General features: G+C 40.6%; 1 protein-coding gene across 5 annotated transcripts; it reads right to left on the bottom strand.

The window, feature by feature from the left end:
- Positions 1 to 32,959: 32,959 nt before the first annotated feature.
- On the bottom strand, positions 32,960 to 135,717 carry LOC124798006 (1-acylglycerol-3-phosphate O-acyltransferase ABHD5-like). Of its 5 annotated transcripts, none has more exons than XM_047261196.1 (9): positions 135,628 to 135,713; positions 135,448 to 135,536; positions 135,181 to 135,257; positions 134,836 to 135,042; positions 133,447 to 133,621; positions 108,244 to 108,395; positions 79,006 to 79,123; positions 57,070 to 57,256; positions 32,960 to 33,995 (listed from the first exon to the last, which is right to left on the bottom strand). In XM_047261196.1, the coding sequence occupies exons 2-9, from the start codon at positions 135,486 to 135,488 to the stop codon at positions 33,774 to 33,776; spliced, it is 1,179 nt and encodes a 392-aa protein (XP_047117152.1). In that variant the 5' UTR covers positions 135,489 to 135,536; positions 135,628 to 135,713; the 3' UTR covers positions 32,960 to 33,773. The 5 variants fall into 5 exon arrangements, with proteins under 5 accessions (XP_047117152.1, XP_047117153.1, XP_047117155.1 ...); XM_047261197.1 differs by having other exon boundaries at positions 135,448 to 135,533; positions 135,628 to 135,658; XM_047261199.1 differs by having other exon boundaries at positions 135,448 to 135,533; positions 135,631 to 135,651.
- Between the last annotated feature and the right edge of the window lie 8,462 nt (positions 135,718 to 144,179).

Below are 144,179 nucleotides of genomic sequence, written 5' to 3'. Positions count from 1 at the left end.
CCAAATGCATCATTTTATCCAGTTTCCTAACACAAAATTCTCCTTCCTTTTCACTTCTGTAGCCTGTGCCAACCAATAAAAGTCATTTTGCAAACTCAATTGCTTTGCCTGTCCCCAATACGTATTTAAGAACATTGTTTCATATGCTTTTTAGTCAATAAAATTGCTCAACATTGTGTTTTGCCCACGTTTGAGCTCCCTCTTTTCTAATTGTGTTTTTAGAAATTTAATCTTAACAACCTCACACAACACAGCTACAAAATTATTTCTACATGCAGCAAGAAATTCGCAGCATGATATCTAACTTTTCCACTAAAGCATTTGATATGAAAACTCTGACCTATGAGACATCATACAATTAAATTACCTTATCCTGCTACTACATTATTAAGTTCCTTTTAAAATATTTATTTGCCCTTCTAATTCTGTTTTATTACTTTTCAATCCTTTCTGATAATCAAAAATTTCTACCTTCATACACTTGAACTCTGAATATGTTTGCCTATCTCAATGACCATCTGCTCAACTTCCTATACTAATTTAACATCAATTTCTAATTTACTTCCAACACCTGTGAATCCAGCTTACAATTGATCAAATTTGTCACCTACTTTATTTACGTGATCCCAAAGCTCTACTTTTAATTCCTCAGTATAGTATTATTCACCAATTCTGTTTTTGGCTCCCAGTTAATTCAGATTTTATACTCCCCATTTTTTATTCCAATTTTCCAAAATTATTTTCAAACTCTGATTTTTAATTCCCCACGTAATCCATATCCCACAGCATTCAAAAGCAATGTTAATCAATCCTCTGTTAATCACTGGTTCTCGATGCGAACTTCTCTCTGATTTCTAGTACTCCCTGCATCACTACCTGCACTCCCTGATCCACAATACTTGTTGATTTTTCGGCCATGGGTGCTGATTTGAAACACATAAATAGTAAAATATGTAACTGCTCCTGTTACTTAAGAATTCCTCACTTGCTACTAAGGTACAACCTGTGGTGGAAAGCAACACTTGGGATTGACTTCTGTGGTGTGGAGATGGTGTGGCTCAGACGTGGTGGCATGTAGATGACACGGCACAAAGGCAATGATGTTGATAAGCAATGTGGCATGGAGAGTGCATGGATGCAGTGGCTGTGCAATTGTTGGGGTGCAGAGATGTTGAGAGGCATATGGGTAGCAGCATGGGCAGGTTACACTCAACAGAGGTAAGAGTGCTCATATGCTGAGATGCTGTAACACGGAGGTGAAGGTGTTGAGGCACTGTGGCATAGGCAGGTAACAACATGGGTAGACATCAGTGTGGACAGGTGTGCTGGATACAATGCAATCAGGTGATAGGGTGTTGACGTGGTGGCACTGGAGCAAATGTGGCACGGATGCAGCAGAGATACTGTGTATGGCCAGGCATCAGCATGGATGCAGTGGAGATACTGTGGTATAGGCAGGCACGGGCACATGTACAGACACAAAAGCTGCAGTGCAGTCGGATGATGGCATTTGGATGTGATGGTCCCGTAGCAGCTGTGGCACGGACAGGCACCGGTGTGGGCAGCTGTTCGCACATACAGGCATGACAGCTGAAGTGAAGTCAGTTGGTGGCATTTGGATTTGTAGGCCACGTAGCAGCTGCAGCAGGGACAGGCAGTTGCTTGGGCAACTGTCAGCATGGACAGGTGCAATGGCTGTAACAAGGCTACGGAGCAACATGTGAACCCAACAGCCTGCAGCATGTACAGGAAGCAACATGTGAACCCAACAGCCTGCAGCATGTACAGGAAGCAGCATGTGCAAGGGACAGCATAGACGAGGACAACAGTTGTGGTGCAGCAATGCAGCGGCACTGGCTGCATCAGTATAGATATGCAACAGTGTGAACATGGTGGTAAGGCAGGGAAACTGCAGCACAGGCAGGCAGCAGCATGAACTCTGTAGTCCCATGACATCAGGCATCAGTGCAAATGAGATCACAGCGGCCTTGTGATGACTAGCACCAATACACGGTGGCACAGAACTTTTGACTCGGATACTGCAACGTGAAAACACAGTGGCCTGCAACTGGTGTATACACTCAGTGGCAATGCATATATTGCAGCCTACTGATATCTGAAATGTGCATACACACACACACACCAATTGCTCTGCTACAACTGCTGCTGCTACTGCACTGTCTTTAGCTCAGAGTCCCACACTAACTTTCCCAAGGTCTAAACAATTTGTTGGGACACCCAATCCTGAAATAAAACTTGGAACGGAATGCAGATTATAGTCCCATTCTGGATAAGCCAATCTAATTGCACTGCACCTGTCCTACAACTGTTTTGATTGTTAATGACGTCAAACAATTGAAACTGCACTTGATGATTTAAGCTAACAAATAAATGGAGTGAAATTCATCAAATAAATAATTACTGAAGGGCAAATTCACAACCACAATTCAACTTATTGGCTCGCTTTCTGATGTAGGGATTTGGCTGTGAACCGTTATATTGTGCCTTTAATCTTTTAATAAAAGATAGGTCGACCTAATGGAAAGTCAATGAATCATTATTAAACAAATACATGCGAATTATCATATAAAGAGGGTGTAAGTATTGTTCCTTGTGACAAAGATGTGCCCTGATTGCAGAATTAAGATTCTCTTTCAATTTATTTATCTTAAAAAAACAGGCTATTAAGAATGATTACCTAACATGTAAAACTGTCCTAGCAGAGCAAGAAGAATGTACGTAGACAATGATGGGAGAATACCAAATGCATTGTGCAAGGCAGTTAAATGATAATTTGAAAAAAGAATGGAAAATCCAGCATTGGATATGACAATATTGTGAAAAGGATAGTTGCTACTCACCATACAGCGGAGATGCTGAGCCGCAGGTAGGCATAGCAAAAAAAGACTGTCAGAAAGTGAGCTCTTGGCCAGTGAGGCCCTCATCAGAAATAGACCCCCCCTCCTCACACACACACACACACACACACACACACACACACACACACACACACACACAAAGATATATATGCAAGCAAATGCAACTCACACACACACGACCACAGTCTGTAGCTGCTGAGGCCAGACTGTTAAACAGCAGCGCATGATGGGAGGTGCAACTGGGTGGTGGGGGTAAGGAGGAGGCCTCGGTGGGGAGACGGAGGGATAGCAGACTAACTACAACAGCGTATTGTACATCATCTGTTAATACTTGAGATTCTGTATGGTGGTGGGATAGGGTTGTTGAAGGTGGGGTAAATGTAGTAGGACTATTAGGCAAGAGCAAGGCCAATGCCTGATCAGTTCATTCCATCCAACTGTGATCCATTCCCACTGCCCCCAAATCACCTCCTGTTAACTTTTCAGAATTTCTTAACCTTGAACCTTGCCTGACCATCATTCCCCAAATCCCTCAACATGCAAACTAACCTAACATCCAGAAAAAGAAATGCAATCCACCATCTAAAAACTGATCTCGACCTTATAATCCTACTTGCTGACAAAGGCTCCACCACTGTTCTTTTGAACTGCATGGATTACCTAGCAGAAGGACTCTGCCAGCTGCCAGATTCATCTACCTACAAAGCCTGGCACAGTGACCCCACTCCAGATATGCAGTAGGATGTCTACATCAGTACCTCTGTCCATATCAAACTTACCAGCACCAGCAATACCTCCACTTCAACAGCTGCCACCCATTCCATACCAAGAAGTCCCTTCCATACAGCTTAGCCACCTTAGCTGTTGCATATGCAGTGACAAGCACCACTCTCAAAACAAACCAAGGGACTCACTGAGGCCTTTACAAAAACAAATCTCCCATGTCTTATCTTTCCAGTCTCCCATCACCTCCCAAAGTCCCACGGTTCGGCCATGGAGGAGCATTCCCGGCCATGGAGGAGCATTCCCCTCATAACTCAGTTCCACCCAGGACTGGAGCAACTGAATTACATTCTCTGCCAGGGTTTTGACTATCGTTGTGCCCTGAAATGAGAAATGCCCTGCCCACTACCCTTCCCACCCCTCCCGCAGTGGTATTCCGCCATCCACTGAACCCACACAAACCCTGCTCCCAACACCTCACCTCATGGCTCATTTCCCTGTAACAGACCTAATTACAAGACCTGTCCCACACATCCTCCCACCACTACCTTTTCCAGTCTGGTCACGAACATCGCCTATCCTATCAAATGCAGGGCTACCTGTGAATCCAGTCATGTGATCTATAAGCTAAGCTGCAACCATTATGCTGCATTCTATGTGGGCATGACAACCAACGAGCTGTCTGTCTGCATGAATAGCCACCAACAAACTGGGGCCAAGAAACAAGTGGACCATCCTGTTGCTGAACATGCTGGCAAACATGACATCCTTCATTTCAATGACTGCTTCACTTCCTGTGCCATATGGATCCTTCCCACCAGCACCAGCTTTTATGAACTGTGCTGGTGGGAACTCTCCCTGCAATATATCCTATGCTCCCACAGGCCTCAGCCTTAGTTAGTCATTTTCCTTACCCATCTAGCCCCTTCCCTGTTCCTATTCCAGCACTGTACAGTTCTACATTCTACTAATGCACCCTCAATCGTTTTACTCCTCTCCTTTTCCATAATGGTCCCTCCCCTCCCCCCTGTGTAAACCAGTGATTACACCTAGCTGCCCTACCCTCTCTCTCCATTTCGTCCCTGTACACCCCCAACCTCTATTCTGTTATCCCTCCCTCTCCCTGCCCCATACTCCTCCTTACTCCCACCATTCGCTTGCTTCTCCCATCATGCACTGCTGCTCGAAGTCTGGCCTCAGCAGCTAGAGACTGTTGTCGTGTGTGTGTGTGTGTGTGTGTGTGTGTGTGTGTGTGTGAATGCGCGCGCATGCACGGATTGTCTATTTTCGATGAAGGCAAAAAGACTATCAAAAAGTAAGCTTTCATACTTTCTGACAGTCTTTTTGCTGTGTGTATCTGCAACTCACAAAGTCTGCTATATGATAATCTGAACCGATTCCTAACAGTTAAACAGTTCACTGATGACTACCTGCAATGTGTCATCCTGCAGTGTGTCACCTTTTAAAACATTGTTCAGCAGTAAAAGTCTATACTGTCACTCAGTGTCTACACACTTTTGAAGCAGCAGACTAATACCCTGAAGTGTCTAAGTTCAAAGTAATTGAACACCATGCTATCATTTAACATATGTGTGGTTCACTGGCTGTCCTTACCCAACATGCTGCAAACAGCAGAGACCCCAATACATACTCCACTTGCTTCCCCCCCTCCTCTCTCTCTCTCTCTCTCTCTCTCTCTCTCTCTCTCTCTCTCTCACACACACACACACACACACACACACACACAACTGTTATGTCATTTCATTCACATACTATTATGCAATTAATTTTTTAAATACATCTTGAATATTGCACATATCAGAACACTGTTGCTAGTCAAATGTGCTACTTTATTGTCTCTTGTTGGTTCCACACTACATTACTAAAAGATGAATCAGAAAAACAGAACTTTACAGAAACACCAATCATCTTTTCCCCATACATTAATACACCTATTTCTCATTGTATAAGCACAGAAATTAAAAACATTAGTACAAATATTTCATGCAGAGGCCAACCTTTTCATGTAACTGTGAACTCTTTGTTCTGGCACATAGTAATAATAATATATCATTTTTATTTACAATTAATAGATGTTCTGTTTATCTGTATGTCAGGTATACTCATTTTATAGCTGGTTTCAAGTACTAACAGGTGATGTATCACACACAGTCATAGTGAGTCTGTAGCTTTTGTTGCTGTTGTTATAAACAGTTTCACATACACACGTTAATAACATAGTTAATAAATACTCTACAAACATGGTAATAATATTATAGGAATCGTCTCTTTATTGCAATTTCAACACAATCTCTGGGCTCTGTATTCCTTTTGGAAAAGATTTCAGGTTCTTTGGTGAATATAAATATTTTAGTTTTAGACAGTCAGAACCTTACCATGTTGCTTAGTGTTCATAGCCAAGGAAGTGTCTTTGTTCCACCCCTCTCATCAGCAGAGAAATTCAAGCAACATCTACTTACTGGCTGATCTGCTAGCTACCTATCCTCTTGCCTCACTCACTGCAGCTCCTTTGACCATGCAACATCTTTTGCTTATGGGTATAGCGCGGCCACTATGCTGCAACTTGCCAGTCACATATCACTTAATTAAACCTTCCACACCATGACCAATATGTATGACTTATTACTTGTAACATCACAGTGTTCAAACATTTCAGTTTCACAGTTAACAAGAAACTAGCTTCTGTCAAGATCGTTTTTCAAGTAATAGATTACACCAAGTTCTCAGAGCTTTTTTCCCTGGGAAAAAGAAATGGAAATACGTGTTCCTGTCAAGTGATCAGAAGTTCCTCACTTGGCCTCAGCTCAATCCAAAACCCCATATTTTGCAGTTGAGGTCAAGTAAGGAACTTGACCGCATACAAGAACAAGTCATTACACCCATTTTATCTAGCCACGAAGGTTTACCAATTCACCAATAGGGCTGTATCACTCAGCACATACACTCCTCAGCAATATGTCATATGGACAGATGCCATGATCTGTGGTGGAGCTTACGAGGATGGAGCTGACAAGTAGAACCATTACACTCTGCTCATACATTCTACTACAACGTCCACTTTTATACTTGGAAAAGGATTTGGTTCATGTTCTGGCTGAACTCATTCTTACTATTGACAATCATAACCACATTTGTTTTTATAATGTAATTGGATAGATTAAAAAACCTACTCACCAAGTGATGGCAGGAGATCACACATCTCAAAGGTATTAAAGTTTGCAAGCCAGTGGCTCCTCCTTCTCCTCCTGGCAGAGGGGTTGAAGGGGAAGGTAGAGGGGTGAAGGAAAAGGACTGGTGAGGATTAGGAAAAGGGGTAGGGTTCAGAAAAGTCTCCCAGAACACGCGGTCAGGGGAGACTTACCGGACGGGATGAGAAGGAAAGAGTGATTGATACAGACTGCACCAGACAAGACTGGGAAACCTGGGAGCTTAAAGGTGGAAGGTAGGCTAATATGCAAGACAGAGATTACTGCCAAAACACTGTGCATGAGTTAATAAGAGCAAAAAGCTAACTGCACTGTATATGATAGAGGTGGGAGAGGGCAAAAAGTAGAGGGGGCAGAAAATGAAAGATGTAGAAAACTAAAAGGGAGTGAAGAAAGAAATAGTTACTGTGGAGGAATGCTGAGACCAAAGACATTAACATAAATCAAGGCCAGGTGGGTCACACGAACAAAGGAAAAGTTGTAGTGCCAGTTACCACCTCCGGAGTTCTGAGAAACTGGTGTCAGGGGAAGAATCCAGATGGCATGTGTGGTGAAACAGGCTCTGAGATTGTGACTGTCATATTGTAGAGCATACTCTGCAACAAGATATTGTTTGTTGTCAGTACACACCCTTAGCCTATGCCCATTCATCCTAACTGTTAACTTGGTGGCAGTCATTCCCACGTAGAAGGCCAATGAGAGATTACATAACAACTGGTATATGACATGTGTTGTTTTACAGGTGGCTCTCTCCCTCTGATAGCATACGTTTTACCAGTTACAGGGCTGGTATAGGACATTGCACGGGACGAGTCTTGCAGTGGGGATGGTCACTGGGGTAGGAGCCATACGGTAGGGAGATGGGTTTAGAAGGAGCATAGAGCCTGTCAAGGCTATCGCAGAGACTGGGAGGGTGATGAAAAGCAATTCTAGGGGTAGGGAAGGAGGGGATGTCAGACAGAATATACCTGATTTCAGGGTATTATTTTAGGAAGACACAGCATTGGTGAACCAGCTTATAAGGTCAGGATAATACTGAGTGACAAATTGTGTACTCCTAAATTGTTTTTTGAGCAGTGCCGTGTCGTATGTGATTGCCCAGGAAATGTACTTTTGAACTAGGCTGGTGGGTTAATGACATCCACTGAAGGCTGAGGTGAGAATGGTGTGTACCGCTGCAAAGAGCCTGCATCGGAACAAATGTGTTTGCCTTGAATGCCGTGGCTGCATGGTAGGAAACGTTTGACATGGGAAGGATGACAAGTGTCAAAATGTAAGTATTGTCATTTGGTAGTAAGTTTAATGTGAACAGAAGTATAAAGTACTCCAAATATAAATTAGGTTTAATTTTTGCGAGTTTAGATCCCTTGTTGTGTCTGAGAAAACAGCTATTCCTTCACTACTGCTTTGGCTATCAGGTTGATAGGTTGTGCTCCCTGTCAGTACATCTGTGAAAAGTTTAAAAGTGACTCTAACAATGGAAGCTCCAAGTAGGAATATCAACAATGTAGGAAAAGACAAGACTGTTACTTACTGTAAAGAAGACAAGTGACATTGCAGACAGATGCAATTAAAAGACCCTTGCATAAAGCTTTCGGCAACAGCCTTCATCAGTAAAGAGACACACACACCATTCATACACGCAAGCAAGCACACCTCACACATGCATGACTGCCAACTTCAGCATCTTGGCCCAGAGATGCTAGAGTTGGCAGTCACGCATGTGTGAGGTGTGCTTGCTTGTGTGTGTGAATGGTGTCTGTGTGTCTCTCTTTTACTGACGAAGGCTGTGGCCAAAAGCTTTATGCAAGTATCTTTTAATTGTGCCTGTCTGCAACATGACGTGTCTTGTTTTACGGTAAGTTTAAAAGTGAGTGTGGCACACAAAATAACCACACACCTGGTCATCTAAATACAGTTTCTCCTATTTAGTTTTTCTACTTTCACAAATATAGTTCTATCTTGTTTAGGTCAAGTCAAAAGTCATAATTGACAAACTTTATGAGCTAACCAATACAAATTCTGATGCTAAAACAGATAATTCAGATGAGGATGATGACAGTTCTGATGAAGAAGATGAAGATATTGACTACAGTAAGCATGGTTAACAAAGTGAGCAGGAATATGATACTGAAGATGATTGAGTTGAAGACAATAGTGGGCTTTCAAATGAGATGTATTTCATAGGAAGGGACAAACAGAGTGAATCGAAGACAATCTGCAATATCAGTTAAAGTAAAACAAAACAAGAAAACTCCCTGAAAACATTTTTAATTAAGATAATGAAGTTATAAATTTTGATTCTTAACAAAAGAAGCAATTTAATTTAAATAACAAATCAACAATGCTGTATCTCATAGTCAGCAGACCTCTGTGACTACGAAGGCTTTCTCGGCATAATAATTGATAATATTCTTCTCGGGTGTGCAGCCAGATCATAACGTCATCTTGACACAATATTTCAGCAGTCCAACTGACTGCCATCTTCAGGTGAGAGTGCTGGTACACGATCTCGCCGGAACTGACTTCTCAGCGCAAGCATCGGCCCCTATATAGGCCGCAGAAGGCCCCCAACATGTGCGCGAGAAGGTGCTGTAACTGCCCTCTAGTGCATGTAAACATACAGCACTCCAGTGGTGGAAACATGTGAAATTGAGATATTTCTATCAAAAATCAAAAATTATTCTGACAATCGAAACACAGACCATTGTTTTTTAATGTCTGATAACACCGGGTTCCAAGTCTTACTTAAAAGGTAACCCTTGTCTCTATTAATAAGATTATCAGATAATCGAATCTCTATGGATTCTTTTAAAGCACAGTCCCAATAGTGAGCTGCTGGGGCAACCATTTGTGTCTCATCATACAGCATTCTATGTCACTCTGAGAGACAGTGCTCCGCCACTGCATATTTCTCAGGCTGCAGCAACCATGTGTGCCACAGACCTTTACATAAAATGGATGCCTTAACAAAATTCTAGTAGAAGCACACCATCTGTAGCAAAGTGTGTTAAACAAACAAATAGAAATAGTAATAAAATACTAATACATGTGGTATTTCTTAAATACAGCTCCATTGAAGTGATGGATGTGTGACAGATTGACATGGAGTACAAGGTGTGCCACATGGCTGCTAATGGAAGAAAATTTTGCATGCCTGCATGAGGTTAAATTAAATGAGTAGAGTTTTTATTTGTTTGCTAAATATTTGAGCATTTCTGTCACAAAAATTTTCTCCATTGATTTACACATCCCATTGATATATTTTACATTTATTGGCTTTGTATCTCTTTTATTCAAAGACTGATTACCACAAAGCCTTCAGCAAGGAACAAAAGACAAATTTTCCACCTTTTCCACATGTTACAAAGGAACAACAATTTTCCTTTATCTGCATTTCATAGTCACCACCAGATATCTTACTGTGGGGTCATGGTCGCCTTGGCTGAGAGTGTGTAGCAGCTGGCGGCAGCGTTTTATCGGTTACTGTTGCGTAATTCCATTTACTGACTGTGCACTAAAAGTTACCGTATAGCTACTCGAGGGAACATTAAAGACTACCAGTAAAGCTGACATCATCATACAAAGAGATTAATAACAATTTCCAATTCAGCAAGATCTTTCTTACATAAACACTACCTTACTATTAAAACTGGTGCTTTCAGTAATCCTTTTGATTCTTCAAATTACTCTCTTAAAAATTCTGACTCAATTATGCCATCTCTATAAACAAACGAGGGCTGCTGAGTTGTAGAAACAAAACATGAGCTATAACCATAAATTACAGCAGTTGTAACTATCTTCTTCCGTACTAACACTAGTACCAACAGAGACATGCTTCTGAACCACTTGTGTCCTACAGAATATTCAACATTTAGCAATTAATCAGGACCTCTGTTTATTCTATATTAACACAATACTGGAAATCCTGAATGAAATACAAAAGAAAGAGTAAAACATTCACTGTACAGGTGAGGCAGTAAGTGGTTGACAAACACACAGCCGAGCTTTTGGACACACAGCTACACTGTCCAATCTGAATACAGTGCATGTGAAAGTATCAGAATCCAGCTCTTCCACAATAACTTCTTCTGCAGGATCCTTTTGCTTACCACTGATGTGCTTAACTTCCAGTGTAAAGTTTTCAACCATATGTGGACCAAAGAGTGATAGTGAAACTGGATATGTCAAATGCTATGCTACTATCGCTGACTGTTTCATTTATTATAGCTTGTTATCTCTGCTATTGGCCAATGTATAGCAGTCTCTGGTCTTAGTAAAGCCTCCAAAAAATCATAAAGCGATGCTGTTATTAAGTATGATTTCGCAAAAAATTCCAATAAAAACTGATGAAACCTAGGAATTATTGTACTTCCCACAGTGCAATGGGCTGTGAAAGTGGTTGAATAGATTGTACTCATGCTTCAGGCATCCTGATCCAAAAACATATTTTTAATAATTGATTAATAATTATTGTTGTTGCTCAAGCAGATCGAAGAAAACTTTAAACGCAAGCTGTTTTGTGGATGAATCTTTCAAAATTCTGTGCTACATCACCTAGGCTGAACTGCATACAGGTAATCCAAATGGTGTACAAATTGCAGCTTTAGCAATTTCTTCAGATGCAACTGGGATTTAATAACAAGCTCTGACAAGATAAAGTGTGGGTTTATCATTGTACCACATGCGTTTACTGCAAAATCTAAACATGAGGCACTGGGTAATGATTTGGTACTATTCTTGCAATCAGTTTGCTGACAATTGCTGTGTGGATTTCACATTGTTAAGTACCACAGTAGTAGTGAGACACATTTACTACTTGATGGTCAATGTAACACTTCCTCTACATTACAGCTACTTTCTATTTAGCACCTTTCAGTTTCTCTTATGTTAACTGATCTGGTCATTTGTGCGCAGGTGGTCCTGGAGTTGTAATTGTGTGGTGCTCTGTTATGTACTTTATTGACGTGGCAATGCATGCTGCTCATGTGAGCTCCAGAAATTGGTTGCAGGGTGTCCCAGAAACATTGCAACAAACTTCTAGGCAGGTGGGACACATCATAAGAGTTGAGAATTGTTACCCCCCCCCCCCCCCCCTCCATCCCCAAGCTCAGGGGTTGTAATTCGTCAGAACGACCAACAGGTATGGTTTGGGAGAGAGGGACAGCTCACGCTAAAGTGTGCAGAGAAACACAGACAAGTGTGTCATTGATTTTATTACACTGAAGGTACACAGCTGGCCTTGCGCTGAAACCGGCGACGGCACCGTGCAGCATTTGTGCATCAGCACCAACGCAAATGCCAGAATTTGCAGAATCAGTGTCAAGTTGCCCAGCCTTGTGGACGTAGTAATCCTACTCATGCCACGGCTAAGTGGGTGCCTCATGCATTAATTGAGCCCATGGCTCGAACACGGCTGACTGCTTTGACCTCCGGGCTTGCTTATTTATACATCTTTTCCCTACACCTCTGACGTAGTTCTACTGGAGGGGACAAGTGGAGCGCTCTTTCCTCAGCCCACTTCGGCCCCTATAACAGATCATTAGACGCTGTTTTAACTGCAATGTATAGGTTCTTCAAAGGCCTTCAGTGTCTTGTGCTCACCTGATTACTTCATATTTGTATATAGTGCCCACTGGGCTATGCCATCTAGCCTGCATGCACTGTCATAAACCTTCCTCGCAGAATTGTTTGAAAAATATCAACATCACCCACACCTGCCATCCGATGTGCCAGTCAGTCCCTTAACTGTTGCCTTCCAGCCATACTTGTGTAAGATTTGCAAGAATTGCCCAAATCCACATCTGTACTTATTCGTAGCATAGTATACCTCCTCCCTTCTGAGAATATTCATCCCAAATCTTTATCATCATGCTCCCACTCAACTATCTTGTCTCTAATAATTTACACATTGATGACAATCTCCTGAATTCACCATACAGGACTTCTGCTCACATTTTACTACTACCATGTATCACCTATCATACCCTTATACACTAATTAAGACATTAAAACTAACTGCTTCCCTGACACCAGTCAACCGTTCTACTGGTAACTGGTGTGTTGGCACTTCCACAGCTGGTGCCCTCTTGCGTCTTACACAGAAATACAATATGCTAAAGCCTGCTAGAAACAAGCCACAACTGATGGCCAATATGCTCACCACTAGTACTTTGTGCTCCTGTTCTTCCTGGAAATGGTGTACATACTGCAACATTTGTTTATCAAAATTCCCCCTTGCTGAGACTGCATTAATCTGTCCAAGGACTGCAAAAGCTCTGGATTGAGTGTGTTATTTAAATATGTTAAATTTTGAATGGGTAATACCCTCAAGAGATCCTTCTGGCCAGTGCAATGTATTCTGTGACAACAGCTGAGCATTTGATCATAGCCAGAAGACGAAAATCCGTCCCAACTACCTCACAAGTTGTGCCATTAATGGTCATTCTGCTTTCCTGAAGTTCGAGCTTTTTCAACCCTGCCACTCTCATAGTAAATCAGCCATACATTTTCTGGCATGAATACACAGTATAACCAATACTCTGGAAGTACGTTCAGGCTGGCAGAACCTCCTTCCCACAACTCACCTCATTTACTTCCCCCAGAAACAAACTCACTTCATATGTCCGATTATCAGTCCATACTTGGCCACCTGGACAGATCACAACTTTCTCTTGTATGCAGCTTTCCTATTCTACCCAAGAATTCACAATCCACACACACACAAAACAATATAGGTAATAATGACATGAAGAAGTAACAACTCCACAAAAAAACAACAACAAATATCCCTATAGTAAAAAATACATATTCCCGGATGTACTAAACCAAAATAAAAAAACAACTAATTACAATTATTTGTAATTATACAACTTACTTATGCAACCTTAGCCTGCACAGCACATCATGCACCTTATGTTACTCACCAATTCCAGCTTCCTTCTTTACACCATTTATAACTTTCACCTCCTCGTTGGTTGCACTGTGGTATCCCCTCTATCATTCCTTTAAACAGTTTTCTGCGACTGACGTGTATAACAGCCGTTTTTGTGGGGAACTGTATCTTCTCATTGACAGGTGGGGTTATTTCCATGAACTGGTATGGACCCTGGTATTTTGTTAAAAATTTCTTCATTTTCCCCTTTGATGTATAGGGACCGTGACCATTACCCATCATTGCCACATTATGGTCTCAGGCAACCCAAACTTCAATATCCAGTTGTTTACTAACACCTGCTATACAGTACTACCCCTTTGGTCCGACATCAGTACCACTGCCAAAAATTGAGACAAATGATTGAGGATCATGAGAATGTACCTATTTCCTGCAGGTGTTTTACTAAAAGGCCCAACGACATCCAACCCCAACACAGAAAATGGACTGGATGCCTCTGGTAACCTTTGTAACAGCACTTTCTGATGCGTAATGTCAGCCCTCTGCACTGGCACACAGTCCATAACGTACTGCTCAACATCACACTTCTTGTTCCTCCACCAAAACTGTTCTGCTACATGTCTGTCCATCGCACGTTGCCCACCATGACCCGACAACATATGATTGTGAGCTTGCTGCAAAACTTCTTTCTGAAAACCCTTTGGGACCACGTACACATGGTTCACACCTTGTCGTTCTACACAACAAATCCTTGTGCATAACGAAATGTGGCTGTGACTTAAATGCCTGGCACTTCTTATTCCTTGGCTGTGCCTGCTGCCACTCTTCCCTAGCATAGTTAACACTGCTATCCTGTGGCTTAATGAATCTGTATTTTCCTGTGATCTTCCTGGTTTATGGATTACTTCGTACTCAAATTCACTAAGCTTAAGTGCCCACAGAGTTAATCTATTAGATGGCTCTTTCAAATCAAGCAACCATTTCAATGAGGCATGATCTGTCATCTCCTTAAACTTCCTACAATACAGATAACACTGAAAATATGTAATACCATAGATGGACCGCCAACGTCTCTTTCTCCGTTGTTGAATATTTATGCTCAGCCTTGTTTAACTCCCTTGAACATTAAGCTACTGGATGTTCCTGATCATCTATCATCCATCCCAAAACACAACCGACTATCTCATTTGAAGCATAACATGAAAGGATAAACTCTTTCTTGAAATCTGAAACAACCAACACTGGATCTGGACTAAATTTCTTGCAATTTTTCAAATACTTCCTGACATTCTTGCACCCAATGGAATTTTGTTCATTTCTTCAGTAGCTTGTTCAAGGGTTTGGCTATTTTCGCAAAGTCTTTCACGACCCATCTATAATAATTACAGAGGCCAATGAATGTCTGTACCTGTTAGTTGTTTGTGGGATTGGATGATTTTGAACTGCATCTGTATGATGAGGATCGGTCTGTACGCCACGCTCAGTAATCACATGCCTCAGACAGTTTATTTGAGTTTGCGCAAAATGGCACTTATCTACACTTAATGTTGAACTTGCCAATCGTAGTCTACTAAAGAAATCCTCTACAAGTCTCACATGCTCCGGTAAATACTTTGAATGGACAATTACGTTACTGAGATAGACTAGACAAGTTTTTGGCTTTAATCCTCTCAGTACCTCATCTAACAACTGCTGAAAAGTTTCCAGTGCATTCTTTAGTCCAAATGGTAGGCATTTGTAATGAAAATGTCCTGCTGGGATGGTAAATGTTGTTTATGGCCTATCTTTAGGTTCCACCTCCAATTGATGGTATGCACTCCTAAGGTCCATAGTTATAAAGAACCAACACTAACCGAGATTACCCAAAGTTTCTGTGATGTTTGGAATTGGATCCGAAATGGTTCGTGTGTTAGATATCTGTAGTCACAGCAAAATCTGTATTTCTTTGTCCTGTCTGCTGACTTTTTTGCTATAATGACAATATTTGCACTTCAGGACCGGTCACTTGGTTCTATGATACCATCCTGTAGTAGTTATTCAATAAATTTTCTATTAAGCATTGCAGCTGCTTTGCTATGCAGTATAGCACTATCCCCTGTCGTTATGTGATGTTGTATCAGCAGGGTTGCTGGTAACCTTCCATTTGCATGAAATAAATCACTAAACTGCAACAAGTTCTCCATAGCCATTCTATCACTGCCCCTCAAATGATATGCTTTCCCTCATAATACTACCTTATCGACAGTTTGCTTGTGGGTTTCCTTTATGGTCGACCTATCAAAGTCCTCATCTTCCAAGACTTCCAGAGTGGCTATTATTGCACCCATTGACAGAGTCAAGTCCCCCCTGCCAACGCCATCCAACACTAACCACATCATCTGTTCCCCATTGTCACTCACATGTGCCAAACACCTGCGGATAAAACAATGCGAACTCTCCAGCTCTTCATTGCTTAAGAGCGGTTCACCAACACACAATGTTTCCCTCGGCAAATTGGTATCCACTGAAACCCACAGTATCTTTCCTGTACCTGCTGGTATTTTATCCTGCTGATTGATCTTTACTGAAATTGTATGCAGTTTAGTTGGTCTCACCCCCATGATCGGTGAACCTTGCGCCATTGTCTCAGTCGAAACTGTTTCCTCCACTGGAAACAAAGTCCAGCTGAGTTCCACTGTGCATTGAAAAAGATCAATCTTAGCGTGATGTCTGACGAGAAAGTCTAGCCTGAGAATCACTGAATAAACTTCGCCTACGCATGGCAGCATGGCATTCGCTAAACTTAGATTTCCCAACTGAAAACTTCAGTACTGCCGTACCCAATGATTCCAACCCCACATAACCTACACTGTGGTGGCCCCAGTTTCCTCTTTTCCATGAGGTCCAGACTGATAACAGACACATTCGCATCCGCGGCCACCAAAAATTTCTATTTCCTGTCACCCACTAGGCCCATCAAGCTACGTCTCATCTGTGCACTAACTTGTGCTGTGTTACGGTCTGTTGAGACTGCCTCTCGATGTTTGAAGCAACCCCATTTGTGTTTAATGGCTGCTTCCCTTGCCAGTGCTTTCCACCCTTCCTACCTTTACTCTCAAATGCTCAGTAGCCACTATGCCAAACACACAACACTCTGGTTGCTTATGCTGCTCCCTTACACACCCCTACCAACCACATCTACAGCACTTGACTTCAGAATTGAACACATGATGGTCCACTCTCTACATAGTGGCCACATCGACATCCTCTACAAGTATTGCGATCCTAAGAGCTGACTGTAAGTCCTCAGGGTTCTCCATCCATAACCTCCACAACATTTCAGTGAATATACTTAGCGAAAAAATATTCACCGCTCTATTTTCTGCCTCGTGAAACAGTCCTCTATTAGCTTTTGTGTTCTGGGTCTGTACGTACATACTGGTGTTTAGCTTATGGATTCTATACGAGAACGCTTCTGCAGAAAGGTTCTGCTGCATTGACAATGTACTTAAGTTCTCCTGGAAAAAAATCACACTCTGTTCTTCTTTTGGTACGGTTAGCACAATCCTGCAGGCCACTCCTGGAACGTATGTGCTTTACTCAGTGTCTCATGGAAGACGACATGTGCTTTGGTATCCCCCACCAAATACATATTAGCAACATACAGGGTTACTTCACCTTCCCACCCAAGTGCTTCCGCAGCATCCCTAACATCCTTAATGAAAATTGTCGCATCCTCCATTGCCTCGCCCAAGAAGGGATTAATACGTGCAACCACTGCCAGGTCGTACGGAACAGAAGCCACTCTCAATCTAGACTTACTTTCCCGAGACTCTGATTGCGACTGACCATGACTCTCCTTACGGGCATTTAACTCCCAATTAAGTTCAAAATTTCTCTCCTTCATGCTTTCAAACTGTTCTGTTAACTCTTGCACTTGCTGAGTTAAAGCAGCAACTGCACCTGTGGTAGTAGTACATGTTTCCACTATTTTGCATACTCCACTTGCACCTTAATGAACCGATTTTTTTTTTTTTTAAATAAGACAAAACACAAATGCCCATTCAACTCTACACAAATTAATTCCCCTGGTGTATCATTGTTATCATTGCCCAGCTACACTCAATACAACTACTAGACAGATGACCAGTATGCCTACATATAGAAAAGTTACCACAGCTCTGGTACACTGCCCAAACAAATTGCAAAATGGACACCTCACTGGCACTACATTATCCTGTCCACCATTATTCCTAAACAAATATACGTCCATGCACTCCTGTGGCTTCACAAAAATAACTCTAAACATCTTGTATTCTAGCTCACACTACTAACTCTGACAACAAGGGCAAACATAAAAAAATAATACAAATAAAACTCAGACTCACCACACCAAACTGTGATGAGCTGGTACCTACATCAAGTGCTACTGCCTCACTCACCATTCACCAAAACCAACTCTCTCACCAACAAGTAGTGTTGGATGTGGACGGACACTTTCTGACGCAACGTATTGTGTTAGAAAGCAAAAGACCATTTCCTAACAGCAAACAGTTACAACTCCCCAAGCTCAGGGGTTGTAGCATGTCAGAATGACTAAGAGCTGTGGTTTGGGAGAGAGTAATGACTCACGCTGAATTGTGCAGAGAAACACAGGGAAGTGTGTCACACGAATGCTGGAATCTGCAGCATTGTCATCTAGTTGCCCAGGCATGTAGACGTAGTGATCCTACTTGCGCTACACCCCAGTGGCCACTGCATGCGTTAACTGTGCCCTTGGCCCGGAACATGGCTAACTGCTTTGAGCCTCTGGACTCGCTTATTTATATGTATTTTCCCTACGCCTCTGATGTAGTTCCTTTGGAGGGTACAAACGGAGTGCTCTTTGACAATTACAATGTCAGCCTTCCTCAGCCTGCTTCGCCCCTGCACACAGGTCACTAGGCATTGTTGTAACTGCAATGTATGAGTTATTCACAGCACGTCAGTGCCCTGTGCTGACTTGATTGATTCACATTTGTATACAGTGCATGCTGGGCTGCTGTCTTCTAGCCTGCGAGTGGTGTCGTAAGCCTACCTCGCATAATCATTCTCAAAATACCAACATCGCCCGTGCCTGCCATCCGATGTGCCAATTAGTCTGTTAACTACTTCCTTCCAGCCATAGCTGCATGAGATTTACAAGAATCCCTCAAATCCACATCTGTACTTGGCAGTAGTGCAGCAGCTGCATAGCAGACAATGAGCCAATGACCACAAATGTCAGGAATAAATGGTAGCAGAGATCAAAGATCAGAAAGAAAACAAGAGAATGATTCATTTGAAACATTTACTGGGCATAATGAGTACACCTAGTACACATTGTTAGGTGCAACAGGCAGATGATGTGCTTTGTTGGTGCACAACATTTTAGCAATTTTGAAAGAGAGAGACTCATGTTGCAGTGTTCTTCTTTGGCACGCCTGTGAACAAGTGTGCACAGAATCATCTAAGTGAAGAATCCATGCAATATTCATGTTTATTTATATATAAAAGCCAACCTAGGAATTTTCCTTTGTGTGAGACCGCACGTATAAGATCGTGTTCCAATTTAAAGTTTTAGATACGTATTTTGTACTATTTGTGTCATTTCTGTGTAATCTTTCGTTGATTGTGTCAATACCCATTTGTATTGTGATATACTGTGAGATTTCAAACATTCTGGAGGCTGCGATAAACTCATACTGTTACAGTTAATTGCAGGTATAAACTTAAATGTGGTCTTCTAAAATCTTTGAGAACAATAGGCCTACCTTCGTTCAAAACAATCATTCTCTAATTTCATTATACAATTAAGTGAGAAATAGGTTATTTTGAGAATTTTTGGACACTTACAAAACTATATTTTCATAAGATACCAGTATGAGTGTTTTGGATACACAATTTATTTCGTAGCAAATCAGTGTTTGTGGTTCACAGTTTTGACAAAGAATATATCACCCCTGAACTTCACTGTACATTAACACATACAAACGTGTGTTTTTGTGACTTTTCAGAAGCATAATTTATGAGCAATTTGTAGCAAACTGGCACTTGTGATTTAGTTACTGTAGCAGATTTTGTAACGGACTTATTGTGTTACACCCAGTCTTCCATCAAAGAGGAGAAGCCCTACATATTATCTGCATTCATCATAAAATAACTCTGTTTATGAGTTTGCTAACAACTATAATTAAGCTCAAAATGTTTTTGGAAACTAGTAGTTTTTACCACACATTTTTGTGTTGCCTTAACAGAAATCTCGTTTTGTGTATTTGCTTCAGTTCTTATACAGAATTACCAACTTTTTAGCTCAAGAGATGAAAACATAATCAGTGCACTTAATTTAAAGTTATTTGTTCACTGCCTTGCAATACACTGTACCAGTCAAAATGAAGCCCTACTGTGAATGTCGTTCTTGAACACGAGATCAGTTGGTTGACATTTGTAAGCAGCTGGAAATCACCCTTACTGCTGTCAAAAATTGGCAGCTGCTGTAAATCAGTATGTTGGAGGAGCTCTCGAGAGGTGTGTATCTGTGATACGGTACCAAAGGTACCTCAAGTACAATCCTCTCCACGGGTACTGTTTCCTCTACAGAAAGTACAGGATCAGTCATTAATCATCCACTTGACTGCAAGTGGCATGTCAATGGTACATTGTTTGGGGTGTTGTACTGATACCCCTAACTAACAAGTTTGAGTTGCTATCTTTCACTGAAACTCAGCCAGTGGGATTCACTTCACATGTTTTTGGGAGACCTGTTTTGTCCGGTGTCAGGAGGACACTAACACAAAAGAATAGGGGTCTATAATCAAAGCTAGCTCAAACATATGGTGAACTGTGGTACTCCTTAGGGAAATGGCAGCAAGGGACACCAGGTGCACTCGCTCAGTGTGTATGCCTGGGGGCCTTATTCGGCATATTGAAGAGGCTATTCCAGCAGCCATAGAGGGAACAAGGTGCAACGAACTGCAGACTGTGGTGCACATTGGAACAAATGATGCCTGCATTTGGGCTCCAATGTCATTCTCAGGTCATTCCAGTGCCTGGCAGAGAAGGTTGAAAGACCAGCTTTATGCATGGAGTTTCAACGAAGCTCACAATTTGCAGCATTGTCACCATGACTGATCATGGCCCTTTCTTTAGGACTGAACCAGAGACTTCGAAAGTTCTGTGACAAGCTAGGCTGTGACTTCCTGGCCTTGTGCCATACGGTTGAGAACTGTAGGGTCTACATAGAGGTTGCTACTGAGATGGCTCACAGTTTGTGGGGTGCATTTTTTTACATTAGGCAACTCTCCATCCAGTCCACATAATGATAGCTGTGGAAACCCAGAAGTATCAGTACACGATTGAGAGAAGTGCCTGCCACAGGTGAGTGTATTAATATCCTAATGGTAAATTGCTGAAACATTTGCAACGATGTGCTAGAGTTTGCAGTGCTCATGAAAAACAGTCAAGCTCACATAATATTAGGTACAGAAAGATGGTTGAAACCTGAAACTGGTAGCTGTGAGATTTTTGGGAAAAATTTTAGCGTATTTCAAAATGATAGGCAAATGGGAAATGGAGATGGTGTATTTGTCGCAGTAGATTAAGAAACTCAGATCCACTGAGGTAGAAATTTAAGCCACATGTGAGACTGTTAGGGCAAGACTCAGTATCAGAGGTGTGCATAAAATGATAATTGGATCCTTCCACTGCCCATCACACTCATCTTGTGATACAACAAAAAACTTTAGAGAAAACCTCAGTTCACTTGTACATAAGTTCCCCAATCATACTGTAGTCATTGGTGGAGACTTTAATCACCCAATGGTTAATTGGAAAAATTACAGTTTTGTTAAGAGATGGGCAAACTTTACTAAATGCCTTCTCAGAAAACTACCTTGAACAGAAAGTACAGAATCGCACTCATGATGGAAATATGTATTGGATCTAGTGACAACAAATAGACCTGACCTCTTTGAGGATGTCTACATCACAACTGGTATCAGTGACCATATGCTGATATGGCAACAATGATTACCAATGTACAAAGCACAGCTAGAACAAGCAGAAGAATATATATGTTCAGCAAGCTAGATAAAAAATCAGTAGTGTTACATGTCAGTGAGGAACCTGAAACTTTCAGCACAGGAGGAGTATTTAGAGGACCTATGGATCAAGGATAATGGAATGTAGTCTAATTAAGTCGGGTGATGCTGAGGGAATTAGACTAGGAAATGAGGCACTTAAAGTAGTAAAGGAGTTTTGCTATTTGGGGAGCAAAATAACTGATGATGGTCGAAGTAGAGAGGATATAAAATGTAGGCTGGCAATGGCAAGGAAAGCGTTTCTGAAGAAGAGAAATTTGTTAACATCCAGTACAGATTTAAGTGTCAGGAAGTCATTTCTGAAAGTATTCGTATGGAGTGTAGCCATGTATGGAAGTGAAACATGGACGATAAATAGTTTGGACAAGAAGAGAATAGAAGCTTTCGAAATGTGGTGCTACAGAAGAATGCTGAAGATTAGATGGGTAGATCACATAACTAATGAGGAAGTATTGAATAGGATTGGGGAGAAGAGAAGTTTGTGGCACAACTTGACCAGAAGAAGGGATCGGTTGGTAGGACATGTTCTGAGGCATCAAGGGATCACCAATTTAGTATTGGAGGGCAGCGTGGAGGGTAAAAATCGTAGAGGGAGACCAAGAGATGAATACACTAAGCAGATTCAGAAGGATGTAGGTTGCAGTAGGTACTGGGAGATGAAAAAGCTTGCACAGGATAGAGTAGCATGGAGAGCTGCATCAAACCAGTCTCAGAACTGAAGACCACAACAACAACAACATGGATCAAGTTTAAAAAAACTATTTGACCATGCACTAGATAGATATGTACCCAGTAAAACAGTTCACAATGGGAGTGAACCTCCATGGTATACAGTCACTATAAAGAAATTTCTAAAGAAACAAATGTTACTGCATAATAGGCATAAAACAAAGCGTAGGGCTACAGATAGATTTTGAATGAAACGCATTTGGATGCAAAGAGAGTAATGTGTAATGCCTTCAATTACTACTGTAGAGAACATTCTCAAATGATCTTTCACAAAACCTAAAGAAATTCTGGTCATATGTAAGGCTGTTAGTGGCACCAATATTAGTGTCCAGCCCCTAACGAACAAGACAGGAATTGAAATCAAGGATAGCAAAGCAACATCTGAAATGCTTAATCCATTTTCATATGTTCCTTTACAAAGGAAAACCAAGGGGAATTGCCCCAATTTAATCCTCGTACCACTGTAAAGATGAATGAAATAAGTATTAGTGTCAGTGGTGTTGAGAAACAGCTGAAATTGTTAAAACTGAACAAAGTTCCAGATTCCAATGAAATCCCTGTATATTCTACACTGAATTTGTGGCTGAGTTAGCCCCTCTTCTATCTATAATCTATCATAGATCCCTCAGATAAAAAGCCATGCCCAGTTCTTCGAAAAAGGTGCAGGTCACATTGATTTACAAGAAGGGTAGTAGAGGTGATCCACAAAACTACTGTCCATTATCCTTGATATCGATTTGTGGTAGAATCTTAGAACACATTCGAGCTTGAACATAATGAAGTATCTTGGACAGAGTGACCTCTCAATGCCACCCAACATGGATTTCAAAAACATTGATCATGTGAAAACCAACTTGCACTTTTCTCACATGACATACTGAAAGCTCTGTATCAAGGCAGTCAGGTTGATGCTGTATTTCTTGATTTCCGAAAAGCATTTGACTCAGTACCACACCCACACTTATTGTCAAAAATACAATCACATGGGGTATCAAGTGAAATTTGAGGATTGAAAACTTTTTGGTAAGAAGAATGTTACCTTGATTGGAGAGTCATTGTCAGATATACAAGTTACTTCAGATACGCCCCAGGGAAGTGTGTTGGGACCTTTGCTGTTCACGCTGTATATTAATGACCTTGCAGACAATATTAATAGTAAAATCAGGCTTTCTACAGATGATGCAGTTATCTATAATGAAGTACTATGTGAAAGAAGCTGCATAAATATTCAGTCAGATCTTGATAAGATTTTAAAGTGGTGCAGAGATTGACAACTTGCTTTACATGTTCATAAATGTAAAATTTTGCACTTCACAAAACGAAAAAAATGTAGTATCGTATGACTACAATATCAATGAGTCACTGTTGCAATTGGCCATCTCATTCGAATACCTTGGTGTAATACTTTGTGGGGATATGAAATGGAATGATTACATAGGTTTAGTCGTGGGCAAAGCAGATGGTAGGCTTCGGCTTACTGGTGGAATAATGGGGAAGTGAAATCAATCTACAAAGGAGAATGCTTACAAATCACTCGTGTGACTGGTTCCAGAATATTTCTCAAGTGTATGGGACCCATACCAGAGAGGACTAACAGGGGAAGTTGAACATATAAAGAGAAGGGCAGCACGAATGCTCACAGGTTTGTTTAATTCATGGGAAAGCATCATAGAAATAATGTAAACTGGAAGACTCTTAAAGATAGACATAAACTATCCCACGAAAGTGGCTTTAAATGAATATATTATTTAGCACGTACGAATTTTACGAAATGCATTACACTGTGCTGTTTGTGGTGATGATATTTATTCTGTTACTGGTTTCCGTCTTAAACCATCTTCAACGGCAGAAAACTTATCGTAGACTTTTGTGAGTGAGCCATCATACTGTAATCTTGCTATGATTTTCCATTTATAATGGCAATTATGGTTTTTAGAAGTAACATATGACAAAGCATGTATGACTACAGTACATTTTCTGCTGTTGAAGACTGTTTAAGGATGAAATCGGTAACAGAATAAATATCACTATCACAGACAGCACAGTTTAATGCATTTTGTAAAATTTGGCTTTAAATGATTACTCTAGGAATATACCCACATCAAAAAAAGTTTTGTATCACCCCAGTTTCCAGAACTCCTGAAGATAGACGTTGATTGTGGATATTTTATCACACAGTCCCTTTGACGGTTCAGACATGTCACTAAACCTGCGCAAAGATGTAAACAACCACGCATGAGCAGCACCTATTAGACGGAGGGGGTCCGACAGCTGATCAGTTCCAGTCCTTCCACCAGGAAGAAGGTACACTGCTCGTGTTGTCTATAGTTCAACCATGCCTAGACAGTCGATACAATGGTTTGATCGCGTCTGCATTGTTACTTTGTGCCAGGAAGGGCTCTCAACAAGGGAAGTGTCCAGGCATCTCGGAGTGAACCAAAGCGATGTTGTTCGGACATGGAGGAGATACAGAGAGACAGGAACTGTCGATGACATGCCTTGCTCAGGCCACCCAAGGGCTACTACTGCAGTGGATGACCACTACCTATGGATTATGGCTGAGAGGAACCCTGACAGCAACACCACTGTGTTGAATAATGCTTTTCGTGCAGCCACAGGACATCATGTTGTGACTCAAACTGTGCGCAACAGGCTGCATGATGTGCAACTTCACTCCCAGCATCCATGGCGAAGTCCATCTTTGCAACCACGACACCACGCAGCACGGTACACATGGGCCCAACAACATGCTAAATGGATCACTCAGGATTGGCATTATGTTCTCTTCAAGAATGAGTGTCACATATGCCTTCAACCAGACAATCATGGAGACATGTCTGGAGGCAACCCGGTCAGGTTGAACACACACACTGTCCAGCGAGTGCACCAAGGAGGAGGTTCCCTGTTGTTTTGGGGTAGCATTATGTGGGGCCGACGTGAGCCGCTGGTCGTCATGGAAGGCACCTTAACGGCTGTATGGTACATGAATCCCACCCTCCAACCGATAGTACAACCATACCAGCAGCATATTGGCGAGGTATTTGTCTTCATGGGTGACAATTCGCACCCCCATCATGCACATCTACTGAATGACTTCCTTCAGGATAACGACATCGGTTGACTAGAGTGGCCAGCATGTTCTCCAGACATGAACCCTATCGAACATGCTTGGGATAGACTGAAAAGCGCTATTTATGGATGACATGACCCACCAACCACTCTGAGGGATCTATGCCGAATAGTCGTTGAGGAGTGGGACAATCTGGACCAACAGTGCCTTGATGAACTTGTGGATAGTATGCCATGATAAATACAGGCTTGCTCAGTGCAAAAGGATGTGCTACTGGGTATTAGAGGCACCAATGTGTACAGCAATCTGGACCACCACCTCTGAAGGATGACGAATACAGTTCTAAGGTTACAATAGATGTTCAAAGTTTGCATCATCAGTTATCATGTATGCCTGACACTGATGGAGCATTGTTGACTGCATGTTCAAACCCGCCGGGAGTTTATTTGATTGTAGCAGCTGTGCATATAATTGCTTCAATGAGATCCATTTTAGAATATACAAGATCACAATACATGAGAGATTTCATGGCTTTCCGCAGGAAGAATCAAGGCTTGGTAAATCCAGTGACCGTGGGCACCAGGGAACTGGTCCACCATACTCATCCATTGATGTGAGAATGAACTGTTCAAACATCTACGAACAGCCAGTCCAAAATGGGCAGGCACCCCATCATACTGGAACCACAAGCTTTGCCTCGTACTTGTTGGAGCATCTTCAAGCAAATCAGGAAGAACCTATTCCAGAAAGGACTGTCAATTCACAGGAGTCAAGTGGGAAAGTAAAAATTATGGCTCGATTAAGCAGTCGCCGATGAAACATTAACGGTGAAGTGTGTGGGGTTTTCTGGCACCCACAAATGCTCATTGTTGTGACTGAATGTGCCATCCCTTGTGAATGTGGCCTTATCAGCAAACAACACATAAGCTGGGAAATGCACATCTCAGGCACTTTATTACAGAAACCACTGTGCAAAATGCACACATGGAGGATGGTAATCAGGTTGTAATAACTGCACCCTTTGAACTTGAAAGGCGTGTCAGTACTCGGTGTTCAAAACATGCTGGATATTGCTATGTGACATTCTTAAGTCTCAGGCAATAGCATGTACGCTGGTGCTTGGCTTAGTCTCCATGGCATGTGACACACTTTCTTCCCTAACAACCAAACGTTCCAATTGTAGCCTGACCTCACTAGCTCTCTCATTTTAATGACCTCTACTCACACACATTTTAATGCAGATGTGCAAACAAATTGCGGTACAGTTGATGTTTGTCTGTAAAACATTCATCCAGCAGCTCGTCCTTTGCATTCAGCATTTCATACATTAAGTGCATATCTGCAAATTCACCATTTCACTGGCTTTGTATGCCGGCTAGCATTTGAATGAGGGAATCCTCACATTCCCCTCAGTACTGTGATGGACAGCACCACCTAGCAGTGTGGGATGATGTTTGTGGCCATGGGTTGCTATGCAATTCTCAACCCTTACGATGTGCTCCACTCCTCCTAGAAGTTTGTGGCAAGTTAAAATTACTCGAAGTCCAGCTTCACTGGTTTGCATGGTTTAATGAAACATCTGCACCTAAGCCAAGCAAAAACCCGTATCTTTAAACTATGATCTGTAAGAAACAGTTGACAACTGCTCAGAATCAGTCACCTCTCTACTGTTGCATTTTCCATTTCACAAGGTGGTCTGCACTGAAAGGCCACAGTACAAATTTTTTGTGTACCAAGATAACTGTTTTGTGATGTATCCTTTGATCTCTGCTTTTAGAACTTCACTTGATCGAGGTGTTTCATCTGTAAGGGAGCAACTTGTTCTGTAAGGTCAGATACTTGGGTTTGTAAAATATCTACAGGGTTTCTCAAATTAACGGATATATTGTGACCGCCTCTATGGGGTACCTTTCAAATACACTGTCCATTATTCATGCTAATGCATCTAAACCACCAGCAACACAAGATTTACTGTGCATCCACTGGCAGATGCAAAAACCACATATGCTCAAAATACCAACATTTCCACATTTTCTGTTAATATGGTAAGCTGTCAGGACAACTGAACAAGGCATGCAATCTGAGTTATTCCATCAGTAACAGTGTTTCTGGTCACTAAGGTTGTGGTTACTTAATGCTCGCTAGATTACATTACATTTGTCTGTATCTGGAGTGAGGTCATTATATCCTGTATCTCTGAAGCCATTTGTTCATTAAGAAGTCCAAGACAACTTTCATCATCTCAACAGACAACAGATAAGCAAGGATGAACTAGGTTTGAAGTTTTAAATCATAGTACTGGATTTTCTTCCAGAACAGTCATGGCTTCACAGTGACCAGCTTGATTGTCACATATGTAGTCTAGTTTAATGCATATGTCGTACTAAATTACATTCATAGCTACCAGTGTTGAGAAGGGGCTATCAGTATTCACATGGCAAATATTCAGGTTGGGCTGGGACCCTCCCCTGGAAAACTTTAAAAATTAGAAGCCTGATTTAGGGATTTAAATGCTATATTTCAGACACCTGCTGGCCCTAAATAAAGAAGATTTTCCAGGAATATAATCAGGACATCAGGAAATAGCTCATTCAGCTTTACAGCTGATGATAAAGATTTACTTTTTTTGTAGCTTCTATATTTTTTAAGAAGTCATTATCTAATAGAAATGTTTCTTTGGTGTAATTAAATGAGTTGACAAAAAAACCTTCCGATATCAACTTTATAACAGCAGATTTTTCAAAGCTGGTATGATGCATGTAGCTTCTAGCATCTATACCAATGACAATATCGTCATCTCCTTTCTAATATTTAGTTTTATGAAATTTCAATTCCAGCAGACAACCAGAAGTAGGCACTACAGAAGGTTTGATAAATCTCACAATCAAATCTGTAAATAAGATAATTAGGATGCTATCATGCTATCAAGTTTATGAATTGCTGGCTCTTCTTTGTGGGGAAAGAGAGAGAATGTATAGTTTAATAACTGGATCAAGGACTTAGCCAAAGGGGGGTCCAGACCCCCCTATCCCACTGTCACAACCTAGGGACCATGTAGTGAAATTGAAAGGTATTTTGATTTTCAATCATTTGACGTAAAAGGGATGAGCACTTCCGATACTTAACAAGGCCTCCGAATCCTTTAAACTGTCGATAACACTTGCAGTTATAGCTCATCCCATTCGTACTTAAGCCAAGACCAACTACCGTATGTTGTTCGTCTCATGAGCTCATTCATTGTTTTGTTAATCAGTTCAGTTCCTACTTGCAAGTGAATTTAATGTATGCAGTGCTGTTTATTGTTTTTCTGCTTTATACTGATGCGATAGTTTCTAATTGTGGATAAGTTTGAAACAAAAAAGAAGAGGAAAACCGATTTTGATTTGTTCACTAACATTATAGCAAGTAAAAAATATGTACATACTACTATAATAGCGTAACTGCCTATCCATTGTAGTTTAAGGTTAGCACTGGCATCATTATTTGGAGACTGATATAACTTTGGGTTGCAATATTTCAGTACTTCACAAGGCAGTGCAGTGGTAAAGATCATTACAAATAGCATTAAATTCAAATTGATGCACAAAAATACACTTGGCTTCACTTGTATCACCAAAAATGTCATTGATCAACAAAAATATTGCCCAAATGATGATGGCTACATTTCTTTTAAAAAATTTGCCCAAATTTCTATCATTACTAGCCCACATGTCAAAATATCACCCAATCTGGTCATCTGGGTTGTAATCAATTATGGAAACCAACAAACAATGAATAGGGGGGGGGGGGGGGGGGTGTTTGTGGGGAGTGGAAGAGGTGTGTGATGACAGCACATTCTATAGTTCATCTCTAAAATATTTTTTTCAGTGGACTGCTTGAATTTGTCCAAGTAATCAGCAGAACATTAAGATTTTTCTGCATCTGTACTGTAGTGCATCTTATATTAGAGGACTGAGCTGTGTTTTATTAGCAAAAAGGCAAAACATCATACTAGAATTTTAATTCATTTGGCAATAGAGTCAGTATAAATTTGAAAACTGAATAAATCACGGAATAATGTAGGTACAGAGGTACAAATTGAGACACATGCTTGGAATGACATGGGGTTTTATTAGAACCAAAAAAATACAAAAGTTCAAAAAATGTCCAACAGATGGTGCTTCATCTGATCAGAATAGCAATAATTAGCATAACAAAGTAAGACAAAGCAAAGATGATGTTCTTTACAGGAAATGCTCAATATGTCCACCATCATTCCTCAATAATAGCTGTAGTCGAGGAATAACGTGAACAGCACTGTAAAGCATGTCCGGAGTTATGGTGAGGCATTGGTGTCGGATGTTGTCTTTCAGCATCCCTAGAGATGTCGGTCGATCACAATACCCTTGCGACTTCAGGTAACCCCAAAGCTAATAATTGCATGGACTGAGGTCTGGGGGCCTGGGAGGCCAAGCATGACGAAAGTGGCGGCTGAGCACATGATCATCACCAAATGACGCGCCCAAGAGATCTTTCACACTTATAGCAATATGGGGTGGAGTGCCATCCTGCACAAATATTGTACATTCCAGCAGGTGTTTATAAGCCAGGCTGGGGATGATGCGATTCTGTAACATATTGGCGTACCTCTCACCCGTCACAGTAGCACAGAATCACACATTTCCTCGAAGAAAAAAGGCCCGATAATGGTAGATGTGGTAACTCCAACCCATACTGTGACTTTCTCGTTGTGCAATGGAGTTTCCACGACAGTTCTAGGATTTCTGGTAGCCCAGATTCTGCAGTTGTGGGTGTTGACAGACTCTCGGAGCGTGAAATGAGCTTCGTCGGTCCACAACACGTAACTCAACTAATGATCATCTTCCACCATCTTTTGAAACGCCCACACCACAAATGCCCTCCACTTCACTAAATCGCCGGGTAACAGTTCATGATGCCAATGGATTTTGTACGAATAGCATCAGAGGGTACGCCTAAGTGCCAACCAAACAGTAGTGTATGGAATGTCGGTGCAACGTGCGACTGCATGAGCGCTGACTTCCCCGTGCATAGATGAACCCACTAGTCTCCATTTCTTCCTGAACTGTCTCAGCAGTGCTCGGTCGGCCACTACGGGGCCTATCGTCTAAACAACCCGTGGCTTCGAACTTCGAAATCATTCTCGCCGCAGCTGCATTTGTCAACAGACCTTTACCCGTTTGAATTCCCTTCCTATGGCGATAGGATCGTAACGCTGAACTAGCACATTCCCCATTCTAATAATACAGCTTCACTAAAAGTGCCTTTTCAGATAACATCAACATGCTGCACCTGCTGGCGGCTCTGATTCTCTCTCTGATTACAGCTCCTTTTATACATGATTGTCATGTGCAGTCACTGACGTTTTGCTGTCCAGTGCCAACTGTCGGACTTTCGTGAACTTTGTTGTTTTTTCTCTAATAAAACCCCATGTCATTCCAAGCATCTGTGTCAATTTTTACTTCTCTATCTACATTATTCTGTGGTTTATTAAGTTTTCAAATTTATACCAACTTTCTGATCACCTGGTACACACAAAATTCTAGCTACGTTCTTGAGCGGATAATTCAGAATAGAGTGTACTCTACTTATGTGAGAGCTGCTTATATTTTTTTGAAGGTTCCTCATGGAAAAATTTTACCAGAGGGTCCCACTGTTCAATTATTATTTTTATCAATTGGAGCACGGAGCGCCATCCTACACAAATAATGTAATTCAGCATTTTATGGGGTTTAGTGCCATATATACCTTGCCAAAGTTTAAAAGTAGACTGCCTTTTTGAACTTTTTTGGAGAAAGTAGTAAGGGTTGATTACAAATTCTTCAGCATTAAAATTTTGAGACTTTTTGCATCCATTTATGCAGATACATGAAGTAAATGGTGAGACCAAATTTGTGTTATCATAGGTGGTTTGACCTTTCTTCAAAAAAGCAGCAACTCCTTTTATACGTCGCACCATTGTATTGACATTATCACATGCAAATGAAATGCAATTTTTCCAGGGAATTTCTTTCCATACGAACTCTTCACTCAAGAGTGGCACCTGCTTAGAAAAACTTCAACAGCTTACAGACGAATATCTTTAACCTCGTGAAGTTGCTTGGTTCGAAAGCAGTTTTATTCCTATACTTTGAGCTGAAACACGCAGAGTGAAAATTTTCTTTATCACTCAGCACAATCCATCTTAGTAAGATGTGGTGACGAAATTGTTCGTAGACAGGTTTACTATGTAGTCAGGATGGAAATCATCACAAAATTTTACAAATAGTATCTTATGATCAGCAAAATTTAAACAGTACCTTCTCAGATCTTTCTTTAAAACATCCAATTGAAAATGTCCATTTCCATAAGTTTTAGTAACTTCTAATGCACAGCTTGTGTATTTAAATTTGTAATGTATTACTTTGTTGCAAATATATAAAATGCAGATGCCACTGTTTTCTTGGTGTCAACTCTTTGGATCATGTCAGAGTTTTGGGGTTACTGATTTGTAATACAGTTAACATGATTATTTAATTTCAATATTAAACTCTCACAAATTCACATTTGGAAGCAGAACAAAACAGAATCTTCATTTAAACTCAAAAGAAAACAGAGTGAAGGACAGGGGATAAGAATAAATATAAAGAAAGGCAATGTCACAAAATGTCATACTCCTATAACCCAAGTTACTGGGAAGCTGTTATGTGTTAGAAAACTGTGGTTGAATCACAGTTTGGCCATCATCTGAGCTCTGAGACATCTAGTATGCCTTCCAGTCACTTTTGTGAGATGATGTGTATTTTGCAATGACAGCAAGCCAGCCCAAACACATGCACCTCTAACTAAATGAGTTATTACTCTCGTCCCTGACTGAGAAGGACTATGGAGTGAGGCAATAACAAATAAAAGTCTAAATGTCTGGTAGAGACGCTATTTTTGACGAAATCAGTCATTTTGCTGATGTATGCTGCAAAAGTATCAACTCTGACATGTCTCTGTTAACACTTAGATGTTGTAGACGGTAACTTTCATTTATTTCAGTTTTCAAATACGACTCAATGAGTAATTTAAAAAAAATTAAGTTTTGATTTTCTAACTGTAATTGTGGAAGAACGTCAATTGCTTTATCTCTAGCATTAAAAACATCATCAAAAACCCAAATGAAACTACCTGAAAGTATTATCACATATAAATTTCAAAAATGACAACTCTCAATAATATGACACAGGAAGAGTCACTCACAAATATTAAATAAATATATTTTGTTCTTTTATTAATTTGTTAACTGACAGATTATTAGATTCAAACCATTATGGACTAAATCTGCCAACAAAATATATAAACAACATTCCTCACAAAAACAACCAAATGAATATACAAATTTCACAGCACCTATCACAGAAGAATAATTGTGGCCATTTCTAAATAAATACTTTTCTTTACCATTAAAAAACTAGAAACTTTAAATATCAAACAACTGAGCATAGTAAAATTTCATTTGACAAGGCAAGTATCACAATCCAAATAAGAAGAGCAGCTTGCTCCTCCTATTAGTAATAATATATCTTAACAATCTGTAACTGAGATGAATGAACTTAGCTTACTTTGCAGCAGTAATGTTTTATCATGTGAAGAGAGTAAAACTGCCCCCAAATCGTGAATAGCCACAGTAATACGAAATTGGGTAAAAAAGTTATTAAGCTTTACCTATAATGATGCACACAGATGTAGGGCACACTAAATAGATAAATGTGAGGTAGTATGGATTCTGATAAACAGAGGAAGGCAGAAGAGGTATGATGGGACTTTTTATAAAGCTGATACAGTCCAGTCACACACTGATGAGCAAGTTGGACCTTCTTTCAGACATGCCTGTGTTCTTTGTACAATGTAAGCAAAATTCCTTGCTAATAATGTACAAAATAAAATACATTGGAAGGCTGCCATTTAATGGCAATAGAACAATTTCACACTTTAATATTTATCTATGGGAGAGCCAGCTGCCACAGAAAATATACCTACATTTACTTCATTCCTTGCACATTAAATATGTAATATAAAATGACTCCAAGACGACATGTTTGATGTCACTTTCAACATACATGATGACATAATTTGTTTAAAAAATGTTGCCTTTCACATGTAGCACCCATGTTAGAGGGGATCATTCGTTGTGCTATGAGGTGTACTCGGATTTTCTCCAAGTTTCTCTTTATTCTTATTTTCTTCCTCCTCGTTTTCTTGTTTATCATTTTGTGCACGAAGAGCAAAAATGGTTTTTTCCTTAAGGTCTGAAATTTCACAAGCTTCAACAACATGGCGGTTGAAAAGATCACTTTTATCAGCATAAACATGATGCCCTGCTCCAGTAACAACCTGCAACAAAAAAATGTAGATCTGACAATTTTAACCCGACTTTCATCATTTATTTTTAAATGAAACAGGGTATGTCTAAATACGAATTCTACCACTTCAGCTTCTATACAAGATTATTTTAAAGTAACTGCAGACACTGTGTGGGTGTAATGTACGCACCAAAATAAGCATATATAATGAAAAGGATGTTTGCTACTCACCATATAACAGAGATGCTGTGTCGCAGAAAGGCACAACAAAAAGACTATCAGAAAGTTGGCTTTCGGCCAACAAGGCCTTTGTCATAAGTAGGCAACATACACACACTCACGCAAACGCATGTGTGTGAGCTGCATTTATAAGTTTCGAAAATACAGAACAACACGCATATATCAGTAAAAATGACTTATTCCATCAAAAATATTGTCTCCATCAGACATTCCACAAATTATGATAAAACAATAATTTTGGCTACAGCAATATCTTTTTGGGACTCTGTTACTATAGAAACTGCGCAAATGTGTGGTGAGCAGCATCACAGAAGGCAGGTAAGTTCTGCACTTCCACTAGTTAGGGTACTGTTGCTGGGCAGTGAGCTCCATCTCTCAACACCATTTTGGTGCCTGCGAAGAATACTCACAGTGCATTATATGAGGGTGTTCTGAAAAGTGATGGCTCCAGACTTTTTACGTGAAAAATTTTTAAAAGCCTTTTTAAAAAAAAAGAAACGTTATATACATTTTATATCATCACTCACTCTTCATGTCAACATACACTCTAAGAGGAAGGGGGAGGGGGGGGGGGGAGGTGCACCATGAAAGAATTATCCAAATGGGATGGAAATCTGTAGATGTGATGATTACATTTCAGAAAATCTGCATGATTTATTAAAGAGAAAGAGCTTCACAAATTGAGCAAGTCAGTGGTGTGTTGGTCCAGTTATCCAGCTTGGCACTGATTGATAAAGTTGTTGGACATCCTCCTGAGGGATATCATACCAAATTCTGTCCAACAGGCATGTTAGATCAACAAAATCCTGAGCTGGTTCGAGGGACTTGCCCATTATGTTCTCAATTGGGGAGAGATCCAGTGACCTCGCTACCTCAGGTAGGATTTGGCAAGCATGAAGATAAGCAGTAGAAGCTCTCACACCTTCTATGGGCAGTGATTATCTTGCTGAAGTGTAAGGCCAGGACAGTTTGCCATGGAGGGTAAAAGCAATGAGGTGTAGGATATAACTGATATTCTGCTGTGCTGTAAGGCTGCCGTGGATGGCAGTTAAAGGGGTCCTGATATGAAAAGAAATAGTAGCCCAGATCATCACTCATGATCGTAAGGCTATATGGTGGGCGACAGTCATGTTGGTATCTCACCACTGCCTGGAGCGCACCCAGGAAAGTCTTTGGCCTGGAATCTCATTGACTGCAGTAGAATTTCTTCAGTGATGAGTCCCACTTCGAACTGAGCCCAATGAAAAGCAAAGACGTGTCTGGAGACACACTGGTATTTTGCTGCCCTACACAACATACTCGTCCATTCCTACACAACCCCTACTCCCCACCCCTTGCCCCATAGCTCGTAGAGCTAGATGCAAGATCTGTCCCATATATCCACCCACCACCATCTATCCCATCAAAGGCAGGGTTACCTGTGAAACCAGTCAAATGATCTACAAGCTAAGCAACAACCACTGTGCTGCATTCTACATGGACATGACAACCAACAAGCTGTCTGCATGAAAGGCCACTGACAAACTGTGGCCAAGAAACAAGTGGACCACCCTGTCACTGAGCACGCTGCCCAACTCAATGTTTTCACAGCCTGTGCCATCTGGATCCTTCCCACCAACCACCCAGTTGCCTCTCCCATCATGTACTGACAGCTGTTTGTAGTCTGGCCTAGCTGCCAGAAACTGTGATCATGTGTGTGTGTGTGTGTGGGGGGGGGGGGGGGGGGGGCGTGTCTATTTTCAACATAGGCCTTGTTGGCTGAAAGCTCACTTTGTGACAGTCTATTTGTTATGCCTATCTGTGACTCAGCATCTCTGCGATATCTACATCTACATGATTACTCTGCAATTCACATTTAAGTGCTTGGCAGAGGGTTCATCGAACCACAATCATACTATCTCTCTACCATTCCACTACCGAACAGCGCGCGGGAAAAACGAACACCTAAACCTTTCCGTTCGAGCTCTGATTTCTCTTATTTTATTTTGATGATCATTCCTACCTATGTAGGTTGGGCTCAACAAAATGGTGAGCAGCAACTATCCTTTTCATAATATTGTTAGATTTCATCCTGGATTTTCCATTGTATGTATACATCTAATGATTTCAGTCCCATTCAGATAATTCCTCTGTGGTGGGTGTTTTGTTTTGTTTTGTTTTGTTTTCTTTGAGAGTATTTATTTTTCAACAAAGGCACCCTGGTGACAAACATATTTCTCCCAATGACAGTCAGTTTGTTGATAACAACATTGCAGAAATGTTTGACTTTGTTGACAGAGGCACAATCTCATCTCTGCTTGCACTGCTTCATCACTATCAAATGAAGTCCTCAAATGTGTTTTTTTTAAGTTTTGGAAACAGATGAAAATCCGATGGAGCCAAGTCACAACTGTTTGATTGATGAGAGTGAACCCCAGGATTTCGATTTTTGCACATGCTGCAGTGCTGATGTGTGGTCTGGTATTATTGTGCTGAAGGAGGGGGTGCTGCACATGTGGACAAAATCTTTGAATTTGAAACTATATTACGGCATGCCATTTCTCATGCACCAACATAGTTACAATACGTACCACCATGTTACAAGCTACAATCAAGAGACCTCCATCAGCAGAGGGCTGCATTTAAGTAGACATGAAGAATAAAAATGAAGAATGTTGATAATGTTTGTTTTATTTAAAAGGCTTTGAGGGTTTTCATGTAAAAAATTTGGAGACATTACTTTTTAGCATGTACTTATGTGTGGTGGAATGGAGGACATATTCATCTGTCTTCGGTGGCTCACCTGAGAATGACTGGCAGGCGTCCAGTTGAAATATCGTGGAGTTTAGTTGATGTCAACTGACTGCAAGACCAAAATTTCCTCAAACAACTATTACATTTCCTGCTATGCCTCCATTTTGAAGTCTCCATGATATTACTTTTAATTAGGATAACACTACGCCGTATGCTGCCAACGTCCTCTACAGGGCATGTGTGAACCCAAGATGATTTCCTCAATGACAAGTGATCATTAGGGATAAGAGTACTGTTAGGAGCACTGTGTGAAATTGTAATAGGACCCCTATTTTTACATACATAAATTATCTTGCAGACAAGATGAGTAGCAATCTGCATCTCAGCTGTTGGCTGATGACACTGGTGTACAGGAAGGTGTTGAAGTTGATTGACTGCAGGAGGATACAATATGACTTAGACACAATTTCTAGTTGGTGTGATGAATGGCAGCTAGCTCTAAATGTTGAAGAATATAAGTTAATGCAGATGAGTAGGAAAAACACACTCCTAATGTTGGGATACAGCAGTAATAGTGTGCTGCTTGACACAGTCAAATTGTTTAAATATGTGGAACCAGCATGTGAGGGTTGTGGTAGGGAAGGCTGATTGTCGACTTCGGTTTTTTGGGAGAATTTTGGGAAAGTGAGATTCATCTGCAAAGGACACCATACATAGCACAGAAGTGTGATCAATTCTTGAGTACTGCTCAAGTCTTTGAGATCAGCATAACGCCGGATTAAAGGGTGACATCAAAGCAATAGAGGTGGGCTGGTAGACTTATTACCAGAGGGTTCGAGCAACACGCAAGTATTAAGGAGATGCTTCGGGAAATCAAATGGGGATCCCTGGAGGGAAGGTGACATCATTTTCAAGGAACACTAATGATAAAATTTAGAGAGCTAGCATTTGAAGCTGACTGCAGAACGATTCTACTGCCAACAACATAATTTCGCTTAAGGACTATGAGAAATTAGAGATTATACAGAGGCACATGGGTGGTTGTTTTTTTGCTTGCTCTATCTCAGATAGAACAGGACAGGAAATGATTAGTTGTGGTAAAGGGTACCCTCTGCCACACAGAGTCAGTGGCTTGTGGGGTACGCAGACTTAGACGTAGATGTAAATGTGTATGTTGACTGTCGCCCTGCACAGCGCGTTATCCTAATCTCTCTCATTCATCAAAAACATTTGGCCATGAGTTGCCTAGAGTCTGGTACACAGCCTCTTACCAGGCACTACTGTTGGTGAACTTTGGTGCAGACTTCAAGCAGTATGGAACAACGTGCCCTTATCTGACATTAAAGCTTGGTGTGACTCGATGCCCATGTGGGTTAGAGTTGCTATTGGTGCCGGAGCTGGCAGCCCTGTGCACTAAATTTCACAGTTTGCACACCCTCAAATTACCTACAAATTTAATCGTATGTTCACATTATGCTCGATACTCACAAAAAGTAAAACTTCTTTATAATATGTTTGTTTAACAGATAAAACTTAGTTGCTTGTTATATTTCCCAGTGGTATAATTTTAATGGCCACACCTTCCCATAGGTCTTCATTTTGTTTGTCTCTCTATCTCTTGGAATCCAGCAAAGAATTTCCTTAGTTTATCTTCCGTCCATTCACCTATCTATTTATCTCTCCCAGCAACTGCCAATGCACATTGCCCCATTGATCATTGAACAGCTCCCAGATTTCCAATAATCTTGATTACTGTCCATTTTTCACTGATGTTAGTAAAAATTGTCACTACAAATGGACTGTACACTTCCAGTTTCAGACACATTGGAAACTCCATTTTGTAAATCTAATAAAAGCACTCCAGGACAGATGCTTACCTTTATTTATTTTCCTGTAGAATCAGTAACAGTTTCCAACAACTGTCATGAGCAGTAAATTATATTAGCAACTATTTTCCTGAGTTTCATAAATAGGCATACATATATCTAGGGTCTATGACCATTTTGAATAAAGAAAGGCATAATTTCAAATAGCGAAATTCCAACTACAGTGCAATGTCTTGGACTCTGCAAAGACAATACACTAAAACACATTTTGATAAAACAGAAGTATCATTCTTTTGGCAAAGGGTCGGTGACTAGTATCAATTACTATTGGAAAACCTCTTAAGTATACCATTTAATTTATCACTTCTTACAGATTTGCAAAAAATCAGACAACACACTATGGTAACAATAGAAAGAAAAGCGAGAAACCTAATGCAATTTCAGCATAACCTACTACGTGCATTGTTTAACACATAGCCCAAAATAAAAAGGCGTAATTTATTGGTTTCATAAAACTACAAAAAATGTGTCTTTCTTTCTCAACCCGTACAGTAAGTCTCCCCTGACCCGCGGTTCTGGGTGACTTTCCCAAAATCTACCCCCTTTTCCTAGACCTCTCCAGTGCTTTTCCTTCACCCTTCTACCTTCCCCTTCAACTCTTATGCCTGAAGAAGCAGCCAATGGCTCCGAAAGCTTGCCAAACATAACAGTCTTTTATGTGTGTGTTCTGCTGCCACTTGGTGAGCAGATTTTTTTTATCTATCCAATTAAATAATTTTAAGAATAAACACTGAGTTTTATTTGTTTCCAAAATAAATAATTGTACTATTTATTATTTGCCACTCTAAAAAGGTGGCATTATTTCGTAAATAAATACTTACAAATATTTCCCCATTTTCATTTTAACATATAATCAAACTGGTTCACCTGACTTTACTCTTACGATAAAATTTATTCCGGGAAAGTATAGCATCTTTGTCTCAATGCAACTTTGAACTGTCGCCATTTTATGTTAATGCTAGATCTACAAACATTAAACACATACTGAACATTTAGAGTGTGTCTTTTAGGCCACAATACTACTTTTGACCAAAATGAAACTATCTGGTACCATCTTTAGTTGCCTTGTAAATGCTACAGTAGTCTTCACAGTTATATCACAATGGAGAATATATTCTGTAGACGTAAAAACTCTAAATGCAGATAATAACCATTTACTTTAGTACACTATTATTACATGTGTCACCTGAACAGAAAATATAGGTTTTTCTGGCATCCCCCATGAACCACGAACCGCACCAAGATGAAACAGCTGAATGTGTACCTCAATGATAAAGTACCACATATACAACCACAATGGAGGGGTATCTGTGAAGAGACCAGACTATCTGTGGCTTCTGAAAAGGCAGAACAGCAGTTGAAAGGACAACTGTTTGGACTATTGACTGATCTGACATTGTAACATTAGCCAACATGGCCTTACAAGGCTTGTACTGCAAACGGCTGAAAGCAAGGGGAATCTATAGCCATGATTTTTTTTAATGCAGCTCTATTGTAGGCTTAATGATGATGACATCATCTCAGGTAAAATATTCTGGAAGTAAAATAACCTCTCATTTGGATCTACGGGCTGGGTCTACTCAGGAGTATGTCAGAAGCAAAAACGAGATTTGACATTCTACACATCAAAGCATGGATTGTTAGATCCTGTAATTGAGTGGGCGGGTTAGACAATTTAAAAAGGGAAATGTACGGGAAAGGGGGGGGGGGGGGGATGAAAGAAGAAGCTGCCTGGTAAAAACAAAAAAAACATGACTAATATTTGGTTTTAGAATCATGAAATAAGGTTGTAAATATGGAAGAGATCTGGAGCACTGGAAGGTTTCAGATTTCTTATATACTGGTAAGACAAAGATTTCAGAACCAGATTTGAATCTTTAAGACTTTACCACGGACCAGATTTTGACTCTAATCATAATTTATTGTTTATGTACTGCAAACTAAAACTGATGAACTGCAATAAGATACGAAATAAAAGAGATAGGGTCTGGCTAAGCTGAAAGAAACAGAGGTTGTTCAGAGCGCGTATTAGGCAACACTGGGCTGAAACAGAGTAAGGAATACAACAGAAAACCAATGGTTAGGTGTGAGAGATGAAAAAGGGAATGCAGCAGAGGATCACATACTTAAAAAGACAAGGCTTAGTAAATATCCTTGGATAACTCAGGAGATGCTGAATTTAATTGGCAAAAGGAGAAAATATAAAAATACAACAAATGAAGCACGCAAAAAGGAATACAGAAGTGGCTAAGCAGGAATGGCTAGAGGGCAAATGCTTGGCTTTAGAAGCATGTATATCTAAGGGAAAAGGTAACTGACACCAACAGGACCATTACAGAGATCTTCAGAGAAAAGAGAAGCAGCTGTACGAATAACAAGAGCTTAGATGGAAAGCCAGTACTAAGCAAAGAAGGAAAAGCTGAAAGGTGGACAGAATATACAGAGGGTCGATATAAAGTAAAACACATAACTTGAGCACAATATTATATGACGAGAAGAGCAAGTATGCGAATATGAATGACAATATGGTACTGTGATAAGAATCTGAAAGAACACTGAAAGACTTAAATGAAACAAGGTCCCTGGAGTAGTCAACATTCCCTCAGAATTATTGGATACTTGTGAGAGCCAAAATTATTCCACCCCTTGTACTAGATAATACACGGATCAGCCACAACATTATGACCACTGACCTAGTACTGACATAAACTCATCCAGGCAAAACAGAATCACCTGGCGAGGAATGACTGTTAGTCGCACACACGCACAGTGCATGCAATATCAGTGAGGACGCTGTCCATACGTAGAATGGGGAAGGCACGTGATATATCTGAGTTTGACTGAGGACAGATTGTGATGGCCTGGAGGCTTGGCACAATCATTTTGGAAACTGCACATGTTGTGTGTTCAAGGAGTGCTTGGTGAGTTCTTAACATGTAGCAAAACCAAGGTGAAACCACATCCAGACATCATGGGGTTGGGTGGCCACATTTGATCACAGATGTTGGACGTCGTAGGCAGGGCAGACTGGTCAAACAGGACAGGTGGCAAACTGAGGCAGAACTAACATCAGACTTTAATGCTGGTCAGAGCACAAGTGTGTCTGAACACACAGTGTACCAAACACTCCTAATGCTGGGCCTCTGCAGCTGATGACCCATGCATGTGCCAATATCATTAACGCAATCACACTGGCAACTATAACTGAAATGTGCAAATGACCATTGGCACTGGACACTGGTGCAATGGCAGAACATTGCATGGTCTGACAAATCCTGATACCATTTTCATCATGTTGATGGGAGGGCATGAATCCGTCGTCTTCCGGGGGAATAGCTCCTTGACACCTGCACTATGGGACAGAGACAAGCTGGCGGAAGCTCCATTATGTTCCAGGGAAAATTCACGTGGGCATCCATGGGTGCAGTGGAGCTCATCTAAGGCACCATTACAGCAAAGGAGCATCACACACTGGTTGCAGACTCCATGCACCCCTTCATTACGATCATGTTTCTCGACAGCAGTGGCATTTTTCAACAAGATAATGGGCCATGTCAGAAGGCCAGCAGTGTGATGGAGTGATTCGAGGAACACCGTGGTGAGTTTCAATTGATGTGCTGGTCTTCCAACTTGCCAGATCTGGACCTGATCGAACACATCTGGGATGTGATTGAACATGGCGTCAAAGCTCATCAACCCCTGCCTGGAATTTACAGGAATTGGGTAACTTGTGGGTGCTGGTATGGCGCCAACTCCCTCCAGTGATCTACCAAGGCCTCACTGCTTCCTTGGCATGATGTGTTGCCACTATTATCCATGCCAACGGTGGACATACTGGCTATTAGGTAGATGGTGATAATGTTCTGGCTGATCAGTGTATGAAACAATTGAAACAGCCTCAGACTTCAGGAACAATGTAATAATCCCAATTCCAAAGAAGGCAGGTGCTCACATGTGAATACTACCAAATGAACCATCAGTTTAATAAGTCTTCATTGCAAAATATTGATACAGATTATTTACAGAAGAATGGAAAAACTGGTAAAAGTCAGTCTTGGGGAAGATCAGTTTGTGTTTCGGAGGAATGGAGGAAGACGTGAGGCCATATTTACCCTTAAATTCATCTAAGCAGATAGACAGAAGAAAGGTAAACCTATGTTTACAGTCTTTATAGATTTAGAGAAAGTCCTTGACAATGGTGACAGGAGTGATACACTGTTTGAAATTCTGAAGTTAGCAGGGACAGAATAGTTAACTATAACTTGCACATAAACCAGAAGGCAGTTATACAGGTCAAAGGGCATGAAAAGGAAAGTAGTTGAAAAGGGAATGAGGCAAGGTTGTGGTCTCTCCCCAATGTAATTCAATCTGTACGCTGAGCAAGCTGTTAAGAAAACTGAGGATAAACTTGGAAAGAGCTCACTGAGAGGGGATAAAAACTTCTGATATTTGCTGATGACTTTGTAATTCCATCTGAGATGGCAAAGGATTTGCCACAGCAGTTGAATGGAATGGATTGTATCTTGTAAAGAGATTATAAGATGAACATCAATAAAAGTAAAACATGGGGAACGGAATGTAGTCTCAGTAAATCATGGGGAAGATATACAATGCCGACTAGCAAAAGCAAGAAAAGCATTTCTGAAAAACAGGAATTTGTTAATATTAATATAAATTTAAGTGTTAGGAAATCTTTTCCAAAGATATTTATCTGGAATGTAGCCTTGTACGGAAATGAAAACACGGATGATAAGCAATTCAGACAAGAAGCTTTTGAATTGTGGTGCTATAGAAGAATGTTCAAGATCAGATGCTAGATCAAATAATAAGTGAGAGGTACTGAACTGAATTGGGGAAGAAAATTTATAGCATAAGTTGACTGAATGAGAGGATTGGTTGACAGGAAACATTCTGAGGCAACAAGGAATTGCCAGTTTGGTAATGGAAGTAAGTGGGGAGGGGGTGGGGGGTCAAAATTGTAGAGGGAGACCATAGCTTGAAAACAATAAGCAGGTCCAAATGGATGTAGGCTGTCGTAGTTATTCCAACACGAAAAGGCTTGCACACAATAAACTAGCTTAAAGAGCTGCATAACAACCGAAAACCACAACAACAAAAACATCACCACCAAAGAGTAATTGAATGTTTTAGCAGTGATGTTTATAAGTTTCCCAATTGTACTGTAATCATCAATGCAGACTTAAATCACCCAAAAATTAATTGAGAAAAATACAGTTTTGTTAGTGGTGGGCATGATAAGATATCCTGTGAAATATTACTAAATACCTTCTCTAGAAACTACCTACAACAGATAGTTAGGAAACGCTCTCATGATGAAAATATATTGGATCTAATGGCAACAAGTAGACTTGATCTCTTTGAGGATGTCCACATCGAAGCTGGTATCAGTCACCATGGTGCAGTTGTGGCTTTAAATGATTACCAAAGTACAAAGAACAACCAAAACAAGCTAGAAAGACATATATGTTCAGTAAATGAGATAAAAAGAATCAGTAGTGTCATACCTCAATGAACAACCCGAAACTTTCAGCACATGGCAGGAGCGTGCAAAGCAACTCTGGATCAAGTTTAAAAGAATAGCTGACCATTCACTGGGTAGTAGAACAATTCATAGTGGGACAGAACTTTCTTGGTATACAGTCACTGTAAAGCAACTTCTAAAGAAACAGGGATTACTGCGTATAGGTATAAAACAAAGAGTGGGGCTATAGATAGATTGACTGTTAAGAGAGCGATGTGTCGTGCCTTCAGCGACTGCCACAGCAGAATATTGTCATATATTGTCACAGAACCCAAAGAAATTCTGGCCATATGTAAAGGCTTTTAGTGGCACCAAAGTTAATGCCCATTCCCTAGCAAATGAGACAGGAAGCAAAACAAAATCTGAAATGCTTAACTCAGTTTTCAAATGCTCCTTTACAAAGGAAAACCCAGGAGAATTGTTCCAATTTAATCCTCATACCACTTAAAAGATGAATAAAATTGGTATTAGTTTGAGAAACTGCTGACATAATTAAAATTGAACAAAGCTCCAGGACCCAATGGAATCCATACCAGATTCTATATTGAATTTGTGGCTGAGTTAACCCCCATTCTAATTGTACTCTACTGTAGATCCGTCAAACAAAAACCCATGTTCAATTCTTGGAAAAAAGCACAGGTCACATCCGTGTACATGGAGGGTAGTAGAAGTGATCCACAAAACTACGATCCAGTGTCGCTGACACCGATTTGTTGTAGAATCTCAGGATATATTCTGAGCTCAAACATAATGAGGTGTCTTGAACAGAGTAACATCCTCAATGCCAGCCAGCATAGATTCTGAAAACATCAACTGTGTGAAATCCAACTTGCACTTTCTTCACATGACATACGGAAAGCTTTGGATCATGGCAATCAGTAGTTGCAGTATTTCCTGATTTCTGAAAAGCATTGACTCAGTACCACACCTATGCTTACTGTCAAAAGTCCGATCATATGGGGTATCAAGTGAAATTTGTGACTGGATTGGGGATTTTTTGGTAGGAAGGACAAAGGATGAAGAGTCATCATCAGATGAAAAAGTAACTTCGGGTGTGCTCCAGGGAGTTGTGCTGAGATGGTTGGTTGGTTGTTTCGGGGAAGGAGACCAGACAGCGAGGTCATCGGTCTCATCGGATTAGGGAAGGACTGGGAAGGAAGTCGGCCGTGCCCTTTGAAAGGAACCATCCCGGCATTTGCCTGGAGCGATTTAGGGAAATCACGGAAAACCTAAATCAGGATGGCCGGACGCGGGATTGAACCGTTGTCCTCCCGAATGCGAGTCCAGTGTCTAACCACTGCGCCACCTCGCTCGGTCTGTGTTGAGACCCTTGCTGTTCATGATATACATTAATGACCTTGCAGACAATATCAATAGTAACATAGGCTTTTTGCAGATGATGCAATTATCTACAGTGAAGAACTATTTGAAAGAAGCAGCATAAATATCTAGTCAGATCTTGATAAGATTTCAAAGTAGTGTGAAAATGGTCAAACTTGCTTTAAATGTTCTGAAATGTAAAATTGTGCACTTCACAAAATGAGAAAACATTGTATACCATGACTATAAATCAATGAGCCACTGTTGGAATTGACCAACTCGTACAAATACCTGGGCATAAAACTTTGTAGGGATATGAAATGAAATGATCACATAGGTTCAGTCATAGGTAAAGCTGGTGGCAGACTTCGGTTTATTGGTAGAAACTGGTCAAGTGTAATCAGTCAACAAAGAAGATTGTTTACAAATCAACTGTGTGACCAATTCTAGAATATTGCTCAAGTGTTTGGGACTCGTACCAAGTATGACTACCAGGGGATATTGAATGTAAACAGAGAAGCACTGCATGAATGGTCATAGGTTTGTTTAATCTGTCAGAGGGTGATAGAGAAATACTGAAAGAACTGAACCGGAAGACTCCTGAAGATAGACGTAAACTACCCCGAGCAAGTCTGGTAACAAAGTTTCTACAACTGGCTTTAAATGATGACTCTAGAAATACACTCCTGGAAATTGAAATAAGAACACCGTGAATTCATTGTCCCAGGAAGGGGAAACTTTATTGACACATTCCTGGGGTCAGACACATCACATGATCACACTGACAGAACCACAGGCACATAGACACAGGCAACAGAGCATGCACAATGTCGGCACTAGTACAGTGTATATCCACCTTTCGCAGCAATGCAGGCTGCTATTCTCCCATGGAGACGATCGTAGAGATGCTGGATGTAGTCCTGTGGAACGGCTTGCCATGCCATTTCCACCTGGCACCTCAGTTGGACCAGCGTTCGTGCTGGACGTGCAGACCGCGTGAGACGACGCTTCATCCAGTCCCAAACATGCTCAATGGGGGACAGATCCGGAGATCTTGCTGGCCAGGGTAGTTGACTTACACCTTCTAGAGCACGTTGGGTGGCACGGGATACATGCGGACGTGCATTGTCCTGTTGGAACAGCGAGTTCCCTTGCCGGTCTAGGAATGGTAGAACGATGGGTTTGATGACGGTTTGGATGTACCGTGCACTATTCAGTGTCCCCTCGACGATCACCAGTGGTGTACGGCCAGTGTAGGAGATCGCTCCCCACACCATGATGCCGGGTGTTGGCCCTGTGTGCCTCGGTCGTATGCAGTCCTGATTGTGGCGCTCACCTGCACGGCGCCAAACACGCATACGACCATCATTGGCACCAAGGCAGAAGCGACTCTCATCGCTGAAGACGACACGTCTCCATTCGTCCCTCCATTCACGCCTGTCGCGACACCACTGGAGGCGGGCTGCACGATGTTGGGGCGTGAGCGGAAGACGGCCTAACGGTGTGCGGGACCGTAGCCCAGCTTCATGGAAACGGTTGCGAATGGTCCTCGCCGATACCCCAGGAGCAACAGTGTCCCTAATTTGCTGGGAAGTGGCGGTGCGGTCCCCTACGGCACTGCGTAGGATCCTACTGTCTTGTCGTGCATCCGTGCGTCGCTGCGGTCCGGTCCCAGGGCGACGGGCACGTGCACCTTCCGCCGACCACTGGCGACAACATCGATGTACTGTGGAGACCTCACGCCCCACGTGTTGAGCAATTCGGCGGTACGTCCACCCGGCTCCCGCATGCCCACTATACGCCCTCGCTCAAAGTCCGTCAACTGCACATACGGTTCACGTCCACGCTGTCGCGGCATGCTACCAGTGTTAAAGACTGCGATGGAGCTCCGTTGCCACGGCAAACTGGCTGACACTGACGGCGGCGGTGCACAAATGCTGCGCAGCTAACGCCATTCGACGGCCAACACCGTGGTTCCTGGTGTGTCCGCTGTGCCGTGCGTGTGATCATTGCTTGTACAGCCCTCTCGCAGTGTCCGGAGCAAGTATGGTGGGTCTGACACACCGGTGTCAATGTGTTCTTTTTTCCATTTCCAGGAGTGTATATTACAATCCCCCAACACATTGCTCACATAGGGATTCTGAGGATAAGATTAGAGTAGTTACTGAACCCACAGAGGAATTCAAACAAAATAATTCTTTCCACCCACTGTATTTGAATGAAATGGGAAGAAATCCAACAAACTGGTACAATGAGATGTATCCTCTGCCATGCACCCTGCAGTGGTTAGTAGGGCATAGACGTAGATGTTGATATTTACATCTAATTTCGTCCATATGCTACTGCTTGTGTAAATTATACTATATCATGAGGGAAGTTAGCAGCAGACAGAGGCCAGTGCAGTTTCATCTGTGCTTGTAGAGTGATGTGTGTGAGCAGCAGTAGCAGAAACAAGTCGTATATTCAGTTTTTCGTATTAGTTCCGCAGGTTTAATTCAAATTACTTTGTGTGTTTGTGTGCTTGCGTGGTGAAATTCTTTGGATCTTTGCGTATTTTCGAATTAGAAAGGGGTAGTATCAAATTTTAATAACGGTAGAGTGTAACATCGTGTAGGCGGTTGTCATTTGTACTAAGACAGGGGTAGGATCGCATTGTAATATCTGTATAGTGGCGTAGTCCTGGTCATTTGATTGCTTAGTTTGTAAGTAATTGTTCATATATCACAGCTCAATCTGGCGCTGGTGACGCAACTGTGCAGTCGCATATTGCTGTTTCATTTGACTCAACTCTATACGTCCAGATATTAGCAGTAGGAAGGATAGGGTGTGCGAGTGCTGTGTGCGGGCGCAGGAGGAACTGGCCGCAGTTCGCGAGCAGCTGAGAGTGCTGTTGGCCACGGTCAGCCGCCTTCAGGCTGCTGCCTCGATGTGCAGTGACGGTGGAGGGTCTGGCGCGTTGCTTGAGACACTCCAGGTGTCGCTTGCTGCGTCCACTGACTCAGTCGCAGAGGCACCTTCTAGTGTACCCGGCGCGTTGAGGCCGCCCTCACCTCAGGGTGAGTGGCGGACTGCAACGCATTTGCGTCGCTCGAGGTGGAGGGTCAATGTGGAGGCTGGCCGGCTGGCCTCGCCCATTCATCCTGTCAGTGGGCAGGTGGCCGCTCCTTCAGCAGGGCCCGAGCAGGCACACGGAGGCAAAGGCTTGCTGGTTATTGGGAGCTCCAACATTAGGTGGGTGATGGAGCCCCTTAGGGAAATAGAATACAGAGATGGAAAGAATTCCAACATGCATTCAGTTTGTCTCCCGGGGGGCCTAATCCAAGATGTGGAGGCGGCCTTGCCTGCGGCTATCGAGCATACGGGGTGCAGTCGTCTGCAAGTAGTTGCTCACGTCGGCACCAATGATGCCTGTCGCTTCGGTTCTGAGGTAATCCTCAGTTCGTATAGGCGGCTGGCAGATATGGTGAAGATCGCTGGCGTCGCACGCGGGGTGCAAGCAGAGCTCTCTATTTGCGGCATCGTTCCCAGAGTGGATCGGGGTCCTTTGGTTTGGAGCCAAGTGGAGGGTCTCAACCAGAGGCTTCGTCGACTCTGTGACGGTCTTGGCTGCAGATTTCTAGACTTGCGCTATTGGGTGGGGAATTGTAGGATGCCCCTAGATAGGTCAGGGGTGCACTACACAAAGGAAGCAGCTACTTGCATAACAGAGTACTTGTGGCGTGCACATGGGAGTTTTTTAGGCAAGGCAGTAGTGCGAGGTGTCCTGATGAACACTCACCAGTCAATGTGCAGGCAAGAAAATCAGGGCGCGCACAGTGTAAAGACACTTCAGCTATCAAGATATTAGCAGTAAATTTTCAGAGTATTCGGAATAAAGTTCCTGAATTTACTGCCCTCCAGGAAGTGTGTGGCGTGCAAATTATTCTTGGGACTGAGACCTGGCTGAATCCTGAGATAGGAAGTTCTGAAATATTTAGTGAGGGTTGGAACGTGTATCGGAAAGACAGATTAGACACCGTAGGAGGTGGTGCCTTCATTGCAGTTGACAAAAATATTGTGTCTCCTGAGGTTGAAGCAGAGTGAAGTTATCTGGACACGTTCAACAGGGCTAGGAGAAATAAAGTTAATTGTTGGGTGTTATTACCGGCCACCAGGTTCCACCATGAAAGTTCTAGAATCATTCAAAGGGAGTCTACACTCTGCATTGCAGAAGTACCCGGATCATGCTATATTAGTCAGAGGCGACTTCAACCTACCTAGTATAGACTGGGATGTCTATGGATTCATTACAGGTGGTACAGACAAGCCGTCGTATGAATTAATTTTGAACACATTATCCAAAAACTGTCTTGAGCAGCTAAATCGACAACCAACGCGTAATGGAAATATTTTAGATCTGTTAGCCACGAACAGACCAGACCTCATCGACAGTGTCAGTGTTGAGACAGGGATTAGTGATCAAGATGTTGTCATTACGACTATGGTTACGAAAGTTAAAAAGTCGGTCAAGAAGGTTAGGAGAGTATTCTTACTAGAAAGAGCAGTTGTTAGCATCCCACTTAGTAAATGAATCAACTTCATTTACTCCCGGAACGATGGACGTGGAAGAATTATGGGCAACTTTTAAACACATTGTAAATCACGTATTGGAGAAGTATGTGCCGAAAAAGTGGGTTACGGATGGAAAAGACCCACAGTGGTTTAACAGCACAATTTGGAGAATGCTCAGGAAGCAAAGACAGTTGCACTCGCAGTACAAGAAAGATCAGGAGAATGAGGACAGGCAAAAGTTAGTAGAGATTCGTGCTGCTGTAAAAAGAGCAATGCGTGAAGCATACAGCCACTACCACCGTCATACCTTAGCAAAAGATCTTGCTGAAAACCCAAGGAAATTCTGGTCTTACGTAAAATCGGTTAGCGGGTCGAAGGCTTCCATCCAGTCACTCACTGATCAGTCTGGCCTGGCAACGGAAGACAGCAAAATGAAAGCTGAAATTTTAAATTTAGCATTTGAGAAATCTTTCACACAGGAGGATCGTACAAACATACTGCCGTTTGAGTCTCGTACAGATTCCCGTATGGAGGACATAGTGATAGACATTCCTGGGGTTGTGAAGCAGCTGAATGGGTTGAAAATAAATAAATCGCCAGGTCCTGATGGGGTTCCAATTTGGTTTTACAGAGAGTACTCTACTGCATTGACTCCTTACGTAGCTTGCATTTATCGCGAATCTCTTGCCCAATGTAAAGTCCTGAGCGACTGGAAAAAAGCGCAGGTGACGCCTGTATATAAGAAGGGTAGAAGGACGGATCCTCAAAATTACAGACCAATATCCTTAACATCGGTTTGTTGCAGGATTCTCCAACACACTCTCAGTTCGAATATAATGAATTTCCTTGAGACAGAGAAGTTGCTGTCCATGCATCAGCACGGCTTTAGAAAGCATCGCTCCTGCGAAACGCAACTAGCCCTTTTTTCACATGATATCTTGCGAACCATGGATGAAGGGTATCAGACGGATGCCATATTCCTTGACTTCCGGAAAGCGTTTGACTTGGTGCCCCACTGCAGACTCCTAACTAAGGTACGAGCATATGGGATTAGTTCCCAAATATACGAGTGGCTCGAAGACTTCTTAAGTAATAGAACCCAGTACGTTGTCCTCGATGGTGAGTGTTCATCGGAGGTGAGGGTATCATCTGGAGTGCCCCAGGGAAGTGTGGTAGGTCCGCTGTTGTTTTCTATCTACATAAATGATCTTTTGGATATGGTGGATAGCAATGTGTGGCTGTTTGCTGATGATGCTGTGGTGTATGGGAAGGTGTTGTCGTTGAGTGACTGTAGGAGGATACAAGATGACTTGGACAGGATTTGTGATTGGTGTAAGGAATGGCAGCTAACTCTAAATATAGATAAATTTAAATTAATGCACATGAATAGGAAAAAGAATCCCGTAATGTTTGAATACTCCATTAGTAGTGTAGCGCTTGACACAGTCATGTTGATTAAATATTTGGGCGTAACATTCCAGAGCAATATGAAGTGGGACAAGCATGTACTGGGAGTTGTGGGGAAGGCGGATAGTCGTCTTCGGTTCATTAGTAGAATTTTGGGAAGATGTGGTTCATCTGTAAAGGAGACCGCCTATAAAACACCAATACGACCTATTCTTGAGTACTGCTTGAGCGTTTGGGATCCCTATCAGATCGGATTGAGGGAGGACATAGAAGCAATTCAGAGGCGGGCTGCTAGATTTGTTACTGGTAGGTTTGATCATCACGTGAGTGTTACGGAAATGCTTCAGGAACTCGGGTGGGAGTCTCTGGAGGAAAGGAGGTGTTCTTTTCATGAATAGCTACTGAGGAAATTTAGAGAACCAGCATTTGAGGCTGACTGCAGTACAATATTACTGCCGCCAACTTATATTTTGCAGAAAGACCACGAAGATAAGGTAAGAGAGATTAGGGCTCGTACAGAGGCATACAGGCAGTCATTTTTCCCTCGTTCTGTTTGGGAGTGGAACAGGGAGAGAAGATGCTAGTTGTAGTACGAGGTACCCTCCACCACACACCGTATGGTGGATTGCAGAGTATGTATGTAGATGTACAAGAATGCACATACTAGAAGTGATGGGCACTAAGTGTAGTTGAATACAAGTGGCAAATATGATATGAAAAGTCATTACGTCTTCTTTTTTGCCCCTGGTAGCTGAGTGGTCAGCGCAACGGAATGTCATACCTGATGGCCTAGGTTCGATTCCCAGATGACTTGGAGATTTTCTCCACTCAGGAAGTGGGTGTTGTGTTGTCCTTTTCATTTCATCTCCATTGACACGTAAGTCGCCGAAGTGGTGTAAACTCGAAAGACTAGCACCAGGTGAACAGTCTACCTGACAGGAGGCCCTCGCCACATGGCATTTCCATTACATCTTGTTGATGCAACAGCATGTCATACAACCACATTATTAAATCTGAGCAATGAAAAATAATAAGCCATTATGAACACAGTTTTTTAGTACCTTGAATATTCACTGTGTTCAAAGACTACTGTTACTGATTTGTGTGTGGGAGACAGGAATCAAAGACAATTGAATGAATTATAAACCCTTGGGTGGACTACACAATGTGACACCAGCACAGGACAAGACAGATACATCTGCAGGGGAGTGGCAGATGATACATTTAAATTAAAATGTCAGTACAATGATGGAGTAATGATGCAGATGTATTACATAGCTTACAGCATGTAGACAGTGCGTATGCAACACTTTCTGTGGTACACCCCTGACATCAACCAAAATGCACCTTCAACTGCAACAGAATTCCAAACATTCAGAATGTAAATCGATAGATAACAAATCTACTCACCAACCAGCGGCAGGGGAACACACATACAAAAGGGTTTAACTCTAACAAGCTTTCGGAGCCAGTGGCCATTCTTCTGGCAGAAGAACTGAATGGGAAGGAAGAGGAGAGAAAGGAAAGGACTGAAGAGGTTTAGGGAAAGGGGTACAGTTCAGAGAAGTCACCCAGAACACCAGGGTAGTGGAGACTTCCCGAACGGGATAAGAAGGAAAGACTGATTGTTGGGGACCGCACTGGACGAGATTTGATAACCTGATAGCTTAAAGGTGGAAGACAGAATAATATGCAAAACAGAGATTACTACTAAAACATCGTGCATGAGTTAATAAGAGTGAAAAGCTACATACATTGTATGTAACAGAGGTGGGAGGAGAGACTGCGAAAAAATGGACAGGTCGGAAAATGAAAGATGTAGAAATCTAAAATGGAGTGAAGAAAGGAGTAGTTACTGTGAAGAAATGTTGAGAGGGAAGGAATTAATGTAAATAAAGGCTGGGGGGGGGGGGGGGGGTGAGAACCAAGGAAATGTTGTTGTGCTAGTCCCCACCTGCAGAGTTCTGAGAAACTGGTGTCTGGGAAAAGAATCCAGATGACGCATGTGGAGAAACAGGTGCCAAGGTCTGCAACAGGATATTGTGTGTTGCCTGTATACGCCCTCTGCCTATGCCCATTCATCCTGACTGATAACTGGGTGGTAGTCGTACCACTGCAAAAGGCCAATCAGTTTTTGCATAACAGCCGGTATATGACATGTCATTTCACAGGTGGCTCTCCCTTTGATGTATACGTTTTGCCAGTTACAGGGCTGGAATAGTTGGTGGTAGGAGGGTGCATAGGGCAAGTCTTGCACAAGGGACAGTCACAGGGGATAGAAGGCATATGGTAGGGAGATGGGTGTAGAAGGAGCATATAGTCTTACAATAATATTGCGGAGACTGGAAGGTCAACGAAATGCTATTCTAGGTGTAGTGGGCTACATCTCAGACAGAACGGATCTCATTTCAGGGCATGATTTTAGGAAGTAATGGTCTTGTTGAAGTAGCTGATTAATACATTCAAGACCAGGAGAATACTGGGTGACAACTGGTGTGCTCCCAAGTTGTTTTTTGGTGGGATCAGCAATACCAGGATTGGATGCGATGACCTGGGAAATCTTCTTTTGAATTAGGCTGTTGGGATAATTACATTCAGTAAAGGCTGAAGCGAGAGTGGTGGTGTATTGCTGTAAGGAGCCTGCATCCAAACAAATTTCGTTTACCTCGAATGCCAAGGCTGTATGAGAGGGAATGTTTGACATGGAAAGGATGGCAACTGTCAAAATGTAAGTATTGTGTTTGTTAGTAGGTCTGATGTGGATGGAAGTGTGCAGCTGGCATTCAGTGAGGATGGGATCAACGTCAAGGAAAGGGGCATGGGATTTGGAATAGGACCATGTGAAATTTAATTGGGAGAGGGTAGTTCGAGATTCCAGGAATTTTAACAGATCAGCCTCACTATGAGTCAGTATGTCAAAGATGTCATCAATGTATCTAAACCAAACAAGGGTCTGAAGGCTTGTGGATGCCAGGAAAGCCTCCGCCAAGCAACCCATGAAAAGACTGGCATAGCCATCCTGGTTCCCATGGCCATACCCCTGATCTGTTTGTATGTCCGCCTCTCAAAGGTGAAGTAATTGGGGTTAGTATAAACTTGATTTGGGTGAGCAAGAACAATGTCATAGGTTTGGAATCAGATGGATGATGACTGGGGAAATGTGAAATGTTCAGCAGCAGACAGACTACACTCGTGGGGGATGGCATCAATGGTGACAAGCAAAGTGTGTGGCGGGAGTGGGACGGCCATGGATTTCAGACAATCTAGGAAATGTTAGGTATTCTTAATATAGGGGGGAAGTCTTTGTACTATGAGTTGCAGGCATTGATCAACTAAGGCAGATATATGTTCGGTGGGTGCTTTGAAGCCATCAACTATGGGACGGCCAGGATGATCGGGTTTGTATATTCAGAATGGTAGGCCAAATGGCTCATTCCCATATTCTCTGTTGAATCTCCTTTTAATTTGGACTGCATTAAAGACTGAGTGTGAGACATGACAGACAAATATGTTATCACCTTGGAACATGTTATCAAGCATCATGCCTGACGATAATGTAATCTGATGAGCTGGGAAACCACAACATTGACTGGAAGTGACTTAACTGCTGTGAACTGTAGCCCAATACAAACTGTTAGGCAATCAGTCAGCAATGATGAGACAAAGCACCAGAAAGAAGAGGAATGAAACAGTGAAGGGTGGACGGAGGGCTTGAGGGCTGGGCATGCAGTATGCAGATGTAAGCAGCAGCTGCAGTACCTGCTATGGCACCTCTGACAGGTTATATTGTATACAGTGTCCCACATAAAACCAGAACTCCTCAAGTATTCGTTAATCACCTCTAGTCAAATTGCTTGTGAAATAGCAACACTGTCTCAAAATTTGGCTATGCTGAATTTTATTGGAAAAGTTGAGTGGAGCAGTGTATTCATGCATCAATTGTTATGAGAAGCAATTATGGCATTGTTATAGAAATGGGGCAGATTGCATTAGAACGGCAAACTGATATTGTGACTGTTACATAAAGGCAGGCTCCATCAAGGAATGTAAAGAAATGTTTCAAGCGAGGTATCCTGGTAAGAAATGACCAGCACTATTCGAGATCTGTACAAAAAATGGAAGGCTGTAGGATTCATTCAGAACATGCAGAGGAATATGCGACTGACAGTGACAACCTCTGAAACTACTCACAAAACTCATGTGGACATTACAAAAAGTCTCTGCAAGTTGGTTAGGAGGTTGTTGCAGCAGGTTTGTGTATTACATACATTGTGTCTTCATGTACTAAAAGAAATTAAATTAAAAGCCTATCATGCGAGTTAGGTGAAGAGTTGAAATTTGAGGACCAGTGAGAACCAAGAGTTCATTATTGTAACTGGTTGTTAAAACCAATTGCTAACAGTTACTTAGAACCCTTCCTTTCCTTCATTTCAGATGAGGCCTGGTTTCTCTTGGCAGGTTATGTAAACTCAGAGAATTGCAGATACTAGTCACAGGACAACCCACATAGTCTGCATGAAGAACTTCTCCACCCAGAGGAGATAGGCGTTTGGTGCGTGTTTTCCAGCGTATGCATTATTGGCCCCATATTTTTCAATTACACTTTAAACAGTGCCAGATATCTAGAGATCTTTATCTCTTTCTATGTGTGATTAACAGATGTGGAGAAGCAGTATGCAGTATTCCAACATGATGGAGCAACTGTGCACACATCCAAACAAAGTATGGCCCACGTCACTAACATGTTCATGAGGATAGACTTGTCAGTAGAGGCCTCTGCCCCCCCCCCCCCCCCCCCCCCCCCCGCCCACAAGTCCCCGTTACCTGTGATTGTTATTTACAGGGCACACCAAAAGCAAAGTGCATGCACACAATCCTCACCCAATAGACACTCTTAAATGGAACATTACTAGAGAAATTAATAACATCATGCCAACAGAATTACGGTGTGTTGCTGGTAAAGTCACCACATGAAGTCGTGATGCCAAGATGCCCATGACCACAAGTTCCAGCATCTCTTATAAATAGGTAACTACGTCTTTTTTAACATTACTATTACCTATTCTTTTTCAGTTAGTTCACTATTACTTGAATCTCGAGCATAAGGTGTCCTGGTTTTATGTGGGACAATATGAAGAACATTTTATATGACACTTTAACACAACAGTTTGCCTCTGTGGAACTTACTAAGGCAGCAGCAACAGATTATTAAAACATATTTATTTAACTGCTGATTGACAGAGAATTGACTAAGGCATCAATATTGCATTTGTAAGTGATAAATTAAGTATTAATTACTCTAGATTTCTTACATGATGACAGTAATTTCCATCAGCACATTTAGCAGTATTGTACTTACTCTGTGTTCAAATGGTGTTGCAATTTTCTTGAGAAAAGGCATAACTAAGTGTATTTGCATGACATACCTGTACACTAACATATGAGTTAGGGCATGCATTTCGAATTGCTTCTCCTGTATTGTTTTGGATCCAAGATCTTGAACCATATATGACTGTAATAGGAATCTCAGGAGGCAACAAATGTATCCGTTTTATCATTGGATTCTTTGCCCATCCAAACCCAAACATCATTGAATGGAAGGCTGCTTCACCACTGAAAACAAAATTAACAAATGGATTAGAGATTAACAACGATGAGTCAAAAACAAACGAACTTGGATCTAAATGTACAAAGTAAATATTCTGATAATAGACCAAACATTAACGATAGTGAGTTAACTAATATGTGATGGAAAATTAATTTTTTTTTGACAAGACAGCAATACATAATATTCCTTTTCACTATTATTATTATTATTTCATTCAATGATCATCTCACAAAGATATAGGAATTGCCAATGTAATACGTTACAAATCAATAGCTCAAAATGCACAACACATAGAATGCATATGCTTTATGAGGATAGGACAGGTGGTCTATGAGGATAAGACATTATTATTATTATTATTATTATTATTTTATTATTATTTATTTTATGGCCTTCATTGGACCACTCTCGTCAAAAATACAAAGTTGTAAACAGGTTGTTACACAGGGATACAATTTGGCTCAACAATAACTTAATATGATATTTAGGTAATATAATTATTAGAGTCTATTCATATATGAAAGGTGTTTTGCTCTTCTGTCTGCCCAATATTTCTTCATTCTTTCAGATATTATTAAAATAATATTTCTTCATCCCTTCAGATATTATTATAATACATGTCCACAGCTTGTGATCTTGTGGTTAGTGTTGCTGCCTCTAGATTACAGGGTCATGGGTTGGACTCTGGCCAGGTCAGAGGTTTTCTTCACTCGGAGACCAGGTATTTGTGCTGTCCGAATCATTTCAGCTCACCTTGATCAATCAACAAGTCACTGAATTGGCACCAAATAGAAAGACTTGCAACAGACAGCCAAACAACCCCAGACATGGTCTCCTGGTCAATAATGCCATATGATCATTTCATTATATTATTTTTGTCCCATAATGTGTCCATATGAAGACAAAAATATCACTTTGCGTAGTTTACAAAATCACCTTTATAATGGACTCATCATTATGAATCACATCAAAACATGATAACAGTAGGTACTATTTGCCTCGTGCTCCAGCCGTTGCCTACCTTGCTAACTGGCAACGCAGAGGTGGGCACTACACCATGCCACAATTTCTGCTTCTGACTCAGCATAGCAGGATTTAGATGTTCGAAAAACTATCACTGTTACTTTTCAGCATTAATACTTGTCATGCTTGCTTTATGTCACCAACAATGAACACTACAGTGGCTAAATAGCCTCTCTAGAGCGAAACTGACATGGCAAGCAACACTAAATGTTCTACGTGTATCCCGATCCACTTGTTACAGGCAGACATAACAGAATGATGCTCTTGGGTGGAGCATCATGTGATACACAGCTTCTTGCCACTGTGAACTGCCCTGTCACCCTGCTTCTCGTGTGCACACTACTATAATGGGTCAACGGACTTAAAATATGATGAAGTGTAGTTCCACATCAATTGGAAACAGAACAAAAATGTGAGATTACCACAAGTCAGAGGATTGCTGGCACTCTTCAGGACTATTTTATTGCTCTTGCATTTAAGCTCAACTAGGTTCTTTCTCAACCACTCAATAAATGAATGTTCTGTCACTGCCCCTTGCACACCACTTGTAAACTTCAAACACCTGATAAAAACAAATCAGTAAGTTAAACGCCAGTTCCATAATATGCTGAACAGAGAGCCCTTGATGCTACTATGCCTTTAAACAGTCTTTGAACATTTCCCTATCACAACAACTTGATGAGTAGCAAAAATGCTATAGCTGAATGTGAGCAATATTGAGAGGACAAACTGCTACTCATCGCATAGAAGAGGTGTTGAGTCATAGACAGACACAATGAAAAAGACTGCTAAAATATGAAGCTTTCAGATGAATGAGCAGAAAACACACCCACACATTGACACAGCAAAATTTTCACGTGCTGGTCCCCCAGTGCCTAAAGACTGTGACTATGTGTGTATGGGTTGTGCTTGTGTGAAAATATATATATGTGTGTGTGTGTGTGTGTGTGTGTGTGTGTGTGTGTGTGTGTTCTATTCTGGGAGGATTTTGTCTGAATGTTTAATATTTCATTGTGCCTGTCACAGCTCAACATGCCATCTATGTGGGAAGTAGCACTGTATCCTTTTCACACTGTTGTTATTCCATGCTGGACTTTCCATTGTTGATACTGTAATGTGACACTGAGGTAATCTAGGTGGCAATTTTATTTTATCAAAAGATGCCACAAGATTTTTGTATTTTTCTAATGTGATGAGAGCAAGTTTATCTTTACAGTGTTTGCAGTAGCAAATGATCTTGAGTTGCTATATGACTTACTAACAACTATTTCAAATTCAACTAGGCCTGAAAAAATATGATGTTTATGAATGTGAAAATTTGTTACTGTTCAAGAAATTGACTTCACTCCAAAGTTAATGAGAAAATTTTAAATGTTTCATTATAAATACAACTTCCATCAAATATCGAACTATATCAATAACCTACTTTATTTTAACATTAACGTTATCTGAAACATTTTACTGCAGAAAAATACACATCATCTATAATAATGAATGAGAGATTTAAATTTTGAGAAACACATTTCAGTTTTATATGTAAAACTAAACAAAAATGAGCCAAATCTTCCATTATCTTTGTGATCAGACCATTACAGTGGAAAAGCTACTATGGCACAGCCAAACATTCCCACAACGAAGAGAATTTACAGGGCTCCAAAACTGTGGGTAAATGCCAAGCACACTGAAATAATTCACACTCGCTAACAATGCTGACTGAAGTATTAAAGATAACAGCAAAATTACTGTGACATACCATATCATTAACTACTACAAAAGGATAATGACCTAACAGCAAAACTGGTTTATTTTGAGTTCTGAGTTACATAAAGTTAATATGAAGGCAGTTTGGACAGTAAATTCCATTGCAGTCTGGTGCTTGGACGAGTTAAAGCAGCTGAGTGATTTCAGCACAGCTGTGTGACCTGTCTCAGTGTGAGTTTGGCAGTGTCCTGAAACGGTTAATGAACTGTTGTTTGCACTGTAACTGTAATTGAATATCAAAATGGCCCCTACCATTGAAAGACCTATCACCTGTGAATTACGTGCTGTAATCTGTTTTCTGTGTATGAAAAACATGGAAGCTGTAGGAATTTAGTGAACGTTGTGCAATATACAGAAAGAATGTTATGAGTAGCAGTTAAATGATTGTTTTGGGAAGGTTGGATCAACATTCACAAAGAAAACAGAAGTGGATGACTGTCCCTCGTGACAAATGAACTTGCTGCGAAGGTTCACGACAGTATCAGAGAAAATTTTCAGTTACCGAATAAATAATTATCCGGCAAAAGCATTGTTGGTGGCAATAAGAAGGACATTGGCGTCACTGGTGCTGCACATTTTTGCTATTTTGATTGAGATAAGCTCACGCTAAAGCGTTCTTCTTCGACACGTCAGTGTACAACTTGAGACAGAAACAGCTAAGTAAAAAATCTGTGCCATTCACGTGTTTATTTATATGTAAAAGCCAACTTTGGAATTTTCCTTTGTGAGAGACTGTATGTGCAAGATTTGTGCCATGATTTGAAATTCTAGATTAGTGTATTTCACTGTTTTCTTCATTTTGATGTAATCTTTCTTTATTGTATCAATACCCATTTGCACTGTGTGAATTGTGAAATTTTGAACATTTCTGAGTGCAGCAATAACCTCTTACTGTTAGCATCAATTGTAGGCTTGAACTTATTTGTGCTGTTTCAAATTTTTGAGAACAGTAGGCCTATCTTTGCTTGTAACAATCATTATCTAACCTTATTGTATAATTACAAGAGTAAAAGTTTTTTTAAAGAATTTTCAGATGTTTACAAAACCACATTTTTATAAGTTACCAGTCTGAGAGTTTTGGGTAACTTATTTCATAGCAAATCAGTATTCATGATTCACAGTTACTGTCAAAGAATAGACCACTAAGAATTGCATTGTATATCAATTCAAATTAATGTGCACTTTTTAGAAATTTCACAAGTTACCATTGTCCTGTGCATATCTAATTTGCAGTAAATCAGCATTTGCGATTTAGTTGCTGTAGCAGATATTGTATCTAACACGTTGTGTTACAATTAGTTTTTTCTTAAAGAGGCGTACATATTATCCACATTTATCATAAATTAACTCTATTTTTGAATTTGCTAATGACTATAATTAATGTCAAAAATTTCAGGAAACTAGTAATTTTTACCACAGATGTTTCTGTTTCAGGGTGTATAAGTGACAAGGAAAAAAAATTCCCAGGTTTTTCACAGTTAAAAAATTAACTTTTGCGCTGGTGAAAACACACTTTTCCCGTCTTACGTGACAGTATACTTTCCATAGGGGTTGTAAAACTTATCAATCCTTTACATGGTTAAGGTTTTATACACTGACGTAGAGCCTCCTGCCACTTTAGGAAACAAACCACAGAAAAAAACGCGTTTTGGAAAGATCTTTGATTTGCAGCAACATGTACGCTGCAAATTTTCATATTACAAAGGTACTGGGTGCACATAAAGTCCAGGAACACTTTCAATTATTTATTGTACAAGAACCAAACATTGTACAGATATCATACATAGGCCATTATGAAGAGAAATCCTGAAAGTTTGTTTTCATGTATACTGCCAAAGGCGTAACCTGGTAAGTTCGTGGGTATCTGAACATGGAGCTGCCGTATCATAAAGTCCAGGAACACTTTCAATTATTTATTGTACAAGAACCAAACATTGTACAGATATCATACATAGGTCATTATGAAGAGACATCCTGAAAGTTTGTTTTCATGTATACTGCCAAAGGCATAATCTGATAAGTTCGTGGGTATCTGAACATGGAGCTGCTGTAGCGATAGAGCGGCCGTGCTACACAAGGGGACAGCTGTTTCATGAAATGGCATCCCAATCACAGATCTCACGCCGTGTGACTTTTTTCTGTGGGGACACATTAAAGATCTGGACATGATGTAGCAGAGCTCCGGGAGAGAATATGGGAAGCAACTGCCACAGTCGACAACGCCACGCTGGGACGGGTATGGCAAGAATTCGATTACTGTATTGACGTCTGCAGGTCACTCATGGTTCTCATATCGAATGTTTGCAAAAAAAATTTTCAGAGTTTCTCTTCAAAATGTGATATGTATGACAGCTGTACAATGTTTAGTCCTTGTGTAGTAAATAATTGAAAGTGTTCCTGGACTTTATGTACACCCTGTATATAGTCAATTTCCACCAAACACAGACTGTTAGTTTCCGAAGCATTGAAATTGAGATCACCCTGCACTTTTGTAAGCCAATTATAGCTCGTGTCACGTGAACTCGCCAGCCGCTAATAGCAGATATTCATCACGTTTACATGGGGCTCCCAAAACCTCATTTCGTAAATCGATCTCCCAATACAGCTCCTGGGTAGTCACATAATCACTTCAAAATCAATTCTGCAAATCCGCTTCTGTTTGCCTGTTTTCCAGTTCCGCAATCGATTTTTGCTGCCATGTAAAGCCTGTCAGTATAGAAGCATGCTTGGGCTGTCAGGTTTCGTCTTGTTTTTAAAAATTTCTACTAATATTGACGGAGTGGCTTTTTGTACAGTGAAGGATAAGTAGAAATATTACACTGAAGCTGTTTATACCTCGTGTAACTGAAGAGGAAAAGCGATTGTGCTGCCTAGATCATAAACTACATCTGCTGTTTTCCACAGGTGCCATGGTTAACTGGGCTAGCAAATCCGCTTCAGACCTTAACATGTAAACACAACAGCAAAAAAACTCCGTTTTCGTCTTTTGAAAGATGTGTTGGCATGTAAAAGTAGTGATTTAGAGCACAGGATACGTGAAGTAGTCAGCCTGTAGCAACATCACTGTTAAGTAGTGCGAACACACAAGGAGAAGTTCATGGTTTAAATTAATGTACATACAGTAGCTACAAGAAAAGCTAAAGTTTCACATATAATATGTCTTTTTTGCAGGTGTTAGACTTTGATATATCACACAAATGTGCCAGTAAAATTTTAGGTAATGACGTAAATGTCTTGTCTTCTGGGCTCGAAATTATTCTAAGTGACTAGCCCTCAAAGTGTTAAGCTTTAAATGAAAATCAAACGCTCTGTGATTTAAGAAATTTGAAGCACGTTCACACGTGAACATAACTCATATTGCGTAAAATTAAATGTACTTTGACAGTAACGTTGTGGCCGGGCGGTTCTAGGCACTTCAGTCTGGAACCGCGCTGCTACTACAGTTGTAGGTTCGAATACTGCCTCGGGCATGGATGTGTGTGATGTCCTTAGGTTAGTTAGGTTTCAGCAGTTCGAAGTCTAGGGGACTGATGACCTCAGACGTTAAGTTCCATAGTGCTCAAAGCCACTTTTTTTTTTAAAAGTAACGCTTTTCAAACGGCAAAGTGCAATATTTTCCGGCGACCTGTTAGATTTCGTTTTAGCAGTTGTCAGAGCGCGCCAGAAAATGGCTTACTGTGCCTGCGAAGCCACGATGACGTAGGTAGCCCATGTGTTCGTACGTATCGGCATTAAGAGATCTTATATTACGTCATAAACGAAACAGGACATCAGAGGATACCCCAAGAGCATCGGACTTTTGTAAACCATACTAAAATCCGTAATTCGGCTTAAAGAGCACATTCGTATGTCCAAATTCACAAAGAAGTAGGTCCCAAGCTGATGTTAAACCTTTCAGTGTGGTTTTCAGAATGTACATTTTTCTTGAAGTACCAGTACTATATTCTCATGTTTAGTTCTATGGCATAATGCCATACATCGCAAAAAATAACAATGTGCATTTGAAATTCTGCAAACAGCTGACACTAGCGAACAGTGTTTCAAATAAATTGGCAGCCTCAGCAGAAAAGGTTAATTAAAGGCAAATTTTTTTAGCAAATCAACAAAAATAACTTCAATGTTCTGCAAGGCAATTAATACCCGACTACCAAAAATCTGGAAATAAAATCAAATTAGAAACTGAGACTAAAACGTATTTTAGCCTTCCATAATTATGTTAATATTTTAATTCTCCTGGCCACAGAAATCCGATTTGTTTTTGAGAGCTGTAAACTAAGAGGAAACAGCAAAATCACTAAACATAAACACGGTTCACGTGAAGACTACCCCTCATCCCACTATAACTCAGGCTGCTCTGCGCATTGCGTGAATCTGGCAGCTGGGGTGTGCCAGAGAAATGTTTCCGTGTAGCATTTGGCTGCTTGTTTCTGCTGTTCGTACAGCTCGTGTCCAGTCACCTTGAATACAGCTAACAGTCGCACTTCAAGTAGCCAGAAGTGTGAGAGGGTACTGCTCATACTCGACTCACCTGCGCATGCACATAAGCCCGCTGGCAACTTCTCAAACAAACCTAAGGTTAACAGTTGTGACGTCATGCCCATCGGAAGCAGTTTGTTGTGAATTATTGCAGTCTTCGTCCTAAAGCCTTCTACAAATTTTGCTGTTGGCCGGTGCTTGTGTGTGCGCTGTGTTTTGTTGTCCTTCGCAACTTAAGTTTTATTTTTTCTTCCTCATTTACATTTTATTGCTGCAGTATTATGTTGCAGTAACATTCTTTGTTAGAGTTTCAGTTCTTACCAATCAAAACTACAAAAATTTAACTGAAAACTAAAACAATGAAAAAGTTCCAGAATTCTTTAAAATTCACGTTTTTCTCCCGGATTTCTCCCGGATGAAAAAACTCCCGGGTTTTTCCTGGTTGTCCCTCTGTTTAACTCCCTGTTAACAGAAATATCATTTTGTGTATTTGCTTCAATCCTTATATGGAATTAGTAATTTTTTGGTTCAACAAATTAAAAGATAATCAGCAGGCTTAGTTTAAAATTATTTGTTCACTGTCCTGTAATGCACTGCACCAGCCAATACGCAGTCCGACTGTGAATGCTGTTTTCGAACACAGAATGAGTTGGTTGACATTAGTAAAGCAGCCAGAAAACAGCTGTACTTTCCATGTGCAACTATGATGATGTAGGAAACCTGAGCTCGATATTCATTTGCCTTTTGTCACATTTCTGTTTGGAATTTCATGCATAGTGGGACATCACATGACATGTGCAGCACTGCAGCATGTTGTTCAGAGAGGACATACAGTACGAAGTTATTGTACTTGGGGCAATTGTTTTATCATATCTTATCCAGATAAGGAATGCAAAATAAGAAAGCAGCCCGTGGTATACTGATCATTTCAAAACTAGACTCCACAACTCAAAGTCCTTAATATTTTGCTACTTGGTGACCATAACATAGATTTTTTTCTTTTTTTTTTTAATTTGTATTTTGCAATTCCTAATTTCCAATTAGGTTTACATCCACACAGCACTGCAAAATACTAGTAAGAAGGAATACAAATTTCTAGTTAAAAACAGTTATTTGTATATGCTAGAACTAAGGACAGTAAGTTTTTCGTGACTTTTCTTTTCCAAATGGTATAAAAAATTGACAAGGTTATCTGTAAAGCAGAGACATGGTATAACCAGCAGTTTATATTCTTCTCAAGGAGTAAATAAATATAAAGCCTTGTGGGAAGTTATAATAATAAAACACCGTTGCTGCCACTCTATAACTTACCAAAGAATGGTGTTCTGTTAATTTAAGACATAAAAGGCACAAATTAAGAAGTAAATTACACCTAGAGGATGTACCAGGCAAGTGCTGAAACATGTCTTGTGATCGAAAAACATTGTGTCTCACAGAAGGCACGCCTGTAATATTCTGCTACAGATGGCAATATATTTAAAACAAAGCTTTTTATTCAGTACTAATGACCAAATGTGCCTGCTTAGTCATCTTTGAGAGAACATTTACATATGTTCATAAATGTATAGCATTAGTAGATCTTACAGTATATCATAAAAGAAACAGGACATCAGAATACTCCAACAACATCGGAATTTCATAAACCATACTAAAATGCCTAATTCACCTTAAAGTGCACATTCACATGTTCATATTCACACTGAATTATTCCCCTACCTGGTATTAAGCTTTTCAGAGCAGTTTTTGGGATGCTAGTATTCTTGGAGTACCAATATACTGTTCAAAAAATTCCAGAACATTCGTAATTCCACGCCAATGGTGTGTTGGAGCGAAATGCAGTTGCCATCCCTGTGTAATGTGTAAATGGTGCAAGTTTCATTGTTGTATGTCTGTTGGTTTTTGTTCAGTGCTGTATTGTGTAGAATATTGTGTTGCACAGTTTGTTGAATCTCGAAATGGCAGAGTTACCGAGGAGCAACACATCTGCATTAAATTTTTCATGACACTCAAGAAAACCTTTACAGAGACACACCAAGTGATTCACGAAGCCTACAGTATGAATGCTTAAGCAGTCCTTAGTGTTATGAATGGTTAACACAGTTTAAAAAAGGCTGGACAGAAGTTAAAGATGACCCTCGTACAGAACTCCCTTTGATGTCTACCAACGATGCTCAAGTAAGGAACGTCAATGAAATTTTGTGTGCCACTCGAAGACTGACTATCCAAGAGACTGGAGAAGAATGCAATATTTCAGTCAAATCATGTCATTAAATCCTGACACAGCATCTTGGAGTGCATCGTGTTACTAACAACTATGTACCACAGCCCATGAGTCACGACCAGAAAGACCTTCGCCTCACAATCTGTGAAGAGCTTTTGGATCACACAAATGAGAACGAGATGTTCCTTAAGAGAATCATCATTGGTGATGAGATGTGTGTCTACGGTTATGATGTTGACACCAAGGTTCAATCTTCACAATGGGGCAGGAAAGGTTCACCAAGACCAAAGAAAGCTGTCTGATCAGGTCAAACATCAAAGATATGTGATAGATTTCTTTGACTTTGAAGGATTAGCTCATCATGAATTCATGCCACAGGGACAAAGTTTTGTGAGAAGGAAGTGGCCTGAAATGTGGCGAGGCAATTCATGGCTCTTGCATCATGATTACGCACCCACACATTCATTCCTGTTGGTATGTGACTACTGCACAAAAAACGAAATTACTGTGTTGCCTCATCCTCTGTACTCTCCAGATCTGGCTCCTGCAGACTTTTTTACATTTTGAAAGTTGAAAACCCTGTTGAGACGATGAAGATTTGCAACGATAGAAAAGGTAAAAGAAAATTTGCAGACAGCACTTCGCAAAATCCATCGAGAGGTGTACCAAGACTGCTTTTGCAGGTGGAAAAGGTGTTGGGAGAGGTGTATCAGTTGTGGAGGAGAGTATTTCGAAGGAGACCATGCACAATAAGTAAAAGGAATGGCAGAAAAATGTTGTGGGCAAAGTTTCGGAATTTTTGAACAGACATCGTATTATCTCTCATGGTTGGTTCTGTATTATGGCATTATGATATATGTGCCAAAGATGAAACACTTGAAATTCAATGAACAGTGGAAACCCCCCAGCAGTGTGGAATAAAACATTTTGTTTCACAGAAATTGGCTGCCTCTGCAGAAAAGATTAATAAAAGCCAAATTTCTTTAGCAAACCAACAAAAATAAGTTCATTATTCTGCAACATGATTAATGCTCAATTGGCAATGATGTTGAAATAAAATAAATTCAGAAAAATTGATACTAATAACATATTTTAGTTTTCCATAAGTATGTGAATGTATTTTAATTTAGTTGATAGCTCCCAGTCACATAAAGCCAATTCGTTTTTGTTTGACTTGAGAGTTGCATACAAAGACATAACAGCAAAAACATGAAATGTAAACACGGGTCACATGGAGACTACAACCTCACTACAACTCAGAATGCTTTGCGCATGCACTTATCTGGCAGCTTGGGCAGGCTAGAAAAATTTTCCCAGCTAGCATCTGGCTGCTTGCTGCTACTGCCCACACAGCTAACAACCACACTTCAAGTAGCTCATATGCGATTTCAGCTCTGTGCATGCGCGCAAGCCCACTGGCAACTGATCAAACAAAACTAATGCAAACAGTTGTGAAGTCACGCTTGTCGAAAGCAGTTTGTTGTTACTAAGTATTGCATAGTTTCCATGCTAAAGCCATTGACACATTTTGCTATTGACAGATGCTAGTGCGTGCTCTGTGTTTTGTTGCAAATGGTGCATTTCCTTTGCAATTCGAGTTTAATTTTGATGTTTTTTTCTTGTTTGTGTTTTATTCCTGCTGTATTATTCTGCAGTTGCAGGCTAAAGTAAAATTCTTTGTTAGAGTATCAATTATCAGTAATTTAACTGGAAACTAAAACAATGAAAATTCCAAGAATTCTAGTCACCTCCATCATGTACACAAAAATCTCATGGTTGTTTCCATTTTTGGAAGCACTCCTGGAAGTCCACAGGGTGAAGGGCGCTCAGGACCCATTGCGATTCCACTTGGACATCCTCAATCGAGTCAAAATGTCACCCTTTCAATGTGATTGTCATCTTCGGTAACAGTAGAAGTTGCACAGGGACTCCACATAAATAATTTAAATAACAACACCATGTTTATAAGGAAAGAGCACTGGAAAGTCACATGGAAAAGATGATCAATTGTTCAGATTTCAGAGGAAGTTCTTCACACACACACACACACACACACACACACACACACACACACACACACACACACACACAGAGAGAGAGAGAGAGAGAGAGAGAGAGAGAGAGAGAGATCATCATCATTAGCCCTACCCATCAATACAGAACCAATACTGAAAATCTACCACATAAGGCAAGGCATTTTTAATTTCTTATTGGTTTTACTGCTAACTCTATTCACAACACATTTCAAAGATAGTATCCCCATAAACCATTGAATGCGCCTGCACAATTATATCATTGTATGACACATAGTTCAGGAGACAGGACGTCATAAAACACTGAGATGCAAGAAAAAAACTACATTCTCCTAAAACAGAGCCCAAATTACCCAGACTACATACAATGGTTAATAATGAAAACACTTAGTAATTTCTGACAAACTTTGAACATAATTTCAAACCTTTTCTAAACATTTTCTCAATTATATGTGTAACATCAAATATTTAAGGCCTCAACTCATTTGGAAAGTGATCAGAAGTTTGACGTTGTTGTATCCAGGGGAGTTCAATTCTTTTAAGAATTGAGCATTTACTGATTACTTACTATCTGGAAAGAAGCACTATGGGGTTAAGAACCACCTACCTCTCAAAAGAGGAAGGGGCTGCAATGAAAAGGAGGCAACCCTGAAGCAAGCACACTCAAGAACATGTGGACCAATTTCAACCAATTCTGTTAGGTACGTGACTTATTATTTGCACAAAAATACTATAGCAGTAAGCATCTCCATCACCACTATGGGTGGGGGGTGTTGATGAGAAAGGGTGACAAAAAAATTCTCAAAAATTACCTGTTACTATTTGTTTCCTGTATTTCCTTTACTTGGAATACTTTTAAAGGTATAGAGTGTATTTTTCTATTTTTTTTTTTTTTTTTTTTTTTTTTTTTTTTTTTTTTTTTTTTTGTGCTGTTCAGTGTATCAATCAGGTCATGAGAATGAGCACTGTCATGAGCCAATTATTTGGTAAACATGTTTTGGGACCTAAGATATAGACACAAGGCTGAATACCACACACAAATTTAAAATCCTCTCTGGAGTCTTGTGTTGTTAAACAGCAGAGCATCTGACATATTCAACACACATACATACCGAGTGATCAAAAAGTCAGTATAAATTTGAAAACTTAATATATCACGGTACAATGTAGATAGAGAGGTAAAAATTGACACACTTGTTTGGAATGACATGGGGTTTTATTAGAACAAAAAAAAACATATTGCTAGGCACTGTGAAAGATCTCTTGCACGAGTCGTTTGATGATGATCGTGTGCTCAGCCGCCACTTTCGTCCCCAGACCTCAGTTCATGCAAATACTGGCTTTGGGGTTACCTGAAGTCGCAAGTGTATCGTGATCGACCGACATCTCTAGGGATGCTGAAAGACAACATCCGACGCCAATGCCTCACCATAACTCCAGACATGCTTTACAGTGCTGTTCACAACATTATTCCTCGACTACAGCTATAGTTGAGGAATGATGGTGGACATATTGAGCATTTCCTGTAAAGATCATCATCTTTGCTTCGTCTTACTTTGTTATGCTAATTATTGCTATTCTGATCAAATGAATTGCCATCTGTCAGACATTTTTTGAACGTTTGAATTTTTTTGGTTGTAATAAAACCCCATGTCATTCCAAGCATGTGTGTCAATTTGTCAATTTGTACCTCTCTATCTAATTTATTCAGTTTTCAAATTTATACTGACTTTTTGATCACCCGGTACTTTCAACATCTCCTCCTAGGCCCCTGGATTGATTTCAGTCAAACTTGGTACATACATTGCTTACTATCTGGAAGGAATACTACGGGAGTAAAAACCACCAACATCTCATTGGGTGGGGTGTTGGACAGACAAGGGGGGAGAAGGTGGACACTGAGAGGGGGATGAGGAGATGACAGAGAGAGGAGAGAGGAGGGTGATGGACCAATACAAGACTGGAATAAGTAAATACCTCACATACGTCAGGTTTCTCGGCTAGTATATTTTAAAGATGTGGGTACATATGTTCCACATCTCCTCCTTAATCTCTAAGAATGATTTCACACAAATTCGGTACACGTATCACACTGACAGCATTGTAATTCTGTCAGAGACAGCAAAGACCTGGAAGGGCAGTTGAACGGAATAAACAGTGTCTTGAAAAGAGCATATAAGATGTACATCAACAAAAGCAAAACAAGGATAATGGAATGTAGTTGAATTAAATAGAGTGATGCTGAGGGAATTAGATTAGGAAATGAGACACTTAAGGTAGTAACAGAGTTTTGTTATTTGGGGAGCAAATAACTGATAATGGTCGAAGTAGAGAGGACATAAAATGAAGACTGACAATGGCAAGGAAAGCATTTCTGAAGAAGAGAAATTTGTTAACATCAAGTACAGATTTAAGTGTCAGGAAGTCTTTTCTGAAAGTATTTGTATGGAGTGTAGCCATGTATGCCAGTGAAATATGGATGATAAATAGTTTAGACAGGAAGAGAATAAAAGCTTTCGAAATGTGGTGCTACAGAAGAATGCTGAAAATTAGATGGGTAGATCATGTATCTAATGAGGAGGTACTGAATAGAATTGGGGAAAAGAAGAATTTGTGGCACAACTTGACTAGAAGAAGGGACCGATTGGTAGGACACATTCTGGGGCATCAAGGGATCATCAATTTAGTAGTGGAGGGAAGCACAGAGGGTAAAAATCGTAGAGGGAGACCAAGACATGAATACACTAAACAGATTCAGAGGGATGTAGGCTGCAGTAGTTACTCTGAGGTGAGAAAGCCTGCACAGGATAGAGTAGCACGGAGAGCTGCATCAAGTCAGTCTCTGGACTGAAGAGAACAAGAACAACAACAACATCGCTTACTGTCTGGAAAGGTGGATAAGAACCACCTACCTCTCAAAGGAGTGGAGATAGGTTTGAAAATGAGATGTTGTAGGAGTTGGACAGAGTGAGGTGGGAGAAATTGGACAGACAGAGTGGGAGTAGGAGACAAACAGAGTAAGTGGATAGAGAGAGAGGGGGGGGGGGGGGGGGAGGAGATGGACAGAGAGATAGGGGAGGAAGGGATGGACAGAGAGAGGGAGGATGAGGAAGATATGAAGAAGTGGGCAGAAGAGATGGTCAGAGGGAGGTGACGAGGGGGGCGGGGGAGGAAAGTGTAGGAGGCAGGTGGAAGACAGAAAGGGTTTGTGGGCAAATGGGAAAGGAAGAGGGTGTGAAGAGGCAGGTGGGAGAGGGAGAAGGTGTAAAAAGGCATACAGAAGTGGAAGGGGGTATGGGGATGGAAGGTGGAACATGAACTGGTTGTGAGAAGGCAGGTGGAAGAAGGACAGATTGTCAGAAGGCAGGCGGAAGAAGTAAAGGTTGTGACGAGGCAGGTGGAATAGGGACAGGATATGACGAGGCAGCAGATGGAGGAGGGACATCGTGTGATGACGCAGCTGGAAGAGGGGAGAGAAATACAAGGGGAAAGGTTTTACAGGGGAAAGATTTAAATTTTTCCTTATTATTTTGATGAAACTATAGCTAACATCTACTATCGTGTTTTTGGGAGGGGGTTAGCATGCAACACATGCCACATATCAGCTCATCTCTGAAGCACCAGAAGTAATTTCTAGCAAAATTGACACATGAGGTGTATCCATAAAGTAAGTATCATTTCGTTCGACCACCACCACAGCAATAGTGTTGCAGTTCTGCACATTCACATTCTTCTCGCTGGTTCATTATATCTTTCGATTGACATCATTACAGCTGCATTGTGTTATGTTTACATTTCTTAGTGATCGTTCAAAATGTTTAAAACCAGTGTCTGTGAAGCGTATTTTGTGATACAGATTTTGAACACAGAGAATGTTAAGCCAGGTGAAGTTCATCATCAACTTGTAGAGATTTATGACAAAAAGGTAATGACTGATGGAATGTGAGAAAGTGGGCGAGACAATTCAATAATGGACAAATCAATGTTCAAGATGAAGAATGTTGTCAATGATGGTTTGGTTGAGAAAGTGAATAAGAAAATTCCTTAGAACAGACAGTTCACAATAACAATGCTTTGCTATTAAGTTTACACTCAAAAAACTGTTTTGTATGAAATTGTCAGTTTTGCATGAGAATGTCACAAATCGCTTATATTTTCACAAATTGTGTTCCCGCTGGATTCTGAAAATGCGTATGGACATCCACAAAATGAAGTGCCTTGAGATTTCTTATCTGATACAGTGATGAGGGAGATGAATTCTTAAACAGAATTTGACCAGTGATTGTTATGTCACTTCAGAATAAAAAAAAAAAACAGTCGATGGAGTGGAGGCACTCACAATCCCCGAAAAAACAATTCGAAACAATGCTGTAAGCACAAAAAACATTTGCACTGTGTTCCTTCCTAGATTTGAAACCATCAATGCAGTACAATAATGTGAAACACTGAGAAACAAATGGTGTGGAATTCTCAGACAAGATACTTTGTTACTTCACGACAACACACATCCCCATTTTGCTGGTGTCACTCAAAACCTGATTCACAACTTATTCTTGAACTTGAAGTGTGATTTTGGAGGAAACTGCCTTTTGCAGTGATGATGATGATGCAAAAAAAACCATGTTCAGCAGTAGTAGTCTTCACTGATGGTATCTTTCTATGAGGAGTGCATAGAGAAGTTGGTTTACCACTAAAAAAAAAAAGTCTGAACAGTGGTGGCGACTATGTAGAAAAACAGCTTAAGAAATGCTCTCTTTCTTAAAATAAATTTTGGTTAAAAAAATTTTTTTATGAGTTCTTTCTCTAAATGATACTTTCTGGACATGCCTCATATATCGCTTGCAGCCTGGGGGGGGGGGGGGGGGGGGAAGCCTGTTGTGCCAGTTGGACCCCCACAGCCATACAGAGTGGGGGAAGAGGGGTGGAGTGACACAAAGCAATTTCAGGATTACAGATCATGCCACTTGAATGAATACCACAGCTAAATTTTACATCTTCCCTGCAGCACAGATTCAGACGAAAACAAGTGCACACCAGTCCTTCCCATGAGATTTCACTCGTGTACACATTCGCCACATACATTGTACAAATCTCCTCCACCCCATCTCTGTATCCACTTCTGCACCTCTTCCTCCCTACCAATCCTCTTTCTGCCTCATCCTCACATCTGTCCATATCCTTTTCCTCACTCTTTCTGTCTCTCTATCTCCTCCTTCCTCCTCTCTTGGTTCACCACCTCTGGCCTCTCTTTCTCTGAGCACATTGTCCTCCCCCACGCTCTGTCCATATTCTTCTCCTCCTTCCCTTCCATTCGTTTCTCTATTGATCTCAACTATCCCCCCCCACCCCCATGATGTATCTGCATGTGTAGCCCCTGGAAAACCGATCTGTAAAGCAGACTGACACTACTCTCACAATATGCCTGTCATGCAGGGCAGCCAAAAAATTCCAGACTGGAAAGCTGTTTCGTGCCCTTCATGTGTAGCTGCGCTGCATAGCAAGTCAATAAGATAGGCCTCTACTACTCCCACACAACATGCCTATTGTGTAGAGCAGCCTACATGTCAGGGATTTAAAGTGTCCCCCCCCCCCCCCCCCCCCGATCTCCTCTATTATTATACTAGTCTTTTCTCCATAGCTTTGCCCGCACATGTGTTCGATGTGAATGGTCTCCTCACCCTTCTCTCCGGCCACCTCTTTCTTTCCCTATCTTTCTGTACATCTTGTCTTCCCCCACCTCTATCTGTACATCTCCTCCTCTGCCATCTCTTTGTCCATCCTCACCTCTTCTCTCCCCAATTGTCTGTCACTTTCCTTCTGCCTCCACTCTCCCTGTCTGTCCATCACCTCCTGCCCCCTCTCCCAATCCTTACCACATCTCTGATCATCTCTTCCACTCCTGTCTCTATGCCCAACTCCTCCTGCTCGCACTCTCCCTATCTGTCAATCATCTCCTGCCTATCCTCTCTTATCCTCACCGAATGTGTGCCCATCTCTTCCACCCCATCTCAATGTCTATCTGCCCCTCCACACCTATGTCCTCCTACTCCCACTCTCTCTATCTGCCCATCATCTTCTGCCCAGTCTCTAACTATCCACCTTGCATGTGTGTCCATCTCTCCCACCCTCACTCAAAGTCCATCTGCCAGTCCACTGTCTATGTACTCCTTCCCACACCTCCATATGTCCATTTCTCCTGTCTCTGTTCCCACCCCCTCATCCCCCCTCTCCCTGTCCATCCCTCCAGCTCCCTCTCCCCCTAACTGTCTCCTCCTGCCCCCACTCTCTATCCATCTTCTCTTGGTCCCCCCTTCTGTCCAACCACTCCCCTACCCATCTCAACCATCACCAAGCTGCAGCCATCCACTCCTGTAGCCCCTGCAAAACACGTCAAAGCAGGTCGATACTACTCTGACAACACGCCTGTCGTACTGGGCAGGGGCTTCAGTACTGTTTTTTGTTCTTAATGTGTTGGCTGCCCTGCAAAACAGGTCAATACTGCTCCTCCACAACACATCTGGCATGTGGGAAGCCTACACGGCAGAGGGTAAAAAATCATCTTTGCCGGTACCTCTCCTCCTATGGGAACAAGCTGTTCTAACACACACGCAGTGCTTAAATTCATTGGTTTGCTGTCTGTGTACCAAATTTGGTTGAAACTTATGTAGAGATTTGGGAGATGCTGGACATGGATACACACTTGGTACTTTTTATAAAAGAGAAAGTTTGTGATGAAGCAAACTGGGATCTCTCTACTTTCTCTCTTGTTTTGCCATCTGCCCCCTTAAATTCATTTTATCTTCATTTTTGCCTAATTACAATTAACATGCATGAGTATAATCTGCATTTCCATAAAAGAGAAAGTTTGGCCCTCAGTCTTAAGGAATGTGGCACCAAATCTAATTTTGTGCTTAGTTTTGTGTATATAATTAATTTCCTAATTTATTTTGACCATTCCTAGTTAATATCTTTTGCTACAGATCATTATAGGGAGATATCAGTAATTGTTACATGACAGATACTATCGTTGACTTATAAACAAATATAAATTCTGTACTAATTATAAATTTCTGGAAGAAGAACTACTAGGATACTTAAAAGTATTTATTTGGCTCTATTCAAAAACATATTAGCAAAGCCCACTCTTAATTAATACCAAAATAATTACCTGCTTTGTCTAAAATATTGTTTGTGTAACTATATCTGTTAATTACATTATTTAAACCAATATGTGGCAGAAGGAACTGTTAAAAAGAAGGAATTTTTTGATGTATTTAGATAATTGAATGAGTTGTTTTAATTGTAATTTCTGTAACTTAAACATCGAACAATGTATAGTTTCGGTGCCTATTATTGTGAAGATATATAAAGGACCAATTTTTGGTCCTGAGACCATCAGTCCATGGCCGATCTTCAGATGTGAAACATGTATTGGTTAGATTAACAACAATGCATCAACTTAACAGTGGAGTAAGTGTAACAAAAATAGGCTGTTTGTTAGAACAAATGATGACAATGTCTGTTTAAAAATAGTGTCACATGTACCATATTATTCTGCAAGAACTTTACATTTATGTGATTACTCTGCTATTCACAATTAAGTGCCTGGCAGAGGGTTCAATGAATCACCTTCAAGCTGTCTCTCAATCGTTCAACTCCTGGACAGCGAGTGGGAGAAACGAGCACTTAAATTTTTCTGTGCGAGCCCTGATTTCTCTTATTTTATAGTGATGATCATTTCTCCCTATGTAGGTGGGTGCCAACATAATGTTTTTGCAATCGGAGGAGAAAACTGATTCCTCTTATTTTATCGTGATGATCATTTCTCCCTATGTAGGTGGGTGCCAACAGAATGTTTTTGCAATCAGAGGAGAAAACTGGTGATTGAAATTTCATGTGGAAATCCAATCACAATGAAAAATGTCAGTAAGACGATCCAATTAATAGTTTAGTCCGATTGTCAAGAATAACCTCTACCCATAGTATTTTGCAGGAACTATCTACTTCAATTTCACTACAAGGCAAACTACTTCTGACAACAATACATACTCCACCACCACCTGTATTTAATCTATCCTTTCTGAACACTGTAAGATTGTTTGAAAAAATTTCGGCTGAACTTATTTCTTTAGCCAGCTTTCTGTACCTATAACTGCTTAAGCTTCAGAGCTTTCTATTAGGGCTTGGAGCTCTGTTTCTCTCCCAACACAGCTACGACAATTTACAACTAAAATGCTGATTGTTTCTACAACTACCTTACTGTGTTTTACCTGCCCCCTTTTAGACGGATGCCCTTTCTGTGGTTTCCTGGGACCCTCTAACCTAAAAAACTGCCCAGTCCCTTCCACACAGGCCTCACTACCCTTGTAGCCATCTCCTGTGTTTAGAGGACGCCTGACCTTTTAAGTGGAACCCAGAAACCCACCACCTGATTGCACAAGTCAAGAAATCTGCAGCCTACACAGTCACAGAACTGCCTGAGCCTCTGATTCAGACCCTCCACTCAGCTCTGCACCAAGGGACCGCAGTTGGTTCTATCAACGATGCTGCAGATGGTGAGCTCCGCCTTAATCTCAGAAGCAACACTGGCAGTCTTTACCATTTCCACTAGCCACCCAAAACCAGAGAGAATCTCCTCCGATCCAAAGCGACACACGTCATTGGTACTGACACGGGCCACCACCTGCAGTTGGCTGCACCCTGTACTCTTCATGGCATCCGAAAGCACCCTTTCCACATCCGGAATGACTTCCCCCCGGTACGCACAATGGCTTTGTTCCCTTCCTCGGCAGCCATGTTCCTAAGAGGCCCCATTACATGCCTAACATTGGAGCTTGCAACCACCAGCAAACCCACCCTCTGTGAACGCCCAAACCCTGTGGGCCGAAAAGCTTCTTCGGGAACAGGGTGGACGACTGCATCTGGTTCAGAGACTTCGTCAGCCACAGATAACGCCCCAAACCTGTTCATCAAACGAACCAGGGAGGCCCTACGATCGGCCCCACGGAAAATCTTTCACTGCCTGCCAGACATTTGAATGATCTCCCACTCGACTGCAGGTGAGGGGTCAACCTCAGCGCAGGCAGTACTCAGGGCGGGCACAGCAGTGTATCGATCGGGGGACACGTGGGTCGTGCGCAATGTCCCTTGCATCCCCGCGTCCGACCCTCCACAGTGATGACCCTTGGCAGCAGCCTCAAGCTGTGTAATGTAAGCCAACACTGCCTAGAGCTGTGAGCGAAGGGTCACAAACTCAGCTCGCATTTGTACACAGCAATCACAGTGCCTATCCATTTCTGAACTCGCTCCTGTTTGAAACTCATAAAGATATGTAATAAACAACTGCAGCAGGAGCTCGCGGTGCTCTCTCACTGACGGTGTAACTAAAAATGCACATGTATATGTACATGTAAATTTAAACTGTGTGGTTAGGTTTTCTACTGCTCATAGATGTTCAATAGCAAACTATTGTAGCAGTATGCTGATGTTGCCTGCAACCTATTAATGAGGCTTATCAACATTTACCAATAGTGAACTGGCAATATATTTGTGTAATATTGGGGGAGCTGTCAACAGTGAAAGTAAAGAACTGTGAAACGCAATTGTGCAACTGTCAGCTACATCATTTACAGTAGTTAATGTTGAAATTCCACCCCCTCATTTTTCAGCTAGTATAACAATGCAGTACATTGACATCGAGGACTATCACTGAAGAAATAAAGCAGGCGAACGTCACAAGTTCTGTTGTTCCAAAGTAGCAACCTGGATGTCTGAAGTGGAACTTCGGCCAAAAGCTACGATTTTTTGACATCACTACATGCTTGTCCACTGCTCATAGCCTCTCCTACTTGGTGAGTAATGTTTGGCATCATGTACAGATTACATTCCACAAAAGAAAGGAAGATTGGGGCTTAACATTCCACGGGCAACAAAAACACAAAAGAAAGTCAATAACATCCGGTTTGAAGAGCTACCATAGAATTCAGTTTAATGATTGCAAGGAAGCCATGGTAAAGCTAAATATGGTTGTCGGAATTAAAATAAGACTGCATGGTCAATTGGTTCTTTTGTAATAGTTGACTTTAAAATGGGAATTTCTTTTTCTTCTTTTTCCTTACAAAGAATATTAGTTCAGATATTTTGCACAAATTATATATTCACCTTATTTTCAGCCAGTGCTGTGACCTGGTAAACAACAGTAATACTACAAATGCATGACATTGCATGCTACACTACTTACGTAGGATATTGAGCATTGCATTGGTAAATGTACTGAGGGATCAATTTGACGTCATCTGAGAGCGCTGTTTCAAATTTTCTCGTAATATCTGGTCTTGCCTTTTCAATTAGCCACTGACCTGAAATGATTATTAATTCTTATTGCAAAATCAAATTGAGAGCTATAACTCCATTATATTTACACAGTGGCATTTAAGTTTAAAACAGTTAAACAACCATGTATCTACCAATACTCATCACTGGACCTGTATCTGAAATCAGATATTTCTCATAAAAAGGCAAACAAAACAAGCTATTTTATCATAATATTGTGCTAATGATGTTTGTATCCACTCACTTGACCAAGAATTAGTTTTGCAAACAGTTATCTTCTTACTCAGAGAGCTATTCAATATGATGAGCTTAATATATAGTGTTCAAACAAATTTTAACATCTTTAATACCAGATGGTATATTCTAATTCTGAAATTTCATAACACTTGAGAATGTAAGCCCCTGCTAGTTATTTATAGCATAGTCCATGGATCATGGCTGCCACCTCTCATTATGATGTGGAGAGAATCTAAGAAGTATAGCGATATGACACCAGTTTACATATTAGTCTTTTATGTAAACCTTAAAATACATTTATAACAACAAAAACCATCAATTATTGATGAAATTATTTAATTGGATGATTAAAACATGTACTCATCATGCGTCAGCAGAGCGCACACATAAAAGACTATTGTAATTGGCAAGCTTTCGGAGCCAGTGGCTCCTTCTTCAGGCAGAAGGGTTGAAGGGGAAGGGGAAGGTAGAAGGGTGAAGGGTGAAGAAAAGGACTGGGGAGGCTGAGGAAAAGGGGTAGATTTTGGGAAAGTCACCCAGAACTGCGGGTCAGGGGAGACTTACCATATGGGATGAGAAGGAAAGACTGATTGTTGGGGACTCTTTCTAGATCTCTCCAATCTTTTTCCTTCACTCTTCTTCCTTCCCCTTCCCCTTCGACCCTTCTGCCTGAAGATGGAGGCACTGGCTCCGAAAGCTTGGCAGTCACAACAGTCTTTGATGTGTGTGTACTGCTGCCACTTAAAATATGAGAGTCATCCACAAAGTAAGTTCCGTTTCTATTGGTGGCAGCGCTACGATCGCAGTTCCGAGCATGCGCGGCAGTTACTCCGACTCAAGGAGAAGACATGTGCACCATTTCCAGATCGCTGCTGCCAATGTGTGCTTTGTGGTGCTTCTTTACAATGTCAGCCGTAATTGAAAATGCTGCCACGTGTGAAATCAGATTTGTGATTTGTTTTCTAAATGCAGAGAAAGTTAAACCAAAGGAAATGCATCGGCAAATCTGCGAGGTTTTCAGACAAAATGCTATGAGTGATTCAGTGGTTAAAAGATGGGTCAGACTGTTCAAAGAAGGACATGATCAAGTGCACGAAGAAGAACAAAGTGGACGCTCCTCTGTGGTTACTGATGAACTGGCTCACACAATGTGCTTAATCTTAAGCACAACCGTAAGTTTACACTTAGTGCCCTTGCTATGGAAGTTCTGCAAATCTCATGATCACTAATTCATAAAACTGTTACTGAAATTTCAAAAACTTAGCTCACATTGGGTACCCAAAATTCTTACTGAACAACACAATAAACAACGCATGGGCAGTGCACTTCAGGTTTTGACACGCTAAAATGAAGAAGGTGGTGGTTTTCTTTATCAGATAGTCACGGGGGATGAAATTTGGGTATCGTATGACACCTCTGAAACAAAACTGCAATCAATGGAATGGAGGCACACTTCATCCCCAACGAAGGTTAAGCCTAAGCAAATCTTGACACCTCGAAAAGTCATGTGCACCATTTTTTGGAACAGAAAAGGCATTTTGCTGACTGATTTCTTACCATGGGGCCAAACGATCAATGCACATGGTTACTGCGAGACCATTAAGAAATTGCGCCATGCAATACAGAACAAGCACCGAGGATTACTGTCAAAAGGTGGTGTTTTTTTCCATGATAATGCCCAACTTCACATGGCGAATGTGACCAAACAACTCTTACAGCAGGGACGGCCACGGTGTGCCAAACTGCATGCGTGTACAGATGTGCTGCATGCGTGCCATCCAGGGCTCGGTCCGCCTCGCCACTACTCGGCTTTCCTCGGTTTTTCGCGGCACTGCTCGGCACGACACGACATTAGACTAGCAGTGCGATGCGACATCTTTTCATCCGGCATAGGGTGCATTAGTTGATTCGTAGTGGCAGCCATGTTTATTCCTCGCTATTTGTTAGCGATTTGTAGGAAGTTTATAAGTACTGTACAGTGGTTGTTGCAATGGAACACACGCTCACAAAGAGGTGGCATAGTGACACGTCCTGAGCCTTCAGAGCTGAATGGGAATTGCAATATTTTTTTCGAAGAGAAGGATGAAAATTCTCAATGTCTATTATGCAGTCACATACTTGCCGGGCACCGCAAATTTGCAATAGAACAGCATTATAACACCACACACAAAGAACTTAATGATTTAGTTGGGTTGATAGATCAAACAAGTTGGCAGAATTAAGAAGACGTAGTGTTATGCAGCGAGACGGACCGAATGCGAGTACCACTTACAAATCTTTGTGTTTCTGATGTTTGTATTTGTACATATTTGCCGTTAGAATTCAAAAGTAGAGTTCACTCAATTTTTGTTTCCTTTTTTTTAGCCTGCAACCGAACTTAGCGACCTGTCTTTAAGAGCAAGCTATAAAATAGCGCTCAAAATTGCAAGAGCGAATAAGCCTTTCAGTGATGGTGATTTCATCAAGGAGTGTATTGTTGAGGCGGCAGAACTCTTGACGCCACTGGAAGTAAAGAAGTTTAGTGAAATTAGTCTTTCCAGACAGACAATAGCTCGCTGCATAGCTGGTACGGCAGCGGATGTCTACAGGCGGTTAATCGATAGTGCCTGCAAGTTTATTGCACTCTCAATTGCTTTGGATGAGTCGACCAACATTTCGGACACAGCAAAACTAGCGATTTACGTTGGTGGAGTCGACACAAATTTGCATGTGAAGGAAGAACTGTTAGATTTAGTACCAATGAAACACACAACGAGGGATACAGACTTGCTAAAAGCAGTTGAAGAGGCAGTTGAAGTCGTTGGCCTGAATTGGAAAATGTTAGTTTCAGTCACCACAGATGGAGCGCCAGCAATTCGAGGTGCTCAAAATGGGCTTATAGCATTGTTGCGTAGAAAACTAGGACAATCGACAGAAGATTTGTATGGAATTCATTGTTTTGTACACCAAGAAGCTCTTTGTGCTAAGTATGCAAATTTGGAGCACGTGATGAAGCTGGTAGTCACCATAGTACATTTTTTGAAGTCGCATGGCTTAGTACACAGTCAGTTTCAACAGTTTCTCATGGAACTGAACGAAGAGTACGGAGATGTTATTTACCACTGGGAAATACGTTGGTTAAGTCGAGGATCATGCCTCGAAAGATTTTTCAATTTAAGACTCGCTATTGTTGAGTTCCTGAAGGAAAAAGGAAAGGCAGAGCCAAAATTAGAAGATCCAAAATGGATTGCAGACCTCGCCTTTTTAGTTGATCTGACTGCACACTTGAACGCTCTCAATAAGACTTTGCAAGGTGAGTAGCAGCTTATTTCTGATCTGATGAAAAAAGTGGATGCATTTAATAATATACTCGAATTGTGGAAGGAACAACTCATGAAAATGAATACCACCCATTGCCCTACGCTCTCTAAAGACAGAGAGAACACAACTTCTGATGAAAATCGTTTCTGTGTTGGAGGAACTACAGGCACAATTTTCTAAACATTTTCAGGACACTGCCAGTCTGCCTCAGCAAACACTGGCCCACAGGTTGCTATAGTACAAGTCAGACTCCAGGCAGCTACAAATGGATACAGCTGCGAGCTGCTCGTCACTCACGCCAATGTGTGGTGGTCAATGATTCCACTTTGACAAATTATGTGACTTGTTCTACTAATCACATTTTCACATTTTCCTTCACTCAGAGACATTGTTCAAACCAAACAGCTCCTCTGGCTCTATCAGGCTATATACTCCTACGGACTGACTGCGTAACCCACTGCAGAGGTGGTGTGGGTGCTTATGTTTGCTCTGATCTAAAATCGAAGGTAGTAAGTACACTGGATGCAAATGGTGAAAGGGAAGCAGAGTTCTTGTTTCTTTCAAAATAAATGTATCTAATCAGAAATCTTTAATTGAAATAATATTTAAACCATCAAAATTGATGCTTTATCATCCTTCCCATCAGCACTGTCCTCACTAGTGCCACAGAATGAGCAGATAATCATTATGGATGAAACAAATACAGACCTGCAGTTAAAAATCTCATTCTGCAGAGAATTTAAGCAGACTGTTCCACTTCAAATATGTGAGTATCAAACCTCTGGAGATAACCCATCACACACCATACAGTCACACCTTTATGCATATAATTACAAAGATGACAGATAAAATAATTCACACTATTCAGACTTCTGCTCCAGAACTTTCTGCTGACAGTGTTACAGTTTTAATGTACTCAGTGCAGACAAGAGGAAAATCTCACACAGTAACCTACAGAGACTTAAAAATATTTAACATGATGCCCTACAAATGATTGTTCAGATATTCCATGACAGGATAAAAGCAATGAGATGGCATTAGATGATCAAGTCTGAGAATTTAGTCGCAGGTATATTGCATTCTATGAAAAATGTGCCTCTAACGTTCTGTCCACATATAGAGAGTTCACCCACAACTGACAACAGAACTATGCCAAATAATGAATAAATGTTATTCTGCACACAGAAGTTTCAAGCAAAACCCAACCTGTCAACTATATGAAGTTAGCGGCAAAGCAAAGTGAAGTGCAGCACACCTTCCACAATCACAAAAGCTAGCCATGCCAGATCTGTTGCACACAGTGTGATGAATTCTGCAGCATTGCGGAAAATACTGCACACCTTCAGCATAGTAAAAGCAAACTCTGATATTCTTTTTCAAGCCTCTGCTGATTGAGTGAAGGATTTTTTCCCAATAGCAGTCAATTTTCAATTTGTAATAAGTTATCAGCCACAATGTGGAAATTTCTTGACAAATGCATTGTTCTTAAAACATTTTCTACATGTCCAGTGCAGAAAGTAATCACAAGAATCCCTTCCAGGGCAGTAAATGACAAAGTCATCATGCCTTGTAAGTCCAAAATGTTTCAAGACTTGATTAATAAAAAACAGAAACGTTAAGACGGTGGTTTCAATGCTTAAGCTGTTTACGCAGTCTCTTCCCACATGAGTAAACACACAGAACATTCATACAACCAAGTGAAACTAACAAAAACGTCCTTCTTTAGGAGGTTATTCAACTTCTGTGTCACAATCACCTTCTTTGGTCTCAGTGAACTGTCAGAGGCCCATTCTGAACTTTCTTGTTTTTGGTACATTCATATTTTAACACCAAGTCTCAAAACCCATTATGACTTTTTTGCAGGAAAGAACTGTCTGCATTTTGCACTTCAATCAAGTCGCAGTAGATGTCCATGTGTCGCTGTTTTTATTCAGGTGACACGGTGTGCAGGACAAACTTTGCACACACTTTTCTCTTCATCAAAACATTCTGGAGACTATACTGAATACTTGATTTTGACATGTTCAGTTCATTGTTCCATTGCAATGCAACAACACTGATGCACTATAGCTGCAAGTCCACTACTTAACATTGCTTGCTCACAACGGATTGGTTGAATGTACATTTGTTGTTTACAGTTGCTAGTTCAAACTGTCACAGTAGTTACTGCACCCACATTGTTTAGCCATCAGGAGTAAAACCAATATCAGCACTTTTTGGATGGACAGTGTAGGTATGATTACAAACATTGTCGATACTATTATTGCAGCCCTCACAGACATCTTCAATCTTTCTCTTGTTAGTCATACACACTCTACTAAATGGAACCACAGCTTAATTCAACCAGTATTTGCAAATAACCCAAAATCAAAAAGTGATTATAAGTCAATCAGCATACTACCTGCAGTATCTAAAATCTCGGAGTACAGTGTTCATAAACAGATGACGCATTATCTCAAATCTCATAAAATCCATGATAAATCCTATCAGGATCAATTAGAGGGCCCAAACCAGATGAAGTGGTAGTTCCCCACAGGGGGTGGTGTCCAGAAGTCCCCAAGCAGGAAAAAAGGTGGGTTAGGTGGCGTGGGTGGGGAGCGGAGGGGTGGGGGGGAGGAGGGGGTGTTTGATTAATGTGGTCAAGTCAACATAGCTAAATGGCTTGCCTGGAGGAAGATAACGTAGCAAATGGTAATCACTGAGGTTGACTAGGTACGAAGAGGAACTAGTTCACTGACAACATCTGTATGAACCGAAGTGCAGATCTCTCCAGATGCCCTCCTGGGACCAGCACAGTTCTGATCATATGCACAAAAACCACAGAACATTGGAAAATGGTTACTAGTGAAGTAGGTTTCTCGGAGAACAAAGAAAACTGCAGCAGAAGAGGAAATTTGTTGCAGTTCCTGCAGAAGACAGCAGCACCCATTACAATTCCACTGAATGATCACGCGACTGGTGACCCCGGTTAGGCGAGAAGAACCCCGGAGGACCGGTCATGCCACAGCATCACAGCCTGTCATCAGTGAGGAAGGAAACACATCCGCATACATCGGTTCAGGAGCCGAATGTGTAGGGAGATCTGGCACTTCCGGGGACAATAGAGGAGCATTGTCCTGATTCTGATTCTTCTTCTTCTTTTCCTTCGTAACCTTTGGTGGGCACAATTCATTCAAGGGTCTATCAGCATTGAGCATGGGGACAGTTGAAGAGCAGACAGCTCTGGGACCCGAAGGCCATAGCTCGTTCAGCCACTGTTTGGTGTCAGGCCTTCAGTATAGATGTTGAAAGAACAGAGAGATTCGGAGAAGGACCCCTGTCACTGGTAGATATCGAAGAAAGAGAGTGCTTCTCTGACTAGATGTGTGAAGTGGTTCCTGAAGAAGGTACTGCAGGAACTGTGGGAGAGGTGGGTGCGGAGCATCTGGTTTGGGAAGGTTCAGTTGGGGGTGGGGGCGGAGGGGAAAAGGAGGGGGGGGGGGGTATAGGTTATGATGTTAGCAAAACTGTTCATTATATCCACAGGGTGTAGGCGTTCATATTTCTTCCATGCCTCAGTATACAACAGATGATGAACAGATTTGTATTCCTGGACCTCCTGTTCTTTCCTGAAAACTGGGCAAACTGCAAATGTGGAGGGTGATGGTTTGTGCAGGTGACACAGAAAGGTGAATGTTCCCAAGGACTACCTTCATGGAGTGACCATCCACAACTGCCCATTCTGGGCCCACCATGCAGTGGGAAGACATATGCCTAATGTGCAAACATCTGAAGCGCCTCATAGTTGGCACAATATATGGTTTCACATGACATATGTGCACCATGACCTTAACATTCACCAGAAAGATATTCCCTTCAAATGCTAACATAAAGGCACCTCCATCTATATGATTTATTGTGAACCCTCTTGTACATACCTTATAAAATGTATGCCTCACTGTAGGAGATTAGTCTGGAGCTCCTCATCTGTTTAGAGTGTAAGATCCCTGTGGAAGATAGTTCCTTGACCACTGTCAAAGTTTTATGCACGGTAGTATCACTGGTATGACACCTAGATGATCACATGTGTGAATAGCTGCAGATTGGACAGCAGAGGAAGTTTTAATTAATAGTGAACCATATTGCATAGCCCCCCGAGACTCGACTTCCCCAAATCTGTCTTCAATGTTCTGGACAAAAAAAAATAATGATTTCATTGCAGTAAAAGTATTCCCATCAGACCAAGTACATATTAAGTACTGGGTGAAGTATTTTGCTCCCAAACATTTGGCTTCTCCCTCTTTCCATGGTGTAACCATGGAAAGAAATGCCATGGGGTCATATCTCTCTGCATTATAATAACCTTTCCCATCTGAAAAGACTGCTGGGGGCTTGTAACGGTTCCGCTTGCTTTATTTCTTCATTTGTTGTCCTCAGTGTTGACGTATTTGCAGAAAAAACAAGGGGTGGATGTGCAGTATTGTCTACTGTAAATGATGTAGCCGACAGATGCACAATTACGTTTCACAGTCTTTTATTTTCACTTTTCACAGCCCCCCCCCCCCCCCCAATAACACACAGTTATATATGGCCAGTGCACTATTGTTTAACTTTCCATAAGCCTCATTAATAGTTTGCAGGCCAGCATCCACATACTGCTACAATAGTTTCCTGTAGAACATCTACAAGCATTAAAACCTAACCACAAAGTTCACAGTTCTTGAAATCCAGTACATAAGGAGCAGTCACTGTCATTGTTTTTACACACAGTCTAATTGTTTAACACTTATTCCACAGTTAAGTTGAAGCATTGTTATTGATCTAACCAACAAAGGTTACTCGTCTGAAACTTGCCCATGGACTGACTGTCTCGTGACCAAAAATCGGGCCCTTATATATCATCACAATAATAGATACTGAAACTACGCATTGTTCAAAGTTAAATTTACAGAAATTACAATTAAAACTTAACTCATTAAATTAACTGAATACATCGAAAAATTGTGTCTCCTTAACAGATTCTTCTACTGCAAGAGTTAGGCCAAATTATTTGTTTAAATCATGAAATTAAGAAATATCTATATGCAAACAATGCTTTTGACAAAACTGACAAATACTTGGGCATTAATTAAGGGCTGGCTTTGTTAACGTGTTTATGAATAGAGCTAAATAGATACTTTAAGATAACTAGTTTTTCGTCTTCCAAATGTTTATAATTAGTACAGAATTTATATTTGTTTATAAGTCAACAACAGAATTTAAGTTACAAAACAATTACTGATTTCGCCCTAAAGGATACTAACTAGGAATAGTTGAAATAAATTAGAAAATCAATTACATACATAAAACTGAGCACAAAATTAGATATGGTGTTATCTTCTTTAAAACTGAGGGCCGACATTTCTCTTTCATGAAAAATGCAGATTATATTCACATATGTTAATGGTAATTAGTTAAAAATGAAAAAATGAATTTTAATGAGGCAGATGGCAAAACATGTGGGGAAGTAAAATTGTCCCAGCTTGCTTCATCACAGGCTCACGGTCACCACCTGAAGAAAGCTGAATTAGCTTTATGTGTGAATCTTCTGCTATGGTAACACCCACTCCAAATAGGGACTCTCCCCACAGGTACCATCCGACTGCGGCAATGCTTACCTGGTCACTAAACCACTGCCCAGAGCCCTGTGCTCCAGCCATGATGGGCACATACTCCTTGGCTTGCGTGGAATGTTTCCAGCTCAGGCATCAACATTGCAATTCCTGCATGGTCAGGAAAATATGACCGTGCAAATACTTAATGACCTCCCCCACAACACAATGGCTACTATGCTGCATTTTTGACATAGTACCTTTGCAAGAAACGAAGGGTGCAAAGAAAAAAGGCAAAAGAGGTGGAAGATACATCACACGGGGTGACCTTCCCTGTACGATCCACAATTCTGTAAAATTTGGAAAAGGAATAGCAAGTCAAGCCCAACAAGGGGACCATACAGTTAAGAATGAAAAGTTGTAGAATGTCAGACGGGAAGAAAATGAGTGTCCAAAATTACAAACCAGACACAAGCACAATCAGTGCCAAGAAGACTATCCAAGGGTAAGGCAGAGAGGAATAAAGAATAGGGAAGGATAGCCTTGCATCAAGGAAATGGAAGTAACATTGTAAGGGCTGGGACAACCTGGTGGCCAAGCAAGCACTTACTCACAAAAGAGATGTAAGCCCTGCGTGAGGTTGGCTCTGTGTTTAGTGGTGTGTTGGAAGGGAATTTTTGGGGATGTCGCAAGTTCAAATGGCCAGCTAGGCATAGTCTGAGTGGTATAAGGGCTTGACAAGGAAAAACACTGTGGGTAGGATAAGGTTGAAGAGTGGTGCCCCAAGGTGGCAGTAGGACGTCAACAGCAGAGAACTGCAACACACTGTGTTTGACTGGTTAGGACTCACCTGCTAAAAGGTAATCGAGTCACTTGCGGCCAGCCCCATAATGCTCTGCTTGGGCACATACCGGCTTCTTTGTCTGTTGTCCGGATTCTGACAAGCCAATAACTGAGTATGACAGGTCTTGGCTGACTTCTCACTGTCGCTCACCTTGACTAACTGCACTACACAAATCCAATGACTCTCTCTCTTCTCTCTGCCCTCCCTTCCTCTCATAGATAAGATGTATTTCCAAACAGAAGATTTATTCTGCTGCCTTTAACAGGAATCTATGTGCATATTAGATTTATTCTGCTGCCTTTAACAGGAATCTATGTGCATATTAAATAAATACTGCACCTGCTATTAACAGGAACCTACGTGCACATTAAGTATAGGGCCACACATGAAATCTAGAAGACACCTGTCTATATAAAGAAAACATACAAACATTATTACGTACGTTCACAGCTGTAATTTTTCACCTGTTTGCCAGACAAGAAAATTTATAGTTACAGTTTATCAGTAGTAATCACCAACTCTTTCTGATTTAGTTGGCTGTGATGATTTGTTAATAAAGGGTTAGCTTTACTAAAGCACCATTGGCTAGTTGTACTCATTGCTGGCAATTTAAAATACACCTTACAACTGACTCTTCATAGATCATTTTCATCTTTGTTTCATACACTCCTGGAAATTGAAATAAGAACACCGTGAATTCATTGTCCCAGGAAGGGGAAACTTTATTGACACATTCCTGGGGTCAGATACATCACATGATCACACTGACAGAACCACAGGCACATAGACACAGGCAACAGAGCATGCACAATGTCGGTACTAGTACAGTGTATATCCACCTTTCGCAGCAATGCAGGCTGCTATTCTCCCATGGAGACGATCGTAGAGATGCTGGATGTAGTCCTGTGGAACGGCTTGCCATGCCATTTCCACCTGGCGCCTCAATTAGACCAGCGTTCGTGCTGGACGTGCAGACCGCGTGAGATGACGCTTCATCCAGTCCCAAACATGCTCAATGGGGGACAGATCCGGAGATCTTGCTGGCCAGGGTAGTTGACTTACACCTTCTAGAGCACGTTGGGTGGCATGGGATACATGCGGACGTGCATTGTCCTGTTGGACCAGCAAGTTCCCTTGCCGGTCTAGGAATGGTAGAACGATGGGTTTGATGACGGTTTGGATGTACCGTGCACTATTCAGTGTCCCCTCGACGATCACCAGTGGTGTACGGCCAGTGTAGGAGATCGCTCCCCACACCATGATGCCGGGTGTTGGCCCTGTGTGCCTCGGTCGTATGCAGTCCTGATTGTGGCGCTCACCTGCACGGCGCCAAACACGCATACGACCATCATTGCCACCAAGGCAGAAGCGACTCTCATCGCTGAAGACGACACGTCTCCATTCGTCCCTCCATTCACGCCTGTCGCGACACCACTGGAGGCGGGCTGCACGATGTTGGGGCGTGAGCGGAAGACAGCCTAATGGTGTGCGGGACCGTAGCCCAGCTTCATGGAGACGGTTGCGAATGGTCCTCGTCGATACCCCAGGAGCAACAGTGTCCCTAATTTGCTGGGAAGTGGCGGTGTGGTCCCCTACGGCACTGCGTAGGATCCTACGGTCTTGGCGTGCATCCGTGCGTCGCTGCAGTCCGGTCCCAGGTCGACGGGCACGTGCACCTTCCGCCGACCACTGGCGACAACATCGATGTACTGTGGAGACCTCACGCCCCACGTGTTGAGCAATTCGGCGGTACGTCCACCCGGCCTCCCACATGCCCACTATATGCCCTCGCTCAAAGTCCGTCAACTGCACATACGGTTCACGTCCACGCTGTCGCGGCATGCTACCAGTGTTAAAGACTGCGATGGAGCTCCGTATGCCACGGCAAACTGGCTGACACTGACGGCGGCGGTGCACAAATGCTGCACAGCTAGCGCCATTCGACGGCCAACACCGCGTTCCTGGTGTGTCCGCTGTGCCGTGCGTGTGATCATTGCTTGTACAGCCCTCTCGCAGTGTCCGGAGCAAGTATGGTGGGTCTGACACACCGGTGTCAATGTGTTCTTTTTTCCATTTCCAGGAGTGTAACTTTATGATGTGCTTGTCATCTCCGGGGTGCATTACAATATAAAGATCTACTTCACCTGCTGTAGAAGTTTTGTCATGCTTCCTCTCCTTGAAACAGCATCTCTTTCTGGGTGATGATGATTCTGCACTTGAAGCCTCTATTTTAATAATCAATGGAGCAATGTAAAACTAAACTGATGTGGAAATTACGAAGACAAGTCCAGGAAAAAAGTTACAGTAATTAAATATTCTTCTTCTTTTTCTTCTTCTTGTTCCTCTTCTTCATCTTCCTCTTTCATTAAATCTGTTCTCAAACAGGTATCAAATGGAAGCCCTCCATGACACACTGTTCTGAACATCCTCCTTCATTTGCTTGTAGCTTCTTCACTCTTCACATCTGTTAGCATTCCAAACCTCCTTCTTCCCCTCCATCTTTTTCCTTGTACTTTCCTCTCCACGATTCTCTGTGCAGACAATTCCTATGTAATATGTGGCCGATCCAAGACATTTTCCTCTTCATCATCCCATGCATCTAAATTTACACAGAACTCTGCAAGCCAACATTCTGTGCATTGTGGAGGGAACCCTGTACCACTACTAGTCATTTCCTTTCCTGTCCTACACACAAGTAGAACAAGAGAAAAATGACTGTCTATATGCCCCCCTATGAGCCCTAATTTCTCTAATCTTATCTTCATGGTCCTTACATGCAATGGATGAGGGCAGCAGTAGAATCGTTCAGCAGTCAGCTTCGAATAACGGTTCTCCATATTTTCTCAACAGTGTTCCTTGAAAATAACATAGCCTTCCCTCCAGGAACTGCCACTTGAGTTCTCAAAGCATCTCTGTAATGCTTAAGTGTTGTTCGAACCTACCAATAATAAATGTAGCAGCCCGCCTTCATTGTCTTCCTTCAATCTGACCTGGTATGGATCCCAAACACTCGAGCAGTACTGAAGAACAGGTCACACCAGCCTCCTATATGCGGTCTCCTTTACAAGTGAACACTCTTTCCCAAAATTCTCCCAATAATTGAAGTCGACCATTCACCTTCCCTATCTCAGTTCTCATATGCTCTTTCCATTTCATATTGCTTTGCAACATTATGCCTACATATTAAAACAACTTGCTTGTGTCAAAAAGGACACTAGTAATACTGGAACTGAACATTACAGGTTTGTTTACTTCCTACTCATCACCTTTAACTTACATTTTTCCACATTTAGAGCTAGCTGCCATTCATCACACCAACTAAAAATTTTGTCCAAGTCATTTTGTATCTTCCTATAGTCGCTCAACTTCAGCACCTTGCCGCCCACCACAGAATCATCACCAAACAATCACAGATTGCTGGCCAACCTATCCGTCAAATCACTTATGTATGTAGAGGACAACAGCAGTCCTCTCACACTTCCCTGATGTGTCCATCCACACATCAGTCCACATTAAGCACAGCAACACTCAGCACCTGCACTTCGACAGCTGCTACCCCTACGATGCCAAAAAATCCCTCCCGTACGCCTGGCAGTCCGGGCATGGCTTATCTGCAGTCACAAGAACTGCCTTGTCTAGTATGCATACCACCCTCTGCCAATGCACCCACCTGTCTTTCCCCTAGCCTGCTGCTCTCTTTGCCTCCCCCCCCCCTTCCCCACAACCACCCTGCCCCATAGTCTCCCAACACTGCACCATGTAGTCTCGTCATGCCTCCATCTAGTCCCTGCCTGCTCTGTCAGACAGGGACTCTGTTATACCCCCCACCTCCCTGCCCCACTCCAGATTGCTGCTTTCATGCAATGTGACCATCACATTTTGGTTTGCGCGGCTGGAGATGGCAGTCGTGCGTGAGATGTGCTTGTCTGTGTGAATGTGTGTGTGTGTTTTCTTTTATGAAGGAGGTTTTGGCCAAAAGCTAAATGTGCAACATTCTTTTCATTGTGCCTGTGTGCAACTCAGCATTTCATCTTTATGGTAAGTAGCTATCTATCCTTTCCCAGTTACTTGCATTGCAAATAATGGGAGATAAAGCTCAACACTCCACTTTTAGTAATATTTTCATAAAAGTCACGAAATGAATTTTCTCACTCATGTGATGAAGCCCTCCATGGAGGAGAACAAATTTCTTCTGCTAATTTAAGGGTGGGGAATACAAAAAAATGCACAATTACACGTCTAGATTTTTCACGACGAAGGAGGATACTCATCTGGCAGTCATCCCAAATGCTTTTCGCTAGTCGCTTTATAAAAGTATAACAAATATAGTATTTTATGAAATTTTATGACTCCATTCACAGGCAAACACTATGGAATATCACCACTGACTAGGAATTTCCAATTAAAATTATAAATCTTTGTAAAATTTGCTTGGATGATGATTTAAGCAGAGTTTTGCAAAATGGAATGAAATCCAACTACTTTCAAAATAAAAGTGGACTAAAGCAAGGAGATGCTTTATCTCCTATTTCTCCTATTCTCTTTAGTGTAGTTTTGGAGAGAGAATACTAGTACCTGCTGGAAGCCTCCAAGGATCCAAGGCTATGCCATGGATTTGTTTGTACACCTTCCCTTCAAAGGAGAAGTAGCTGGCAGTTGTGTGCTAGGATTAGTTAGTAAGGTGTATGAGGAATGATGTAGTAAGTTTGGAGTCTGAAGGAAGTTGGGAAAGGTAATGTTCAATAGCAGCAAGACCATGAAAATGGGGGATGTTGGCGTGTAGGGAAGTGGCATCAACAGTGACAAGTACGGATCAAGGTGGTAAACTGACTGGGTTGGTGGATAGTTGGTGAAGGAAATTGTTGGTATCTTTGATTTGGGAGGCTAGACTTTGGATGATCAGTTGGAGTTGTTGATCAATGAGGCCAAAATTCTTTTAAGTGCGGGCACAATAAGGAGCTACAGTGGGATGTGCAGGACTGTTGGGTTTGTGTATTTTGGGGACCATATAGGTGGGTTTGTGGGATGTCACAGGGGTAATGAGGGAAACGAATTCAGGGTAAATGTTATGGAAAGGACCTATGGGTTTAAGCAGGGATTGGAGGTTATGTTGGGCTTCTGAGAAGGGATCACTCTGGCAGAGTTTATAGGTGAGGAGTCAGATAACTGACAGAGGCCTTCTGCCAGACACTGTGGCATCTGCTGGTGACTTGACTGCATATAATGCCTTCCCTCATCTATTTACTAATAATCTCGTAAGTGAGGCAGGGGTCATACCTGGCCTGCTAAAGACAGCCAGAAGAGTAGTAATCAAACTACACAGGGGGCAGTGTGGCATACACTGCAGTTTAATAAAGAGGGTGAATAGTTTTGTGAACTCATACAGTGATTTTGAATGTGTTCAAGAAGAGATGAGTGCAAATCTTATCCCTGGCAATTAACACATGTGAAACTGTTTTATCAAGCCTCCTTACACTGTAAGCATTGTGGAAAATGTGCAAAGTGATCACTAGTGGAACATTATTTTGACCAAGATTTTGGGGATTGAAAATGGTTTGAGAACTCTCGAATAAGACAAAACACACTCCTCTTCCTATGGACAGAATTAGCTAATGTTTTGTCATCTGTCACTGATAGTTTACAAGAGCCTTGGCCCATTAAAATAGTGTACATATTGCAGTTTACATATTAGTCTGCTAATTTACCAATGTGTACTTCTATTTCCAACTAATACAATGGGTTTTTTCTATTAAGTAATGGGGATAGGTAACTTGCTTGTCAGTTCAACACTTCTTTTCATTCACTCCACATAGCATCACTTTGTTCTCATTAAATAACAATTTAAAAAACAAACAGAAGCCCAACAAACCTATCAAAACTGTGTTTAAAGGAAGAAAATATTGTCTGGGGAAGCTTAAATGTGGCAACCATATGTGCATTTTTTGATTTATCATGTCTTTTCCCGTCCGATTTGAGAATACTGAGGAACAAACAAATAATAATAAGTAATGATAATAGTATGTTATCAGTTTATACAAACTTCGGGTGCTTGACAATGGCTTTTTGCGTAAGATCCATTCATTGTAAGTTTGACCGTGAGTGATTTTTCTGAAAATATTGGACTTCGTAGTTTGAATAATTCCAAAGCTTTGGTTCATACTGGACCTTTGATGTAATTTGCAACACAGAACCTTTAGCCTTGCCAACACATCATTTAAATGGAATAATAGCTTGCAACATAAATGAAACACAAGATTAAATAATATCACAGTATTCACAAAATATTATACTAAATTAAATTACACAGACACTTACATTAATTCTGTTGCTGCATGTAACTATGAGTACACCTAGTGAGATTGCGTCTCATAGAATAATGGCAGTGTGCCAAATAGTTATCTGCAGTGATGGCAGATATGCGTCTGATCAGGATGGCTTCCAGAACAAAAAAGGTGCCGTCTTCTCGGTAAGACAACTGAACAGCGCATTTATTCTAATGTTTCAGCAGTTGCACAACACAATCAATAAAACCGCTTATACCAATTAGTATCTTATGTAATTCTTTATTTATATTCTGAACTTATATCTACATGTTTGCTATATATGCATGCCTATCCTGCAAATGTGTCTTTAAAATTTCAGAATCAATAATGGACTTGTGACAAAGCAAGCTGGAATCTCTTTACTTACTCTCTCGTTTTGCCATCTGCCTTCTTGAATTTATTTTATTTTCATTTTTGCCTAATTACCATTAACATGCATAAGCATAATCTGCATTTCCATAAAATAGAAAAGGTTGGCCCTCAGTCCTAAGGAATATAGGTCTAATTTTGTGCTTAGTTTTGTGTATGTAATTAATTTCCTAATTTATTTTGACCATTCCTAGTTAATATCTTTTGCCACAGATCATTATTGGGTGAAATCAGCTATTGTTTCATGACTTAGATTCTATTGTTGACTTATAAACAAATATAAATACTGTACTAATTATAAACATTTGGAAGAAGAACTACTAGGATCCTTAAAGTACTTATTTAGCTCTATTCGAAAACATATTAGCAAAGCCAGCCCTTAATTAATTCCAAAACAATTCCTGGTTTGTCAAAAATATTGTTTGTGTACCTATGTCTGTTAATTTCATCATTTAAACAAATAATTCGGCCTAACCATTGTGGTAGAAGAAGGAACTTTTTGATGTATTCAGTTAATTGAATGAGGTATGTTTTAATTGTAATTTCTGTAACTTAAACATCGAACAATGTATAGTTTCATTACCTATTATTATGAGAATATATAAAGGACCAATTTTTGGTCCCGAGACCACGGGAATTATGTATTGGTTAAATTAACAACAATGCATCAACTTAACAGTGGAATAACTATAACACAAATATGCCATGTGTTAAAACAATTAATGACATTGTTTGTTCAATTTATTTGAGAAATAGTGTCACAGGTACCATATTATTCTGCAAGAACTGCAAACAGTGTGGTTAGGTTTTTACCGCTCACAGATGTTCAACAGCAAACTATTGTAGCAGTATGCTGTTGTCTGTCTGCAACCTATTAATGAGGCTTATCAACGTTTACGAATAGTGATCTGGCCATATAATTGTGTAATATTTGGGAGGTTGAGAACAGTCGAGGTAAAGAACTGTGAAACGCAATTGTGCAACTGCCAGCTACATCATTTACAATAGTCAGTGCTGAACCCCCCCCCCCCCCCCTCCCCATTTTCAGCCAGTGTTTGCAGCAAGTCAACACCGAGAACTATCAACAAAGAAATAAAGCAGGCGAATGTCACAAATGGTGCCATTTCGGGTAAGGACTATTGCATTTGGACACAATAAACAAGTATTCGTGTACTTTGAACAGTGAACTCAAGAATGGTTTACAATACAGTGATTTTAACGAAGTAAGTGTGTGATACATGTGGTATAGGAATTTTGTCAAGGACAGTGAACAGACAGTGGTGAAATATCAGAATTGATGTAGCCACCATGAAATGGAGGGGGGGGGGGGGGGTGTTTAACAGCCAATCAGTGCATGGATTTCATGGCCACAGTAACAAAGTATGACAGCAGCCAATCAGCAAGTGGGTTCTATGGAAGCAGTCACTGAGTATAGGAGCAGCCAATCAGCACGCAGGTGGACAAAGCTGACCGGGATAAACAACGTGCCTCACTGAGAGAATTACAACTTGCACCAGCTTTGTAATGAAGAATCGAGATGACAACTGCAGGAGCAGCAGGTGATGAGTGAATAAAAATAAGGTAATTCATAGGAAAAGCCATTTTATATTAAGGATACATAATGAGTGGCCTTAACGAACAAGACAGTGTGATGGGGGATAATGGACAACAGTGAAGTGATGTGATTGTTAACAAAGCTGTGGAGGTTAAGTTTTTCAATTAACAGAAAGACTTAATGAGGACTGATTCGGTAGATGACAGTGGTTATAAATCAGACATGAATGTAACTTAAATTGATGGGGACAAAAGTCCTATTGTAGATTAAATGATAAAAGTGTGATCTACATTGTGTGGTGATGTGAGCAAAATGGATGAGAACAGTAGCGAAGTGGGTGAAATTGCTAAGGCAAAGGAGGAAGAATCTATTATCAAAAGTCAGCAAAGACAATAGTTTCTGGCAAACGGAAAATTGGAAGCATGAGTAGTATGAGTATGAAAGAAGGCATCAGTAGGGTGGAGAATAGTATGAAAGAAGAAATTAGTAGTATTGAAATTGACTTGACTAGCTTAAAGGATGAACTGAAGAAAGAAATTAAAAAGGAAATTAAGGTAGTGAGCTCTAATCTTTCAGAATTAAGTAAGGAGGATGATGCAGTAGTGAAAAATTGTGATGAAAAGATAAAGAAATCAGTACAGAATACTAATGAGAAATTAACATTAATGAGTAGTAAATGTGTAGAAGAGAGAAAGAAACTTTGTGATGACTATAGGAGGAGGGTGGAGGCTTCCGAGAAACAGTGTAAAGATGAAGTCAAAGCAGCCAGGAAATTTTGTACTGAAAATAGCATTAATCTAGAGAACCAAATCGATCAGATTAAAAATGATTTAGAAATGGAGGTAGAAACCAAGTGTGCAGTAGTGGTAGAGGAAAAACTGGTAAAAATAAAAATGTATATTGACAACTGGCTGACATAGAGAAAAAGGTGGAAGAGGTACAAAATCTAAAGCATGGAGTGTGTAGTGTCCCAAACAGTCCTTCATTTGTTAGTTGTAAGAAATTTAATAATTTTGAAGCATACGGGGAAGTACATCCACTGGATTTCATTAGGGAATTTAATGATTTGCCTGAAACTTGGAATGACAAAGAGAAAATGTCATTTGCGAGAGGTTTTTTGAAAGACGATGCTTACTGATGGGCAGCTCAGATATCTGATAGTTGTACTTCGTGGCATAGCTTTAAGAAAGAATTTTTAGATTAATATTGGTCCAAAGAGAAGCAGCAGAGAATTTAGAGTGAATTTTGGGGAGGCGAGAGATTTGATCCTGGGAAGTGTACTGTGAAAGGTTTCTATCAGTTTTGGATAAGAAAATTGGAATATTTGGACAAAGAGCTAGGTAGTGAATAAATCATTATGGGCTTAGAAACTAAGTTGCCTCAGAAAGTTAGAGAATTGCTTGTACCTGCCCCTAGGGGTAATATTAGTGACTTTTTAATTATGTTGATAAAGTGGAGAGGGTGAAGCCTTCAGTGGAAGATCATAGGAGGAATTTTGATTAAACCAGGGAGAGAGTTTCAGGTAAATAGGATGAACAGAACTAATTATAGTAGACGTTCAAGGAATTGTTGGGTGAAGGAAAGCCAGAATGGGCATGGTAATGGTAGGAGAAACTCAAGGAACAGAAATGGAGGAGAAGATGGATATTCTGGGTCAAACCATTTAAACTAGATAATGCTCCAGTTTTGGCTCGCACTAGGTCAGGTAGTGATGAAGAGCCACGTGTATCTAAATGTGCTGTAATCACAGGTAAGGGTAATGTAAATGACAGTAGTAAGATGAGTGTAAATTCTAATTTTAGTGAGATGTTGAATGATGGTGTGTGTAGCAATGTTTATCCTGTAAAAATGGAAGAGGAAGTTACTATAATAAAATTAAGTGATGAAACAGTGTGTGTTGATGTTTCTCAGGATGTCAAAAGTTTCCAATTGGATGATAAGTTTTTAAGAGAATATAAGGAATTCAGGTGTTTTGCTTTGTGGTCTAATACTGGAAACAAGGGTCAACTAATTAGCCAAGTATTTGAGGACAACGAAACTGACGGTGGGTCTAATTCTGACAGCAGTTGTAATGATGATAGCAACGACGAATCCAGTAGTGATGAGGACAAAGTATTTGAATTTAACAGTGGTAATGAAGACAATGTGTTAAGAAAAGAAAGAATTAAGGAGGATAATATTAAGCCTAATGAAGAATTAGAGTGGTAATGAGGAAGAGGACCATGCTATCTGTCTTTTGACTGTGTGACAATTGTTTTGGTAAGCAGGATGATAGTTTTTCCAGGGAAAGAATTAATGAGGATTTGTTGTATGAAGAAGATCACATGGTAAGTAAAAAGGAAGTGTGGCACCCTGTAATAACAGCAAGTGTACAAGGTATACATGTTAAGTGTTTACTGGACAGTGGTAGTGATTTGAGTGGCATTTCACAGGCATTTTTTGGCTCTATTAAGAACACAAAGGGTATAGTAATGATGCATGTTTCTGGAATAAAAACTATGTGTGTTACTGGTAAGCTATCAAACTGTTCATGACCTAGATTCTATTGCTGACTTATAAACAAATACAAATTCTCTACTAATTATAAACATTTGGATGAAGAACTATTTGGATTTTTTAAGTATTTATTTAGCTATATTTGAAAACATATTAGTTGCAAAACCAGCCCTTAATTAATTCTAAAATAATTATGATATTGGGGGCTTGTGAACAGTGAAAGTAAAGAGCTGTGAAATGCAATTGTGCAACTGTCAGCTACATCATTTACAGTAGTAAGTGTGGAGTTTTCACCCCCCATTTTTCAGCCAGTATAGCAATAAAGCACACCGACATCGAGGACTATCAATGAAGAAATAAAGCAGGTGAACGTCACAGACTGTTTATATGATCAACCAAAAGTGGTCTTGAACCAAAAGTGGTATTCACAATTTGGTTGAAAATATGGATATGGTTCCCATTACGTTCCAGGGCAAGCAAAACAGTAAAACTTGTTGGTAATTATTAATATCTAACCTACATACTACCTTTGCTGTAAAGGGGTCACAGTATTTCATACTCTCTGAAAATACATCCTGTGGTAGTGATGCATTATTGCATATGTTTTCTTTAAGTTGTGCTCCATAGCTTTTACGAGTATAAGACTTTTGATGGAAAACCACCATAAGATTGCTACAATTTCTATTGTTCTGCAACTAGTTTTGATATTAAGGTCACTGTCAGGAACACCTGGACATAATACACGGAAGAGAGTTAGACACTAGCTTCCAGTCAAAGCTTTCTTCAGAAAAGTAAAAATACGAACCTTCACTCACACAAGCAAGAGCACCTCATGCACACACAACCACCATCTGCAGCAGCTCGGGCTGGAATGTTTCATTGTGCCTGTCTGCAACTCAATATGTCATCTTTACAGTGAGTAGCAATCTATCTTTTCCTTATACTGTTGATATTCCAACCTCGAGTGTCCATTGTTTGAAGATCATATTGCAATATGATAAACACTCACCTTAAAATTTGAATAATTACAGTATAATGTACTACTGTGTACCACTGCTGTTATGATCTTCAGTCTGAAGACTGGATCAATTTAGCTCTCGAAATAAATCTGTACTGTGCAAGCTTCTCTACCTTCGTAAAGCTGCTGTAAGTGACATCAATCTGAACCTATTTGCTTTATTCAAGCCTTGGTCTCCCTCTTCAATTTCTATCCTCCAAACTTCTTTTCATTACCAAATTGATTCTTTGATGTCTTGGGATGTATCCTATTAATCGATCCCTTCTTTTGGTCAAGGTGTGGCATATATGTCTTTTCTCCCCCCCCCCCCCCCCCCCAATTCTAATCAAAACCACCTCATTTGTTATTTGATCTTCTATAGAACCACAGTTCAAAAGCTTCTATACTCTTCTTGTTTGAACTGCACCCTGTCCACATTTCATTTCTGTCCAAGGATACACTCCAAACTTCCTAAGACTTACAATTATGTGATTCTTGAAGATTTTCTGGCATGGTGAATATTCCATGAGGTTTTGGGATTGCATCTGGATGACAAGCACATCTTGTCACAATGTTTCAGAAGACAACTACTCAGCCATCTTCAGGTGCACATTTAACACTGGAGACTGTGGGTGTATGTCACTAAGTTTATACTACGTGAAGATGCATTCACACAGATTACCACTGCATGAGTGTCCTCTGTCGAGTCTAGTTCTCTCTGCCAGATACCGTCAACAAAGGTGTGCAGGTGTGTATGCAATGCTGATATTGCATGCACATATTCTGTCGAATTGCGGGTCTGTGAAGTTAAAATTCAAGTGTCAACATTATAGAATCAAATTACAGTTCTTTGTCCATGTGTCTCATTTTCTATTCTGCATGGACGGGAGAGTTGCTGAGGAACTGCAAGAATTTTGATACACTGTTCACTTTTTGTAACACCTGATATGACAGTTCACTAGAATAATTCATGCCCTTCAGATTATATATGTTTGTGTCATTTATCTTGTGCATGTTAGGAAACCAAATTGTACCTATTCAATCAACTCGTAAGCAAAAATGATCCAGAAGCAGTTGAAAACTGTTGCGTTTTCTGAGATTGCACAGAAGAGCAGGTAACGATGGCACTGGCAGGAATGTTGAAAAATGGACAACAGCAAGTCACAATTCCTTTGTGCACATCTGTCTGCTCCCCTGCTCAACAGTCACACCTTCCTGCTTGGTGGGTATAAATGAATACTCTTAGCCATCTAGTCATTTCACCTGCTGGAAATACATGTACACTCATAGCTGTCCGGGTGCTCTATCTACTGTGCATACATGTATACCCATAGTTGCAAATGGGTTAATTGCCAATAGACATGTCATAAGGTATAAATGTTTCCTTCTGAAGATGTTAGAGAAATCACGGGTCCCATTCCTTATCTAGTTGAAAACCACCACCCTCAACAATATCTTCAACCAAATGTACTTCCACAGCTTCCTTAATAAGTGAATCCCGAAGAATCTTGTGGTGGATAAGATTTCTGTGGCAGAATAATCCATAGAATGTCCTGCAGAGATACAAAGCTTAGCAATGGCTCACTTACTGGGCTGCAAACAGCAAGTATGGTGATCATGTTTCCCATACTGTGTGTGTGTGTGTGTGTGTGTGTGTGTGTGTGTGCTGATCAATGTAAGCTCTGTCACAAAGGCTTAGTATCTGCAGACTTCGGCCTTCTGCAAACCCAGATCATTCTTTACTTAGCCAAGTACACCCTAGGCCTTTGTAGATAGCCATAACATTAAGATAATGTTTCTTTTGGATTCTGTCTAAATTCGACACAACATTGCTGACATATGGGAGGAACACCCTGGAACAGAGGGTGCTCATTCAGTGTCATCTTTGTCATGTGCATACATGCCAACTTTTTGTACAAATTTAGCAATATGCACCATCCGTCTCCACAGTTAAATAATCACCTGAAGACAGCTGAATGGTCATCAGACAAAATATCAAGGCAAGATGTCTATGTTATCCATCTGCAACACCAAAACCTCAGGGAATACTTAAATTTGCATTTGATGTTGGGGAAGATCAGTTTGGATTCCGTAGAAATATTTGAACACTTGACGCAATACTGACCCTACGACTTATCTTAGAAGAAAGATTAAGAAAAGGCAAACCTACGTTTCTAGCATTTGTAGACTTAGAGAAAGCTTTTGACAATGTTGACTGGAATACTCTCTTTCAAATTCTGAAGATGGCAGGGGTAAAATACAGGGAGCGAAAGGCTATTTACAATTTGTACAGAAACCAGTTATAAGAGTCTAAGGACATGAAAGGGAAGCAGTGGTCGGGGAGGGAGTGAGACAGGGTTGTAGCCTATCCCCGACGTTATTCAATCTGTATATTGAGCAAGCAGTAAAGGAAACAAAAGAAAAATTCGGAGTAGGTATTAAAATCCATGGAGAAGAAATAAAGACTTGAAGGTTCGCTGATGACATTGTAAGTCTGTCAGAGACAGCAAAGGACTTGGAAGAGCAGTTGAATGCAATGGGCAGTGTCTTGAAAGGAGGATATAAGATGAACAACAACAAAAGCAAAACGAGGGTAATGGAATGTAGTCGAGTTAATTCGGGTGATGCTGAGGGAATTAGATTAGGAAATGAGACGCTTAAAGTAGTAAAGGAGTTTTGCTATTTGGGGAGCAAAATAACTGATGATGGTCGAAGTAGAGAGGATATAAAATGTAGACTGGTAATGGCAAGGAAAGCGTTTCTGAAGAAGGGAAATTTGTTAACATCGAGTATGGATTTAAGTGTCAGGAAGTTGTTTCTGAAAGTATTTGTATGGAGTGTAGCCATGTATGGAAGTGAAACATGGACGATAAATAGTTTGGACAAGAAGAGAATAGAAGCTTTCGAAATGTGGTACTACAGAAGAATGCTGAAGATCAGATGAGTAGATCACGTAACTAATGAGGAGGTATTGAATAGAACTGGGGAGGAGTTTGTGGCACAACTTGACTAGAAGAAGGGATCGGTTGGTAGGACATGTTCTGAGGCATCAAGGGATCACAAATTTAGTATTGGAGGGCAGCGTGGAGGGTAAAAATCGTAAAGGGAGACCAAGAGATGAATACACTAAGCAGATTCAGAAGGATGTAGGCTGCAGTACGTACTGGGAGATGAAGCAGCTTGCACAGGATAGAGTAGCATGGAGAGCTGCATCAAACCAGTCTCAGGACTGAAGACCACAACAACAACAACGACAACAACATTTCCCTTTTTCAGAAAAACTTCTCTTACTATTGTCAGTTTGCATTTTATGTAACTTTTACTTTGGTCATCGTCAATTACACATGATATCTCAGGAGGAAAGGCCAGTGTCGGGATATGACAAGAATGATCATTCGAAGCAGAAAAGTCATGTACACATGGGCCCTAAAATGTTTACCTTAGAAGCTATGAGCACTGCTTCGTCTTTAATATTGTGAAACAAATCTCTTCTAAGGTATGTTCTTTGCTTTCCATATTTTGGGAGGAGGTAGTATGGGCCAAAGCAAGAAAAATCATCTAGTAAACCTGGGCTCTAAAAGCATACCTTAAGAGTTATGAGCATTTGTTCAATTGAAGATTTGTGTTCCACATCGGTTGAAGATGACCAATTGCTCACCGCTCTTAAAGTATGCGTTTTAGTGGAGATTTTTTCCTTTTCTTAAAGTATGAACAGCATAGAGCTGCAGTAAAACAGAACTGTTTCACAGTGCCAATGACGAAGATGTGCTCACTCCGCTTGAGATGTTCATTTTAGAACCATGCTTACTAGAAATCTTTTGCTTTGAGTGACCCTTCCTGTCATATCCCTGAATACTGACCATTCCTCTGGGGATACCCTGTATTTCAGCCCAAACAGCAAAACTCACTAGTTTTAGTCTCTCATTTTGTAACCTAATTTGATCAACATTGCCTGATTTCATTCTGCTCCAGTCCATTACTCTTGCTTTACTTCTGTTGATATTCATCTTACAACATCTTTTCCGGACATTATCAACTATGTTCAATTGTTCTTTAAAGTCCTTTGCCATCTCTGATAAAAATACAAAGTCTACAATGATGATGCAGCTTCCTGTTTATTTATTTATTTATTTTTACACACAAATAAGATGTATGGTTAGCAGTTTTACAGTCTAAAATATTTTTATATTTTGTGAAATACAAGTTTTTTGCAAGATATTTCATTTCTTTTATGATAATGCTACAACAATGTAGTTTCTATACTGATATAATGTGCATCAAAATTGCATGGACATGACGACCAAGAAGCTGTCTGCCACCAACTAACTGTGGCCAAGAAAGAGCTAGACCACCCAGTTGCTGAACACTACACAGCCTTCTATTCCTCAGTGCACCTGCAGTCTTTTTACTTATCTCCTTTACTGTTCCCTTCCCTTCCCCCCCCCCCCTTCCTCTGTCTAACGTCCTGACTGTACCTACCTCCCCTATCCTCTCCTGACTACATCCCTGTATGCTCCCACAAGCAGTTCTTTACTGCCCCCCACCCCTGCCCTGACAAACAACCCTCCCCTCCCCTCCCCAGCCTCCTCCTTATCCCCACCATCAAGACTACTTCTCTCATTATACACGCTTGCAGTCTGGCCTTGGCAGCCAGAGACAGTGGTCACATGTGTGTGTGTGTGTGTGTGTGTGTGTGTGTGTGTGTTGTCACTACAGGAAAAGGACTTTTGGCCAAAAGTATATAAGTTTAGCAGTCTTTTTGTTGTGCCTGTCTGTGACTCAACATCTCCACAACATGGTAAGTAGCAACCTATCCTTTTCAATATAGTGCCAAAACTATATATACTGTTGACAAAAAAAGAGTCAATGCTGAATGTGTAGACGTTAATGCTACTTGCTGTTTACAGTAATAGTTCAATGCACCACGTCTGGCCTTTAATTGGTCTGAGTTTGGAGCCCTACCTCAGTTGTATTCTGGACGTGATGCATCACGTTATACTCCAGGTGCACTGTAACATGAAATGCAGTTGCTACTGACGTTTAACTCTGTGTTTCTGTCGTATATTGTAGACATATTTAGAGAGCCATCTACATTCACAGCACTAAACAGGCACCGAATTTATTTTAAAATTACAAGCATGTGCTATACACCATTTTAAAATTTTCAATTAAGTGCTTCATGATGTAATTCATTTCCATACTATAATATGTTTCTATCTTAATGAAGTATATATGTTGTTAATGAGCACTGTGTCTAGCTCTGATGCTTGATGACATTAATGTTTAAATCATTCACAATAAAACAGCTTTTTGGTGGTTTTACATCAAAATATCTATTGCATATTTGACCAAATAACTTGCACAAATGTGAAGAACAAAAGCTTAGTAATTTACTTGATATATCATTAACTTCATGGGAGTTTCTGCTTTTGAGAGCTAATTACATTCTTCCTTGGCAGAGCACAGAGTAATCTACTAGAGTCGATATGCGATGACATTGTACTGCTTAATGAGGATGACTGCATGCACACAAAAATTATATTTAATGTCATGATAAAACTATCCCACCTGGTGTGCAAGATATATGTGACAGGCGAAACACACTAAGGCTTCAAGCAAAACATAAATAATTCCAATTCAAAAGAAAGCAGGTGCTAGCAGGTGTGATATTACCAAAGCGTCAGTTTAATAAGCTGCAGCTGCAAAATACTAACATAAATTATTTACGGAAGAATGGAAAAAGTGTCAGAAGCTGACCAGAGGAAAGATGAGTCTGAGTTATGGAGAAATGCGGGAACACATAAGGCAGTACTGACCCACAACTTATCCTGGGAGACTCCCAAAATTATTTACTTTCCTGCCTTAAAAAAAAAAATAAATAAGTAAATAATAATAATAATAATAATAATAATAATAACCAGATATGGACAGATACAAGCAAATAATGTAAATATTCTGTTCATGTAATGATAAATGTTTAATTGTAGAGAGAGAGAGAGAGAGAGAGAGAGAGAGAGAGAGAGAGTTAACAAAATTTTACAATGGGGATTTGCGTTTATGAGTATGGGTGGAGGGTCACAGCTTGTTAGGAGTTACCATATTACACTCATGTATAATGGAAGATCCAGGATGGAGTAGCACCAATTGAAATTGGATAGATTGTTACACGTAGAGGAGGTGGTGAGAGACAGACTGACACATTGAAAGCGAACTGCAGGATATTATTAAGCTATTTGACAAAGAGCCTCTTCAGACACAGAAATGCAAACATTAATACACACACTACTCACTCACACATAGCCTGTGGCAGAGGCTGGACCTGACTGGTTAATAATATCCAACAGTCTACTTTCCATGTACCTGCCTGTTGCTCTATATCTGCTCTATTAGTTGAGTAACAATCTACCCCATTTCATATTATTACAAATATTTATAAGGGACATTTGATAAAATATAGGATTATGGCTTTCACTTTTACTTTATTTTGAGCTCATAAGCTCTGTTGTAGGACATAGACCAGCTTCGACAGAGAGAGAGAGAGAGAGAGAGAGAGAGAGAGAGAGAGAGATAGGGGGGGGGGGGCTCAAGAATAATGAACCAGGCAAACACAGCAGTATGCCAGAGCTTGAGTTTTTGGATCAAGTGGCTAAATAATCCTCTGTGATATAACAGCATTGTCACTATTACAGAATGGCAATGGGCTAAGATCTTTCAGGGAGCTGCACTCTGGCATTTGACTCACATGGAAGCCAACACTTTATCACATACTGTAAGTTTTAATTCTGGGCTCTGATGTGATAAAGTTAATTTTGTTACATAAAAAGACTGAACAATTAGTGAGAGAACTACATTTTGAATTAAAATAACAAAATAAATAAGAACACAAACAGTCACACTCTAATCATTTCGTCAGCCTTTTGTCCCTACACATTTTCCTGTTAGGCAAAATACAGCAGACATGCATGAAAGCAAATGCTCTTTCGAAATGATAAAATTCTCATGCAAGTATTTTCTTTTGCTGCCCTTTATGCAAGCAGAGTATCAATTTTATTTTCCATCCTTCACTTTCTTGCTTCTGTCTTCTTATTAATTTATTTAATTAAAAATTTGTACTGGAAAACATGTGGTATATAACTCCACCAAATAAACTATACTTTCACAACATTACACATACTGTTAGACTTTTTGCATCTCTCTGAATATTATCGAGTATGATACAACATACTCCCTCATACATTACACAGTCGCATCCTAGAGATACATAAAAGCTGAACTTTTTCTTTAATATTTGTCTGCTGGGTGCTTATTTCTGCAACCAATGGTGTGTGTGTGTGTGTGTGTGTGTGGGAGACGGAGAGGGAGGGGGAGGGAGGGAGGGGGAGAGGGGGAGGGGGGGAGAGAGAGAGAGAGAGAGAGAGAGAGAATAAATTAACTTCAATAATTTTTAGGACTCACCAAAAGGCCCTGCCAAACGGACAGGCCACAACGGATTAAATGGTTGCAGCATATAACCAATAGCGCGAACCCACAACGGAAGAGTTCTTGAGGAGGCTTCTGGGGGTTTCTCAGGAAAGCCCCAAGGATCAGCCAGAATCAAATGCTTCACTCTGTAATCATTAAAAATAATTATTACTATAGGAATTAATACATATGACATAAAAATTTTAACTGACATGAACTAGAGGAGTCTCTGTGGAGTGTTGAGATAGTGATGCTCACCAGTGTACACAGTGATTCTAGGTGCGTAAACTGTGCGCCATGATCTTTAGCACAAACTACATTGATCATAAAGTGTGTGGCATTAATAGCATAGTAACAATATTTGCCATAAATACAACACTTTTGGATTCCCCTGTGTGTGTGTGTGTGTGTGTGTGTGTGTGTGTGTGTGTGTGTGTGTGTTCAATTTAGTAGCTCCATATATGAAATAAATTCTGCTGGATGATTCAATGGTGACACTGATGTAGGATCCCCCAATTTTGTTTCTGTTTAGCCATCTATTTCAAGAAAATGATGAAATATTGGCAAATATCTACCGAGACTTCAGCAAAAGTGGCAATGGGTTGCTATCAGGCTACTCCTCTACATTTTTGGCAGATGAATATGAAATGGAAAAGCTTTAATCTGTCTCTAATCTCTCATATAAATGCATACAGAAAACATCATCACTTTGCTAGTTTGACATTACTGACATTCACAAAACAAGAAACAATTTGTTCCCTTATTTTACTTTACAAATATATGGGAATTCCATTTTGTTGTAAAAGGTTACTTCACAAATATACAACCCACAGGTCTGTGAGGAAATAAAAGAGTGAACAGTATCTTACCGTGAATAAAGAAGATATGATTACACTACTTGATTATTATTGAAATGAAATAGCAAGACAAATAAATATTAATGAACACTAAAGTACATGTCTGTATGGAATGACTAATTTAGTTCAAAATAACTAGATATTATCAATAGTAAAGTGACTTATTGGGCAGGAAGTGTGAAATGTGGGCAATAAGCAGTTCAGACAAGAGGAGAATATAAGCTTTTGAAGTGTGGTGATAGAGGAATGCTGAAGATTAGGTGGGTAGACCAAACAGCAAATGAGGATATAATGAACTGAATTGGAGAAAAAAGAAATTTATGACACAACTCGTCCAAAAGAAGAATTCAATTGATAGGACATATACTGAGGCATCAAGGAATTGTCAGTTTGGTAATGGAAGCAAGAATGAAGAGGTAAAAACTGTAGAGAGAATCCAAGGCTGGAATGGAGTAAGAAGATTCAAATGGAAGTGGGTTGTAGTAGTTAGTCAGAGATGAGCAGGGCTGGAAACACTACTCAACTTTCTGGTATTCCACTGCAACTTATGGTGTTCTGGTTATGTATTTTTTTTTCTTTTTCTTTCTTTTAGGTATAAAAATTTCAACAAACTATACAGATTGGGGGATAAATTTTAATTGACAGTAAAGGAAAATCAGTAATAAGCCCGACAGCAATGAAGCAGGACAATTCATTGTTCTCATATAGGATTTAAAACTGTATTGTATCAACAAAATAATTAATGTTTGAAAATACAATATACATATGCACATGGAAATAATCAATTTTTGAAAATATTATGTAATCGGATGGATAAAAAAACTACTCACTAAGTGGCGGCAGGAGAAAACACATACCAAGGTATTTACATTTCAAAGTTTTTGGAACCAGTGGCTCCTTCTTCTGGCCATAGGGTTGAAGGAGGAGGAAGAGGGGTGAATGAAAAGAACTGGTGAGGTTTAGGAACTAGAGAGATTCCAGGAAAGTCATCCAGAACCCTGGGTCAGGAGAGCCTTACCAGATGGGATGAGATTTGAAAACCAGAGAACTTAAAAGCTGGAGGAGAAGGGAATACACATGACACAGATTACTGAAAAACATTGTGCGAGACTCGATAAAAGTGGAAAGCTATGATAATTATACATGGTAGACATGTGAGGGGGGAGGGGAAAAATAGACAGGTTGGAAAATAAAAGATATAGGAAAATAACAGTGTGTGAAGAACAGGAGTAATTACGGAAAATAAATGCTGAGACCACACTAATTAATGTAAATTTAGGCCATGCGTGTGGCAAAAAAACAAGCACATGTTGTAATGCCAGTTCCCAACTGCAGAGTTCTGAGAAACTGATGTCAAGAGTGAGAATTCAGATGGCATATATGGTGAAACAAGCAACAAGATTATGACTATCATGTTGTAGAGCATGCTCTGCATCAGTAAGACTTCAGCTGCTGGTTTGGTTAAGATACACTGATGACACTGTTGCCACATGGACTCATGGCGAGACTGATCTGTTAAAATTTTTGGAATCTCCCAATTAAATTTCATATGCTCTTACTCCGAATGCATTACCACTTTTCTTTATGTTGACCTCAACCTCACAGAGGGTCAGCTACACACTTCTGTTCACATTCAACTTACAAACAAACAACAGAACTTACATTTTGACAGTTGCCATTCTTTTCATGTCAAACATTACCTTCCATACAGTAATGTCATTTGAGCCACACGTATTTGCTCAGATGCAAACTCTTTACAGCAGTACACGACCATTCTCACATCAACCTTCACTGTACGTAGTTATATCACCAGCCTAGTTCAAAAGCAGATTTCCCGCACTATCACATCGAATCTTGGTACTGCTGATCCCTCTAAAAAAATTGATTTAAGGGTACACCGCTTGTCACTCCCTACCACCCTAGTCTTGAATTTATTAATCGGCTACTTCAACAAGGTTATGACTTCCTAAAATCTTACCCTGAAATGAAATCCATTCTGTCTGAGATTTTGCCCACCACACCTAGAACCACATCCTGCAATATCCTAGTCAGACCCTACACACCTTCTGCACTCATTTCTCTGCCCTAAGGCTCATACTGCTGTGACTGTCCCTGCTGTAAGGCTTGTCTGATGCATCCTCTAATCACCACTTATATCAGCCCTGTAAATGGCAGAACATATGTTACAAAAAGGAGAGTCACCTGTGAAAAAACATGTCTTGTACCAGCTATTATATAAACACTGTTCAGCCTTTACATTGGTATAACTTATCGGTTAGAATGAATGGGCATAAACAGAGAGTGTTTCCAGGTAATACACAATATCCTGTTCCAGAGCATGCTCTACAACATGATCTCAAGTATCTGTCCCATTACGTGTGCCACTAGTTTCTCGTAGCTCCACTGATGGTTCTTGCCACCCTCCTGGCCTAAATTTACATTAATTTCTGTTGTCTCAGCATTTCTTTTCAATAACTATTCCTTTTCTTTGATCCCTATTACTTTTCTGTATCTTATTTTCCATCCTGTCTTTTTTCCCCTGCCCTCCCCACCTATCTACCATATATAAAGCACTTGGATTCCCACTCTTACTGATTCTTGCACAATGTTTTTTCAGTAATCAATGTCTTGCTTACTACCCCACGTTACCCCTTTAAGTTCTTCAAGTTTTCCAATCCAATCTGGTGCATGCACAAATAATCAGTCTTTCCTCCTCATCCTGTGCAGTAAGTCTCCCCGACTCGGAGTTCAGAGCAACTTTCCCATAACTCTCCCCATTTCCTAAACCTTGACAATCACTTTTCTTAATCTCTCTTCCTTTCCCTCCAACCCTTTGGCCAGAAGAAGGAGCCACTGGCTCAGTAAGCTTGACATATTTATATATTTTATATGTGCTTTCTCCTGATGCCACTTGATGGATAGATTTTTTAATCTATCCATACTGTGTTACATTTTAAAACTGTATTAAAATTGTTGTTGCATATCCAAGCCTGGTATATTTCAAATCCATCTTTTCAGGGTCCTCCAAAATGCTGCCCAATCACAGGGCACAAAAATCTGCTCCCTCTATGAGTGACTACGCATATTAAGCAATGGCAAATCCAGGATGGAAAGTAACAATTCTATGAAGAGGATAGTTGCTACTCACCTTACATCGGAGATGCTGAGTCGTAGAAAGGCACAACAAAAAGACTGTTGGAAAGTTAGCTTTCAGCCCACTAAGACCTTTGCCAAAAAGTCACCACACACACACACACACACACACACACACACACACACACACACACACACACACACACACAAATGCTACTCTCTCAGACATGGTTACAGTTTCTGGCAGCTGGAGCCATGGAGCCAGACTCTAGCTGCCAGAGGCTGAGTGGTCATATGCATGTGAGTTCTGTTTGTTTGTGTGTGTGTGTGTGTGTGTGTGTGTGTGTGTGTGTGTGGTGTCTACTTTTGGCAAAGGCCTTGTTGGCTGAAAGCTAACTTTCCGACAGTCTTTTTGTTGTGCCTTTCTGCAACTCAGTATCTCCACCATATAGTGAGTAACAACTATCCTTTTCATTATATTGTGGTTATTCATATTACTTACAATGACTTTAAACAAAAATTTTAAAATGAGATAGAATTGCTGGCTAGTATTTACCTCCAGAAAGTGAGATATGTAGTGCTGTCGACAGACAGACATACAGGTACACAAAACTATCAGCAGAAAACTATCATAGCTCTAGTAGCTACAGGTATTAGTTGCATCCTAGTGGAGAAGAGAGAGGGACATGTTGGAGAAGGTTAAAAAGGGAACAGCAATGACCTGCCCCTCCTTTTGCCAGGGCTGAAAGAAGAGATAAGTGATAGAAAAACCCTACATCCATTGTGGATGAATCTTTTGATTTGTGATTTTGCTCTTACTGAGTCAAAAGCGCTGTACACAAACATTCACATGGAGCTTCCAATGTTATCCAACATGTCATTTACATATATTGTGAACAGTGATGATATATTCCCTGAGACTGATATATTTATTTGCTAAGAAATCTTCAATCCCGTCATAAAGCTGGCCAATATTCCACTAGCACATATTCTGTTCACAACATGACCCTACATAACTGTATTGAACATCGTCTTGAAGTCAAAGAATATGGCTTCAATATGCGCTCTGCTACCTATGAACTCATGGATTTTGTGTGCAAGAAGTGCATGTGAAGTATGTGTATAATGTCACCATATAAAGTTATAAACACTGTGCACCATTGAAGCACTTATATGTAGGAAAGTAAACATACATTTCAATACTTTTCTCAGAGAAAGCAGGCTGATAAAACACATCTTGTGAGATGGCTGGTTGTAACCTAACATTAATATCTTCCTAACATGAAACTACCAGTCACTACACATTTTAACTAAAAATATGTCTCTCTTAGGACAGAGTTACTATGGTGTGTGTGTGTGTGTGTGTGTGTGTGTGTGTGTGTGTGTGTGTAGGAGGTGTAGGGTGGGTGTGGATAACTGCGCACACATGCTCACACTTTAACTGAAAGTGAATGGTAGCTTGCTACAAGTGAAATTTCCTATGCTGTCACACTTGTCTACATGTCATGCATCACCTATCTGCAGGTGAGTGATTGCCCATCATTGCTTCTGTTACTGTTTGCATCTTGCTGTTTCCTGTATTGTAATATTAACTAAAAATGAAAATATGTAACAAAGTTTAAACTTATACTGGAAAATTTGATTCTACATCATTTTCTTATGTTCATATTCATACATTATATTCATATTTAACTACATAACACTTTCATCACCATTACCACAGCATCATCAGCATTCAGGATTCAACACTGGGTGAAGTCCTCTTATGGATCATACCATCATCAGCCATTCAGGATTCAACACTGGATGAAATTCTCTTGTGGACTTCTCCAACACTCACACTCTTCCACTCTAGGATTCATACAATTTTTACATGTTTTCTAATACCACACAACCGCCATCCATTAGGTCATCATTCTAATTTTTTCTTATATTACAGCAAAGATATTTCTTGGTCCATGTACCACCCATACAGCTGGTTACAGGTCTACTCACTTTGATTTCATTTTCATTAGCTATAATTATGGCACATGCCCCAGTTTTCCCCAAATACGAGGTGCATTCAAGTTCTAAGGCCTCCGATTTTTTTTCTCCGGACTGGAAAGAGATAGAAACATGCGCATTGTTTTAAAATGAGGCCGCATTCATTGTCAATACGTCCCAGAGATGGCAGCACCGTACGGCAGATGGAATTTTACCGCCAGCGGCGAGAATGAGAACTGTTTTAAATACTTAAAATGGCGACATTTTCCTCACTTGAACAGCGTGCAATCATTCGTTTTCTGAATTTGCGTGGTGTGAAACCAATTGAAATTCATCGACAGTTGAAGGAGACATGTGGTGATGGAGTTATGGAGGTGTCGAAAGTGCGTTCGTGGGTGCGACAGTTTAATGAAGGCAGAACATCGTGTGACAACAAACCGAAACAACCTCGGGCTCGCACAAGCCGGTCTGATGACATGATCGAGAAAGTGGAGAGAATTGTTTTGGGGGATCGCCGAATGACTGTTGAACAGATCGCCTCCAGAGTTAGCATTTCTGTGGGTTCTGTGCACACAATCCTGCATGACGACCTGAAAATGCGAAAAGTGTCATCCAGGTGGGTGCCACAAATGCTGACGGACGACCACATGGCTGCCCGTGTGGCATGTTGCCAAGCAATGTTGACGCGCAACGACAGCATGAATGGGACTTTCTTTTCGTCGGTTGTGACAATGGATGAGACGTGGATGCCATTTTTCAATCCAGAAACAAAGCGCCAGTCAGCTCAATGGAAGCACACAGATTCACCGCCACCAAAAAAATTTCGGGTAACTGCCAGTGCTGAAAAAATTATGGTGTCCATGTTCTGAGACAGCAAGGGCGTAATCCTTACCCATTGCGTTCCAAAGGGCACTACGGTAACAGGTGCATCCTACAAAAATGTTTTGAAGAACAAATTCCTTCCTGCACTGCAACAAAAACATCCGGGAAGGGCTGCGCGTGTGCTATTTCACCAAGACAACGCACCTGCACATCGAGCTAACGTTACGCAACAGTTTCTTCGTGATAACAACTTTGAAGTGATTCCCCTCATGTTCCCTACTCACCTGACCTGGCTCCTAGCGACTTTTGGCTTTTTCCAACAATGAAAGACACTCTCCATGGCCGCACATTCACCAGCCGTGCTGCTATTGCCTCAGCGATTTTCCAGTGGTCAAAACAGACTCCTAAAGAAGCCTTCGCCGCTGCCATGGAATCATGGCGTCAGCGTTGTGAAAAATGTGTACGTCTGCAGGGCGATTACGTCGAGAAGTAACGCCAGTTTCATCGATTTCGGGTGAGTAGTTAATTAGAAAAAAAATCGGAGGCCTTAGAACTTGAATGCACCTCGTACATTTGGTTGTTTTCCTGATGGTGCTAGTGATTCCCATGCTCTACTGCTCACTGAGGAAGTGTCATTTTTGTAATGGTTTTCACATTTAAAATCAATGTCTTACTGCCGTAAGTCAAAACAAGCAGCACAAACTGATTATAAACCTGTTTCAGACCTGTTCCATCATGTTCTTCCATGTGTTGTGGAAGTTTATCTGTATTAGATGCAAACATGTCACTGGCAAATTGTAGATGGCTCAGATATAGGTACAGCTGTACTCAAACTGTAGGTTCGTTTGAACACTGCAGTTCTTTAGTGGGTACAGTCATAGTGAAGATGATGATATTCCCTTGATTTCCTCCAATCTCTGAAATAACCCAGCCAGGACCTACAGTTTAATGTGTACCATGACCCATGACTGTTCTCCTGCCACTTGGTGAGTAGTTTTTTTTATGCCTTCTATTATATTATATTGTTGTACATTATTTTTTTTTTTTTTTTTACATTAACATAGGCTGTTTCTGTAGGGCTGTTTTCTTGAAATTGAGGCTAAAGTTTTCTCAAACAGTATTAATTCTGGGTAAATTGATAATTCATGCTTATTGCTTTGTTTCATAATCGATTCATAATTTGTAAAGGAGGTCAATGAACTTCATCAATTATGTTTTACTGAACTTTGTCCCAATCAAATCAGCCTCACTATTACACCAATTAATTTTCATGTGTTACAATAACACACGGTATTACTTTTTTTTAAATAAAAAGTAATAGAAAACACAATTAAAATGATAATGTAGACATTCCATGGTCTGTTACTTCATTAAAAGCTGTTACATTACAGTTAGCCTTAGTCCAACATGGTAATGAACAACTGACACATAATGTTTCTTGTCTGAGAACAGGCAAGCACTGTGATATTATATCAAAAGCAGTAACTATATTTTCCTTTTTTATATCAGATTTTAAGTATACACAAAAAATACACTTTCATAAATAAAATATGTTTATGACATCTGAAATACAACTGAAATAAAAGTCTCCTATAAAATGTTTAAAAAATCAAGCATTAAGTACAGTAAAACGTAAAAAATAAAAGTACTCACCAGAATGATGATAACTGCAGTGCAGCTAATAGGAACAATACAAAATAAATTCTAAGTGTCAAACTTTTGAAAGCAAAAGAGATGAGAAATAAAAAGAAAGGTTTATCAACTATATACCAGGACTAAGCAGGACTTTCCTTTGGTTCCTTTTTTATGTTTATTGGCTCCATGCATACTCAATTACGAATCAATTAATTTTATATCTCATTTGTGTGTTATTTTATTTTCTACTATTCTCTCTTTTCTGCATTAGCTTCTAAAGAAGGAATATTTGCTTTCAAACACTGGAAATAACTACTTCTAAACGTTTCAAGTAAACAATTCAATGTAACAAATAACTTCCAAAATCTATTTAACCAGATAACATTATCACAATGCACACTTCCAAATAAGGAATGTATATATTGCACCGAGACAACACTTTCAAGTCCAGTGAGATGAAACAATTGGATCTCACCTCTGTTATGGTGACAGGCATTGAAGAAGTGTGTAACCTATCTTTTTCCCACGACATCATCAACTGAACTTCCATTTCAATCTTTTAGCGTTAGTCCACAGGTGACACCTATGAAATATTTGTGCAAGGCTGCAATGCAATATGATAAGGAAATGTCTGTTAAATGAAATTACTAAAAAAAATTGCTGACAAAAGTTTAGAACTTTATATGATCTTACTGTTATTCCAAAATCAGCAATAAGAACCTATAAAAGTGGGAATTAAGCCTAAATCAATATGAAACAGCAGAACTTTTTGCAAAGTAGGCATCTCAGGCAGTAGATCAGGTATAAAAGATTAATTTAAAGTAATTTAGAAATTTACTGAAAGTAACACAAGAAGTACAAGTGTTGCAATGTCTTTAGTAAGAAGAGACACAAGTAGTTACATGCTTTTTATTCTGATGATTAATATTCAAATTTACATGTGGTTACACATGTCAGCATTCTGTATTCTCTCTCCTTTTCTTTTGTTATTACTGCTTTATCTCTCAACAATTAGATGCAGAAGATGGTTGGCGTGTGTCTGACAGGATTACAGGGAAGAGTAAGCTGTAAATTTGTCATGGAAATATGTCACTGTTTGCCTTGTGATCTTTTGAAGATTAACGAAAACACAAAAAGGGATAGCAAGACTGTAGTTGAAATTATTACCCTGCCACAAGCTCCTCTCCAGCACTAGCCTCTTCATCTCACAGTAACACTTGCACCCAACATCCTCAAATCATTTGTTGTAGGTACTCCAATCTCTGTCTTGCCCTACAGTTTTTACCCTCTACGGCTCTCTATAGTACCATGGACATTATTTGCTGATATCTTAACACAAGTCCTATCAGACTGTCCCTTCTTCTTGTCAGTCTTTTCTGTATGTTCCCTTCTTTGCCAGTTCTGTGGAGAACTGTTTATGAATGTTACTACTGTCTTCCAAGTGTGACTGATAACTGTAAATAAACCTCACAAGGGAGCCAATGTACTGTGTAGCTATTATTAGCATACTCAATTGTTTAAAGACCTGTCTGCAAGAGATTCTAGAGTGGGCACCATATTTAATACTTATTACATGCTTCTAAACAATTTCTTACTCAATGATGAGCTACCCCAGACTATAATGTATCCAGTGACTCAACCCGGATTCTCTACAGAATTGAACACCCTTGGGTAAAACAGCTTCATACATCTTATTACTATACAAACGAGTAAATCTGTTATATATTTGATGTTAAACATGTAAAACCTTTACAGCTGAAGACAGAAAATCCTAATTATGCTGGGTTTCACTAGCTTCAAATTATGCACTGGATGAGTATAGTCTGGGAATTTGCATTTCATTGTAAGGAAATCTAGTTTTTTATGAATCTCAATGTTTATGATGTCATATCTCGCAAAACATATGTCACACAAAAATATAATTTTGCAGGTACATTCAGTGGTATGTGTGGATAACGACTGCAAAATGTGTTACAAACGGAGTTAGCAGCAAAGAAGTAATATATGAAAATATTGTTTCTGATGGTTAAGTTTGACTGCAAGGACAGTGAAAATGTAGTAAGTATAAACCTTTCCCCTTTCATTGCTTTGTGGAGGATTTTAGCAAGAAAAGTTTCAAAAACATTTGAAATCATGTGTTAAGTTCGAAAAGACTGCTATATGTTTCAGCTTTAGGCCAAAGGCGTTCTTCTGAAGTAGAAAACAAACACACACACACACACACACACACACACACACACACAATGGTCACTGTGGCCAAACTGAGCTGTAACTGCACCCAATGGGACCAGCAATCTGGTGGTGGGGGTTCGAAGGAAACATGGGGAGGGGAGGGGGTGGATAGCAGGTCTGGTTGGGAAAAGGTGTATAGTACTGTTTGTGGGAGCATGCAGGGACATGGTGTTGACAGGAAGGGCTTCTAGGTGCAGTGGAAAAGGAGAGCAACAGAGGGGGAGAAAAGACTTGTGGCACTGGGTGAGAATGAAGCACAATGAGCACAGAGGATGTGAATTGGGAGGAGTGACAGGACAATGGGGACACAAACTTTTGGGTTAGGGTGAGTGCAGCAGATTAACTTATGGTGAGACAGGGATGATTTCAGGTGCGGAAAATTATGACACAACTCCAATCTGTACAGTTCAGAAAAGCTAGTAGTGGTGGAGAGGATCCAGATGCCCGGATAGTGAAGATGCCACTGAAATCAAGCATGTTAATTCAGTTACATGTTGTGCCAAAGGGTGGTCAAATTTGCTCTTGGCCACAGTCCAGCAGTGGTCGTAAATCCCAGTAGAGAGCTGTGTGGTAGTAAGACTAATATAAAAAGCTGCACAAGGATTACAGTAGAGCTGGTATATGACTTGGCTGCTTTCAAATGTGGTGTGTCCTCTGACAGGTTAGGATAAACCTGTGAGAGGAATGGAAGAGGAAGCGCAGGGTGGGTGGATTGGGCAAATCTTGCACCTGGGTCTTCCACAGCGATATGATCCCTGTGGCAAGGTGTTGAGAATGAGAGTGGCATAGGAATGGATACTATTGGAGGCTGGGTGTGCAATGTAACACCACTTTAGGAGGGATGGGAAACATCACTGGTAGGAAGTCCCTTGTTCCAGGGCATAATGGTAGATAATCAAAGCCCTGACATAGAATGTGATTCAGTTGTTCCAGACCGAGGTGGTATTGGGTAACAGATGGGATGCTCTTTTGTAGTTGGTTCTTGGGGCTGGTGGGAGGATTGGTGGGTGGGCACGGTTAATCTGTTTGCGGGCAAGATCTGGGGGATAGTGCTTGTCTGTGAAGGCCTCAGTGAGGTTTTCAGCATATTGGGCAAGGGAGTTGTTCTCACTGCAGATATGCCATCCCCAAGTGGCTAACCTGTATGGGAAGAATTTTTTTATGTTGAAGCGATGGCAGCTGACGAAATGCAGGTACTGTTGGTGGTTGGTTGATTTAATATGTACAGAGTCGCGGATGGAGCCATCAGAGAGGAAGAGGTCAATGTACAGGAAGGTGGCATGCTGGGTTGAGGAGGACCAGGTGAAGCACATGGGAGAGAAAGTGTTCAATGAAATGATAATTAAATTAAGACCCTAAGCTGTTGACAGGCATTGATACATATCAACGTGGACTGTTGAAAACATGTGCCCCGACCAGGACTCGAATCCAGGATCTCCTGCTTACATGGCAGATGCTCTATCCATCTGAGCCACCAAGTGCACAGAGAATAGTGCGACTGCAGGGATTTATCCCTTGCACACTCCCCAGGAGACCTGCAATCCCATCTTAATGTCCACACACTACATTCGTAGTGCCCCTGTCCATTACACTCATTACTCACGGCAGACAATCTTACCGAGTCTTGTAAGAGTTTGGGCAATGCATGTGCATACAGCACAGAAGAAGAAGTTCAATGGTATCTGTTCTTACGGACATGTCCGAAAGAACAGATACCATCTTCATACAGTTAAGGCTAACCGGCCATTGACCATCTTCTGTGCGGATGCACATGCATTGCCCAAACTCTTATGGGACTCGGTAAGATTGTCTGCCGTGAGTAATGAGTGTAATGGGCAGGGGCACTACGAATGTAGTGTGTGGACATTTAAGTTGGGAATGTGGGTCTCACAGGGAGCGTGCAAGGGAGAAATCCCTGCATTTGCACTATCCTCTGTGCCCTGAGTGGCTCAGATGGATAGAGCATCTGTCATGTAAGCAGGAGATCTCGGGTTCAAGTCCCGATCAGAGCACACATTTTCAACTGTCCCCGTTGATGTATAGGGTCTTGATTTAATTATCATTTCATTCTAAGAGAGCTGCATGGTCACTGACGATATCTGTTCTTTTGGACATGTCTGAAAGAACAGATACCATCTTCATATAGAAGGTGTTCAGGTTGTGAAAGGATGAGGACAGGGTATTTTCACGTCAAGTCCAGACCATGAATATATTGTCAATGATCCTGAACCAGACAAGGGGTTTGGAGTTTTGTGAGGCTGGGGAGGTTTCCTCTAGATTAGCCATAAATGTGCTGCCACAGGAGGGTGCCATGCAGGTGACCATGACTGCCGCGGACTTGCTTGTGTACCTTCCCTTCAAAGGAGAAGTAGTAGTGGATTAGGATAAAGTTAATAAGGTGTACCAGGAATGAGGTAGTGGGTTTGGAGTCTGAGGGATGTTGGGAGAGATAGTGTTCAATAGGGGCAAGATCATGGGCATGACGGATGTTGATGTATAGCGAAGTGGTATCAACAATGAAGAGCAGAGATCTATGCGGTAAAAGGGTGGGGATGGTGGAGAGTCTCTTTGATGGGAAGCTAGGTTTTGGGCAATTAGTTGGAAGTGTTTGTCAATGAGGCCCGAAATTCTTTCAGAGGATACAACAACCAGCTACAATGGGACATCCAGGATTTTGGGGTTTGTTGATATTGGGAAGCATGTAGAAGGAGAGTGTGTTGGGTATTACAGGGGTGAGGTGAGAAATGGAGTCAGGGTAGAGGTCTTAGAAAGGGCCTAGTCACCACCAAGGAATTCCATGTGCTCAAGCAACCCATGCACAGTGACAACTGGGTACACCACAAGAGCTGGCGGAGGTATAAGTAAGGCAGCCAGTATAATATTACCAGCAGAACTGAAGATGGCCAGAAGACTGCGCTGAAATACTGTGGTAGCACTTTACTGACATCCAGCAGTTCACCCGAAATTTTATGGAACAAATTAAAAATGTTTCATTGCAACAGGATGTGTCCAAACTGTGGTACCCTAGATTACAACATCTAAGAGTTTGAAAGTACTAGTGTTTGAAGGCAGTGAGTGAAATAACCAAATGGTGCTTAGCGGCAACCTAACACATTTTTGCCATAATTCTGCTACACTCTACCCTCAAAAGAAGACAAGTAGTAATCTTATTTCAGATACAGGTCAGTTAAAGAATCAGCCAAAAGTTTCTTGACATTCACAAGGAAGAGCTTCAGAAAACTATGGTAAACACAAATACAGCAGCTTATCTTTCCCAGTCACTCTGTATCCTATTAGAATTTCCAGTTTTCTGAACTATCATGTGGTTGACTACTTCCACAGAACTCTTTTAGTACAGTATATAGTTATATTGTTTCCATGTAAACAGCAGAACTCGTAGATTCTCAGACTGTAAGTTTTTCAACTTTAGGACGAACATCACAGCTGGCAAGCTTTTGTACTGAGGTGGCAGCAAACAAGCAGCTCTAGATCGAACAAGTAGTTTGCAGTTTATTTCATTAGACCAAACAATTTTGGGCGCAGCAAAGGCTGCTATTTTACTTCACAGCCAGTCAAAAATTTAATGAACGTCACCCTCCCACTGCTCATATGGAGGGAGATGGTAAAACATAGTACGACAACTTAATCTGTACTTTCAATGCCACAGTGTTTCTGAGTATGATTGCTACCTACTGATTCTGACATCAACTTTAACTCATGCAGCCTCAACAAATACATTCAGAAACAGTTTTCGACACCATAGTGGACATGCTAAAAATTTCTGAAATGACTTGCAATAGACACCTTGGCAACATGACATTTTGCAAAATAGGAATAATGCTTTGTTCATGCTTGATTGTGTTTCCTGGTGTGCTAATCATTTCTCATTTCTGCAGCCTATGCCAGCATCAAGATCCACTGAAGTATTAGCTTATCGAATGGTAGAAACATAAACTATCCTGGTAGTTCACTTGCTCCCGTCAGCAGGAAATACTGTTGGGTGATTCAGTGTCAGTCAAATCAACACACTAATTAAGTTTGGTGTTCTCAGATTTTGATGAAACTAGAAGTATGCACTGTCCCTACATAGATATGAATGAAAACCAAGGCTTAATAAATTTTTAAGCCCTGACTTTTTCAAATTTTTATTAAAAATTGCTAAGCACTGCAGTAGTACACTGCCATTTTCTCTCGAACCAGATGAGATACACACTTGCAAATTGTGTCATATTAAAGCTCTTTAAGATGGCCTTTCATTTGGCATGAAACACGATAGGGTAAGAAAATAAATTTTTAAAAAAATTAAGTACATTTTAAATTTCTAAAAACTCCATATTTTTAAGATTTGAAAAAAAAATTATGAAATTTCCTTGCACTAGACTCTTACACCTCTGAAAGTTTCATTCTGGCATCATCATGGGATCAATGTTGCAAAATTTTCAGGTTCCATGCGTTGTGCGAAAAATGGTTTTCATAGAGGTTCTACATTAAGAAATCACCAAATTAATTTCAAAAAATTTACTTCCAACATGACACTTATGAACAGCTGTGTATATCACAATTTCTTATAAACTGGAATTAACTGTAAAGGCTCTGTTGGTTTCGATCCTGTCATTTTCAGACAAGATGCATATTTGGCCTGTTGCAGTCACTGGGTTCATTCTCCTGGATATGGATGGAACTATGGGAGGCACCAACTTGGACACGGAAAGTACGGAGTGCCAGGAAGTTTTGGAAAAAATCGGGAGCGGGCCCTGGAGACCCAACTCATACAATGTGGCAAGGATATGATGTCAACAGGTTGTGTTGTATGCTTTACACAAGTCAAAAAGACGGCAACCAGATGTTGGCATCTGCAAAAGGCTGTTCGGATGGCAGACTCCCCGACCCAACCCAACTGCCGACACGCCATACATTCCAGCGGCTTACAAAGAATGTTGGTGAGGCTGATGGGCCAATAGCTATCCACATCAAGCAGATTGTTACTGGGTTTGAGCACTGGTATGGTGGTACTCTCCCACCATTGGGATGGAAAGACATCATCACACCAGATCCGGTTGAAGATGACGAGGATATGTAGCTTGTAGTCAGATGAGAGATGTTTAATCATATGGCTGTGAATCCGATCAGGACCAGGAGCTGTGTTGGGGCAATGTGCAAGGGCACTGAGGAGCTCCCACTCTGTAAATGGGGTGTTATTTTGCAACTGACCGGCTGTTTACTATTTCTACAAGAAGATGTATTCAACATTTGTTAGAGAACGTGGTAAACCAACAAAGGAGTACATGCATACTTAATGCCAATAATGGCCCTGCCACTTTAAAGAAGTATTACTTTCTACAATAAATTATTTTACTATTACATTACCTATTTATTTTCTTAACAACCCAATATAAACTATGGCATTACCAATGGTAAGAGTCCAACTAATACTACAAAAATGAACCACAAAGAGGTATGACCAAGATTAATACATATTTTCGGGCTACTGCAACCCCTGTACATCTAGAAAAACGGGAAGGTAACAATCCCCCACCATAACACAGAAACAGTTTCTTTTTGTTTTTTGTTTTTTTTTTTTTTAAATATAAAAACACTTATCACCTTCACAGTGATCTTCAGCACACAAATACATTTCTTGAATTGGTGATTCATTGCTGGAAATTTTTATAGTCATCTGCAGCGGTAGCAGATAGTTCAAACTTAGTTATTTTATTCTTGCTTGCCCCCATCTGTTCCACCAAAGTGATGACTGGCTCACTGAAATGACTGTAAAAAACAACTGAGGTCACGCGCGCCCAAGTCAAAACAATAGAACATGAAGACAGAAAGGAGTTAAAAAAACAACGTTACGTCAGTCCCAATGGACATAACAGAAGACAGCTAAAACCAGTCATGTAGAAAACGGACTAAAAAAAGACACCATACAGAATCAGAGGTCTAAAACTAAAAATTAAATGGCCATTGCCATATTGCTTTGATTGATAAAAAGTAAAATGTGGTCAACAGCCTGCACGTCATTTGCTAAAATGGCCAATAACTCAGATGGCAAACCCAAGCGGCAATGTAAACGGTTAGAAAATTGGCAGTCCATCAGGATGTGGCGGACACTTAAAACTTGGGCGCAACGTGTAAAAAGTGGTGGGGTAGCGCCACTTACCAAATGACATTGGCTAAAAAGGCAGTGCCCAATACGCAGCCTACTTAAAATAAGCTAATCCCAGTGGGAGGCCGAGAGGAGGTCATCCAAGCCACTGGGAAAGGCTTAATAAGCCGGACCTTATTCCCGTGAAGAGGCGATGTCAAAGGGACACCACCTCCTGACAGATGGCAACACAAAGATCAGCAGAGGGAATATAGTAACTTGCGGGCTGAGGTACAAGGACTGCAGCCTTGGCAGTAACCTTGTTTCCTGGCAGACCGACATGACCAGGAACCCACAGAAACATCACACTGGCTCCGCAAAACTGAGCAAGTGACAGTTTTCCTGGACCTGCTGCACTAAGGTAGGGGCAGTGCACAGCGCACATAGACTTTGAAGGGCGCTGAGTGAGTCTGAGCACAGGGCACTATCGAAAAGGTTGTGTCGCCAGACGTATTCCATGGCCTGATACAGGATGAAGAGCTTGACTGTAAGTACTGAGCAGTGTGCCGGAAGCCAATATCAAAACACACGGGTGCCCATGATGAAGGCAAACCTGACCCCACAGTCTGGGAGCCATCAGTGTGTACGAAGGTACTATCTCAAAGTTCCATGTGAAGGTCATGAACCTGAAGGCAATAGACTGAGGCTGGAGTAGTCTCCTTAGGAACCAAACGAAGCCAACTTGGTGAAGGGTTCACACCCATCGGGAAAGGTGCGGATAGTGTGAAGTTAAGCTGCCTTAGTAAGTGCTGAAAGCGGACTCCAGGAGGTAACAGAAAAGAGCGACGCGCCCTGTACTGGTGATCAAAGGAATTATCAAAGGAGGAGGCAAAGGATGGGTGGCCACACATGGCAGACAAATGGCATGCATACCCGCTGAGAAGAACGTCACAGTGGAAGTTCAGCAGCTTCAGCATACAGACTCTCAACCGGGCTAGCGTAAAAAGTCCCCGTGGCCAAACAGATGCCACAACAGTGGATAGTGTTGAGACGGCATAAGATGGATGGACATGCTGACACGTAAACTAAGCACTTGTAGTACAAACAGAGGCGGGTGGTTCAATCGGTATCCTAGGAAGTACCATTTAGGACACACAGGACGCTGGGGAACTGTGTACAGCAGGCTTCCAGGTAAGACACATGGGAGGACCAAGAGTGTTTCCTATGAAGTATGAGCCCCAGGAATTTCGTAGTTTCAATGAACAGAAGAGCCCAAGATGTAAAGATGGTGGGAGAAACCAATTGTGTCACCAGAAATTCATACAGACAGTTTTGTCAGTGTAAAAGCAAAAGCCACCGTCGATGCTCCAGGAGTAAAGATGATCAAGACAGCACTGAAGACACTGCTCAGGGAGATAGGTCCACAGAGAACAGCAACGAATGCCGAAATTGTCAACAAAAAGGGAGCTGGAGATGCCTGGTGGGAGACAGGGCATTATAGGGTTAATGGCGATAGCAAAGAGGACGATACTCAGGACGGAACCCTGAGGCACACCGCTTTCCTGGATAAAGGTGTCCGACAAGGCAGAACCCACATGCACCTTGAAAACTCTGTCAGTTAAAAGTGCCTGACGCAGGGCAGACGGCCATGGAAGCCCCATGTGTAAAGAGTACAGAGGATACCAGTTCTCCAGCATGTGTTGTAGGCCTTCTCCAAATCAAAAAACACGGCCACAGTCTGGAATTTCCTCAGAAAACCATTCATGACATGGGTGGACAAAGTAACGAGATGGTCAACTACAGAACACCACACTCGAAATCCACACTGTGCATTCGTCAGTAAATTGCAAGACTCGAGCCACCACAGCAGCCACGCATGAATCATACGTTCCATCACCTTGCAAATGCAGCCGATAAGAGAGATGGAGCAGCAGTTAGAAGGAAGGTTTTTGTTCTTATCGGGCATAGGTATGGGTATGATGGTGGCTTCATGCCAGCATCCGAGAAATGTCCTCTCTGCCCAAATGCGGTTGAACAAATTAAGCAGAAACTGCTTGTCCGCAAAAGAGAGGTGCTGCAACATCTGAATGTGGATGGCGTCTGGTGTTGGGGCGGAGGATCGGAACGAAGTGAGAGCAAGATCTAGCTCCCTCATAATAAAGGCGGCATTGTAGCACTCACAATTCAGAGAAGAGAAGGGAATCGTGCGAGCCTCCTCCACTTTTTTCCAGTGGAGGAAGGCAGGGTGAAAGTGGAAAGAACTCGAAACTCCTGCAAAATGGCAGCCTAAGGTGTTGGATATAGCAATAGGATCCACAAGGACATCGTCTAATACTGTCAGGCCAGAAATTGGGGAATGGTTCTTGGTCCCAGAGAGCCGTCGGAGGTTGGCCCACATGACGGAATAGGGGATGGAACTGTTAAAAGAACTAGTGAATGAAATCCAGCTAGCTTTTTTGCTGTCTCGAAGAATGCAATGACACTTTGCATGCATCTGTTTATAATGAATGCAGTTTATCATTGTAGGATGAACGTTAAAATGCGGAGAGCACATCTCCGAGCTTGAACTGTGTCACGGCATACCTCAGTCCACCAGGTGACTGGGACACGACGTGGTAAAGAGGAAGAGCAAGGAATGGAACATCCTGCAGCCGTAAGGATAAAGTTTGTGAGATATTTCACCTGGTCACCACAACTCAGGAAATCTTGTTCTTCAAAGGTCGCCATACAGGAGTAAAGCTGCCAGTCAGCATTAGTAAGTTGCCATTTGGGTGTGCATGCAGGTGGGGTAGGAGTCAGTAATCCAAATAGAGAACGTGGCTAACAGTATGACCTGCTTTGTGTTTGACCTCAACTGACAAGCTCTGTTTCAGTGAAGTGATACTGTCTCCCATGGGCTTGATGTTATTTGGTGTCAGGATCATAACCATGGCATGCTAACTTATCACTAGTAACAATCATTGGAAACAATTCTGGGTCAGTTTTATATCGTTATTTCAAAGTTCATACTCAGCACTCCTTTTTCTGGGGTCAGAATGAGAGGCAGAAATTTGGGAGTGATCATTCTTACTCCCAAATCTGTTAAATTTTGCTGTACTAAGTTCCAAGACAATCTAATCAACTGTGTTGTATATTCAAACAGTCTGTTATCAGCTTTCAAGCAAAAATACATGAATTTTCACAACATTTTTATACATTTGGATAGCTGACGTGTATTCAGAACAAGTTTTGTTATCAACTGATGTGTTACCATTACTGAAACTAGAAAGGAATTCATACATTTGAATTTTTCCTATAGTGTCTTTTCTGTAAATGGTTTTCGCATTCCAAATTACTTTGGGTTTTTTCCCCCCAAACAGAAAGCAAGTTCAAAACAGCTGCTCACCCAACTTGTATACAATATTCTGGCCTGTCTCTGTGCCACACACACTCCCAACCTCTTGATGCATATGTGTGGGTCACATCCATGGTGAAGACACTCTCTTGCTGAGCACGCCACCCAATATGACGTCTTTCATTTCAATGACTGCTTCACAGCCTATGCTATCTGGACCCATTCCGCCACCTCCAGCTTTTCTGAACTGCACAGGTGGGAATGCCCCCACAATACATCCTACATTCCCATAACCCTCCTGGCCTCAAGCTTCGTTACTCATTGTCCTTACCCATCTAGCTCCTTCCCTGTTCCAGGACTACATAGCCCTCTGTTCCACCAACAGGCCCAATCTTTTTACTTCTCTCCTTTTCCATTAGCCCCTACCCTCCGTCTAACCTGCACGTTCCCAGCAGCACTTTACTGTCCCCCACCCCTACCCTGCTATCCGTCCCCCCTCACCCCCCCCCCCCCCCAATCACAGCCTCCTTCTTACCCTCACCTGCTTGCTCTCCCATAATGCACTGCTGCTCGCAGTCTCGCTCCAGCTGCCAGAAACTTTGGTCTCGTGTGTGTGTGTGTGCACGTTTTCTATTTTCGACAAAGGCCTTGTTGGCTGAAAGCTAACTTTCTGACAGTCTTTTTGTTGTGCCTTTCTGCAACTCATCTTCACTATATGGTGAGCAGGAACTATCCTTTTCATTATATGGTTACATTCGGTCAAGTTGGTTTGGCTGTTGCAACTCAATGCATCTACTACGTTGTGAGTTGTAACTTCACTCCTAAATTGTCTACAAAACTGCATGTTATTCACTTACATTCCCAACCATAAAAAATTACTACAGAGGCAAAACAATTCACACTGGACAGACAAACCATTCCAGATGAGATATGAGCTGTACTGAATTCATAAGGAGTTGTGTAATACGTCTTTATGAAGAAAAATGCACACCACACAAACTGTACCCAAGGTGGCACTTTTCTGGGAACTTTAGGTTGGTTTTGACAGTAAAGGGCCTGAAACACAAGGCTATCAGTCCCTTTTTCATTAGTAACACAGGTATTAGATTAAAACCATAACCCACAAGAATACTATCGGCCAAAATCCAGGAAAGAAACAAAATGTATAAAACTATGTGTGCAACAATACTGAAGTAAAAAAATGAAAATATCAAGCAAAACTGAACACATTAACTAAAAGGGAAAAGTGACAGAAGACTTTAAAACAACATAGCAGATGGCCTGGCTGATTGCAAGAACAGGGTGTCTACAAGGACAAGGAAAAATAATTCCCAGATTTTTCCCGGTTGAAAATACACTTTTTCCGTGTTAAGTGACAGTATACTTTTTCTCGGCACTTATCAATCCTTTTATGGTTTATGGTTTTATACACCAGCGTAGAATTTCCCGGCACTTTAGAAAATGAAACTCAGGGGAAAAAACACGATTTGGAAAGATCTTTGATGTGCAGCAACATATACACTGCATATTTCCGTGTTACGATGGCATAAATTCGAATTCCACCAAACACCGCATGTTACCTTCCGAATCATTAAAATCGAGATTGCAACGCGCTTTTGTAAGCCAGTCACAGCTCATGTCACCTGATCTCGCCAGCTGATGACAGCATTTGACACGTGATGTAGTCAGACAATAGCAAGATCACTCTTAAGTAGTGCGAACACACAAATAAGAAAAATTAATGTACAATTGTTGCTACAAGAAAAGAAAAGCTATCACATATAATATTGGTCTCTAAGATTAATAAGCTGAAAGAGAAGCTAAGCTTCCACATATATAGTTGACCTTTTTTGCGCATCATACATCACATAAATGTGCCTGTGAATTTTTTTAATAACGACGTAAATGTCTGATCTTCTGGGCTCGAAATTCTTCATATGGTCGTCCCCAAAGGGTTGATTTTTAAATGAGACTCAAACGCTCTGTGATTTTAGAAATTCATCGTACACTCTCTCACATATTTTATCTTGCATAAAGGGAAATTTACTTTGAAAGTAACACTTTTCAAAGCAATATTCGCAATATTTTTCCTTTACCTATTAGAAACGTACGTTTCAGCAGTTGCCACAGGGCACCAGATAACAGGCATCACTGCACTTGCGCAGCTACGATGATGCAGGAAGCCCGCATGTTCATACGTGTGAAACATTAAAAGATCTTGCATTAAAATGAATCTAATGTAAAAACCTGTCACGTCACGCTCATTGGAGGAAATTTGTTGTTAAGAAGCACTGCACAGTCATCCTAAAGCCTTTGACACACTTTGCTATTGGCAGACGCTTGTATGAGCACTGTGTTTTGTTGTTGTATATGGCGCATTTTCTTTGCGACTTAAGTTTCATTTTCGTTTTTTTCTCTCGTTCATGTTTTGTTGCTGTAGTATTATTCTGCAGAAGCAGGATACAGTAAATTTTTTTGTTGGAGTATTGGTTCTTACCAGTCAAAATCACAAAAATTTAACTGAAAACTAAAACAATGAAAAATTCCCGGAACTCAAAAAGACTCCCGGGTTTTTCCCGGATTTCCCAGTTGTCCCGGGTCGTAGACAACCTGAAGAATAAAAGGACAAGCCAGCCACTCTCCAACACACTAAAATCTCCAGCCCAAAAACACAAGGCAAGAGAAACATAGATGGCAAAAAGACGAACACCAAGTTGAGCAGACGGCACCAGAGGGAATGAGGAAGAGTTGGGTGAAGACCTGTGCGAGAAGGCCAGATGCCCACCCTCAGACTGAGCAATAACCGCCCCTCCCTCTCAAATAAAACTTAGAATTAGATCAGCCGTTGGGGCATTGTCACCTAACAACCATAGGTAGTGTGTAAGGAAGGTTAAAAGTCCACCTCAGGGTGGCTGAATCTGGACAGTCTAACAAGATATGGACCATTGTCAGACGTAAACCACGACAACACTGAGGTAGGTCCTCACAACATAGCAGGTGACCATGATTCAGCCAAGTACAGCTAATGTGGAACAGACAAAAGACAATGGAGTCTTTGCGAGACGGTTGCATGGAGGACCTCCACACATTCGGCGACTCCCTTACCATAAGTAATTTATTCTGCACATTCAGGGAGCACCATTCTGATTCCAGAAACCGAACACTTTGTGTTGTAATACCGATTGAAGATCAGATTCCAGTAGGCTGATCTCTGGACCCAGTTTACAAGTAGCCTCTTTGGCTAGCCTGTTGGGATTCCTGCGTGTCTCACGATCCATACAAAGACCGCTGACCGTCCATGTTGTTCGAGGATGTAAACAGACTCTTGGATGGTCATAACCAACGGATGGGGTCAAGAGTTCGTAAGGCGATCAAGGAGTCGCTACAAATGAGTAAGGATTCCTCGGCACAGGGACAGATATGCTGAAGAGTTCGAGAGCTCTGCAGTGAAAATACTACAGCCATATGGCAAGGAGCACTGTTGAGCATGTCCAGCATGAGCATCAACTGTTGACCAATCTGTGTAAACTATTTCTGAACCTCAGGTCATGTCAAGAATAGACAGGAACAGGCAGTGAAGGGCTGCAGAATGTACTGAGTCATTTGGGACTTGTGAGAGGTCCAGACGAATCTGTCACTGAGGTATACACCATGGAGGTGTACATGAGTGAATGAGGAGGATAGGTGGTAGAGGGAAAGACTTGAGCTAAGTGAGAAGGCACCAGACACAGAATGCAATTGTAATCTCTGATCTGGGCCACTGTTGCAGGAGATGAATCACCATGTTAGGGAAAATGAGACAGTAGTCCGGATGTTTAGGCATGCTGCAAATATGCACAGTATAATTTGCAGGCATATTTTTCTGCCTGATCTGCAATGGAGGAGCCCCAGCTTTCATGAGTAGGCTTTTCACAGTGCTCATTCAGAAAGGTCCCATCACAAGTCAAACTCCACAGTGAAGTACAGGGACCAGCATCTGCAATACCGAGGGTGGTGCTGAACTATACACCAGGCTCCCATAATCAAGATGGGACTGCACAAGGGCTTCGTACAGATGCAACAGTGTACTGCGGTGTGCTCACCAACCAGTGTGACTCTGGCATCAAAGAATGTAAATGTGCTGCCAGTACTTTTGCTTAAGCTGACGAAGATGGGGAAACCAAGTTAAGCGGGTGTTGAAAACCAGTCGTAAAAAGCAATAAGAGCCCATGACATTAAGGCGATGGTCATCAACATAAAGTTGTGCATGCGGGTGAACCGTATGACGATGACAGAAGTGTATGACCCAAGTCTTGGGGGTTGAAAACTGAAAGCCATGGGTGAGGACTCATGCCTGCACCTTTTGTATGGTTTCTTGCGGTCAACATTCAGCCACACCAATAGTAGATGAGTAAAAGGAAATACAAGGATACTTTAGTGTAGCCACTCGTACATAAAGGCTTGATCTTATTATCTTTTACACTTCAATAATCAAGTTCAGCCAGGACACACATAAAAACTAGTAGTCAGGAAATTTACTCCTCCACTTCTGTTTCTCGTGCCGTAGCCACATAATGCTGGTGATGAAACTGTTTCCACTTAAGTGATTTGTACCTTTACCTTTGAGTTGAGAGCTCCACCATGAATATGACTTAGCGACTTGGTTAAAAAAAAAATAGTAGTGTTGGACTGTGCAGAACAAATTCTGTATCTGCAATGGGGGGGGGGGGGGGGGGCATTTACTGTCAAGTAGATAAGAACCTCACAATAATAATACAAAATTGAAACGTTCTATAGTAAACTATACCGCAAAACACAGCCAGAAGAAATATGTAATATTAGACTACAAATTGTCGTGATAAGTTCAAATGGCTCTGAGCACTATGGACCTTAACTTCTGAGGTCATCAGTCCCCTAGAACTTAGCACTACTTAAACCTAACTAACGTAAGGACATCACACACATCCATGTCCAAGGCAGGATTTGAACCTGCGACCGTAACGGTAGCGCGGTTCCAGACTGTAGCGCCTAGAACTGCTCGGCCACCCCGGCCGGCGTTGTGATAAGTACAATAGAAATAGGAAAGAGAGTCTGAAAATCAATACAATAGCCTAAGTCATAAATTAATTGTTTTATATTGCCAATAATCTTAATGGAGTTTGAAAAACGAACTCTACCTGTTTGGATAGGTCAGTGAATATGATGCAGCAAGGTACCCGCCCATGCTGTGTCCAAGTAAAATCATTTTTTCCAGTTTCATTTCACGACGCCACTCCTCCACAGAACGAACAAACTGCTGCTCTGCTTCCAATGCATCTGAACTAAAATTTGGTCTTGAACTCCTGCCAAAGCCTGCATCATAACACATTTAATCAAATCCAGTTCCATTACTGCCATGAAACAATTCTATTATCAAAATCTTTTTAATTTACTTCAGCACAGTATTCAGTTACATCAAAAGAAACAAGATACAATTAAATTTATATTTATTATTCTCATGACTTTTAATAGAATAAACAGCAGATCTAAACAAAGAAGGCTCTTTCTGTGGCTTCCCTATTGTTTCCAACAAATATATTTTTTGTGTGTGTGTGTTGACGAAGGCCTTAACGGCCGAAGGCTATAAATTGCAAGTGTCTTTTTGTCGTGCCTAACTGTGACTCAGGATCCCCACTATATGGTAAGTAGCAACTTTCCTTTTCATAATATTGTCAACATGTACTTACTTATTTTATTATGACTGTCAATGTATTCCAAGTTATACTGGTATATTCTTTTGTAAATGGACAGATAAAAAAATCTTTTTACAAGCAGCAGCACAACACACATATAAACTGTATTACAATTTGCAAGCTGCCGTTGCCAGTGGCTCCTCCTACTGGTTGAAGGGTTGAAAGGGAAGGAACAGTGATGAAGGAAAAGAACTGGTGAGGTTTAGGAAAAGGGCGTTTGGAAAACTCACCCAAAACCTTGGGGCTCACTGCATACTTTATTTTTTTATTGTCTGGAGATATGTTGGATGGAGTCACACACTTTTGAAAGTAGAAATGAATGGGAGGAACATTGACAAGAATAAGACATTGCTTTGAACCTGTTCCAATAACATCATTTTCTTTAAAAAAAAAAAAAAAAAAAAAAAAAAAAAAAAAAAAAAAAAAAAAAATTATAGGCTATTATGGATTACCTATAAGAATGTGTAAGCATATTTTGATTAATCCTGGAGAGTTATGCACTTTGATGCTGGATATAAATGAAAGTTTGTGCAAAATAATTTATTTATCTGCAAAATTATTTGCATGTTTTGTTTAAATCCATACGGTGTGGCACACACTAGTCTTAATATCATTGTGCTGTATGGTGCAAAGACAAACAAAAATATTACTACCACATCATTGCCTGAGAGGCTTTAATGTCAACAGACAAATCAAATACTGGAAGAAATATGTGAGCCATTGTGCAGTAGCTGGATTGGTCAGGGGAGTGGTGAGTACTTTTCACCATATTGCACTGCACTCTTTGATTCAGTGTAACCTTACTTATCATGTAAGGACACCACAACTACTAACCCAATAAATCAATTGCATAAACTGGTCTCGTTCTCGCCAAAGCATCCAGGTTAAGACACCACAAAGCCACTCCAGCAGCAAGGCCATGAAGTAAAACAATTGGAGTTCGTGGAGAATCTTCGTTTAGTGATATGGTCCATATCTTGTCTGACGACCCTACAACCGGGCCTATATCTACGTACCATCCCCGATATGTTGTCTTTAAATCTGGAACAATGATTAAAATGTATATGTTACTCACAATGTTGTCAATTACATCAATCACTACACGAAAACCAAGCAAGCATGTGAACTGTACTCCAAAAGCACACAGTAACACCACTATCCCTTCAACGAGATACTTACAACTCAATATTTTGCGTTCAATAGTGCGAAGCATATCCGCCGAAGCAGGACACCACTGCAACCACTCCCACGGCCAGCTGCATTATACATTAAAAGTGAAACTTTTATATAGTTTTACTCTTCGTAATAAAATATGATGCGATATACACAGTGACTGATTCGCTTTAACCTAAAGTTAAGAGGAAGTGGATTTTCTCTCACCCAATCACGTCAAATGCGCTCCGACTCAAAAAATAATAATTATGGTTATAAAAATGAACTATTAACCTGTATCGGCTTTTCACAGTTGCTATCTCATTATCTGCCATATCTCATTTGTAAAGTTGAAAGAAGATGACAGCTTCACTGAAATGCTGCTATAAAATGGAATGTTCTTCAATCAATTATTCCTGCACACAGGCTATGGCTGGGAACACAATAACACTCTCAGTAATGTACAATACTAACAACCTGTACCATCACCGCACTTCTTGCATGACAACAAAAACATTACACAACTACATTCGAAACATCATCGCCACTGCCAAAGATAACATAACAACTAGTCGAAGATATACCACAAGAACATCTGTCCAAGTAGATGATACACGTTTGCCACAATGCAGCGGACAAAAGTGGAACGTAAAAACTTTTCACAGTGAATTTCAAATGGCGACACCCAACTGACCATAAAGGACCCGAATGAGACGATGACAGAACTGGACGTCAACGTCAAGGTTTCCCACGAAAAATGTTTTGCTTTGACGGTGGCGCTGTCTACTAACATCGTAGCCTGTTTTCGCCACACTCATTTTGGTTGACTGGATTTTTTATTTGGTCTTGTAGTTTACATATGTTACAGGTAGTGTAGGCCTACTGGTAATATAGACCAAGTCAAATGAAAGAATATAGTATTGTCACAGTATTACATGAAAATTTTGGAACTCTTTCCACCAGTGATAGCAGATCTTGAATTAATAACACCTTTGTTCTGCGAAGCATATTACCGTCTATTTTATACTTTTATTTATCTTTATTCATCCAAGGATCACCCCACAATGATATGGGCTTTGTTAATGTTTGTTGTGATTTGAGCTTCAAATGAAAACGTTATTCCGGTTTTAAACTAAATAATAAACTTTTATGAGTTCAGAAAACGAAAGGAACACAATTAGACTCAAAACTAAAAATAACACGAAAGAGCACATATATAAAAGAGTTCATAGCTAGGACGCCAACGATGAATGTTTCAGCAGAGGCACTGATTTTAAATGAAATTTAAAGCAAATACAAATCCAATCAACAAGCCAAAAAATAGTACACAGCATATATAGCGTGCTTTAAGAGGACAGACCTGACAGAGAGCGGCCAAAATAACGTGACCGGTAAATGCACAGTTGGCAGGGCATGCTGTAGGGCAAATGCCGAGCACTGGAGGGGGAGTGCCATTCTAGACTGAAGCCTATACTCACATTTTTTGTGAACATGGATCGTGACCACTCAAAAAGATCTACTATAACATCTGTCTTGGTTAGACCAAGCCAGAATTCCGCTAAAAATGTAATAAAGCAACGACATATTCTCGTCCAGCTTCTTAATCGTTTGTAATTTTTAGATACGCATCATGAGTGGCAAATTTCGAGTGTAACCTCGATTTTTCTTGTTTCGATATTAAAATTTGCTTGTTTTGTCAGAACACAGCGGGATTTACATAATGTCACCTCATTAACACGTTGTGCAGATGCAGTCGCGAGAGGATTCTGAAACACTCCTTTATTAAGTTTGTTAAGTGAGGAACTGAGAAAAAATAACGTCAATAGCTTACGAAAAAGCACATCCTCAGTACAAAAATAAACGTGTAATTCTTCACTTATGTTCCTCCAAAACACAGAATATTTCTTGTTTCACCAGGTATCGATGACTCTTAAAAATTACATTCTTTCGCCAAAAATGTCTGTAGTCAGTGGAGCAACATGGTAGATAATGAAGTTGTGCATAATAAATACATGGCAAAATATTCTCCTCTTTTCATTCCATCATTTGCCAAATGCTCATTCAGATACCTCAAACCGATTATGAAATATGAGGAATGGAGACTGGTGACAGAAACAGACCTCCAGCCAAGCCTAAAGAAAAATTCATTTCCTTGTGCAGCAACATATAATGTAATATGCACCAAAGGCAAAATCATAGTGACCCCTATTTTTCATCACAAACTTTTTCGCATTTCGCGTAGTGTCTTACTGAAATTCAAATATCGCAATAACTATAACCATAAACAAAAGATGGGCATGTCACCATGAAGCTGACACATAAATCCATATGCAATGCAAAAATGAAATTATTTTACCAAATAGTTTCTGTGGAACTGCTTGTGAAGAATTGCATGGCGTGTGACTCGATTCTGCCATGACAGCAAGTAGCCAATCGGCTGAAAGTGGAGAAATATTGCCAGCCTCCCCTTCAGAACAAGGGAATGAACTCGCCCAGTGCTTTGGACAAAAACTGATCATTTCACATTGGCCACCGTATTCTGCCTATGAGGATAAGACAGGTGTTTGGCCATGGCCTAAATTAAGGGACCATTCCAGCAATTGCCAAATGATCCAGAAAAACCCAAATCAGAGAAGCTCCACCCTCTCGAATATGAAAACATCGTCCTAACAGCTGCACCACTTCATTCGGTAATGCTCTATTGTAAAATGTTCCTTCATTTAACCACAATTTATTTCAGGTAAGTTGCTAAATAAAACATAGTTTTTGTTTTCTGCCCATACAATGAAGACACCTGCTGATGACTCCTGAACGGCTTCCAGTCACTTGCAATGTAAAACATAGTTCCACTCTTATCGCCCAGTCACATTAATACACCCACCGACGACTTTCAGACTCAAAAGATGCTGCTATGCTCCCTGCCTAAATTTCAGACTCCACAGTCGACTGTCCACCTGAAAAAATAGGCCAACATACATTGTTCTCAAGCATTATACATCCTGACATATGATCCTTGTAGAAGCAGCAGTGCTCGCTTACAATGTTTGAGAATTTAAAAGTTTTCCAACTATTTATTTCACGGACGTAAATTGTATTTATTTCAGTTTTCATGTTAGTAATCGCGAAATGCTAATGCAGTCTGTGTTGGAATAAGGGATACATTTAACTGTTTCGAATGTTTCGAGCACTAGGCAATTGTTACCAAGAATCGGATCGATTGCAACCAATCAGTCAGTCTACTTTCTTGTTCTGTGAGTGAGTACCTGGCATACTTACTTATTCACTTCTTCTTGTTTTTTGTGTGCACAATTGTACTGTGTGTCCTGGCTTTCGATGCAGGTTATCTTAGAGGTTAAGGAAAGATGAGCAGCAAAATTGAAAACTATTTACTTGTTCTCCTCCATCCAAATAGTTAAAACTTGCCAACAAATCTTCTGCAAGTGAAAAGCCAGAAATTTCAACGTTTCGAGCGGACGACTAAAGTGAAAATGTAATCCTGAACCCACAGTAAAAATACAGTGAATGAACTTGTGTATAACAACAAGTCAAATGAACGCGCATAATGTTGGACTTTGGACCAAGAAATCACATTTTGTGATGTGAATGACAGTTTAATGGTATTAAACAAACAATTTTTGCAAAGAAGTAAGTAATTTGGCAGTAGAAAGAAATAAACAAGGCATGAACATTGTGCAGCATTGGGCTACCGTATCTGCGTTATCTTTATGTGATTAAAGAAAGAAAGAAACGGTTCTGTAGGTCAAAAACCAACCCACATATACTTCGAGACATTTATTTAGTTAGCTTACCAGTCCGAAATAATAGCTCTAAGGAAAACAAACAACAAACTCCCCACTCTCAAAATCAGTTACTCTTCCAAGGAATAAACAATGCACATCACTGTTAGGTCTCCTGATCCCACAGTTTAAATGCGTAAAAAATATTTAAACGCAAAGAAACTTCTGTTTCTCAGTTTTATCCTTCCTCTCAATTCAGTGAAAAGTGTTCCCACAACTTCTAGTGAATGTGAACGTGGGATTTCGCAAATGAATCTGTTCATAGCACCTAAAAGAGCATTATTCCGTCTTTCTACTTTCAGCAATCTGATGTTCGTTAAATTGGTTGGTCATCCACTGCAGTTGTTTCATGGGTTATGAACACAGAGTGTAAATATCTATGGAGTGAGCCTTCAGATGCGAAGAACAAGAATTCTGTTCGCAACATCTGCAAATCAGGTCAATGATTTTGGGGTCGTGCATTTTAGCCCGTATAGCATTTAGTGTATTTTAGTGTTATTACTTTGCTGCTACAGCCAGATCAACTTTAGAAGTACCATGGAACTTTGTATACGAGTTTTGTAGACATTTTAACAGTTAAATACCACGAACTGAAATTGGATTAAAGCTGTGAAGAGAATTGTAATACCCTTTTTTGCCACAGTATACTAACTCAGATTCCACTTTATTTACATTTCTTTCAGTAACAGGATAAGAAGTTACAGGAAACAATATTTTTTACATTTTCTATTCAGCTTGTTCATATTGTTAAATCTCTGCTGTAATTAATTACGTTAATATGACTCTGTAGATGGCACCAAGTATCACGAAAAAACAATGCATTTGGAACTATGAAATTTGTTACAGTAAATACAGTAAGGGATTTGCACTGTCTGCTTGTCCATTGTTATTTTAATTTTGTATTTATTTACCCTTCTGCTTTTTATAGACAAGTAAAACATCTGTCATATTTTTTTTACCATCTCGTTATAAAACCATGCACTACACACACGAAAAGTAAGAAATACAATGTCAATGTTCATATTTTGGAATACCTAATAAAAGAATTGATAGCCAGCAATATTTTTTTCAGATTCACTAGATTCTATTCTGTTCAAATTATCGAATCTGTTCTAATTAATTACGAAACAATGACACTGTATAGAAATCTGTCTCTCACCGAAATACTTAGATACACATAAGAGTGAGAAACTGCATAAATTGGAGGAAATTAATCAGATTATCATATATAAATTTTATCTGCACATGAACATTGCACTAGTATGTATACACTGAGTGGCAGTTTAAGCAAACACACTGTCAAAGTTATCTAGCACTTTTCTTGTAAACCCCTCACAATAAAATAGCAGAAATTATGTCTACAATACAACAATACAAAACCCTGTAATGCAGTGTCTCGATATTTTTCGACATATTAGGTGCTTCATATCAATATAACATGTAATGTACATACCTTTGAACAGCAACTGGTCCTTCTTTCACATACTGCTCTTAAGGGGAGTTAGACTGGGTAACAATTTTCACATTTCGGATTTTTATCTCATTATAAAATTTGCAATTTTCCGAATAAAATTATATATATAAAATGTATATATATATATATTACTATATACTATTACTATATAAAGTAACTATATAAAGTACTATATAAAGAATTACCGATTTTATTAGATATTGAAGTAATACACACAAAAATTTAATTTTTTCAACCATTGTAAATTATATTTAAAAAATAATATAAAATAATTCCCACGTGAGTTTGTAACATATATATATATATATATATATATATATATATATATATATATATATATATAACGAAAGTGCTGGCAGGTCGATAGACACACAAAATTCAAGCTATCGCAACAAACGGTTGCTTCATCAGGAAAGAGGAAAGGAGAGGGAAAGACGAAAGGATGTGGGTTTTAAGGGAGAGGGTAAGGAGTCATTCCAATCCCAGGAGCAGAAAGACTTATCTTAGGGGGAAAAAGGACAGGTATACACTCGCACACACACACAAAAATGACCTTTGTAATACAGTAATTCACAGCCTTCTATATAAGGAATTACCGATTTTGTTAGATATTAATACACATGTCGAAGTGCTAACATTTCTCCAAGTGACGAATAGATTAGGAACTCTCTCAAAAAGTAAAGTAGACGCCAAAACGAAGTGTTTTTAAGAAACGTGGGTTACAGGGCAATAGATTTTCGAATAAAGGGAAACACTGTGTTCAACATGTGGTGCGTGAAGTTCCAGACAATGAAATACAGGCAAACTCGTCAGTATCTAGAGAAACGCCCATTAGTGCTTCGAAGATTAAAATAAAATGTTGTGACACACAGTTTTCTCAAAACGAAAATTATGTAAATGGTAGGTTACATTATATTCTGATAGATTTACACATCCTGACGAGGGTGTCAGGTGAATGTGCATGTTGTAAAGTATGTGGAGGGCCAGTTAGTTTACATAAAGACAGTGAGGTATCAAATGGACTAGCCAAGAAACTTATCATTAATTGTGCCAGTTGTAAATATACTCATTCATTTTCGAATTCTGATAAGTGTAAAGATAATCATCTTGAAGTAAATGTTAGATGCTTTTATAGATTAAGAGCTGTTGGCAAAGGACACACTGCAGCAGCAATGTGTGCTGTGATGAATGTGCCACACTGTTCTTGTAAAATCGACAAGTATGAATGATTTATTGGAGCTGCTGTGGAATCTGTTGTGTGTGAGTCAATGAAGGGTGATGCAAACGAATCTGTTGAAAAAATGATGGTATGACTGACATACCAGTAGCTTTTGATGGTAGTTGGCAGAAGTGCATCTATAGTTCTAAGAATTCTGTTGCTATGGCGACAAGTGTGGATATTGGAAAGGTTAAAGATTTCCAGATTTTAACCAGACATTGTTACAAGTGTAAGTCAGGGAATGAAGAAGGGCATATCTGTAGCAGAAATTATGAAGGAAGAAGTGGTAGTATGGAGCCCCCTGCAGCTATTGAAATTTTTAGTCGATCTGTGAACGAAAGGGGAGTGTGTTACAGTAAGTTATTAGGTGATGGAAACTCAAAATCATATAACAGTGCGGTAGCCGCTCAGCCTTATGGTGAGAAGATTATCAGAAAACTGGAATGTGTTGGTCATGTCCAGAAGAGGATGGGCACCAGGTTGAGGAAGTTGAAACAAAGTTTTAGAGATAAGGAACGTTCTGATGGTAAAAACTTAAGAGGCAGCAGTATTATAGGATGGCCATTAGAAATAATACTGAGGATTTGTTATTTGTTGAAAGTGAAGCAGGCAGTATGGGCTACCTTCTTCCACAGACTGTCAACTGGTGAAAAACCAGTACACCACCTTTGCCGTCCCGGACCTGATTCACGGTGCAATTATTGCAATGCCCAGTACTCAAACAGTTCATACAGCTGTAAACATTCCATACCAGCAGCAGTCATGGGTATCATAAGACCTATTTACAGAGCCTCAGCAAATCCTGAATTACTGAAGAAGTGCCTGTATGGTCAGAATCAAAATCCTAATGAATCATTCAATAATCTTACATGGACTCACTTACCAAAAAAATGTTATCGTTGGAATGAAGACACTAAAGTGGAGGGTCAGTGATGCTGTTATTGCTTTTAATGATAGCAACATTAGTAGGGTGAAATGCTACAGCATATGGGAATTAATCCTGGAACAAATATCATCAGAGAACTTGAACAGATGGACGAGGGTCGCATAGATAAAGCAGAGTATGCAGCACAGTTGGCCCCTATGGAGTCCAGAAAGAAAAAAGAAGAAAAAACTTGGAGATTGATCAAGAGGAAGATATACAGTATGGTGCAGGGTACTTCAGAGGGACTAAAACTAAAAATTTAAGCATATATTAAGTGAGTTACAGTCTTTTGAAACTTTTTTTATTGAGAGGTTAGCCACCTTTTTATTGTGAGCTTACGGAATTTACCTGTTGGTAGGTTACACTTGGTGACAGCCAGCCAGGATCGTATTTTTTTGTGAATTTATGAGAAGTAGTCAGTTATATATCTGCTCTTATTTACCTAATGTTAAATGTAGTTTGCATTTGGTGCAACACATTTACTAATTTGTCACTCCTTTCACAGATCATCGGGAATTTATTGCTCTTTGTTGTTATTGTATTTGTTCCAATTTTACTCTGTCTTTGTTTGCTTTTGTGCCTACCTTTGACTTGTGAAAATGCCGGGAAAAACTGCTAACAGTACATCGCGATGCATAATGAATGAAAAAGCTGACTTGAATAATTTGACTGATAATACTAGCGACACTCAGTGTCATAATGATAATCCTCCAATTACAGATAAACAGTGCGTGCAGACCACCAGTAATGATTCTAATCTAAATGATGAGCAAACAAATTCAATTATGTCCACAGTAAATTTAATGACAACTGACGACGCGGCATGTTCTGCTACAATGAACGCTGCCCAGTTTGACATACCTGATTTACACAGTGAACAGATAAATGTTTCTAATGAAGATGAACAATGAACTCAAAATACATGAGATTTATTTGATTCCAATGTAGTGACCAACAGTGCACAGCCAATTAGCAAACCTTTCCATGAATCAGACGATGACCAAATGGTTACAAAAAACGTGACAAATGCAGATACACCATCAAGCAGCACGGAGAATAGAGTCACTAATTTTGGCATGGATCAAGTTGTGGCATTATTGCTACAACTTAATGAAAAACACGACAACGATTACAAACAACTTAGTAAACAGATTACAGCCATTGCCGTGCAATGTCATGATACCAAAGAACAGTTACATGAGGATTTTAAGGCTTGTGCTAGGAATAGTAGTGAAGAAATTAGATCCATTGCACAAGAAATACGTAAAACACATGCAGCTACAACAAAATTACTTAGAGATGAAACCAGTGCAGTTGCTAAACAATGTTCAGAAAACGCAACACAGTTACGCAACGAGTTTAAATTAATGTCAGCAGAACTTTCACTTACTCTGGATGCGAAAGTCGACAAGAAATTTGAACAACAGAACAGCCAAATTGACGAACGGTTTTAATCTGCACCTACAATACAGTGAAACGCGTTACCATAAATTAATACAGGAACAGAACAAAGTAAAGAAACAAGTCATGGAAACAATTGATATACGGAGACAGGAAGACAATCGTAAGTTGTTTACGAAAGCAAAAACATACGTAGACACCAACATTGCC

The sequence above is a fragment of the Schistocerca piceifrons genome, chromosome 5, assembly GCF_021461385.2.
Source record: "Schistocerca piceifrons isolate TAMUIC-IGC-003096 chromosome 5, iqSchPice1.1, whole genome shotgun sequence".
NCBI classification, from domain to species: Eukaryota; Metazoa; Arthropoda; class Insecta; order Orthoptera; family Acrididae; genus Schistocerca; species Schistocerca piceifrons.
This window is presented reverse-complemented; position numbering and strand designations above follow the sequence as displayed.

Bases quoted from the DNA above. Each gene is read 5' to 3' on its own strand.
- LOC124798006 (XM_047261195.1), bottom strand. From the start codon at position 135,488: ATGGCAGATAATGAGATAGCAACTGTGAAAAGCCGATACAG. The intron at 135,258-135,447 runs GTTAATAGTTCA...TGTATAATGCAG, and splicing joins ACTGTGAAAAGCCGATACAG to CTGGCCGTGGGAGTGGTTGC. The intron at 79,124-108,243 runs GTGAGTCCTAAA...TAATCATTTCAG, and splicing joins CCGTTTGGCAGGGCCTTTTG to GTCAGTGGCTAATTGAAAAG.